Raw genomic sequence first — 140655 nt, 5'->3', positions numbered from 1 at the left:
TCCACTAACCCAAGTCACTCGACAGCTACCTCTTCCTAGGGATTGGTGGGAAAAGGACTCAGCTCTGCACATGGGCTTGCTACTTGTAAACTGTCAAAATATCGCCAAAATATTGCACAGCTAACAGACCTGTAAACCGCTGTTAAATAATGCAATATGTCTACGTCCAGAGAGCTAAACAACTCGTAAATTGTCAAAATAAGAATCCATCTAAAACAATCTGCAAACTTGCTTGCTAATTGTCAACTGTCAAAATCATGCACCAGTCCATATGAGACAGCAGCACCATATAGTGTGTTCGGCAGGAGGTCCACACTCCAACTAACCTAGTACACAGTACCACCACCAGAGGGCGCTGCCGTTCATTCCATGATGCAATCCAATATGGCAACCATGACATCAGCTGATGACTCAAGTACAGTTATCAAAGATAGCAGCAAAGAGCATGTTCAACAGTAGGTATAGACCTAGTACACAGTACAACCACCAGAGGGCGCTGTCGTCCATTCTGTGACATACTTTAAGATGCTGGTCTGGAGAGGGGAAATGGCGCGAAAATGACTCAGCCTGCACTGGGCTGCTGGGGAGAGTAAGGAAGGAGTGTACTCTATTTATTTTAGAACAGTTTCTTTAGGGATGAAGTATATTTACCACACTGACACAAAACACTCGCCTTGATGTGCTTGATGTCACAATACACAGTCTGCAGACCTTTAAATTACTTCTAAATAACGCTCTCCAGACACGCAAACAATTCCTAATTTACCGAAATAATTTCAGCACAGACATGCAAACTCCTCCTAAATAATGTAGTACACTGATGTGCAGACACGAAATCGTAAACTGTCCAAATAACGCATAGCACAGCCTACAGACCTGCTCACAAAATTAATGCAACAGACACGCAATCAACACAAGCAAGCACCCTCCACCACCCGCTGTCCTCTAGACCGCACCGTAGGCTACAGGTAGCCCCAGCGAAGTGAGGCGGCCATCAGCTGTCAAACAACGCACAGGTGCCATCAAGCATGAGGAAGTGACATCCCTTTCATACTTAGTACCTGAGAAATTCCTCTCGAAATACGTGAACACCTAGGCAGTGTTGATGACGAGAGTGGACGGGAGCGAAGAGCTATTTTCAAAGCGCTGACCCTCCAAGGTGGGCCACGTGCATGTGGGTTCGCTGCTGCTGGCATGAACCCTCCCTCTACCTGCGGTCTGGTGAAGAGCTTATTGCTGAGCGACACTGCAGAAATCAGTTCCAGAAAAGCACAAGCTGCTTTCTCCCTAGTGATTCTAACGGACTATGTGTGATGTGTAGCTGACGCATCGCTGCGCGTCGCTACATACCATCGCAAGCACATCTAGCAACATTCTTAATGTTATACCGAAGCCACAGGGCTACCTAAAATAATAAACAAGTCGAACTCTAGTAAATTACATAGTGTCCCAGAAATACTTAATGTGTGCTTTTGTAGGAGTTTTCGTGATATCTCAGCTTGTATGCACGGATATCATTGCTCTAACAGAACCTGTTTACGAAAATAGCCCAGAATTACATCGAATGCACTCTTCCCAGCGGTCCTAATGTGATAATCCGTCCATCACGTATTACCCTTCCTGCTGTCAACACACAAACTTTCCCACCGCTATGTAGAGCCTCCTATATCCCAGCACAAAGGATATCTTGTGAATGAATCAAGCATTATGACTGGCTCTTATCGAATTTACCCGCCGAATTACTGATGCCACCGATATCGAAACACCATCCACCTTTTCTTTCTTTCTGCAGACAAGACTTTCAACTGTAAAATTATTTTGCACAGATTGCAAAATTGCATTGACAGTTAAACTAGAAAAGCTATCTACAGATTATCAAATACATACAAGACTCACAAGGATATTGGAAGCCAGGAACATATTTACCAGTGTAACTACAATTAAATATTGCGATTGCTGCCACAGTCTGACACCGATCGATGTACCCTAAGACAGCGAGAATACTCTGTGGCTCCCATACGCAGAGAGAGGCCTACTGGGGTGAAGGAATGTAGCTTACTTAAGTGTGTCGTCCTCTAGATGGCCGAATAGCGTGCTAATACTTAGTATGTGTCAAACAGTTTTCGTGATTTCATGGAAATTTTAGAAGATTCAATATGGATGTGTGCTTGCGCTGGACCATTATTCCCTCGCGTGTAAATTATTATGGTTGTCTCCTTCTGCACATTTCGCGCCTTTATTTAGTTGAGGGAACATCGAATGTGGTGTCTGCATCTAGCAAGCCAGCCGCGGTGGTCTCGCGGTTCTAGGCGCGCAGTCCGGAACCGCGCGACTGCTACGGTCGCAGGTTCGAATCCTGCCTCGGGCATGGATGTGTGTGATGTCCTTAGGTTAGTTAGGTTTAAGTAGTTCTAAGTTCTAGGGGACTGATGACCACAGCCGTTAAGTCCCATAGTGCTCAGAGCCATTTGAACCATTTTTGCATCTAGCAGCTGAAAGACAGGTGGAAGACATATTGGCTGGTTCTCTAGACGTGAGAAACACCTAGGTTGACTCTGTAAATAATAGGGGTGATTTGGAATCTGTTACTTCACCGACATCGGTTTTTGCGGATGGAAATATCAGTTTCCTCTATTTTTTTTTCGAGTTTTCATGTAAAGGTCTTCACAGATGGGATAAGTTTCTAGTTACTCAGTGGTTTACAGCACATTCCACCTCGTTAAAGTTTCGTGTTTCTAGCGAAATAATTTCTAGTCTATATCTTTAGAATTATGATGCATGCGCGATAGTGCTATGCAAGCGATATTACTATGTGCTTGATATCGAGAAGTATTGCGTAAATGGTATAATATTCAAGCAAACCATGCGGAATTACATGTGTTCTTGTAATCCCAGAGTCTGGAGATTGGTGTAGAAAGCAACAAGCGGGTCAGGACCAGAAACAGTGATGCCATTGTGCCGAGGGGAACCGACCCAGCCTTTGTACAACACTGTGTGTGTGTGTGTGTGTGTGTGTGTGTGTGTGTGTGTGTGTGTGTGTGTATGTGTGTGAAATCTTATGGGACTTCACTGCTAAGGTCATCAGTCCCTAAGCTTACACACTACTTAACCTAAATTATCCTAAGGACAAACACACACACCCATGCCTTAGGGAGGACTCGAACCTCCGCCGGGACAGTCTTCGCGGTATATGTACAAGTGTCTCGCGAAAATAGCATGATACTCTGACAAACCATGTGAAATTACGTACATTCTTGTAAGCCCAGTCTGGAGATGGGTTTAAAAAACGAGCAAGCAAGCAGGTCAGGGCCATAAACAGTAACGCCTTTGTGCCGAGGGGAGCCGACCCCAACTTTGTACAATAGTTCTGAGAGTGACTTCAGTCCACTGAGGAGCTCTGGTCACATGAAGGGAGTGGATGAATGCCCGACCTTGCGGGAAATATTTAGTAAAGCGAGGAGTATACCTATGGTGTTTGTCTTTGTGGTATATGTACGAGTGTCTGGTGGTCGATAGCTATGTGAGTGAAACAAAAGGGGAGATTTGAATGACACAGGATACGAATTGTATGTTTACTACATCGACACTGTACGCAGTCATATAATGCTGGGTTGGAGATCGGTTTTATGCTCTAATATTCAAGCTTCTATCCCCAGTGGCAGAGCAGTGTTACTGAGCAAGAGTCTTTCTGTATTTGACGATCTGTAGACCACTTTGCAGGGTTTAACTTTAAGTGCAATATGGCGATCTATACAAAATAATTTTTTGGTGCTGAAAGTCTCATGTGCACAAATAAAAAAAGCTGGGTAGTGCTTACACACCAGCAGCATCAGTAATTTGGCAGGTAAATTCAGTAAGAGCCAATCATAATTCTCAGTTCATTCACAAGACATCCTTTGTGCTGGGACATATGAGCCTCTACATAGCGGTGGAAACGTTTTCGTTTTGGAGATGTTTGTTGAAAGCAGGACTTAACGATTTCCAGGAAGGGTACCATGTTATGGACGGGGTGTCACATTAGGACCATCAAGAGGAATGCATTCGGCATTATTCTGGGGTATTTTCGTAAACAGGTTCTGCTAGGACGAGAATTTCCATGCAGACAAGGTGAGAGATCACAGAAGCTCCTACAAAAGTTGCTGTTAACTATTTCTGCAGCACTTTACTAATTTCTGAGAGACCGACTTGGCTCTTATTTATATAGCCATGTTACATCAGGTGACACTGAGAACCTTTTAGATGGTGAATCGCCACACGAACATTTGGCGGCGATGTGTCAGCCACACTGGGGACGTAAATGCGTGCATGGCTGGATACAGCTCACATGTCCCATTAGGATCACTAGGAACAATGCGCCCTGCGCTATTCTGAGAAGCATTGGAACAGATTTCTATAGAGTGACCCGTGATGTCAGTATCCACAGGTAAAGAGGTATCGCACCAGCAATGGTAAACCCAGGCATGTGGCCTAGAGGTGTCTCCTGTATGGGAGTGGTGTGAATGCTGCACCCACCGTGTGCGTCCAAAGGGTGACTTGGCTCTTATTTACATAGACATGTGATGTCAGTATAACACTTGAAGAACTCTAACTGTATACCCGAAAATAGATGCGACTTTCACCTGCTAGCAGTGGGCAGCAAAGCACCTGTGCAGTGTCAGTGGAGTGTGCATGTGTGCGAGCTGAAACAGTTCGCTGACACATCGTGATTGACGATAGTTCGAAAGCGTTTTTTATGTGCACTTAGTGTTTGTGCACAGTATTATTTTCGGCTGTTTAAGCGTTGTGAGCGTCTTTGCAGAGCCTTTCACTTGCACTATTTTGACAATTTATGAGCTATTTGCGTCTCTGTTGCATTATTTTGCTAGCAGGTTTGTAGGCTGTGCTATGCATTATTTCAGTAATTTACGAACTGTTTGCGCGTCTGAACATCAGTGTACTGTATTATTTCGGTGTTTTACGAGTAGTTTGCAGGTCTGTATGCTGTGTAGTGCATTATTTCGGTAATTTACGAGTTGTTTGCATGTCTGTATGCTGTCTATTGTGACCCCAAGCACGTTAGGGCGAGTGTTTTGTATCAGAGTAATAGGTATACTATGTCAAATCCGTTCCAAAATAATTTGTCCCAAAATATATAATGTACAGTCCCTCCTATCCAGCACCCCAGCACTGGCTGAGTCCTTTCCCGCGATTTTCCACCTCCACATCTCCATCTTGGATTACGTCACAGAAGGGACAATGGCGCCCTATCGTGGCAGTACTGTGTACTAGGTCATTTGGACTCCAGACCTTATGGTGGACACACTGGATGGGGCTATTGCCTCAAATTGTTTGAATAAACACTGCATGCAAAATAAAGACTTACGTCCATCCTATCCAGCAAGGACTGAGTCCCTTTCCCTCCAATTCCTAGGAAGAGGTGGCGTTCGGATGACTTCGGTTAATGGAGGTAGCCCAATGCCCTTTTTCCCGCCATTTTCTTAGGTTATTGGACATTGCTGTGGTGTGTTGCATTGTCCTGCTGGAAGTTGAACCTAGTGCCATCTTCTAGGGTAGTGCGGAATGTAGGGGTTTTACTGGAGGGAGAGGTTAATTATTTGACCAATTTACTTAAGTAGTCAATCAAATAGATAAGTGTGAGAGGGGCTACTCCAACAACTCAGACCTGAAACTGTACCTGTAGCAGCGAGGGGGGAGGTTTCCTGAGGGGGGAGTGGAGTGGGAGGGGTGGGGGAACAATAGGTTAAGTGCCTGTCAACCAAAAGTAAGGATCCTTTTAGCAGGACAATAGATTAAGGACCTGTCAATCAAAGGAGAACAATAGGTTTTCCCCTGGGTGCGTACCTGCCTCTGATGTAGGCAACCTGCACTAACAAATGCACTAGTGGCTGGTTTGGTCCACTACTATCGCTCACATCTTGGCATTGTGGGTAGAGTGGTGACCATGGCTGTAATGTCAGGGATACTGAGTGACCATTCAGGGTCAGATGGGTGCGGTTCGCAACTTCCTGAGAGACAGGATTGCTCAAACTCTGGTCATGTGAACTGTACCTGCAGTGCTGTAATAACAGCACATTATCACTGGGAATCAGAATTTCTATACTCCACCTCACATTAGGTTATTGAACTGGTAGTGTGTATACAGCGCCCCTATATGCTTAGCTGTCACATGGCGATGTTGACATCACTCCTGGGAGAGAGCAGGCGGTCATCGCCAAAAACAGCATCGGCCAGCCTGTGGAGTTATAGCACACGGCGGTTTATTGCTTATGTGGAACTGCCTGATTCCATGCTCAGTGCTGCAAACCCCAAATGGGCCGTTTGCATAAACAATGTTGCCTACTCCAGCTGTGGAATGACAGAACCATTCCATAGCTTCCCCCTAACACAAAAGGATGTGATCCTGTTCAAAAACGTGACTATGTATAAGTATAAAGTTTTGTAGTCTTAGGAATATATCAGGAAGCATGAGGACTGTGGTGTGGATACATTGCCTTTGTGGACAATAGGCATGACGCTGGCATAGTGTGCAGATGTGTTCAGGTTATTAGACTAAAAGTTTAAGTTTTCTGGTGTAAGAATACGAGTGAAAAGTGTAATAATTGACATGCTTTATGGGTTTGATTGATGCCACGAAATTTCCTTTCGAAGCAACTCACAGATCACTGACTTTTGCACAGTTGGTAGCATTTGTCATTTTCCCACCAAATTGTGATGTCGTTAGTTGTCTGTGTACATGCTTTGAAACTGTGTTACAGTAATGTTTTACGTTTTTGTGGTGTACTTCAGCTTGTTGTGCCCAAATGTTATGTGCAACTTGCAAGGAACTCAGTGCAACGTGTCGGTGGGCAGCAGTTGGCTTTGGTCTGGCTGACGTGAAGTGGCTCCGGGCCCCATTAGGCGTCCAGCGGGTGTTATAGCAGGGCGATGGGCACAGTGCAAGGGTTGTGTGGGTGCAGTGCACAGGCATGGAGCTCTTTCCCTCGCCAGTGTTTGTTTAAATAAATATGCAAGTGGAGAGATCCCAACTTTGAGTTAGGAGAAGAACCTCTGAGTGAATAGTAGCTTGGGAAGGGGGTTACATGTCATGTAGGACAACAGACAGTCCTGGACCTGCACAAATATCCTTTTTCTATAACATGACAGCGCCAGTATTCCAGAACTTGGCTTCTGACTTAATAGAACCTGATCCAATATGCCCAGAGCTGCACCTACATACCTGAGTTCTACACTGTTATAAATTGCCCAACATAAGTAGCCCAGCAGGTCTGGGATGGATTGTGATGTCATAGCTAGACCATCCTTGTATTCCAGCTATGGGCTAGTATACCAGAATTCTACAATCTTACAAATTGCCCAAAAGGTCTAAGAGCCAGGGTCAGTATTCCAGGTCAGCCAGCATGACAATGCGCCATCTTGCATTTTTTAATTTCCCTTCAGTTATTCTCAGGGCAACAACCCTGCTTCCATCAGAAACACACTAGTGAAACTGGAGCGTTTTTTAAATTACCTGCCACTTTTGAATTTCCCACCACTCTCGAATTTACTGACATTTTATACATAGGTCAATTGGACCTTTGTAAGACGGGGGAAAGGAGGAGGTGGGAGTGGGGAATTCCCATTATGTCATCGATCACGTCAGAATAGCAGAAAATCACATTAGAACCAGCTCTATATATCTACTCAGAAATATGTTCATTATCAGTCATTTTATTGTCTTTTCTGTTTTTATTGTTTTTTTTTTTTTCAGTGTAAGTTAAACGTCAGCGTCTTCATTAAAGTCACATACAGTAGACTTTTCGCCTGTGTTTGTAGTCTCAACATCAATAACTATCCGTTAACCGGAGTCAGATTCGACAGCTTGATTATGCTTTCCTTTGCCATTTTTTTCTCCATGTGCCTATTGTTAACTGCATGAAGTCCAGTGCGTGAATTAGCTTCACCATTCTTTTCTTAGTTTTCTTTTCTTGAGAGTCAGGTAGGTGAATTCTTTTCTCAAAAAAAAAAAAAAACTAGATTTGCAACACATCCATTAATAGTAGTTTTTTCACTCTGTGTAGCCTGTAGATTCATAGTAGAGAGCAGTAGTCATAAATGCATGATCATTTTCAAATTAATGTTGTGTGTAGTGTTTCTATTGCGACTGACAGTGTAGCCAATTTTTTCAGTGGATAAAAAGATTATATGTACTTTGATATTTGATAAACCATTATTCGCTTATTAAACATCATGATTATACAGTTTGTAACGCGATTCAATATTACAACAAAGTGTTATTTGCTGTAAAACAGCGTAAAGAAAGGATCTAATGTTGCAAAGGATCATATGAAGAATGAAATGAAATTAACACGAAACTCAGTTTATTATCGAGTGCATGTGAAGTAGACTGTTTGGATTTTCCCCGAGAGTTTCAAATGGAAGTCGTAAGGAAGTCTCACAGCAGCTACTATCTCCATTTGGTCTCCTAACGAGCTATTAATGTAATTTTACGCCAGTAAGGTTCAGATTGATTGACCCCATTGCTGTGTGTTCCTTTTATGAAAGAAATCATCAAATAATTTCTCTGTTTTTCGATCTCTTATTCCTATTTCGCCCCAAAGCTGCCAGAGGGAAAACAGGATGCACCACTGTAAGGCGCTAACTAGATACAGATTTATGCAGTGCTGGATGTGTTCAGTAGGAAAAAAAAGTTATAAAACATTTTACTACGGTTAACTCCCGCGTATAAAGTCTAGATGACTCTAGTGTTGATCTTTATATCTACAGCTGGTAAAAATCTTTCCTTAAATCTAGATTACAGTAGTTTGTGTAGTTACAGTCTCACATTAATAAAATAAAGTACACTCCTGGAAATTGAAATAAGAACACCGTGAATTCATTGTCCCAGGAAGGGGAAACTTTATTGACACATTCCTGGGGTCAGATACATCACATGATCACACTGACAGAACCACAGGCACATAGACACAGGCAACAGAGCATGCACAATGTCGGCACTAGTACAGTGTATATCCACCTTTCGCAGCAATGCAGGCTGCTATTCTCCCATGGAGACGATCGTAGAGATGCTGGATGTAGTCCTGTGGAACGGCTTGCCATGCCATTTCCACCTGGCGCCTCAGTTGGACCAGCGTTCGTGCTGGATGTGCAGACCGCGTGAGACGACGCTTCATCCAGTCCCAAACATGCTCAATGGGGGACAGATCCGGAGATCTTGCTGGCCAGGGTAGTTGACTTACACCTTCTAGAGCACGTTGGGTGGCACGGGATACATGCGGACGTGCATTGTCCTGTTGGAACAGCAAGTTCCCTTGCCGGTCTAGGAATGGTAGAACGATGGGTTCGATGACGGTTTGGATGTACCGTGCACTATTCAGTGTCCCCTCGACGATCACCAGTGGTGTACGGCCAGTGTAGGAGATCGCTCCCCACACCATGATGCCGGGTGTTGGCCGTGTGTGCCTTGGTCGTATGCAGTCCTGATTGTGGCGCTCACCTGCACGGCGCCAAACACGCATACGACCATCATTGGCACCAAGGCAGAAGCGACTCTCATCGCTGAAGACGACACGTCTCCATTCGTCCCTCCATTCACGCCTGTCGCGACACCACTGGAGGCGGGCTGCACGATGTTGGGGCGTGGGCGGAAGACGGCCTAACGGTGTGCGGGACCGTAGCCCAGCTTCATGGAGACGGTTGCGAATGGTCCTCGCCGATACCCCAGGAGCAACAGTGTCCCTAATTTGCTGGGAAGTGGCGGTGCGGTCCCCTACAGCACTGCGTAGGATCCTACGGTCTTGGCGTGCATCCGTGCGTCGCTGCGGTCCGGTCCCAGGTCGACGGGCACGTGCACCTTCCGCCGACCACTGGCGACAACATCGAAGTACTGTGGAGACCTCACGCCCCACGTGTTGAGCAATTCGGCGGTACGTCCACCCGGCCTCCCGCATGCCCACTATACGCCCTCGCTCAAAGTCCGTCAACTGCACATACGGTTCACGTCCACGCTGTCGCGGCATGCTACCAGTGTTAAAGACTGCGATGGAGCTCCGTATGCCACGGCAAACTGGCTGACACTGACGGCGGCGGTGCACAAATGCTGCGCAGCTAGCGCCATTCGACGGCCAACACCGCAGTTCCTGGTGTGTCCGCTGTGCCGTGCGTGTGATCATTGCTTGTACAGCCCTCTCGCAGTGTCCGGAGCAAGTATGGTGGGTCTGACACACCGGTGTCGATGTGTTCTTTTTTCCATTTCCAGGAGTGTATATAATAATTATGTAGCACTTCTGAGAAAGTAATTTTTAAATGTAATATTTTAGTTAAAACATTAATAAATCACTGATAAACTCTCCACTGCACTTACGCATGTGTTCTGAATCTATAACAAACCTGTGCAGATTCCATAGGCATAAAAAAAGCTTCATATGCGATATGTGCGTTTTGGGGAGAACTGGTCATCATCATACAGTTTTTAAGTTTCATGCGACGCTATACAAAACTTGTAAACGTTCTGAACACACCATTGACAACTGCTGTGGCCTGAAAATAAGTACGTTCATATTTTGCATAGATAAGGGGCCCCAAGCTCCAAACCGTGTCTTATTTTCTGAACATATTTTGGCCTTGTTTGAGGTTTGATTAAAACTTGTCTGGTCCTCGGGGAGGAAGGGGGAGGGGATGGAGGAGGGGGCTCCAGTCTCGAGGCCCTCGAGATGTGTGGGCCCCGCTGGACCAGAGGACCGGGACTGCCCCCCCCCCCCCCCCCCGCCCCCCATCCGCGCCACACCGCTTAGTCCACCACTGCATTAGTGTGTAATTCAGTGACATTTATCATCTGTATTACGTAAATTTTCTTTGCCATTGAACTTGACCTTCTCTACTGAAGAAACAACAGCAGCTGTCCCTCGCTGATTCTGCCTGTCTCGAATAAGTGCTTCACTGTCCTGCAGCTTCCTGACTCTGCCTCCAAGTTCCTTTTATGGCTTACATATCAATACAAAAATTAGCCACGTACATGTGCTCCTGATTTTTCCTAAGAAAGTTGTGCAAATAGCAACATACTAATACTATAATTTTTACTTTGGCGGGAAACAGGTTCACAGGTTTTTGAAATGCATCACATCTTCATTCAAATATTCCAAATGCATTCTCTACAACACTAGGACTTCGATGGTCGAGAATTAAAAATTCTGTTTTCAATTTGTAACCCAGTTTGAGTGAAAGGTTTCAGGACGTTATCTGTCAGTGGAAAAGCATCGATCCCCCTTAGGCATCTAAGTTAGAAAAAAAGGCTTGGGCATCCTAGGGTTAATAGCGTGTTGTTCCATTTTTCAAACACAATAAAACAGAGATTCTACTTGACATGCATTTCCACAAGTCCTTGACAGGATTCCAGCAGTATGTGGCACTATATGTCTACGCACAGATCAAGCAATTCCCGCAAAATTACGGGGTGGTCATATACAGGCATGCAGCTGACGTCGATATGTGTTCCAGGGGGTACAGATCAGACACATTTGCTGCTAAGATATCAACCACGGTAGCACGATTCTGACCTTTGAACATGGACAGTTATTCTCCTGGAAGATATCGTTGTAGGGGTCACTTCAAGCATGAAGAGACGCAGGTGGTCAGGAATAATGTTCACGTAGTTCACTGCTGTCATCACGGAAACCCAAGTCAGCGTACCCCATAGCATAATTCTGCCATTACCGGCCTTCATCTGTGGCGCAGCGCATGTTTATGCAGCCATTCGTGTGGATGACAGCGTGTAAAAACCCAACCACCGACCTGGTGTAACAGGAAATGTGATTCATTCTACAGGCGACACGTTTCTATTGATCCACCATGAAAACTCAGTGATGCTGTGCCCACTGCAATCATAACTGATGATGTCGCTGGGCCAAACACAGGAACACGTAGGTGTCATGTGACGCGGAGCTCCGTGTTCAATAATGGCCTTTGAACAGTGTGCTCCAAAACACTTGTGCCTGCACCAACATTGTACTCTGTCGTCAGATCTACCACAGATAGCTACTTATCCTGGACTACACAGAAGGGGACCATCTGATCTCTACATTTTGTGATGAAACACGATCCCCCAGTACCATGCGGCCTACTCGTTATTTCACCATCCTTCAACAGTTCCCATAGGTGCTCACGACAAAAATACTCCAACAGGCGATCATCTTTGCCACTTCATAGAATTTCGTTTTCACCTGCAGTACCACAACACTGTTCCCTTTGTCAAAACCCCTTATATCAGTGGATTTCCGCATTTACAGTCCCTATCTTCGCTATAATGACAGCCCATTCGTCTCTCTTCCACTTACAGTCTTTTCTTACTGCATCACATGCCTGCAACATCACCAGGAGGCATTCAACCTCGCAATTGGATGTGGTCATAATGTTTGGATCATCAATATATGGCCCATGGTGCACCACAGTTGTCTCTGTGCTTGGTCTGGACAGCGCCGTTTTGTCATGCACAGTGTACTTTAATACAGCACCACGCAAACAGTTTCCAGACTTAGTTGTTTCAGAAATGCTTCTACCCTTGGCCTAAATGCCACTGATTATGCCAGTTTAGACGTCAGACAAATCGCTCCATTTCTGCATTATAACGACTGCGCCGGTTTCCGCGTCAATAGGATGGGGCCCCTCCACGCCCAAACCAAAAGTTCTACCGTCACCTCCGTATAACATGTTAGTTTTCAAATCGTGAGTCACAGGATGCGGGCTGTGATGTTGTCCATGCGTCTGGGTAGGATTACTCATTGACATGGTCCATCAGGAGACAGAAAGTGGACGAAAGCGATCGAAGGGTAGCGGTTTTTAAGGGCAGAGGGGAAAAAAGTGCCAAGGCAAGCGCCAAGGGAAAAAACCTGTGCGACAGTAGAATGGGTAGTAAGGGCAGTAGTGGCTTGCTAGCTGCGACAGTGTATGCAAGGTGTGGTTATGTTAGTGCGAGGTATCGTGCATCGTTACCTTTGTTGTTGCGGGTGCTCGTTGTAGGGCTTGCTGCAGCTGCTGCGTCCCTGTAACAATTCAAGGTCGTCATACATTAGTGGGCGATCTGTCATAGATCAGCTCACAGTGTAGGAGGTGTGTGTGGCTGGTTTGCGTGCTGTGTACAGTACGGTTTCCCTGCGATTGCCTGTTTTTCGGCGGGTTGAGCATCTAGGGCTGCCAGTAGTAGCTGTGTTGCAGGGGCTCGCCAGTAATGTCGTGTTAGCGTGTTATGGACTATAAATGTTTAGTTTCTTGCTATTAGTGTCTTTGGTCTATTATGCTTCCATCTATGGTTGTGGTCGTAGTTACCCAGAGAAAGGATAAACGGGTTACGCGAGTGTCTCGCGTTTCTGTACAGTCGTGTGGAGAGTTTTTGGAAAACCTGCAAGATTGTATCTAGCCGATATTCCTGGTGAAGATCCGCGGTGCATGTGTAGCGCGGAGCGTTGCTTATGACTTTGAGTACTTCGTTCCGTATCAGCTGCAGACGGCGCAGGCGTGTGGGCGCAGCGTATCCCCAGACGGGAGCAGCATACGTCATCAGAGGTCTGATAATGTTTCCTCCCCGTCATGCTTTATATACCCTCCACTGTTAGTGCTGCCATCTCCCGCCTGTGAGTGGTACTGCACGTCGACGTCGAACACTAGTGTTCATCACATTAATGTGACTTGACCGTACAGAAGGTGCAACCGCGTAGTTTCCACCTTTGGCAAGTAAGTCTGTTTCATTCTATACAGAACCCTGTCAGACTTATCAACAACAGTATGACTCATATCTGCATGTACGAAGGTTACTTTCTTCTCTTGCAGCCTCTCGAATTTCTCCTTGTCTATTAACTGATACTGCAGAATTTACTTCCATGGTTCGGTATGTTAGGCAATCAAGCTTGTCCCAAGTATCACTACACAACTTATTATTGAGGAAAACATGTAACTCTGTTAATGTACAGGTTACACTGACAAGGTCCTCGGAACAACGCTGACTCTCGCAAAAACTCCTCACTTATACTAACCCTGCAGATATGTCTCACTTTAGGCAGGAGGTCCGTAGAGGATGCTATAAGAGGCGTACAGCATGACTGGAAGTGCTTTTCCACCCGAGTTTTGTGGAGACTGACTATCTGTCCTTGGACTGTCTTAGTGAGTCGTTGTGTAGGATACTTTCTACCTATTGTGCCGAAAAGCTCTCGAAGTTTATGTCCCTTGCAGAAGCAGTATCAGCGCCGTCGGGTTCTCTGTAAAGCGCAGTTCTACTCCCTGTGAGTCTAAATGATGAACAGGAAGCTGTATTGTTAGGAATAACGTTCAAAAGGGGCGCCATTATGATGTATTTATTTACTGAACACTATAAACTGACAATACCAACGCAATTGGTAGCGATTAACTGGAAACTAGCAATATCCTGAGAGCATGGTCTTACGACAGAACTAGATTGGGAGGCATAAAACTTAGTATACAGAATTGTAACTGAGTCAGTAAAAACAGAAAATCGGCCTGGAATCGAACCCAGGACCTTTTCCTTTCATATAATCAAGAATTGTTTAACCTGTAGAATACTGTAGCTGGAGCGTAAGGCTACAGAATTAGGTTTACTTAAGAAAATAAAGCGAAAAGGAATGCTGTGCATGAAATTTACAAAGGGAGAAATCTCCATGGAGAATTTCATAAATATCAACTACGAAGATCACCAGACAAATTCTTCGAATACACGTGAATGAGCAGAGGAGCATTCGAGCATCTCATCAATAAATTAAATACGAATGTTATTTTTACATGATCAAGGACTTTTAACAGCCAATAAATGCGGAGGAATGAGCACTACATGGCTAACTACGCTAAATACAAACATAAGTATTTAGATTGACATTACAGAACAGAGGCGAGTTGTGGTCTAGGGGTGCCGGCACGGTAGCTCAGCGCGTTCGGTCAGAGGGCTGCTCGCCCTCTGTGATAAAAAACAGAGTAAAGGAATCAACGATCAACTTGAACGGACGTCTTGTGACGTCCGCCCAGATCAAACGCAACGAACAATACCGAAAAAAAGGGGGGGCGTAAACAACTCGTGATTATGTGAAAAGAAAAGGTACTGGGTTCGATTCCGGGCCGATTTTCTGTTTTTACTGACTCAGTTACGATTCTGTACACTAAGTTTTATGTATACTGTTTACACTGCATCGCTAAGTATATTTTTAAGGTCTTGACAAATAACTTGATCTTCACACCTATCCCAGCATATCACACACATTTAATTCCTAATAAATTACAATGAACCATGAAATTTTACAGATATTTGATGTTGCGAACGTAATTCATCAGCAGTCAGTGTTAGGGCCAACCGTTTCAATTACTCTAAATAGTATGTAAAAGTATAGCTTACAAAATGTTTGAAAAGAAAGTCAAACGTTTTGTGTAATGATTTGTCTAAAATTATGAAATTAAAAATATTAGGGAAACGTTTGGTGCACCTCATTTTCTGCTCATGATTTCGATCATCTACATCTACATTTATACTCCGCAAGCCACCTGACGGTGTGTGGCGGAGGGTACCTTGAATACCCCTATCGGTTCTCCCTTCTATTCCAGTCTCGTATTGTTCGTGGAAAGAAGGATTGTCGGTATGCCTCTGTGTGGGTTCTCATCTCTCTGATTTTTTCCTCATGGTCTCTTCGCGAGATATACGTAGGAGGGAGCAATATGCTGCTTGACTCCTCAGTGAAGGTATGTTCTCGAAACTTCAACAAAAGCTCGTACCGAGCTACTGAGCGTCTCTCTTGTAGAGTCTTCCACTGGAGTTTATCTATCATCTCCGTAACGCTTTCGCGATTACTAAATGATCCTGTAACGAAGCGCGCTTCTCTATCCCTTCTATCAACCCTATCTGGTACGGATCCCACACTGCTGAGCAGTATTCAAGCAGTGGGCGAACAAGCGTACTGTAACCTACTTCCCTTGTTTTCGGATTGCGTTTCCTTAGGATTCTTCCAATTAATCTCAGTCTGGCATCTGCTTTACCGACGATCAACTTTTTATGATCATTCCATTTTAAATCACTCCTAATGCGTACTCCCAGATAATTTATGGAATTAACTGCTTCCAGTTGCTGACCTGCTATATTGTAGCTAAATGATATGGGATCTTTCTTCCTGTGTATTCGCAGCACATTACACTTGTCTACATTGAGATTCAATTGCCATTCCCTGCACCATGCGTCAATTCGCTGCAGATCCTCCTGCATTTCAGTACAATTTTCCATTGTTACAACCTCTCGATATGCTATAGCATCATCCGCAAAAAGCCTCAGTGAACTTCCGATGTCATCCACAAGGTCATTTATGTATATTGCGAATAGCAACGGTCCTACGACACTCCCCTGCGGCACACCTGAAATCACTCTTACTTCGGAAGACTTCTCTCCTTTGAGAATGACATGCTGCGTTCTGTTATCTAGGAACTCTTCAATCCAATCACACAATTGGTCTGATAGTCCATATGCTCTTATTTTGTTCATTAAACGACTGTGGGGAACTGTATCGAACGCCTTGCGGAAGTCAAGAAACACGGCATCTAGCTGGGAACCCGTGTCTATGGCCCTCTGAGTCTCGTGGACGAATAGCGCGAGCTGGGTTTCACACGATCGTCTTTTTTGAAACCCATGCTGATTCCTACAGAGGCGCTACAGTCGAACCGCGCGATCGCTACAGTCGCAGGTTCGAATCCTGCCTCGGGCATGGATGTGTGTGATGTCCCTAGGTTAATTAGGTTTAAGTAGTTCTAAGTTCTAGGGGACTGATGACCACCGCAGTTAAGTCCCATAGTGCTCAGAGCCATTTGAACCAATCATTGAACGCCTCTCGTATGGCCCTCCTCACATTACATTTGGCTTCGCGTAATTTTTGTTTGTCTGCAAGGCGTTGGCTATGTTTATGTTGCTGTGAAGTTCCCTTTGCTTCCGCAGCAGTTTTCTAACTCGGTTGTTGTACCACGGTGGCTCTTTTCCATCTCTTACGATCTTGCTTGGCACATACTCATCTAACGCATATTGTACGATGGTTTTGAACTTTGTCCATTGATCCTCAAGGATATCTGTACTTAAAACAAAACTTTTGTGTTGAGCCGTCAGGTACTCTGAAATTTGGTTTTTGTCACTTTTGCTAAACAGAAAAATCTTCCTACCTTTTTTTAATATTTCTATTTACGGCTGAAATCATCGATGCAGTAACCGCTTTATGATCGCTGATTCCCTGTTCTACGTTAACTGTTTCAAATACTTCGGGTCTGTTTGTCACCAGAAGGTCTAATATGTTATCGCCACGAGTCGGTTCTCTGTTTAACTGCTGAAGGCAGTTTTCAGATAAAGCACTTTAAAAAAATTTCACTGGATTCTTTGTCCCTGCCACCCGTTATGAACGTTTGAGTCTCGCAGTCTATATCCGGCAAATTAAAATCTCCACCCTGAACTATAACATGGTGGGGAAATCTACTCGAAATATTTTCCAAATTATCCTACAGGTGCTCAGCCACAACAGCCGCTGAGCCAGGGAGCCTATAGAGACATCCAATTACCATGTCTGAGCCTGCTTTAACCGTGACCTTCACGCAAATTATTTCACATTTCTGATCTCCGTCAATTTCCTTCGATACTATTGCACTTCTTATCGTTATAAACACGCCTCCCCCTTCACTGTCCAGCCTGTATCTGCGGTATACATTCCAATCTGAGTTTAGAATTTCATTACTGTTTGCATCTGGTTTCAGCCAACTTTCTGTCCCTAGTACTATGTGGACATTGTGACCTTTTATTAATGAGAGCAGTTCTGGGACCTTTCTGTAGACGCTCCTGCAGTTTACTATTAGCACATTAACATTGTTATTCCCTGTTGCATTTTGCCTACTCCTACCTTGCCGCGTCTCAGGAGGCGCCGTGTCGGGCCTAGGGAGGGAATTCTCTAACCTAAAAAACCCACATGTGCACCCCACACGTACTCCGCTACCCTTGTAGCCGCTTCCTGCTTGTAGTGCACGCCTGACCTATTTAGGGGGACGCTTCATTTCTCCATCCGATAGCGGAGGTCGAGAAATTTGCACCCCAGATCTCCGCAGAATCGTCTGAGCCTCTGGTTTAAGCCTTCTACTCGGCTCCAAACCAGACGACCGCGATCGGTTCTGGGAACGATACTACAAATAGCTCAGATTCCACCCCGCGAGCGAGGCTTTCCGCCTTCACCAACTCCGCCAACCGCCTGTACGAACTGAGAATGACCTCTGAACCCAGACGGCAGGAGTCATTGGTGCCGACATGAGCAACAATTTGCTCATGGCAAAGGCAAGTAGAACGTTTCTCTGATCCTCTTATTTCTTTTACAAAAATCATTTCATAAAATATTTGACTGATTTCTTTCATTTTTTAATTTCAAGTTTTATTCAGAAAGCATGATCTTACTGACTCCTCGTTTGCCTTCCTAACGTACTTGATTCGAAGGAAGCCTTTTTGACATTTAAATACCGAACCAATTTTTCTTTTCATGTGCAAAATAGCTAGGTCTTGAACAGATGAAATTTTCGACACTTCATTTACATAGCTTGCCAGCAGCTTTTCGTGAAATATTTCCATTTTTCCTCAGCATATTAATTAGGTTTTCGTTAATTACCTTGATTACTTTCAAGCAGTTAAATATTTTCGTGCCAAACTAGACCTCATGCTGGTCACTTTGATACCCCGTTTACCCGTTTCTCTGCTTTGTTTGGCTGTGAAAATTTGGACAAATGCTCATGGTGTAAGTTATAGGGAGTCTTGTTGTCGCTCAGCTCACGTGTTTACAAAAACGTATCGAGTGTTAATCATATGATAAATTAGTCCTTTCTGCGTGCTGTCGTTTCCAAAATTCGTCAGTTCGATACCTTGAACATTTTATGAGATACGACGATTTTTGCGACCACTTGATTTCCGAGGCGCAGGAAAGGTTCGGACGCGCGGCGAGCCATCCGTCCGCTTCTACAGGGTGTTACAAAAAGGTACGGCCAAACTTTCAGGAAACGTTCCTCACACACAAATAAAGAAAAGATGTTATGTGGACATGTGTCCGGAAACGCTTAATTTCCATGTTAGAGCTCATTTTAGTTTCGTCAGTATGTACTGTACTTCCTCGATTCACTGCCAGTTGGCCCAATTGATGGAAGGTAATGATGACTTCGGTGCTTGTGTTGACATACGACTCATTGTTCTACAGTACTAGCATCAAGCACATCAGTACGTAGCATCAACAGGTTAGTGTTCATCACGAACGTGGTTTTGCAGTCAGTGCAATGTTTACAAATGCGGAGTTGGCAGATGCCCATTTGATGTATGGATTAGCACGGGGCAATAGCCGTGGCGCGGTACGTTTGTATCGAGACAGATTTCCAGAACGAAGGTGTCCCGACAGGAATATGTTCGAAGCAATTGATCGGCGTCTTAGGGAGCACGGAACATTCCAGCCTATGACTCGCGACTGGGGAAGACCTAGAACGACGAGGACACCTGCAATGGACGAGGCAATTCTTCGTGCAGTTCACGATAATCCTAATGTCAGCGTCAGAGAAGTTGCTGCTGTACAAGGTAACGTCGACCACGTCACTGTATGGAGAGTGCTACGGGAGAACCAGTTGTTTCCGTACCATGTACAGCGTGTGCAGGCACTATCAGCAGCTGATTGGCCTCCACGGGTACACTTCTGCGAATGGTTCATCCAACAATGTGTCAATCCTCATTTCAGTGCAAATGTTCTCTTTACGGATGAGGCTTCATTCCAACATGATCAAATTGTAAATTTTCACAATCAACATGTGTGGGCTGACGAGAATCCGCACGCAATTGTGCAATCACGTCATCAACAAAAATTTTCTGTGAACGTTTGGGCAGGCATTGTTCAATGGAGCACGTTATCATGATTTCATACGGGATACTCTACCCGTGCTGCTAGAACATGTGCCTTTACAAGTACGACGCAACATGTGGTTCATGCACGATGGAGCTCCTGCACATTTCAGTCGAAGTGTTCGTACGCTTCGCAACAACAGATTCGGTGACCGATGGATTGGTAGAGGCGGACCAAGTCCATGGCCTCCACGCTCTCCTGACCTCAACCCCCCTGACTTTCATGTATGGGGGCATTTGAAAGCTCTTGTCTACGCAACCCCGGTACCAAATGTAGAGACTCTTCGTGCTCGTATTGTGGACGACTGTGATACAATATGCCATTCTCCAAGGCTGCATCAGCGCATCAGGGATTCCATGCGACGGAGGGTGGATGCATGTATCCTCGCTAACGGAGGACATTTTGAACATTTCCTGTAACAAAGTGTTTGAAGTCACGCTGGTACGTTCTGTTGCTGTGTGTTTCCATTCCATGATTAATGTGATTTGAAGAGAAGTAATAAAATGAGCTCTAACATGGAAAGTAAGCGTTTCCAGACACATGTCCACATAACATATTTTCTTTCTTTGTGTGTGAGGAATGTTTCCTGAAAGTTTGGCCGTACCTTTTTGTAACACCCTGTATAACAACCAATATCTCAAGAATGAAAAGAGATATCATTCCGGTCTCAACTTTAAATACAATTTAGATATATTGGTTACATTTCATATGCAATAATGTATGGCCTTAAATGAGCTACACGGGAAGACTACTCAATGTGATTTTACCTCCGCAAATTCTTAAAAATTTCGTGCAGCAATATAAATATTGCAAACTTTAGGGAAAGCCTACAGCAGCTAGACTGGGATGAAGTGTATAAGAAACCTGATGCAAACTTGAAATATAACTTATTTCATGATACATTTTTAAGGGTGTTTGAAAATTGTTTTCCCAAGAAAATAGTTAAACATAATTCCAAGAAAACATATAAAAAACCTTGGCTAACTAAAGTAATAAGAATATCTTGCAACCGTAAAAGAGAACTGTATCTAACAGCAAGAGGGAGTACTGACCCCGAAATTGTTCAATATTATAAAAACTATTGTGCGGTACTAAGAAAAGTTATTAAAAAGTCCAGAAGCATGTGTATCATGTCTGAGATCAGTAACTCTGATAATAAAACTAAAGCAATTTGGAATATTATTGAAAGGGAAACAGGGCAACCAAGAGCACAGGAAGACTTTAGTGCCATAAAACTGAATGACAAGTGTACTAACAAACAATCAGAAATTGAAAATATTTTCAATAATCATTTTTTAAATGTTGTGGAGAAAATAGGATCTAGATATTCACTAGAAGAGGCAAGGCTACTAATAGAAGAGGCCATACCTGTGCAGTTTGAAACAACTGTAATACCACCAACCTCTCCCTCTGAAATCTGTAAAATAATAAACTCACTGAAAAGTAAAAGCTCTTACAGAATTGATGGCATTTCCAGCAAGCTACTTAAAGCTTGTTCCCCACAGATAAGTAGGATTCTTAGCCATGTATGTAATAGCTCTTCGGAGCAGGGTGTTTTCCCCGATAGACTGAAATATGCCATTGTAAAACCATTGCATAAAAAGAGGGATATGTCGGATGTTAGCAACTACCACCCAATCTCTCTTCTGACAGCTCTATCTAAAATTTTTGAGAAAGTAATGTATTCGAGAATAACCTCCCATATTTGTAAAAATGAAGTACTAACAAAATGGCAGTTTGGTTTTCAGAAAGGCTTTTCAACAGAAAATGCTATATACGCTTTCACTGATCAAATATTAAATGCTCTGAATAACTGGACATCACCCATTGATATTTTTTGTGATCTCTCAAAGGCCTTTGATTGTGTAAATCATGGAATTCTTTTAGATAAGCTAAATCATTATGGTTTGAGTGGGGCAGTGGACAAATGGTTTAATTCATACTTAACTGGAAGAATGCAGAAAATTGAAATAAGTGGTTCATGTAATGTTAAAACAACAGCTGATTCCTCAAACTGGGGGGTTATCAAGTACGGGGTCCCACAGGGTTCGGTCTTAGGTCCTTTACTGTTCTTGATATACATTAATGACTTACCATTCCACATTGATGAACATGCAAAGTTAGTTGTTTTTGCTGATGATACAAGTGTAGTAATAACATCCAAAAACCAAGAACTAGGTGTTGTAATTGTAAATGATGTTTTTCACAAAATTATTAAGTGGTTCTCAGCAAACGGATTCTCTTTAAATTTTGATAAAACACAGTATATACAGTTCCGTACAGTAAATGGCACAACTCCAGTAATAAATATAGACTTTGAACAGAAGTCTGTAGCTAAGGTAGAATTTTCAAAATTTTTAGGTGTGTCCATTGATGAGAGGTTAAACTGGAAGCAACACATTGATGGTCTGCTGAAACGTCTGAGTTCAGCTATTAGGGTTATTACAAATTTTGGTGATAAGAATCTCAGTAAATTAGTTTACTATGCCTACTTTCATTCACTGCTTTCGTATGGCATCATATTCTGGGGTAATTCATCGTTGAGTAGAAAAGTATTCATTGCTCAAAAACGTGTAATTAGAATAATTGCTGGAGCCCGCCCACAGTCATCCTGCAGACTATTTAAGGATCTAGGTTCAAATGGCTCTGAGCACTATGGGACTCAACTGCTGAGGTCATTAGTCCCCTAGAACTTAGAACTAGTTAAACCTAACTAACCTAAGGACATCACAAACATCCACGCCCGAGGCAGGATTCGAACCTGCGACCGTAGCGGTCCTGCGGTTCCAGACTGCAGCGCCTTTAACTGCACGGCCACTTCGGCTGGCTAAGGATCTAGGGATCCTCACAGGAACCTCACAGTATATATATTCACTTACGAAATTTGTTGTTAATAATCCAACCCAGTTCAAAAATACAGTAATAGCAGTGTGCATAGCTATAACACCAGGAGAAAGGATGATCTTCACTATGCAGGGTTAAATCTTACTTTGGCACAGAAAGGGGTAAATTATGCTGCCACAAAAGTCTTTGGTCACCTACCAAACAGCATCAAAAGCCTGACAGATAGCCAACTAACATTTAAAAATAAATTAAAAGACTTTCTAGATGACGACTCCTTCTACTCATTGACTGAATTTTTAGATATAAATTAAGGGGAAAAAAACAAAAAGCAAAAAGAACTTAAACATTAGTGTCATTCAATATTTTGTGTAATGTAATATCTTGTACAGACATCTTTTATTAACCTGACTCGTTCCACATCATTACGAAGTGTCGTATTTGTGATCTATGGAACAAGTATTAATCTAATCTAATCTAATCTACTCAATTTCGTGCAGCACAGAACTATGACGAATAATGAAAATAAATCCAGACCTTTATCGCTTAAAGATGTCAAGCTATAGGTTGCGGAAGAATCAAATTTTTTCACCGAATAGTTTTCTTAAAATCGGATGTAAAGTAATTCATAACTGCCGTCGGGTCCTCTCCGCTGCTTTGCCAAGAAGACGTGTGGCTGTCGCTCTCTGACGCGCGTGCTGCAGCGACAAGATTCAAACACGTTTGAATTCAAACGTCGCCAGTTGCAGTGGGAGACAGGCAGCGACGCAGATGTCGCTCACGTAGGACACTTTCGTAGCTACACCTGCTGTTGTGTTTGTCGCCTGAAGCTGTCGCTCGCTACTGTCGCTCACGTAGGATACGGCCTTATTCCCAATTGTGTGCGTTCTGCAACACCACCTTCACTCACTGAATGCTACATGTTATGTGCAGACGCGATACAAAATTGTAAAACTGGAAAATAAGGAAACAAAATGTGGCTTGAACCTTACACTCTGTGCAATCTTAGATCCGATGTGCAAATGCCAAATGAAGTTTCTCTTCAGCCTCATAAAAATCACTGTTGTTGACGTGTCCCTGCATATGAGATCTCTTCCTCCTTGTGCCTTACAAATGTTTTGACTGTTCATGATACGTTCTCTTCACGAAGGCATTTAATCATAGAATGCAAGTCACACGACTGGTATTTGCGTAGTCCAAGACATAATTCTCTGCCTAACATTTCGTCTCAATACAGATATAATATTTTGCAGTGATACTGTATGCAGTATGAAACTTTCCCAGATGCTACAGAGAATTTTGAGTGTAGTAGGATCGTGTAACAAGAAGGAATTCTCGTAAATCACTATTCAGAAAACAAAAATTCTTCCTTATCATGTATTTACATTTCTGACACTATTATATTAATCAAGAAATATGTAAATGGAAATCTAAACCTGTGCCACAGAAATTAAGAATATCCATCACTGTAACACATGGCGGGAAAACTAATTTCCATCCTGAATACATAAAAGTTAGTTTAAATCAGCGACGGACAACCGATTATCATAAAATAATTGACAACAGGATGTACAAAGAAGTCAAATATTTAGATATTACGTCAAGTCATAATGTCAGATTGGATAATTTGATTGATAAATGTTTCTAATGCCTAGAGGAATTCCTCAGGAAGCAGTCTGCATAGAAATTTATGGACTTCTTACAAACGGTTTGAAATTTCACAGTTTTTTTAAGGAATTTACTTGAGACAAACAGTGCCATAAACGTGGCCTTCAGATGCATATCATCTGTAATTTTTTTTTCGTTGTAGAAATTACGACTCTTTCAGGTAGTTGTAAATAGTAACTTCAAGAAAATAGGGTATTTTGTACTGTAATACAGTTCTAAACTATTTGATGTAGTTTAAGTATAAAATATATACCCATAAAGTCATTTTAAAAAAAATCTACATCTGTCCTCTGAAAGTCACTGTCAGGTGTATGGCAGAGGGTACTTCCCACTATACCAGTTATCACAGCTTCTTCCCACATGGGAAACAGAAGGAATGATTGTTTAAATGCTTCTTTGTATGTTATAATTAGATTAATCCTAGCCTCCACTCTTCTTAGCCAGTGATACACAGGGGCTTGTAGTATCTTCCTATATTCCTCGCTTAATGCTGGGACTTGAAACTTAATAAGCTGGTTTTTGGCAGCATGTTGCGCCGAATGGTGACTCACCATCAGATGTTGAAGTAATTTCAGGTGTACCTCAGGAAAAAGAGTTAGGACTCTCGCTGTTCATTTAGTATATTAACGATGTGGCACACAATCATAATAGTAACCACAGACTTCTCATAGATGATGCAGTTATCGGAAATGAAGTAGCTTATGATCTGAAAAATATGTGCAAATTTTCAGCCAGAGCTTCATAAGTTGTTATGGGATACAGATATAAGCAATGGGCTTCGAATGTTCACAAATATAAAATTATGCACTTCACAAAATGTAAAAATGCAGTATCCTATAACTACAATATTAGTGAATCACAGTTGGAATCAGTGGATTCATGTCACAATTTGCGGGTGTGGCGAATGGAATGATTGCGTAGGCTCAGTTGCAGGTAGCAGGCTTCAGTTCACTGGTAAAACACCGGGAAAATACGCTCATTATAAAAAGGAGATTGCTTACAAAGACTTGTGCGAGCCACTCTATAATCTTGCTTTGGTGTGTGGAATCCATACGAAATAGGACTATCAGCGAATATTGAATGTATACAAAGACGAACGTTACATGTTCGTATGACTCATGGGAGAACATCACAGAGATGCTGAAAAACCTGAAGTGGTGGACACTTAAAATAGACGTCAGCTATCCCACAAATGACTACTCCCCATATTTCAAGAACCAGCATCATTTGAGGAATCACAACCACTTATGTATACCTTCCATTGAGACTGCAAAGTCTAGACTACATTAATAATTACATCGTGCACAGCGCTATTTAAGCAGTCATTCATCTTGCATTATACATGCATTTTCATGTAACATTGTTTCCTCTAAGTTGTCATATATGGAGCAATAATACTGACTGGTACAAAGATGGATGCCTTCGAGGTTTTTGCACAGCAAAGAAAGACCTAGTGTCACTAGGATCAGATAAGAAACCATTTATTGATGGAAAACTTGAGTTACAGATACAGAGACCTGTTATGTTACTATACAAATTCTTACATTGTTATAATTATTACTTAATAAGAGTGTAATGTTTTGTCAGTGTAGACAAAATACTAAATTTTTGTTTTATTCTGAGCCACACAAGGATCTAAAATATTAATGCAAGTAAGTAGATTGAAAGACGGTCAGTGGGAGCAATTCTTGATGGTGACAGGAGTGGTGAAAGAATCATGAGAGTGTGACCTTTGTAAAATAGAAGCAGGCAGAATATTGTCAGATTTCAGTCTACAACGTTTTCTTCCAAATGTGAAAATGTTTGTTAACACTCACCTACATAGGGAGAAACGATCGTTTTCATAAAATAAGAGAAAGTAGAGCCCACATGGAAAGATTTAAGCGTCTGTTTCTCCCACATAGTGGATTGAGAGTGGAACAGTTAAGAAACAGAGTGAAAGTGGATCAATGAACACTCTGCCAAGCACTGAAGTGCAAATTGCTAAGAAGCCATGTAGATGTAGATCCAAACGCTCGACATTGTGTGGGAAAGCCTCGAGACAGCTGGGGCAGTCAGCAAGTGTTAAACAGAGGGATTGTCACCATCTTGTGAAAGCTTGACTGAAGGACGTTTTATTAACTGACGTTAACACTGTAGCTACAGTTCAGAACTCCATTTATATAAACTACCAATTTTGTTGATAATACAACATTCATAAAAGATATTTGAAACAGTTATTTTTTTTATCTCTCTAATTCATTGTATAGTAGTGACCACGTCCACTGTAAACTTTCTGCCAGGAAATTAAGTGAGGGACGATATTGGAGCAGGTAGTAAGCTGTCTGACATCTCCCCAACATCACAAGTAAGTGAACTCTTCGACTACTTGCAACTATGATAAGACTATTTACAAGCGATAGACTTAATTGGGTTTAATACCTTTCATTTTATTTATTCTGTCACTGTTCTGGTTTGTTGCTCGGATCTTAAATTCTAATTTCTTCAAGTATTATCTCAGTAGTAAAATTGATAAGAAACTTTTATTTTTCATCTCATTCATATATATATGCGTGTGTGTGTGTGTGTGTGTGTGTGTGTGTGTGTGTGTGTGTGTGTGTGGATTAAGCTTCTTCCAAGAATTCGGTAGTCATTTTCAGTGCAATTGGCCAATGCTTTTTATTCAGAGCTCAGGTTGATTTGTAGTAGTGTAATTAACGCAGCAAGCTTTACTTTTCTACGACCGAATACGCGGATAAGAGGGGAAAAGACAGCAGAGAGTACATGTGAAGAAGACTAAGGCCTAGCCTGTTGACAGGGGAAGAGATTTTTTGTTACAGGTTTTGCAACCCCCAGCACAGCGAGAACAGAGAGAGTTCGCTCTTCTTACGACTTCACTTGTGGGAATTTTCTACCCCGCTTGTGTCGTATCTCACTTGCGAAGTAAATGACACTGCAGAATGTCCCAACAAAGTGTGGGCAATGTATGGTCAATAACTTCTAGCACGATATGCTGTCGTCAGTAGGACAGTGGACGTACCGAATCACTCTAAAGTCTAAATATTTAACACAATTATGTTTGCACAAGCCTTTGTACTAGTAATGAGACAACCTAGCAAAATAAAGATTAATAAGTAATGGAATTAAGTGTGCAATAGTTAAAAAAACACCAAACGATAGTAATGTTGACTAAACTTGACTGTTTTCAAGTAGCTTTAGATATTTAATTCAGATATGCAAACATACTCTGATCAGACAGAACATTACGACCACCTGTAAAATAGCCGGTATGTCCACCTTTGGCATGGATAACAGCAGTGACACATCTTGGCATGGAAGCAATGAGGCATTGGTATGTCATTGGAAGGAGGGAGTTGGCATCACATGTGGACTCACAGGTCGCCTCATTCCCATAAATTTCGGGGAGGGGGGGATGAGATTTGACACCATGTTCAATCACATCCCAGATGTCTTCCTTCAGGTTCTGATTTGGCAAGTTGGGGGCCATCAAATCAATTGGAAGTCACCACTGTGTTCCTCCAACCATTCCATCACACTCCTGGCCTTGTGACAGGGCGCATTATCTTGCTGAAAAATACCACTGCTGTCAGGAAACATGATGGTCATGAAGGGATGTACGTGGTCTGCAACCAGTGTATGATACTCCTTGGCCATCATGGTGCCTTGCATGAGCTCTACTGGATCCATGGATGCACATGTGAATGTTCCACAGAGCATATTGGAGCTGCCGCCAGCTTGTCTCTGTCTGGCAGTATAGGTGTCAAGCAGCTATTCCCATGGAAGACGACGTGTCCTCTCATCAGGATGATGAAGAAGGTATCGGGGATTATCAAACCATGCAACGTCTGCCACTGCACCAACATCCAGCGTTGATGATCACGTGCCCATTTCAGTCACAGTTGCCGATGTTTTTGGTGTTAACGTTGGTACATGCATTGTTTGTCGGCTGCAGAAGCCCATCGTTGGGAATGTTTGGTGCGCTGCGTGTTCAGTCACACTTGTACTCTGTGCAGTATTAAAGTCTGACGTTAGTTCCGCCACAGTTCGCCGCCTGTCCTGTTTTACCAGTCTGCCCAGCCTACAATGTCGGACATCTGTAATGATGCGTGGCTGCCCAACCCTACAACGTCTGGAGGTGTTTCCACATTGGTTTTACCACATGTTGCAGACACTCACCATAGCACTCATCAAACACCCCATAAGTCGTGCATTTTCTGAAGAGTTCGTGCCGAGCCTCTGGGCCATCACAATCTGCCCTTGGTCAAACTCAGATACATCATGCACCTTGCACATTCTACACATGGACACTCACCAATACTAAATGTACTGTGCGTGTGTCTGACTGCGATAGACGACACTGCTATCACCTGAACTGGTTTATGTCGATAATAGGACGGTGGTCATAATGTTCTGGCCGATCAGTGTATGCAAATAGTGGCCTCATACATTTAAAACTGAATGAATCATTGGTCAATATCTGAACCAGGAGAGCAAAATCTCTAAGCACTTTGTGCAGACAGAGAGCATTTATAGACAAGTGGGTGAGCTACATAAATACACACAGTTGTGCACTAATTGGCGAAAACCGTATCACTTTCTTAATGTTTGTCAGCATGATCTCTCACTTTATTAACAGCAAATCTAAATTTTATAACTGTCAGTGGTGGCCCAATTAACTTCATCCAAGTCAGTCACACAATTCAAATCAATTAAACGCAGGGAATCCATAATTCCTTACTGAAATCAGAGTTCAGGAATTTACAAACTTTCACTCGCGACCTCGAAATAATTCTGTGTCCCTATGCCCACAGAACGAAATATGCGAAACATACCCCGCCCAGTGTCTTAGACAGGGTTCACACACGCAACTAATGTGGCGCTACCGTTTGCAGCTTTCTGTAGTGGCATTGTGAGCTACCGTTCAGACAGATCTCCACAAATTCCACATAGTTGCACAGCTTTCAATATGGCGTCAGATGAAATCATATGGGCGGTTATGAATATCAGAGTGCAGTTTGTGGCATCTTACAGTTGTGACAAGTGTTAAATATAAGGAAGACGAAACCCAAATGTTGAATCCGAAAATAGACTCTGCACAGGGGTAAATCAGAGGCTGCAAACACATTTATAAAAGAAATAACACTCGGAGACGAAACTGCTGTCTGCAATGTCAAACTAAACAACAGATGGCATGTAAATATCATCTGCAGACATGCGACTCTTCTGTGGTTTAAGAATCTTGTCGTATTCTTTGATATAGGCATTTAGTGTAACTAATTTTTAGTTTAACAATGACACATCACACTTGAGAACTATTTCCTGCATGCAATTCACGATTTATACCATGTTTGGTGCCATAAATTACGAATTTTATACAACTCTATATTTTGGTTACATATATTAAGTTTATCTGCTTATTCATCCAAAAATCTTTCAGGATGGTGGGATACATAATTGATTTACAAATATAGTGCACGCACGCACACACACACACACACACACACACACACACACAAACACACACATTCACACACATAGACACTCATACATTACTGCGGAAAATCAAACATAGGCTGCTGTTCTTGTAGTTCCAAGAAGTTGCGAAAGTGTACCTGTCGACCATTGTTTTCACTTTTTTTTCAGTATTAAAATGAAAACACACTGGAATCGAACAGAGTACAGCAGCAGTTACTCCACGATAACTACGACAGAATACACAAGTTTCGAAATGCTGCCACGAAGGAGCAGTTGTGAGAGGCAAGTGGTGCAACAAAGTAGAACCAAATTTAACTTTTTGTGGCATGACGGAAGTTGCATCACTGAAGCTGAGCCAGTAAAAACTGGGAGTTCACACACACAACTACATTGCAACTGCAGTATTCAACTAGCTGTGGCGATACTTTTGTTACATGTGTGAACCTGGCTTTACCACACCGCCACATACTGGCAAAGCTCCCTTCTGAAAGACAGAAAATAAAAAATGGTGTGCTCTGGTGATCTGTTGTGGGTGCCTATTTAGACTTGGTCACATGACCACTACTTGACTCAATGTAAACACTTTCAGCCTAACAACCACTCAGGAGATATACAACAATGTTACATAAATACATATAATAAATCATTAACTGAATTTTTTGTCGACGTTTGGCAGAACATGAGGATAATATTAAAAAGTATAACAGTTCCTAATTTCCTGCAAAATTATATTTATTTGGTCATGAACCAGCTTTTGGCTTCTCAGGCCATCTTCAGGTTCAGACCTCCCTGCAGCAATTGAGCCAGCTGGTAATTGCTATATGAATTAGCACCATATCTCGCTGTTTGCATAATGGCAAATAACATCAGTAATACCTTAAATACTGATTTGTGACCAAAGTTGTGTAATAATTTCTGGGTGGTGAATTACTCACCATGAATACAATCATTAGAAACGTGTATGTAGACATATCAACATATACCATAAATATAAATTATGTCTCTAACCTAAACATGAATTTAATAATTTTATTAAACAACCTTTGACTGATCTGTCAAAGAGAATAATTTTAAATTTAATAAGTGCCCATTTCAGTCTTTGTATATGTTCTACTCACGTTTGAGACGAAAAAACACTTTCACTTTTACACACAGTTGGTTTTGCAATTACACCAGTTAGATGCGACTAGATTCTTGTGTCCAGTTCCTCATTGGTGTGTTTGTAGATGTGCCATATCTGTCAATGTACAGCCAGGAGTGCTGTGTGCCCTCAGCCATATCATATCAAAATGTTCAAACAAAAGACCCCAAAAAGTCATTCTTCAGACAAACAACCCATACCTCCCCCCGGTCATCAGGCTAGAAGAAACCTCAGTGGTTCACCATGTGCCCACTGTATTTAGTTCTCAGTTGAGACATATGAAGGAAGCAAGGCAAATGCTTAAATCTGGATTAAGATTAATTCCCATAACATTCCATATACTTCAACAAATACCATTTAAATTTTAAGGAGACTCATTTGTATCCCACAAATTACCTACAACACTAATTGACAATAATCAAATAAATCAGTTCCTCCTTTCCCAGCTGAATAAATACCCACCAAACTATTAAGCTAAACCCATATCTATTGATATCCATAATTATGAACATAACAATTACATTTCCATCCTTATATGAAAGAGAACAAATAAATCAATGAAATGTACTGTTTTTGATTTAATCACAATCAAATCCCGCTACTCATCTCACCATAACACACCAGATGTAACCCCCATTTCTAGTTTCCCATGCCACTGTTGTACATTTTGTTAATTTCTGACATTTTTCCATATGTGTGCATTCATACATGTATCATACAAATATCGAAAACGCATCCCTTACACCTTCCAAATGAACATAATTTTCAAGCAACCTGAAATTTTCGTATGTGTCCACCTATATGCCAAAATAAATTCTCTTAAATCGTCATTTATTCTTGAAAAATGCGAACATATCCGTGTTACACAGTCAAATCCTCGCTGCACTCATTTAGATGAAGCTTCTACCATCAGTATCATTTACATGAGCTGCGCTAGTCATATCAAACAACATTCACACACCATGCAAATTACATATTACAATTAAAACCACAAAATACTTACGATTGCACAACATTTCTAATTAATAAAGATACACTATTACACTTAATAAAGAGTCCATATAGTTACTCCACTGAGAACCATAAGCACACTCCACATAATGATACTCATCTTCCAAAGAACCATTATTTCACCACTTATAAAACTTACAAGCCTTTTTTCTTGTCCTCCATTCATATTCAGATTCATCCCAGCTGTGCATATTACATGACACAGAAAACATGCTATTATGGCTACACTGTACAATGAAAAGCCCCCACAATAGCTACTCTTATCCAGAAAGTCAATAAATAAACACACACTTCAACATAACCATTGTCTTATTTTCTTCTTCTTACGTTTTTCAATTTATTCTGCTTTTTCGTCTTTATCCAAATACTCCTCAAAGCCTTATCTAGAAACATCTAATAAAAACCTTCCATGAAAAACCTGTGCTTCCACTTCTACCTCAAAGCAAATTTCGTTAACAACACTTCCGTTACAATAATTACTTTCACTTCACTCTCTTATTTAACACTAACATATTTAATATCACCCAGTACACCCATGGGTACAGGCACAAGCTCAAAAAATCTCATAGAATATCCACATTATCCGCTGCATCATCACCAATAAAACCTCAATGTCAAGCACATGCTCCCTCTGAACAGAACCATTTAACAATAAATGAAGACTCCACATATCATCCGCTGCATAATCACCACTTAAACCTCAATTCCAGGCACTTGCTCTCTTTGAACAGACCCATTGATTATCCATTAATCGAAGAATACCATAATCACAAACTTAACAGCACATGCACCCTTTGAGCAGGGCCACATAGAATAATCCACCGTTAATAACTTGATTTCTACTATCTAAATTGCTACTCAGCTCCATTTCTACACATGTTCCCATTTATGCACCATCATTGCCCTTATTACAGACAGTGGAGTAATTGCAGTTAATGCCAACTCAATGATGTTCATTTTCATTTTATCTGCATTACATGTACCACGCAATTTAAACATGATAAACATAAAAACATCACTTTTCTTATAACTACTATGTATATTATGCACATCCATCCCATTTACCATACACTTCTGTTTCTTCATTCCCACAATTTTCTCCTTTCCCTATAACAGACTCACTTTGTCATTGATTGTAGTCTCCCTCTTTTCATCCTTACCATTGTCTAAGCATCTATTTTATGAAAGAAAGCGTTCCAGCAAACTGGCAAGACACTTTTACCATAAAATTTTGCTCTCTTCCTTGCAAAAATTACAGCACATGTACTTTCTGTGCCCCATGGCAAAATCTACCAACAAATTTCCTTGCTCAGCACCTACACTGCACATGGCTTCTTTTAAAATGAGTGACTTTCCTTCGCTTAAACTCTCAATACAGTTATACTTCCCATGCCCACTGGCTAATTCCACTGATGAAATTCCTCCCCAAGATGCTTCATTGAACACAGCATTCCTGGAATGAAATGTTTCCTCCTGGAGGATGCTCATCTCCATTATGAACTTTTTATTAGTCTAATTTGTGCCCTCCTTACATTTATTTACACATGAACACCTGTTGTTAGCAATTTATACCGCACATGCTTCTGTATTTGTACCACAATATGCCAAAGACCGCAAAAAACAGATTTCACATCAACTTCCATTCCCTCTTTGACATTTTTGAGTTATGTACAGCTCCCTTCTATATCTCTAATTTCTTCCTCAATTTTAATTTCAGTTTCTGATGCTCTATCCTCACCACCAAATACTTAATTCTCAATATGATCTGATTCATCACAGACTACAATTGTTTCTTCATATGTTTACCCATAACTGATGTCAACATTCTCACAATCCGATATATCTTCCCCAAGATCATATGCCACATTTTTCTTGCTAGAATTGCTCCGCTTTACCACGTCATCAGTTTTTGATTACAAATTATCAAATCTCTTATCTAAAACTTCCCTTAACTTTTCAAATTTACACCTAAATTGAGTCACCATTTTTGTTAACACTGCAGTCTCATTTCCTAATGCACTGTGGTATTCCAATTCTATTTCTTTTTGCATACTTATTCTGTCTAAATCACTTCTGCTATCCTACAGTCAGTCATCAACATTACTTACCTGTCAGCCATGGTTGATGATCAGACTGATCTGTATGCACTGTGAATGTCCATCACAAATTTTGTTGACATTTTCGGAAATGCCATTTTCAACTTTGTTACATTGATTTGAAAATGGGTCTCGGCCTGAAACTAGTCATCGAATGAAAAATAAAATATTTTGCAACTTGGACTGACTTTCGTTCCATTGATCAGAAATAACTGTACAATGCAGCTGCTGATAGAACATAACTTGTGTTTCTCCCCTGACGTATACTGCTTTTGAGTACAAATTATCAAATCTCTTATCTAATGCTTCCCCATGACTTTTCAAATTTACACCTAAAATCATTTGCTACATTCATTAACACTGCAATCTGATTTCCTAATGCACTTTGGTATTCTGTACCTATTTCGTTTTGCAAACTTATTTTGCCTAAATCAATCATAAACATTACTTCCCTCTCGACCATAGCTGCGAACCAGAAACAACTTTGCAATGCAGCTGCTAACTGAAAATGACTTGCATTTCTCCATTGACATATAATGCCAGTTCATACAGGTTGTCATGTCGCAGCATGTCAGAACATTCGTAATGCATTTCAAAGGCCAGCATTCACACTGGCTGTCACATTGTGTCATATCACCTCGTAGCACCATCAAGGTTTTTCGAGAACAAAGTTTTCACGGAGGATGCCACTGTAGATCGCTGATCACTTGACCACCAAGCTCATCTTCTGGTACACAGGTATGCTCTCGTCCCCGTTGTGCTTTCATGCGCTTATGCCTTTTGTGCTTGATATCAATCATTATCCAACGTCTTTTTTATTTGTTCTCCATCATTTTTTGTTATTTGTTATGGATTGAAAACAGATTAGGACAACCATGTGAGTTGAGATCATATGACTTGAATTGACTTGATGTGACCTCACATGACGTGATGCACAGTGTGAATACTCCCAAATATGATGGTGCTGTGATGAGATGGTGGCAGATGACCAGTGTGAATTGGCTGTATAATATTTTGTATATTGGTTTAATTAGAAAAATGATCTGTTCATGTGACTGCTCTCATCATCAGCATTTCATTTGGCAATAATTGTAAACTGTGTAATGGGTTCAGTTGTTACAGTTTTATAACTAATAACAGTACTAAGTGTTAATGGCTTTTTAAACATTGGAATTACAGACATGGTTTAAGTTTCAGTGAGATAGGCCCATTGGAATGGTTCCAAATGTGTCGTTACTTTTTTCGTACCAAGCTTGTAAGGCATTTAGTGTATTTTCAATAATATTACATTCAGTATCAATATTTCAAGTCACAGGGTTTCTACAGTTCAGCGCATACTGTAACCATGGTGCCAGAGCTCACACACACCTGACGACCTCTGTTCGTCATCGCTTACCTGCCACTAGAGTACCTGTGCTTAGCACTCTGTCCATTTCAGCTTGGCTGTCTGCAGTCCAGCAGACACCTGGCCAGTCCAAAAAACATTCATGCTGGCCTACAGCCAACCTGTCAGATTCAATCGAGCCAGCTGCTCATAACGTCCATTTCTGTAGTCAACTTTTTTTTTAACTTGGAAATGTTATAATATTCAATGTGACTAAAATGAAGTTCAGTAGCCATAAAATTCTTGTTACCTCTAAAGGAAAGGTGATTGTTGTGATAACTAGCGCTTGATTTAAATACCCTAAGCATTAACGAAAATTACAAGGGGTACAATAGGAAGCATCATTTATCATGCATTTCATGGTGGTTTGCAGAGGACAGCCATAGAAGTATATAAATCGAACAGTTTTTTTTAGACTTACTACACTTTTCCAGTATTGTACCACTGAACTGAAGTCGGCCACCTGCTTTATCTGTGACTGAAGCGATGTGATCACTCCATTTCATATCCCAAGAAACTGTTACATCCAGGAATTTGTATAATTTGAATGCTTCAAGCTGCAACTTATTGATATTGTATTAATAGGATTACGTTCCTTTTAGTTTTAGGAAGTGTACAACTTTACATTTCTGAACATTTAAAGCAAGTCACAAATCTTTGCACTTCTCTAAGAAGATCTGACTGAATATTTGCTCAGAATTGTTTGGAGACCGCTTCATTGTATGATAACTTTATTAACCCTCACATGGTATCAACTGTGGAAAAAGATATTGTATGCCTGGGGTCTTTCTTGCCCCAAAGTGATTCAAGCAACTTTATGGCGATAAAATTCAAAATATGGCCACAAAAGTAATTATAATTTATTGTGAAACATATGCACAATGTTGATATTACAAATTGATAGCTTCTTAATGTAATTAAGTTACATATAAGTTGCAATTATTTACTACATTTGTTTGAAATATGAAAACATATTTTATTTAGTTTGTTTAGTTCCAAAATTATTTTAACGCAAAATATACATAACCCACACACCAGTAACAATACTGTAATTTATTAATATTATATGTAATGTCACTTACATGGAATTTTATTAGAAATACACTCCTACTCGCTCTCCATGCTGTATGATGAACAATCATTACACAGTACACTTATCCTAGGATGTTCTTTACAGACAGACTTGTGACACCCATCACATTGTTGATTGTTTCTTGTCCTTTGACATTATGCACGAATCACACCATTTACTTTTCAGATTTGCAACATCGGCTTCCTGGTTATTATGTTGTTTGTTCTTTAGAAGATCCTTGAAGCCTGTGGATATTATTACTGAATGAATGTATTGTATTCTGCACTGGGGCGATAGGATTTGTCATTCAATGTGAGGTTTGACAAGTTCTTTTCCTTGTTCTGAGAGGAATTCTCTTCTTGCATTTTTGTTTCTCATATCATGTAAAAATTTACAATACAGAATGTAAGCATTGAGATAAGCTAAAGCTAGTACATCAAAACATATAGCAAGTGGCCACCTTCATGTTCCTTGTTTCACTGAATAATGTCTAGCCATCTTATCAACTGTATCAACTCCTGACTTTTTTGAGTCATAGAGCATTGTTTTTTCAGGTTTTTTGTGCTAATGCTCACTTACATCAAATGTCTGGTGTAAAGTGGCCAACAACATGACTGATTTATTTTGTGTAGGAACATATGAAGTTAAAACTGTATTCTGCCCATACGCAAAAGTGATCAATAATGGACACGCCTGTTTTGATGGCAAGATTTCGTTTGGTATCCCCTTTCAGTTGGCCTGAACAGTTCCTACAAGGCTCAATTTATTAGCAAGAAGTTCTTGTCCCAAATCAAAACTTCTAAAAAAGTTATCAGTGAATCAGCAGATATCCGCATATTTACTTGTGCAGTTATGACGTAATTGGTCTCATAATCTACAGCAGCTCACACTTTTATCCCATACTACCAGGTTTCGAAGGAATGTACACCTTGAATGGACACAGTCCCCTGAAAGTACACATATGCTCATCAACTATAATATAAGGTCCAGGGACATAATACGAAGTGCATGCATCAACGAACATTTCAAACACAGCCCTTATAGGTTCAGCTTTTGATCCAGAGGCAGCTTTTCTTTCTTCCCCTGTAAGTTTGTTATCAAACTGGAGGCACACCAAAATATCACGAAATCTGGAAAAGCTCATTGTGGCTCCAAAAATAGGTAAGCAATACTTTTCTGACCAAAATTCTCTCAAAGGCTTCCCATGTGCCTTATGCAAGCCAGCTATTATTAGTAGACCAAAGAATGCGTGCAGCTCTGTAGAATCAAGTTCAATGCAGCATTCAAAAGTTGGGCACAGAATTTTATTATCTTTTGCATGGTTATTGGTATGCATTGCTATTACACTCTGCATATGATTGGTGATAAAAAGTCTGAAACAATCTGCCCTTGTCTGTAATTGTGGTCTAAGCTGACGTGGAATATGTGCAGTATCACATATTACATTCCTTGAAATCTGCTTGGGCACATCAGGTGGTACTGCATTATATGTTATCTGTCCACTTCTAGACAGAAAAGTAGATGCACTCGTTACCTGAATACCATTATCATCTTCTTCACAGTCACTCATATCCTCTTCATCTCCGGCCTGTATATCTTCCTCTGTCATATCTCCATGAGCATCAATGTCATCCTCGTTTCCAAAAATGATTCATTATCACTATCACTCCTCTGTAAATCTACCAAAGCCTTCTCGAGACTGTAGCCACTTGCAAAATGCATATCACCATCCATGATGAATAAACATCTTCCTTCCACAAAACTCAATTCCAAACTGCGAATTTGTCATAATAATGCAAGTGAATGTAATTTGTATTCATTGTTTAGAACAATGTACAAATGAATGTTAGTTTATAAGGTTCATGTTGCCAAGACATATTTTCATAACAAGACTTATATACAATACTGAAAATCACATATTGTATATCTGGGGTACTTTCTGACCCCACTGCAAAAATTTCAAATTGCTGTGCTATAAGCTGTGATATAATCATAAATATTTTACCCAGATATAATAAAAAATCCGTGAATAGCGTATCTGGCGGGTGAGTAGTCTACACCCACATTATAACTGTTTATTTGTAGTTAAACGAGCCTTGGGGTCTAAAAAGACCCCAGAGATCATGCAAGGGATAAATGCAAAACTTCCGATATTACTGTTGATGGCCATTAACATGCAGCAAAAACAGAAATGGTCCAAATACACTTCTATGGCGTACACCTGAAGTTACTTCTACATCTATAGATAGCTATTTACGGCAGATAACACACCACCAATAAATCCTCAAACTAGACACTGATTTCATTTGATAAGTCTTATGCTCGTACTTTTGTTAATAAGCATTCGTGTGGTACTGAGTCAAATGCCTTTCGGAAGTAATCTTCCTGGCTAGCGTTAGTCATGACTTTTATGATGTTATGTGAAGAAAGCACGAGTTGGAACCCTCATGACAGATGTTTTTGGGAACCTTGGTGGTTGGCATGGTAGATGTCATTCCGTTCAAGATACCTCATTATGAGTAGCTCAGAATAATTTCTATGATTCTGCAATGGATTGATGTCACAAAAATATTGGACAGTAGTAAAGTGGATCACTTCTGCTACTGGCCAATTAAATGGATATGACATGCAGGGCCAGTTTAATGTCCATGCATAACAAACCAAGCTGAGAGGACAGTTTGTATACAGGGTGTATTTTATAATTATAGTCTGGTTCATGAACGATGGCGATTCACACAGATCGAGACACGGGTGGGTATAGCATTGTTGCCAGTTCTAAAGAACAGTTGTGGTACACACATATACATGATTTACACGTAAAGTAAGTGTAATCCTGCAAATTATGTCTCTCACCAGCTTATGTAGAATTTGTCACTTACGACCACCATTAGCGATGACAACTCGCAACAAGTGGAATAAAAATCACTTAATAACTCACTATGTTCACGTTTAATGTACACATAGAGTTCTACGACTTCTACGACATTCACACCAGAGTACTCAGAACACAACTTAACGCTAATAGGATGTCAGAGAACGCATGACGTAAAATTTCCAATACCCTATCGTGGTCAGGTTCGTTTAGACCCTATTTGACAACATGCTGTGGGACACTCAATGTTACGGCAAGAAGGCGGCTTAGAGGGGTGCGTAACACTTTGTGGGAACTGACCTACTACCTGTCAGTACTGCATCTTTGCAAGCCAACGGCACTGCTCCAACCATGGAGGTAAGAATAGAAGGAGACGCCGTGACGTCACAGCTGTGAAGCTATGTGAAGCCGAGTGTAGCCATCTCAATCCGACCAAAACATTGCTGCTGTAAGCTTGTGTGCATAGGCTTGTCGCTCGCTTTTGGAAGGATTTTGCGCTATTATGGTGACTTGTGTGGTGTTCGGATGTACGAATCGTTCTGATTGTGATGCGAAATCGAAGGGAATAACATTTCGTGTGTAAGTTGTCTCGTTAAGTGAGATTTTACAACTTCATTGTGAACGAACGTGTGCTACATCGGTACTTGTACTATAGCGTGTTTTTCTCCTGTATGATTTTAGATTTCCTAAAAATGAAAGTCGGAAAGCTCTGTGGGAGAATGCCGTGAGGAGGAAGAATTGGCGTGCGTCTAAGTGGAGCACTACATGTTCTCAGCATTTCCGAGAAGAGGACATAGACCGAACTTCCCTTTCAACAGTAAGGCTGCATGAAAATGCTGTACCATCAGTTTTCCCTACACACCCAAACCATCTGCAAAAGGTATGTTAGTTCAAAGAATTAAATTCTTAGTTTTCAAGTTCACGTTTCAGTATAATACGTACGTATCGTCGATAATCCAAGTGTTGAGTAACTCACTTTGTCTTCATCATGTACCAAATTAAAAGCTAACACTACATTAACTGGCGTAAAGTATAGGCCTAAACAGGACACTGTGTAGATTTGCCATTCTATGTACCGTATTTCAGTAAATATTGGTGCTAATGAACAGTGTTTCCCAGTAGTGTAACGTAACTGAAATGTCCCAGTACGTATTACAAACAAGATGTATTTATGAGGCTTTGGAGGGAGGGTATAGCTAACTTAGTTTTCAGTTTCTATTATTTAGTTTGTGATACACGTTTATTACTGAATTAACAAAATTGTATCGTTTACATTGAAGACTAGCTATTCGTAATATTACATTAAAAACTATTTTTAATCAGAAGAAACGCGGAATTTCCCCTTTACGAGATTTTATTTTAAACAAAAACTTTGAAACAACCAATCTGATGACGTTAGATGCGTATATGGTGCAATTAGCGACTGTAATACACGCAGCGCTATAGCACACTGGCAATGTTTTGGTCAGAGTGTCATGGCAGCGAGCCACGCCCCCATGGCTTCAAAACGTAGTATGGCTGGGATACGTAGCGCCATCTCCCCTTATTCTTACCTCCATGGCTCCAACCTCAGAAAACTCACCTGCCTGTATCTCTAGTGCAGTGATAGCTACGCTGCTCTCCAGCACATGAATTCTGCCTGGTTTTCTTTACACACAACCACACTTGGGGAATTTGCATTGCACTACCAATAAAGAACAACTAATTCTCATAAAAGTGAACTATATTAATGGAGGCCCAGTGTCCTCAAAATAAGTGGTTGTACAGTCCTTATTACATCAAAACAAATTCAAAGATTCCCATCAAAATCAACATAATTTGCACAAACGCGAGTGAGACATTAGCAGTGGTAACAAGACTGCACACGAAACTGCATGCATGTAAGAGTTTACGATTTATAAGTGCCACAACGCAGCTAATCTGTGTTGCAACGACACCATTCATGTTTTTTGTCATGCACGGTGTATCTCACCTCGTCAGGGTAGTAAGGAAGGCCGTAAATAACTACTATGTCAGTCTCCAAGTCAATACATCTCACAAATTGAGAGTCGCGACCAGAGGGGTCATCAGGACTACAGTACAACACTCGACTGTTTAACAATCGGCAAATGATGACTGAAACGATCACTGTATCAAAAATTCTACAGTCACTGAATGCTGGCCCCTGATTTGACTGGACCAGAAGTGCAATTTTTCCTACTCGGTCAGGAGGCCTGAAGATGGCGTAATATATCGCCAAAACTGGTTGCTCAATAAAATGTCAGTTGGAAATTTAGACGTCTGAAACGTGTTTTGATTCGACATTCTGTACTGAACAGCCAAGCTCCCGCAACCATCTGTATAAAGATGGACATACAGAGAAAAGTAAAGGGGTGTCCACCTCCGAGAACCGCGTTTTAACTTTTCCACCATCTCTCTTCTGTGTAGCCCTGCCCCTGCATCTACCATTTCCACATCCCGCTGGCATGGTCTGCCATGCTGACTGGCGATATTGGAGTCCTTCGTTTATGCTTGGCCCCAATCGTGCTATCGCGCCTCCCTGCATTCCAGCTATCTCTGCATCAGTTCTGATAGGTTTGTCTTAATTACAGCTTAACTATCTCTTCTCTCTTTACTCTGATCTATATGGTGTTTTTATCATTTTTCTTGCAGCCACTCCTGCATCATTTAACAGATTTTCACACGAATTATGTTTTTGCTTTATTATTCTTAATTGGGTGAATAGTGAATTATCAGCTTAAGTGTACGCAATGTTATGACAGCACACTGCCATGTCTTAGTGTCGATGTGTGGAACAAGGGCGAACTCAACTGCCATTGTTCGTGACTCCAACTACAGTAGCAAAAACTGACAAGGTTAGGTTAGGTTACATTAAAGCACATTGTAACAGAAGCAAAACCTTGTCAGTAAATGTGGGACGGCAAATGTGACATTTGCAAGATAGTTGTGAATGTATCCTTACAGACTGCCACTGTCTTCAGTATCAGGTGGTTTAATCTTGGTTTCACCATGTGTTGAAAACGCTTACCACAACTATCCTCGAACACCCCATAAGGTGTGCAGTTTCCGAAATGTTCGTGCCGAGCCGCTGGACCACCACAATCTGCCCTTCGTCAACCTCAGATAGATGACACACCTTCCCCATTCTACACACACACACAACATGCTCACTGATACTACATGCACTGTGCATATGTCTGGCTAGAAGTCATTTCCTGCCAGGTGACACTGCTATCACCTGGGGCAGGTTTATATGGATAGTAGGTCGGTGGTCATAATATTCTGGCTGATCAGTGTATATTAAAGGAAAAACAGTCAATTTTCACAAAATCAATAGATTTATATTTATTTTTAAAGATGTTCCTGAGAGATCAAGGAAAGTCAATTGATGTCTCAGGGAGGGGTTGGGGATGAGGAGAGTGCCTAATGAACTGTCACTTGGGTGGAAAAATATTCTCGACCCTCTCTGATGACATTTGCTAGCTTCTAACAACTGGGCGCAGTTTGAGGCAAATCTATGGTTTGTTGTTTTTAAGAGGAGGGGGGGGGGGCTAATGAAACCACAAATTCTATATAGAAGCAGATAGGAGTGCCATTTGGCTCTGGAGTTTGTTTCAGTTTTAGCGATTCCAACTGTCTCTCGTCGCCCCTGATATATCTACGTCTGTCATTTTACAGTGGTGAGAGAATTGAACATGTAACAATACTCCCGAAATTACCACCATAAAGGAATATTTCAAAACGAAGTTAAGCATTTCCGCTTTTAGTTTGAAACTCAGTTCCTGTGTCATCCACGAGCACGTGAATGCTATCTTTCCTGCTATTGACAGCCTTTACATATGACCAGAATTTCTTTGGGATTTATGAGAGAACTTTCGATAAGATTATATTCAGGTAGTCGATGGCCAAACGCAATTCATTCAGTATTCCTCTATCCATTTTTGTGTATTGTTTACATTAAACCAATTGTGCAGAAGCTTATGTGTCACATCATTTTTTGACAGACTTGTTCCCTGTTATATTACACCTTTACAAAAAATGATGAATGTGGATCGATGTACTACAGTAAAATACAATTTAAATTGACCCATGTTGTATGGTATTTGTTCATGTCAACGACTGCATTACAAAATGTTTGAAACAGTTTTTCTACTTCTCTCAGCGACTAAAGCAGAAAAACTATTCTATAAGTCCAACACAAACTACCCAGTTGAACATTTCGTTAGTATTCTTTTTCTGTCTGAGACTCTCATGAAGTTGGATTAAGGCAAGTTTCACTAGTCATTACAGCACTGTCACATCCTGGTCCTGTTACATCAGGGTGTACTCACACTGTCCATCACCACTTCATTTCATGTCAAGTCAGTTTAAGTTGTGCGATCTTAGCTTGCATGGCTGTTCTGTTTTCAATCTATAACAAATAACAAAGAACAAATAATAAACGACGCATAACAAAGACATAGAATAACTACTGATATCCGCCACAAAAATCATGACCTAAGAAAAGTGCATCAGAATGAAGTATGGGGGATGAGAACATGGCTGCTGCGTACTGGGAGGAAATGAGCTTGGTTGTCATATGATCAACAACGTATGCGACCTCTATCCACGCCCTACTTGCTGATGCCCTCATTGGTATGAACACCTCAGGCGCTAGGAAGGTGTCTTGGACGAATGATATGATCGCAGCTTTCGAGTCACTCAAGACTGCCCTCTCCCACACTGTCACACTGGCTCACGTGGTACCCAATGCTCGCATTTTGCTTACCACAGACATGAGTGACTCATTGATAGACGCGGTATTGCAGCAGCACATTGCCGACACAACTGATCCTCTACAGTAATTTTCTAAGAAACTTTGGCCCTTTCAGTGCAAATGGTCAACATTCGACAGCTATCTTCTCGTGATCTACAAGGCAATCGAAAACTTCCCCAGCGATATCGAGGATGCAAATTCACCATCTTTTCAGACTACCACTCACTGGTTGATTCCATCCATAGCCCTGGAAACGATGTTCCTCCTCGACAGCTCAGGCATATGAACCTCATATGCTAGTATTCCACAGATGTATGGTATATACAAAGGTCTGATAGCGTCATCACGGATTATTTGTCCCATGTAAACATTATCGCCGGCCGAAGTGGCCGTGCGGTTAAAGGCGCTGCAAACTGGAACCGCAAGACCGCTACGGTCGCAGGTTCGAATCCTGCCTCGGCCATGGATGTTTGTGATGTCCTTAGGTTAGTTAGGTTTGACTAGTTCTAAGTTCTAGGGGACTAATGACCTCAGCAGTTGAGTCCCATAGTGCTCAGAGCCATTTTTGTAAACATTATCTCGACTACCCTAGTCATGAATGAGTTGGCACTCTTACAGACATATGATCCTGTGGTAGCCATTATGTTGGTGGCCACAAAGTGCTCTTTAAGGCTTGAGTGTTGTCCCCTCCCATGTTCCCCCACAATAGTTGTTTGTGACACCTCAACAGGCACACTCCATCTGGTCGTGCCTGATCCTCTGTGCCAGACGATCTTCACATCCCTTCACGGACTGACCCACCCGGCTATAAAAGCTACCATGAAGCTAACAATTGAAAGTTTCGTTTGCCCAGGAATAAAAAGCGGTTGTCATGCTTGGACATGTGCATGTATCCCACCTCAGAGGAGTAAGCCCCCTCTTGGACAATCTAGCATCTGCAAGAGTTACCTATGCCACATCCATATTGATGGGACGATTAGCGCCCTCAGACGGTTTTCGCTACATTTTGTCTATCATCGATCCAGTTACGAGGTGGGTTGAAGCCATTCCCATCTCCAACAACTTGGCTGAAGCAGTTTCCCATGCTTTCGTTAACTCCTGGATGCCCCCGTTTCGGCGGCCCCTCATCAATGACAACCAACCAGGGCCGTCAATTTTAATCCTCAGTCTTCTCAAAACTTTGCGAACTGTGTGGTGTCAACAAATTACACACCACAACTTACCACCCACAGAGCAATGGTCTCGTGAAACGTTTCCACCACACACTTAAGGCACACTCATGTGCCATAGCGGTTCCTGGTCATAAGTGCTACTGTGGAACCTTTTAGGGATACAGGGTCCTTACGAGGGGGACCTCCAGCCATCATTCACAGACATCTTGTACAGTGAGCCCTTTGTCCTACCTGCCGAATTCGTTGTGCCTCTTACTCCCCTACAGAACAATGAGCTTCCGGCATTAGTTGACTGTTTAAGTGCAGACATAGCGCACATCTATATGCCATGTCCTTAGCCACATTCTACCCGATGTTTAAGTCCGCAATGAACTGGCTACTGGCGATTATGGGATGCTCCGCGCGACTCTGTTTGCGCGTCATCCAGTGTTCTTATTCGGGTCCTTACAGACTTCTTGCTTTCGAACAGAACACCTTCGACATACTATTTAGCAGTGAACGTCAGACGATATCAGTTAATCGATTGAAACCCGCCTCGTCGCTCTCTGGCGACCTCACTCAGATTGCACCTACCATCCCTCTAGAACACCTTATAATCCCTCCCCACTTTCCAGCCTGTGCTTCATCTTTCAGTGATCTTTTTATCTCGTGAAAAATTACTTGTTGTTTGGGAAGAATTTAAACTTTATTTCGTTTTTAGCTGTGGGGTATATTTTCGAGGACTTTTTTTGTAAAGTAAACTGTAGGTCCTAAAAGCTGCGTAAGCGCCTTAGATACTTCGACACGTTCTGAACTCTGTAACAACTTACACGAGTATAAAAACTTACGTAATTAAGAACTTTGAATTTCGCGCGGAATGAATCAAACAGTTCCTTGTCCTAAAGGTGATGCAAGCTTTCGCTGCCTGCCACCAGGAATCGCAAACCTGAGCGCAGTCGATCGGCATCGAGATTTGCTATCCGTAGACACAAGTAAATTCTTGCACCGAAGGAGAATCTCTTTGCGTAGCATATTTATAATGCACTTTGAGATTTGCGGTAAATATGTGTTGGTGGGTGTGTGTTGTTCGATTGCAGTGTTCTTGTTGATATTACGTGTTTAACAATACGATAGGGACAGTTCAGCTGTAAGGTAAGAAACAAAATGATAGTGTAATACTGATGAGTGTGCACATAACTACTATAATAAAAAAGCATAGCGCGCTACTGTCATTGTTTCAGAAATCATGTATTAATATATATTGTATTGGTATTGTTTGAATCGGAATTTTGTTCGTGACTGATTAAACATCTTCATTGCGAAAAGAGTATTGTTGTGCAGTAACGATGCGTGTAGTGGAAGCATCCTTTCCTTTTTATCACTGTCGTAAACGTATATATAATTTAAATTCCCGATTTTATAAAAATGATGCCCTTATTATACGATTGCATGGAGCTGCTAAATATAGAAGATACTTAAAATTTGCGCTGCCCGCAACCTCGTAATGTACTTGGCGAGGTGTCGCGTTCACCAAATGTGCTTGTTTCAGGGAAGGGATTTTTCATGGTAGCAAATTGAGTTATAAACCGACCGAGATTTCAGGGGGTCTGATATAACATTCTAGCCGCAGGTAAAGCATAATTTTGAAATTACCACTTCATTTTGATTGCGTCATAATTCCATCATGTAAGCTATGTAATCAGCGAAATTGTTGGGGTAACTGTTTGTTGATTTTTATTTCTCGATTCTTTCGTGTTGAGCCAGTTTACGTGTACTTCTGCCGTTTCGTCACGTGAAACGCATTTGAATCAAGAGTGGTTTTCGACAAGCATGCGATTTTTGAATGGTATGTGATGAAGCAGGTTACTTTTTAGGCGCAGTTTGCTCCCATCAATCAAGTAGCTGCCCTGCTGCAAAAGTGGAATGTGTATTGCACACATTTTTCAAATGCATCTTAGTGAAGTAGAAAAACACTCTCTGTAAGTTTGGCCATAAACAGGCACTACCAGTAGAATGTTGTTCATCACAGTTGGCTGTATTAACCATCAGCTTGGTGAGTATGCCATTGACCATCAGAAAGGGGATGCAGTGTTATAAAAAGAATCACAAATATGTAGCCACTGTGGCAAGTGCTGCTGCAATATACTTGTATCAGATTATCCAAATACCCAGGGTTCTGAAACTTCCTAGCAGATCAAAACTATGTGCTGGATCAGGAGGTGAACATGGTTGTCAGGGCAATTTGCAAATTGTGGTTTGATAGCTCAGTCAGTAGAGCACTTTCATGTGACAGGCGTAGGTCCCATGTTCAAATCCCAGTCTGGGACACAGTTTTAATTTACCAGGAAGTTTCAGATGAGTGCACACTCTGCTGCAGACTGAAAATTCATTCAGGATCCAGGGTTCTATTAAGACAGACTTTTGGTTGTTGGTATGAGGAACCTAGGTAGGCTGTAAATCTCAGGAAGAAACCAACTGTCTGTGGTTTTGGTAACCTATTTGTTGGTACCAACTCCCACTGAACAAGTGAATCCCTACAAATCCTATTCACAATGGCTGCAAGGTGACAGGTCTGAATATTCAGAGTGTTACTACTGCACTTAGTAGAAGATGTATCTCATTCTCCACATGACATCACTTTTCATTTAGAAAATATCAGAAAGAATTTCTGGAGACCTACATAATTATTGAAGACAGGATTATCATTCCTATTGAAACCCAAACAGCACATCAGGTGCTTGAAAAGTTAAGTGCTTATAGAACATATTATTTTTGCTTAAATGCACTGTACATACTTTTTATTGGGAGTGATATCACTTGCAATCTTATTATCAATGTATGTACAAAATATTCATGGATTTAGTGAGAACTAAGGAGGCACCAGAAATGTAATGGTAATACATTGGAAAGACAAGTGCCTTTGTGTTAACTTTTCATTAATTTGTGTAGTCTGAGTGTCTCAAATCTAGGTTTATTCATTTTCTACTAAGATAAATATACTTATAATCATAGATATTCTTTCAAACGATATTTGTTTTTCTTCAGAGGTAGGCATATGTTGTAAAAATGGAGAAGAACCACACACCTGATGATTTAGTATCCAGCTGATATCAAGGTCATTAGAGGTAAAACAAAGGGTGGTAAAGAATGGGAAGCAGTAGATTTGCCACCTTGTGTGGTACCTGCATACAGTATTCATGCAATTATCCGTTATGGCACACCAGATGAATTAATGTCACAAAGTTAACATGTGTATCCACTCTACACCGGTCAAGAAGAAATGGGATAACTCAAGCAGCTGATAAAAGCTGTCAGCTTTGACCCCTCATGTCATCGAGATGGTGGACACTGTCATTTCATCCTTATGCAATATGACTGCTATGACGTCATACATTGAAGATGCAAATAGGCAAAAACAATCCCATTACACAAAATTTAACCAAAGTAATACGAAGAACAAGATACTAACCGGAGAACTGCGGGAATTAGGAGGGTTTTGGGTGGGGCCAAACAAAATTAATGCCATTACTAACATAAAACACATACCCAGACTAAAACTCATTCGAAAATCCAGAAAGCCAACTTTAGAAAAAATCCACAAAATTAATGCAAACAAAGACCCCTCCACCTGTACACACACTAAAAACAAAACAATAACGATCATAAGTAAACAAAACAGTGTCAGGAATGCTCAGCCTAGACTTATGTACATCAGTACTCGGCAAGCCACCTTGCAGTATGTGGTGGAGGTTGTTGGGTATACCACTGTCACTACCCTCCTTTTCCTGTTCCAGTCGCAAATAGTTTGTGGGAAGAACTATTGATTGTAAGCCTCCGTGTGGGCTTGAATCGCTCTAGTTTTATTTTCATGATTTTTTTCACAAGATATATGTAGGAGGAAACAATACATTTGTTGTCACTTCTAGGGATATACACTCTCGGATCTTAAATAATAAACCATACTGTGATGCAGGGCATTTCTCTTGCAGCGCCTGCCACTGGAGTTGGCTGAACAGATCCACAGTGCTTTAATGCTTACTAAATGAAACTAACCAAAACGGCCTTGCTGTGCTGGTACTGCGAACGGCTGAAAGCAAGGGGAAACTACAGCCATAATTTTTCCCGAGGGCATGCAGCTTTACTGTATGGTTAAATGATGATGGCGTCCTCTTGGGTAAAATATTCTGCAGGTAAAATAGTCCCCCATTCGGGTCTCCGGGCGGGGACTACTCAGGAGGAGTCCTTAATCGGGCAGATAGGTTAGAAAATTTAAAAAGGGAAATGGATAGGTTAAAGTTAGATATAGTGGGAATTAGTGAAGTTCGGTGGCAGGAGGAACAAGACTGTTGGTCAGGTGACTACAGGGTTATGAATACAAAGTCAAATAGGGGTAATGCAGGAGCCGGTTTAATAATGAATAGAAAAATAGGAATGCGGGTAAGCTACTACAAACAGCATAGTGAACGCATTATTGTGGCCAAGATAGACATGAAACCCACACCTACTACAGTAGTACAAGTTTATATGCCAACTAGCTCTCCAGATGATGAAGAAATTGATGAAATGTATGATGAAATAAAAAGTTATTCAGATAGTGAAGGGAGATGAAAATTTAATAGTCATGGGTGACTGGAATTCGGTAGTAGGAAAAGAGAGAGAAGGAAATGTAGTAGGTGAATATAGATTGGGGGGAAGGAATGAAAGAGGAAACTGCCTGGTAGAATTTTGCACAGAGCATAACTTAATCATAGCTAACACTTAATCATAAGAGAAGGTTGTATACATGGAAGAAGCCTGGAGGTACTAGAAGGTATTAGATACATTATATAATGGTAAGGCAGTGATTTATGAACCAAATTTTAAATTGTAAGACATTTCCAGGGGCAGATGTGGACTCTGACCACAATCTATTGGTTATGAACCGTAGATTAAAACTGAAGAAACTGCAAAAAGGTGGGAATTTAAGGAGATGGGACCTCGATAAACTGAAAGAACCAGAGGTTGTACAGAGTTTCAGGGAGAGCATAAGGGAACAATTGTCAGGAATGGGGGAAAGAAATACAGTAGAAGAAGAATGGGTAGCTTTGAGGGATGAAGTAGTGAAGGCAGCAGAGGATCGAGTAGGTAAAAAGATGAGGGATAGTACAAATTCTTGGGTAACAGAAGAGATATTGAATGTACTTGAGGACAATATTATGGAAATGAAAGAGGATGTAGATGAAGATGAAATGGGAGATATGATACTGCGTGAAGAGTTTAACAGAGCACTGAAAGACCTGAGTCGAAACAAGGCCCCGGGAGTAGACAATATTCCATTGGAACTACTGACAGTCTTGGGTGAGCCAGTCCTGACAAAACTCTACCATCTGGCGAGCAAGATGTATGAGACAGGCAAAATACCCCCAGACTTCAAGAAGAGTATAATAATTCCAATCCCAAAGAAAGCAGGTGCTGACAGATGTGAAAATTACAAAACTATCAGTTTAATAAGTCACGGATGCAAAATACTAACGCAAATTCTTTACAGGCGAATGGAAAAACTGGTAGAAGCCGACCTCGGGGAAGATCAGTTTGGATTCCGTAGAAATATTGGAACACGTGACGCAATACTGACTCTACGACATATCTTAGAAGCTAGATTAAGGAAAGGCAAACCTACAGTAGCATTTGTAGACTTAGAGAAAGCTTTTGACAATGTTGACTGGAATACTCTCTTTCAAATTGTGAAGGTGGCAGGGGTAAAATACAGGGAGCGAAAGGCTATTTACAATTTGTACAGAAACCAGATGGCAGTTATAACAGGCGAGGGGCATGAAATGGAAGCAGTGTTTGGGAAGGGAGTGAGGCAGGGTTGTAGCCTATCCCCGATGTCATTCAATCTGTATTTTGAGCAAGCAGTGAAGGAAACAAAAGAAAAATTCAGAGTAGGTATTAAAATCCATGGAGAAGAAATAAAAACTTTGAGGTTCGCCGATGACATTGTAATTCTGTCAGAGACAGCAAAGGACGTGGAAGAGCAGTTGAACGGAATGAATAGCGTCTTGAAAGGAGGATATAAGATGAACATCAACAAAAGCAAAACGGGGATAATGGAATGTAGTCGAATTAAGTGGGGTGATGCTGAGGGAATTAGATTAGGAAATGAGACACTTAAAGTAGTACAGGAGTTTTGCTATTTGGGGAGCAAAGTAACTGATGATGGTCGAAGTAGAGAGGATATAAAATGTAGACTGGCAATGGCAAGGAAAGCGTTTCTGAAGGAGAGAAATTTATTTACATCGAGTATAGATTTAAGTGTCAGGAAGTCGTTCCTGAAAGTATTTGTATGGAGTGTAGTCATGTATGGAAGTGAAACATGGACGATAACTAGTTTGGACAAGAAGAGAATAGGAGCTTTCGAAATGTGGTGCTACAGAAGAATACTGAAGATTAGATGGGTACATCACATAACTAATGAGGAGGTTCTTTAGGTCTTTTCTATTTCCTCTATCAGTCTTATTTGTATGGATCTCATACTGATGAACAATGTTCAAGTATTGGTCAAACGAGTGTTTTGTAAACTACTTCCTTTGTTGATGACTATTTCCTGAGGATTGTTGCAATGAATCTGTCTGGCATCTGCCTTACCTGCAGTTAATTTTATGTGATCATAGTACTTCATATTGCTCTGTCTGCATACCCCTAGACATTTTATGGTAGTATGCCTAACTGCTTCCAGTGATCGTTCTGCATCCGTGTAATCATACAATAATGGGTCTTTCTGTATATGTATTCCCAGTGTGTTACATTTGTTTATATTGAGGATCAGTTGCCACTTCTTGCACCAAACATCAATCCTCTGTAGGTCTTTTTGCATTTCACTAAAATTTTGTAGTCTTGCAACTTCTCTGAATACAGCAGCATCATCTGCGAAAAGCCTCGTGGAACTTCTGGCATTACCTCGTAGGTCATTTATATATATTGTGAAAAGTTATGGTCCTATAACATTTCCCTGGGGTACACCAGAAGTTACTTTTACGTCTGAAGACTTCACTCTGTTCAAAATTACATGTTGTGTTCTATTTACTAGAAACTCTTCAATCCAGTCCCACAGTGTATCTGATTTCATACGCTCATATTTTGTTCGTTAGGCAGCCGTGCGGAACTGTGTTGAATGCATTCCGGAAGTCAAGGGGCACAACACCCTCCTGGTTGCCTGTATCAACTACTTTCTGGGGCTTGTAGACGAACAGAATGAGCTGGGTTTCACACGGTGTTATTTTTTGAATCAGTGTTGGTTCCTACAGAGGAGATTATTGGCCTTCAGAAATGTCATAATACACAAGCATAAAACATGTTCCAAAATTCTACAACTGACTGATGTCAGAGATCCTTCGTGAAAACGTGAATAACTTATGCTTTTTTTTATAATCATTGAGAACACTTCGCTCCTCCAAAGACCCCCAGTACACTGCTGCTAGAAGGGTGGCAAGTTCTTTCGTATACTGTATATACAATCATACTGGTATTCTGTCACATCCAGATGCCTTCCCTCAATTGAATGATTTCAGCTGCTTTCTTGCCCCATGGTCACTTGCTTTGATATTGGCCATTTTGTCATTCATGCAACAATATAAAGTAGGCACTACAGTACGACCCTCCTCTGTGAAACAGTTTTGGAAAAAGAGGTTTAGTATTTCAGCCTTTTCTGTGACATCCTCCATTTCAACATCATTATGGTCACAGAGTGCCTGTACAAGTGGCTTCGATCCATTTACTGATTTTCTGTCGAGCCCACAGATAGAATTTTACTTTCAGATTCACACATGACTCTCCTTATGCAAATTTTGGCTTTGTTTAGTGTTTCTCTGTGAGGCTTTGGCTATGTTTAAATTTACAGTGAAGCTCTCTTTGCTTTTGTTGCAGTTTTTTTTTTAACACAGCTGTTGAACCACTGCAGGTCTTTTTCATCCCTAATAACTTTGTGTGGCATATACCTGTCTAAAGCATATTGTACAATGGTCTTGAACTTTTGCCATTAATAATCAATGTTGTTAGTGCAGGAGATGATAGTTTTTGCTAACAGCTCAGGTAATCTGAAATCTGTTTCTTGTTGGTCTTGCTAAACAGAAAGATCTTCCTGCCTTTCTTTGTATTACTATTTACAGCCTTATTCAGTGATGGTGTAACAGAACCCATCCGAATAGATTGCCAGACATTGTCATAGTGACAACAGCACGTACATTCATCCCTGATCCAAAACACACAAACTTTGGTTAATTTTATAAATCACCCGCAAAAATGGAACTTAACATAATTGGCAACTAGACCATACAACATGAGGACTTTTGTCTTTGTCATCTTATCATTACACATTGCCATGCAGCAAAAGATTAGTGGATTTTCTAGTAACAACAATTATAAAGCAAAAATTAAATCTCCAACCATTAACAGCATGCCGAACTAACATTTCCAATGCCAAGAACAAATTGGTAGCCAATAAATATTGACATTACAATAACTCACTAACAAAGCCCCAAACACTGAATTACAATATTATGCATACAAGTAATATGCAAAGCCAGAACAAACAACACTACACCAGTCCAGTCACTCAATAATGCCACTCGAAAGCAATTTTGAAACATACATTCAGCCCAAGAGAGTGCCATAACGTACTAATTTTTATGTCATCTTGTTGTCTCTACAGAGCTGTACAATGGGAAGTAAGGAGAGGATGTTGTTTGGTGGCCAGTATCCTCTTTAGTAATTGAGTTCTTTACTCATAAGAATGGAAAGTTTACTTAACTCAAGATATTTATTGTGGTACAAGCTCTTCTGTAAAGTCCATGTTAGCTTCACTACTGGTGAAGTACAAAGTCCACTACATACACTATTATAATTGTTATGTGCTGCTTGTCTCTGAGTTAGTGGCGGTGCTAACTGCTACTGCGATTCCCGCTGGGCTGCGACTGATGACACTGGAACTTATTCAGTGCGCCAGTCTCGGTCCGCGGCAGCTATCTAAATACTGGCCACCGAGAGGGCATTGGCGGCACATTTCCTGCGAGTCTGTTTTTGGCCTCTATCTATCGGCTCTTAACCTCTTTGCCACATGGTGTGCTTACACCAGCACACTAATAAATGGCCTCTTTGAGAACACTCCATTTCAAAGAATTCAGCACATAACACAACACAGTTACATCATGGGTCAGGTCTGATGACTGGTTAGAACTTTAGTAATTGAACAACTTTTTATTTTTATTTTTATGGTCTTTCCAAGTCATGAGACCATTTTTTATACATTACCAAAATAGTAGCCACTGTCCTGGCTAAAGTTGTCTTGCACTCTGATTTCTTCCATTTCTTTGATAACAGTCCCAACAAGTTGAAGCCGGGATAAAATTCTTATCTCATCAGACATAATTTGATATTTATTCATGACAATGTGCTCAATAGTTTTACTGTGATGCTGGTGTTCGGCATAGCATTTGTAAACTATGTAGGTTGAATGTTGCTTCTGTACTGATGAGGTATTTTGTGCTTCTGTACTGATGAGGTATTTTGTAAATTGTAGGGACCTGGAGGCTGTGCTGAACCATGTGCTGCATCTCTCTTATTTTTGTGGGTGTTTTGTATCAATCACTGGACAATGTGGCACCCTGTGTAGTAGCCAGCAAACTCCTCTTCGCACTGACATCTGCCAATCAGTTATTTTATTCCAGCTATAGTAAATCAGTAGAGCAGACATTCTCTGAAGAGGTCTTCCCTTTCTGTAATCACGAATGTTTGGACACAATTGCTGGACTTGTGAAAGGAGTCAAATGGCTTTGAAACAGTATCCTACCTGATGCAGTACTATGAATGGTGTTTATCTACCTCATAATTAGACTTGATATACCCACCTCTATGAGACACTTTAAATGGCAAAAGTTTGGGCTACAGCTGTTGTTTGTAAGAGTCAATCTATATGTGATAGATGTGGTTCAGAGATTCACGAAGGAGAAGAATCATATACTGATCTGCCAAAATGTGTAAATTGCTTATGTGGTCATCCAATACAGATTTGTGGCTGCTGTTCTTACACAGAGAAGAAGGAAAATTCAAAAACTGGAAGTGGCAGGGAGAATGCCCTGTGATGATACTAAGAAAACCTCCAATGCTGCAGCCTTCAGCATTTGCCACCTCTTAGGCAAAAGTTCTTGAAAGCCTTTCACCCAATAATCAACCAAATATAAACTCATATGAATATGTATACTCCTAGCTGCTGTTGTCTGTAATCCCCCAACTGCCCTGAAGCCAACAGCAAGTACACCAGTGACACTCAGAGATAATATTCTGTTTCAAACACATAAAAAGTCAGCACCCCCATTCACACAAACATCGCCTCTTCTACGTAAAAACAAGACAACATCAATAAATTGTTCAAACCCTAATCAAATCACATTGAAACCATTGAACCTCAGATTACTTCCACTGATCAGTAATGAAGACAATAAAAAAATAAAAAATCAACTGCTTTTTCCTCCATCATAGGCTGCAAATCACCACAGCAGAGAGAAAAAGCAAAAATAAAAGCCTCACTGATTGAAAGCTATTATACTTTGTTTAAATGTGAATAGATTCAGAACTCTTCTGGAAGAGCTCAAACTTTTTTAAAGGGAAAGAAAGGAAGGAAAAAAGCCCTTTGCCTGTATCTATAGGATATAAAACTGATACTCTGGTTTACCGTCAGTACAAGTCTATGCCTTCCACAGGCAAGAAGACATTATAGCAGTAGGACTAAAGATTCATCCCATTATTCATTAGCAATACTCATCACATCTCACTTATCCCACTCACCATCAACTTGCTGTCAGTAGCTGCAGTCACCCATGCTTCAATGAAAATCATTGAACACACAGTGTATTTCCCACTCATGATGAATGATGAAGAAAGTAGTCTAATTAAATCTATGGGGGCCTACTTATTAAAAATGCCCTTTTCAGCCAGAAGAGACCTCAAAAGGAAGATGCAAAAATGGGCATTCAGCAGAGCAAACTACGCATTATACAGCCTGCTTGACAGGATTGAATCGCTCACATTAGAAATTTGAAGCAACCATGCCACAGACCTTTAGACAACTAAAGAGGAAGCTTGCTTTTTGGTAGAATTATAAGTCCTGATCTTCAATGATGGTCAATAATGTGAATGTTCAAGTCCAGACCATTATAGAAAACCTAATAGCCTTTCTTGGTCACAAGGGTGAAAGTTTGACAAATAATTAGAGTGATCAGTTATAGATTACCGCAAAAGTTTGTGGACTCCTTTAATAGTTACACATCAGCTGAAAGAGAGTGCGAGAGTGGCAAGTATTGATCTTTTGCAAATAAATCTATATCAGTTGGCAGCCTAGACTCACAAAAATATATATGTGCTGTGCTGTTTGGCAGGAGTGACCACAATTATGATTGTTATGTAATGTGACTTATCCAGTTGAGTCTGTCATGTGATTGGAATATGCCTCAGCATTTTTTTCGTTCATTTTGACTTGATCTTGAAACTGCTAATAGTTATGTACATTTGGTCATGCGAATGCTGTTATGTCCTTAAAAATGACAGTGGGTTTAAAATTGGCCAATAGTGGCAAATAATGCCTCAGCAAAACCATGATGTCTTTTTAAATGTTCTTTGAAGGACATAAACACAAGTAAAACAATAGGTTTGCTTTTTAACTAATGTATCTGACATAGGCCAGTAAATAACTGATTACTTTAATAACATAATATATGTTGGCAGCAAAGGTAACACTTCGTTAGATTACAAAGAAGCTGCAGACATTAGACAATTTCAACAACAAAGATGAATGAAGCTGGCCTTACCGTTTGTGAGTATTGGAAAACATCCTGTCTGTTGATAAGTTTGCAGTCCCTGGACTAGATACTATTATTTATGTCAGTTGTGTAAAGAGTTGAAATGAATCCTCCTGGATCTTTTTACCACATATAGTCACAAGTACTGTATTCAGACGCATAGAGGGCTGTCACTATGACTCCCCCCCCTCCCCCCCCCCCCAAAAAAAAAAAAAAAAAAAAAAACCAGGGAGTATAGTATCTTCATAAAAAGTTTCTGTAAGGTTGCTCTCACAAACTGTGTAAGAAAGATCAATGGGTAGATTATGCACCACAACGGTGTGTGGCTGAAAGAGAGGAAGAAACTCGGTAAATTGCTTCTGATATTGATTGAGGAAGTATTGTTTTAGCCTAGATAATTTGACCCTGCTGGATGTGGCTTTACATGAAGCATTCCCTACACAGAGAGCACCTCTTAATTTCAAGGGACATTTGATAATTCATGTAACAGATGGCTGTGGAAAAAGTTATATACAGACAATGAAACTCACTTCTTTCCAGAATATAGATATTTATCCTATCACCCAGTGAACTTCCTGACTCCAGTTGTCAATATTTCTGAATTGTACTGTACAGGTATCGGTAGGCCTTCTCATGATATTTGATGATGTGGAAATATAAAGAAAGTCCATTTGGAAATAAATGCAGTATTTAAACTCATTTTCCTGTAATATGGAGTATGGAGTACAGTTGGGTGAACCCAGGACAAGCAAAGAATGATAGACTATCAGCCAGCAAAGGTGGTCTTGGAAAGACATTGTTTTGTCAGAACAAAGTCTGAAAGGAATTAGGAGAGGAGATGGTGCATGTCACATCTAGCTGAAGACTGGAACCAGAAAGATCGTGCTGTCGTGGACCAACACACTGGCTGCATCCTACAACCAACACATGGTTTCTCTCCTATACCTATTATCGGCTGTTCAAAATATGGTGCGTAAGGGATTGTTCGTCAGCACATTTTACAGAACAAACATCCTATATGAGGTGAGTTATAATTTTTGTAACTGGTCTGAACAGAAGAAAATCAGGTAGTAGGTCGGGGTTATAAGGTGGACATAGCAATGCTTATCGGCCCAAATTTTTTATCTTTTTTGTACTTTTTGTACACTATCACACCTATTCGAGAAGGCACACTGATATTTTCTTATCATGTGTTTCACTTTATGTTGAAACATGTTATAGTGGTACTCATTGTTCACATTAAATTTCCTATAATAATAATAATAATAATTAGTAGGTCTAGAGAACCTCACAAGATCATTGGTGTTCATAGTGGTGAATAATTTCCATTTCTGGTTGTAATATGGTATGGAAAGTCATTGATATTCCATTAAAAATCATTATTAGTTCACAACAAATCCGGATAATGCTGACTTTGTGGTCTGGGATAAACTGCTTGGAATATGTAAAGAACATTTTGTTATAAGTGAGCTTGCCATGAATGATTTAATGCACAATTGCAACATTAACATTACACAAATCAGCTGTTGTTGGTATTTTTATAAGAGACAGTAAAATGAAAATTAGAGATGGAAAAAAAGTAAGTAAACTGTTTATTATTTCAAAAGTAATCTCCATGTGAACACATTTATACCGAGGTGAGACAAGACAGACAGTGCCTTCATGGAAAAATGTTTACGGTTGCCTACGGGACCATGATCATACCCAGGCATGCACTTCTTCATCAAAAGCAAATAGAAGGCCACAAATATCTTTCTTCAGGGTTCAAAAATATGGAAACCCTCATGGGGAGAGATTGAGGCTGTATGTAGGGTGCTAAAGGGCTTCACAATGAAACTTCTGCAATGTAGTCGAAAAAAACTGTGCAACATGTGGGCAGGCATTATCCTGCAACATGATAATGCTGTCTGTCAACATTCTTGAGCATTTGGTCTTGATGGCATGCTTCTGTTTGTGCAAAGTGTCCAGATGACTCACATGTTACTAAGGTCGTTTCGACTGTGCTGCGGAAGTTTGACTGGGAAGCTCTTATGCATCCCACGAACAGTCCTGATCTCTCACCATGCGATTTCCATATGTTTGGAGCCCTGAAGAAAGACATTCATGGCTGTCAATTTGCTTCGGACAAAGAGGTGCATGCCTGGGTACAGTCATGGTTCCGTAAGCAACCACAGGCATTTTTATGTGAAGGCATTGACCATCTTGTCTCACTGTGGGGTAAATGTATTAACAGTTATGATGATTACTTTTGAAATAATAAACAGTTTATTGATTTTTTTCCATCTTTCTCATTTTCATTTGACTGCCCCTTATAAATATTGGCTTTACAAAGTAGTTTATTTATGTAATCTTGTAGGCCATTGGTTGAGACTTCAGCTGGTCATCATTGTGCAGTGAATGTCAGTGCCAGTTCTTCTTCACAAAGAAATTTACCATACCTCTTGCTAATTCTAGACGGCCGATTATCTCACCTACGTACACGTAACGTTACACACCTCCACTTAAATGTGGCACATTTGCATGCTAATTTGGGACATTAAGTTGAACCAAATGTGACGTACTTATGTGGCATGATAAATACATACATAACATAATAAACAGAATACCCTACTTTTATGTCAGAACAATAGAGTAATTATCTTTGTGGTAATGTGTGACCAGTATGTGACATTATCAGCTTAAATTTTCTGAATGTAACATAAATTATAAAATTACAGCAAATTAGTTAAATGCCAGAATACACATATAAATTTAAATAAACTCCTGAGTCAGATCATTCTTTTCAAAAGTTTTTAGTGCATTTGCACTCATTTGATAGTAACTTTTGCTTTGACTGCTACATTGTAGCACTTCACTTTCACAGACGCAGCACACTATTGGTTTTCTGGCATCTACGTCTAGATAGCTTGCAGTCCAGCTGCCACTGCAGGAATTCATGTCACCCTTGGTCAAGTACTGGAACGTGCATCATTCCACAGTCACTGTCAATGCTGAAGGACGATGGATGTTAATATGACTGTGGTGTAGTTGTCAGTATGTGACTTCCCAAATTCCCATAGATCAGGCACCGAACACTGGCCTCAAGGATCTTTAAGAAGCTAGTGTTCACCTCTCTGATTCTATTCGGTCCTGCATAACTACTTAAACTTCAGTGTATATACAGTGTTTCCACAGTTTCTATTACAGCCCTCTAGGAATTGTAGAGGGGACTCAGTAGATAAGTTTTGAAAAGAATTGCATGTCTGCATATGTACCGTTTGGATATAAAATAAGTTTTAACATCATATCACTTTCAAATCTCTTCCTTCACAGTACACACACGACGGAGACAATGAGCTCTGACTTATATGCTTCACAGGAGCTGCCCCAAGAGGCAACACTGCTGTTCATTGCACAAGGTGTATCTGTGATGCCTGCTTTCATGCATATGATCCACAAACCAACATACCATTTTTGCGCAGCTATTGTTGTAGTCAGACAAAGATGGTGTGTAATGACCTGAGGCAATCTGGTAAATGTTCTAGATACACGAGTTGTGCTACTCTATCATTATGTACTGTACCGTGATGTGGAAGGTTTGAAAGTGATCCAGTCATACTTATTTCATATCCAGACAGTTAATTTCCAGATATAGTGTTCCTTACCAAAACTTTGCCTGTTAAATATCCTCCTACAACCCCTAGAAGCCTGTAATAGGAATTTCGAAACACTCTGTGTACTGACGGCTCCAGTGATGATGAGAAAGTTGGCTGTGCTTTTATGATTAAATGTTTATGAATAACACTACTTCCTCCCATATAAAATATCTACATGGTGAAATAATACAGAGCTCTCACACATCTACAACCTTTGCACGTAGATATTCTTCTGTGCATTAGTTCTCACAGTAGTTTGAAGCCTGTTGAAATTTGCTCTCCAACTCAACCCTTCGTCTTCGTGATTCACAATATTTTGTATGGTCTTCATAATATAGGAACCTCCAAAGTATTTCTCCGGATGCCAAGGAAGATAGGCATCCCGGGCAATGATTGTTCTGAACATTAACTGAGGAATCTTACACAATACATTAACTGAGGAATCTTACACAATGGATCTGCTGCTGATAAAAATCCTAGATACTGAATACAGGCATGTGTCAGAAGCTGTGTCTTTAAAAAATAGCATAAGAGTGGATAACCAATGCCTGATCCAAGAAACTTTGCTTGATGAAAGCCTCCAACAAAAAGTGGAAGTATTTTGTCCATCTTGAAGAGAGGCTATAGGATTATTCTTTGTATTTTTTCTTGCCCATCTCAGATTTTGATCAAACTTGGTTTATTTGTTCCCCCTTTGGAGATAAGTAACTATACTACATCTCTGAGCAATTGATAACAGTGGTTTCTTTTTGGACAGGCATGACTAAGGAAGTAGCTAGCTTCTGAAGAGCTACCTGTGTGAAAATGCATAGCATGCTTTTTTGGTCTTTGTTGCAATCAATGCACTAAACATGTTACGGTGCCTCAGCTGTATTCCTTGGGGAGCTGACTGAGCACCCGCTGAACTGAATTCCTTCCTTATTCTTGTGCTTTCCAAGCCTTCTGCTCTCTATCTCTAATTGTCTCATTGTCAACAATCTTCTTTCCTCCATTCACATTGTAGTCCCATCGCAGCCTTCTTGTACTTCGTCTCCCCCTCTCCATCGAGGTGCCCACAACTCATTAGTGTGTACATGGGTGGCAAGCATGGGGCCCCAAGCCATTGCAGTATTCCTTCCTTCCAGTACTGCGCTGCTACTGTCTATTTTTTTCTCTCACTTTGTCTGTAGGATGGCCTCCTCGTTGATATACTGTCTTTTCAGTAGGACGTAGATTATTATTACTCATTTGGATTTCGCCAGATTTTGTTCTTCATCAGTTCATTCAGCTAAATTACATTTTGTCTGATTTGAAGTTTATTCAGAATTTTACAGTGGTGTGGGGAAAGTTGTTCAATGTATCACACATTCCACCCATTTTACAGTTCTATCTTAAGCACTTTTTATGGGAGTGAATCGCATTAAGTGCTTGAAGCCCAACACTATAGCCAATCTGTTTGGGGGCAGGGAAGAGAGTGTCATCAGGTACCAAAATAGTCATAGCCTCCTTACAAAGCAGAGAACACTGTGATGGTGCCAGAGCTGAAACTTCCCGCATGGTGAGAGCCTCTAGTCTGAGTGCTTGACACAATGGTGGATGATCTGCAGTGAAGAGGATCCAACTTCCTTACACGTTTGGCCAACTGTCAGTCCCGTCCCTCCCTACCCCAGGTGGTTGACAACTTTTTATAGTTTTTATTTAAAATAAAACTCCTCCAGTTGTACTTACGATTTCATACTTATTTGGCTACTAGTTTCGACATTGCGTCAACGCCACCTACAGGCCCTATATAACACACCATACATAAAACAAATAATGTGAGACATCAGTAGTCTGTGGGCTGTATATATATAAAGTGTAGGTGACACACCGTTACTCTTAGAGATAGTAATATAGGCATGAAGCAGTACTAAAATTGTGTTAAAAGTGAATAATAATACCCTAAACCCTTCTTTGTGCGCACAGTTAAACTAACAAGAAGGAAAATTTAACTAACAGGAAGGAAAATATGCATTGCCAGTCAGACATATGTAAGGTATGATTCCATTGTTTATAAATAGTGAAAGGTGGGAATGTGGAAAGGAGCTATGTTTGCATAACACTGTATCGTCATCACTATAAGGAACAAAGTGAAATGGGTTACTAAAACATCATCATTTATAATGATACGAAACACAAGTGAGGAGGAACTGGAAGAATGGTATGGAACCCAGTTAATATATTAAAAGGTAGTTAATGGTGTAAAATAAATACATATGACTCAATTCATTAATCTAAAAATAATCCAATTGTGATAGGCCTGCATTAGTAAAAGAACGATCAAGTACATAACAGTGCTCCAAATAGAAGTAAACAGGGTATTGTCAGTCAAAACAGTTCATCACATATGTAAAATACTCATAGTTCCTCTAATAACTAATTACTAAAGAAGAGTACACAGTAAGGTATACAAAGTATAACTCTCGTATTGTTATACATAATCTAGTCAAGGGTTGACATAAGTCAACAACCACCATTGAAACTCCTTATCATCCACTTACTTGCAAGACTAAAGTCTAACGTTTATATCATCACTACACCATAAGTACTCGCTCATTTCTCCTATCTTTATAAACCTGTTCTTTTATAAAATTACTAGTCCATGAACCATGATGGACCTTGCCGTGGGTGGGGAGGCTTGCATGCCTCAGCAATACAGATAGCTGTATCATAGGTGCAACCACAACAGAGGGGTATCTGTTGAGAGGCCAGACAAATTTGTGGTTCCTGAAGAGGGGCAGCAGCCTTTTCAGTAGTGGCAAGGGCAACAGTCTGGATGATTGACTGATCTGGCCTTGTAACACTAACCAAAACGGCCTTGCTGTGCTGGTACTGCGAACGGCTGAAACTACGGCCGTAATTTTTCCCAAGGGCATGCAGCTTTACTGTATGGTTAAATGATGATGGCGTCCTCTTGGGTAAAATATTCCGGAGGTAAAATAGTCCCCCATTCGGATCTCCGGGCAGGGACTACTCAAGAGGATGTCGTTATCAGGAGAGAGAAAACTGGCGTTCTACGGATGGGTGCGTGGAATGTCAGATCCCTTAATCGGCCAGGAAGGTTAGAAAATTTAAAAAGGGAAATGGATAGGTTAAAGTTAGATATAGTGGGAATTAGTGAAGTTCGGTGGCAGGAGGAACAACACTTTTGGTCAGGTGACTACAGGGTTATAAACACAGAATCAAATAGGGGTAATGCAGGAGTAGGTTTAATAATGAATAGGAAAATAGGAATGTGGGTAAGCTACTACAAACAGCATAGTGAACGCATTATTGTGGCCAAGATAGATATGAAGCCCACGCCAGCTACAGTAGTACAAGTTTATATGCCAACTAGCTCTGCAGATGATGAAGAAATTGAAGAAATGTATGATGAAATAAAAGAAATTATTCAGATAGTGAAGGGTGATGAAAATTTAATAGTTATGGGTGACTGGAATTCGGTAGTAGGAAAAGGGAGAGAAGGGAACATAGAAGGTGAATATGGATTGGGCCTAAGAAATGAAAGAGGAAGCCGCCTGGTAGAATTTTGCACAGAGCACAACTTAATCATAGCTAACACTTGGTTCAAGAATCATAAAAGAAGGCTGTATACATGGAAGAAGTCTGGAGACACTGACAGGTTTCAGATAGATTATATAATGGTAAGACAGAGATTTAGGAACCGGGTTTTAAATTGTAAGACATTTCCAGGGGCAGATGTGGACTCTGACCACAATTTATTGGCTATGACCTGTAGATTAAAACTGAAGAAACTGCAAAAAGGTGGGAATTTAAGGAGATGGGACCTGGATAAAGTGACTAAACCAGAGGTTATGGGACCGATGACCATGGCAGTCTGGTCCCTTTAATCCCCCAAACCAACCAACCAACCAGAGGTTATACAGAGTTTCAGGGAGAGCTTAAGGGAACAATTGACAGGAATGGGGGAAAGAAATACAGTAGAAGAAGAATGGGTAGCTTTGAGGGATGAAGTAGTGAAGGCAGCAGAGGATCAAGTAGGTAAAAAGACGAGGGCTAATAGAAATCCTTGGGTAACAGAAGAGATATTGAATTTAATTGATGAAAGGAGAAAATATAAAAATGCAGTAAATGAAGCAGGCAAAAAGGAATACAGACATCTCAAAAATGAGATCGACGGGAAGTGCAAAATAGCTAAGCAGGGATGGCTAGAGGACAAATGTAAGGATGTAGAAGCTTATCTCACTAGGGGTAAGATAGATACTGCCTACAGGAAAATTAAAGAGACCTTTGGAGAAAAGAGAACCACTTGTATGAACATCAAGAGCTCAGATGGAAACCCAGTTCTAAGCAAAGAAGGGAAAGCAGAAAGGTGGAAGGAGTATATAGAGGGTCTATACAAGGGCGATGTACTTGAGGACAATATTATGGAAATGAAAGAGGATGTAGATGAAGATGAAATGGGAGATATGATACTGCGTGAAGAGTTTGACAGAGCACTGAAAGACCTGAGTCGAAACATGGCCCCCGGAGTAGACAACATTCAATTAGAACTACTGATGGCCTTGGGAGAGCCAGTCCTGACAAAACTCTACCATCTGGTGAGCAAGATGTATGAGACAGGTGAAATACCCTCAGACTTCAAGAAGAATATAATAATTCCAATCCCAAAGAAAGCAGGTGCAGACAGATGTGAAAATTACCGAACTATCAGTTTAATAAGTCACAGCTGCAAAATACTAACGCGAATTCTTTACAGACAAATGGAAAAACTGGTCAGAGCCGACCTTAGGGAAGATCAGTTTGGATTCCGTAGAAATATTGGAACAGGTGAGGCAATACTGACCCTAAGACTTATCTTAGACGAAAGATTAAGGAAAGGCAAACCTACGTTTCTAGCATTTGTGGACTTAGGGAAAACTGTTGACAATGTTGACTGGAATACTCTCTTTCAAATTATGAAGGTGGCAGGGGTAAAATACAGGGAGCGAAAGGCTATTTACAATTTGTACAGAAACCAGATGGCAGTTATAACACGGGGACTGATGACCGTAGATGTTAAGTCCCATAGTGCTCAGAGCCATTTGAACCATTTGAGCAGTTATAACAGGCGAGGGGCATGAAATGGAAGCAGCGTTTGGGAAGGGAGTGAGGCAGGGTTGTAGCCTATCCCCGATGTCATTCAATCTGTATTTTGAGCAAGCAGTGAAGGAAACAAAAGAAAAATTCAGAGTAGGTATTAAAATCCATGGAGAAGAAATAAAAACTTTGAGGTTCGCCGATGACATTGTATTTCTGTCAGAGACAGCAAAGGACTTGGAAGAGCAGTTGAACGGAATGGATAGTGTCTTGAAAGGAGGATATAAGATGAACATCAACAAAAGCAAAACGAGGATAATGGAATGTAGTGGAATTAAATCGGGTGATGCTGAGGGAATTAGATTAGGAAATGAGACACTTAAAGTAATAAAGGAGTTTTGCTATTTGGGGAGCAAAATAACTGATGATGGTCAAAGTAGAGAGGATATAAAATGTAGACTGGCAATGGCAAGGAAAGCGTTTCTGAAGAAGAGAAATTCGTTAACATCGAATATAGATTTAAGTGTCAGGAAGTCAGTTCTGAAAGTATTTGTATGGAGTGTAGCCATGTATGGAAGTGAAACATGGATGATAAATAATTTGGATAAGAAGAGAATAGAAGCTTTTGAAATGTGGTGCTACAGAAGAATGCTGAAGATTAGATGGGTAGATCACATAACTAATGAGGACGTATTGAATAGGATTGGGGAGAAGAGAAGTTTCTGGCACAACTTGGCTAGAAGAAGGGATCGGTTGGTAGGACATGTTCTGAGGCATCAAGGGCTCACCAATTTAGTATTTGAGGGTAGCGTGGAGGGTAAAAATTATAGAGGGAGACCAAGAGATGAATACACTAAGCAGATTCAGAAGGATGTAGGTTGCAAGAGGTACTGGGAGATGAAGAAGCTTGCTCAGGATAGAGTAGCATGGAGAGCTGCATCAAACCAGTCTCAGGACTGAAGATAACAACAACAATAGTTTAAATATATTGACTATCCACTCATTCACAAGAACGGTCATTAGAGTGTGGGTAAAACTATACTGAATAAAAGGCCCATCAGATGATTAGAATAAAACTGGATTATAGCACTGACTCGTATAAGTGAAATATAATGTGTCAAGTATAGATTCTGTCTAAGGAAGGCTTGTTCTTCCATCGAAGTGAACAACATTTTGCACCTCCATAGTACATACAAACGAGTGGAGAAACGTGAACTACTTGTCTTGTACTTAAAGGGTAAAAACTTTCCACCAGGGGAATCAATCCAAATATACGAGATTCGGCACAATCTAGAGCCAAATTCGCATATGTAAGACGGATAACCATGAAAATCCTTTGTAATGATTGGTATAATTGTTACCAGACATCTGGTAACCGTTAACAGGAGGTCATATCTCGCGATAATGCATCAATGTGATTGGAGGAATAATGTCAGCCATATTACAACACTACATTTGTAAAGATCTATGATACTATTTATCCATATTAACAAAGAAACAAATTCAAAGCGAAGGGTTAGTTACTGTTCATAATATGGACATTAATGTTCTATACTCTGTGCAAAGGCTACCAGATGTAGTGGTTCAGATTGCAAAGATGCCTACTGATCAAAGGATTTAGAGTCCAATTACACAGTTGTTATTACTGTACAATAATCGTGGAACAGAACACATCGGCATCATTATTTCATCACCAGACTACAACTACAATCTCTTGCATTGTTCAACCATAGGTGAAATATAGTCTTATTTTCTGGTGAGAATATCATTACTGTCACTGCCAATAACTCTTTTATGGGTATGTGTGTGGTGATCTTGGGCCTTGACCCGCTGGAGAACCCCTTTTCTATACTGTAATTCCCACCTCCAGTTCTATTCCCCTACTCACCTTCTCTGTGCCCACTCTCCTGAAGACAACCTGGCTGTCTCCTAGGTCTTATCTTCATTTATTCTCATGCTTCCTTAAGTACTTTCTACCTTCCTTAACCTCTTTAGGTCCCTGCCAAGTTTAACCTTGACTTTTCTTCAAATTTCTCTGAAGTTTTGTAGGGTGTCACAATTTAGCTGCGTAGATATGTACTACTCTGACAGCACAGGGATAACACTACTGGTGTCTGATCTGCGAATTCTCCACTGGGTGGCTCTTATGTAACACTTAAAAAAAAAAAATTCTTGAACTACATCATGGTTTGATTCTTATCCACCCTAAAAGTGAGCTTTATGAAGTTTTTGTTGACAACTCTTTTTCTGGGTATGTGTGTGGCGATCATGGGCCTTGACTCACTGGAGAACCAGTGCCCCTGCACCTTCAAAATAGGAAAAGCCATAAAAATATTACCATCAACTTCAAAAAATAGTACTTCTGATTGACAGATTCATTAATTACTGAATGTGGGCTGTTTATTTACCTCGGTCTCCTTAACTGAATGTGTCGTCATGTCACACATAACATTACTTCAGTGAAGTTATGAGTCAGAGACCCCAAGACAGGCAGAGCAAGCCGAGCCATTCTCTTTAATGATCAAACCCAATCGTCTTTCACTTTAGAGACAATACAGCACTCATAGTGAGGACATTGTTTTCATCTTCAGTCCATTTACAGGAGAAAATTTATTTACTCTGTATTATTCTCATGAAACCACTGGAAGCAAACTATCATCTGTCAAACATTAAAATATCTGTTACATTTTGTGGGTGTGGGAGGTGATTTTTTATTGGGAAAAAGCACAAATTCCAACTCAGGAGCAGAGAAACTGCATATCAAAATGTAAGCACTTTGTATAGACAATGGGAGCAAGTTTGAAAACTTTCTGGAAGATTGTTGGATGTTTATAAGCAAGAAGAAAAAGATGTTTTGAAAAACTTGATGACACTTTTGACATAGCACATGCTAGTCCATTAAATATCACTACTGTTGAGATAGATAAACAGTGTTCGATTACCCAAGGAATGAAAGGACAGTGAAGGTTTGTGCATGGAATCGACCACCAAGTACTTAAGAAAGATAAAAGAGTATCTGAGTGAGCAGGGCAGCTGGGAAGAGACAAGAATGAAGTACATGTCAAATTCAACAATTTGTTCTTGAATTTACTTTGTGTATATAAATACATTTGAAAAGAAAAGAAAAATCCACTACCCATGCAGTGCTGATAATTTCACTCATAGTTTGTTCATTTAACTTGCAATCATTCATATAGCTCTTATCATTTTTTCTCAAACCAATTTGCCAAGTTCATGATACCAGGTTGAAGGAGTGTGGAACCAGAATTACTGGTACTTGATCTCAAGGTTGGTTGTGGAACATGAACTAATAAACTGTTTTGAAACTCCATAGCCATAAGTAAAAAAGAAAAGTGGACACCAAGCAGTTATTACTTCCAAACAGGCTGCTGCCTTTGATAAATGTAGCACCAGACACAGGGAAGCAGTTCACATACTGATAGCTACAAACAGAGTGTAGTTCAAGATATCTGATATTTTACACTTGATTGACTGAGACAAGGTTATCATTGAGAGTACCCCAGGGAAGTGTGAAAGAGCCACTCTTATTCTCTATGTATGTATAAATGATCTGATGGACAGGTTGAGAAGCAAGCTGTGGCTGTTTGCTGATGGCACTGTGATGTACAGTTAGGTGTTGTCGTTGAGTGACAGTAGGTGTATAAAAGGTGACTTGGACACAATTTCTGTTTGGTGTGATGTGCGGCAGATTGCTCTAAATATAGATAAATGTAAGTTAATGCAGATGAGTAGGAAAAACAATTGAATAATGTTCAAATACAGCATTAGTAATATGTTGCTTGAGATAGTTATGACGTTTAAATGTCTGGGCATATTGTTGCAAAGTGATATGAAATGCAATGAGCATGGAAGGACAGTGGTAGGGAAGGTCAATGGTAGATTTCGCTTTATTGAGGGAATTTTAGGAAACTGTGATTCATCTGTAAAGGAGAGCATGTATAGACTGCTGGTGTGACCTGTTCTGGAGTACTGCTTGCATGTCTGGGATCTCCACCAGATTAGATTAGAGGAGGACATTAAAACAGTTCAAAGGTGGCCTATTAGATTTGGTACAACAGGCCGAGTATAACGGAGATTCTTCGTCAACTCAAACGGGAATCCCTTTAGGGAAAATGACAGTCTTTTTGTGAAACACTATTGAGAAAATTTAGAGACCCAGCATTTGAAACTGATTATAGGACAATTCTGCTGCCGCCAATGTAGATTTTGCTAAGAACCAGGCAGATAACATGAGAGAAATTAGAGCCCACATAGAGGCACACAGTCAGTCATTTTTCCCTTGCTCTATTTGCAAGTGGAACAAGAAAGAAAATGATTATTAGTGGTACAAGGAACCCTCTATCATGAACCATTCAGCATATTGTAAACTGACATGGGTTAGTTTAGAAGCCCGTGCGCAGATCAGAGGTGACGAGGGATTTGAGGTCATCTCTTTCTTTGCTACGTGACTGGTTCTGTACAGGAGTGAAACGGTGATGACATCAAGCTGAGATTTCTCATGTCTCTGTAGTTGGAGACAGTACAGAATGACGTGGATGTTATGCTAAGGAGGTAGATATGATGGTGATAAGGAAATGAGACTCTTGGCTGGCTTACTGGTCTGCTTTTTATTGGTTCTTCATGTTTTTACATTGAACATGCAGAAGAGTACAGAAACTAGCTTATAAGTTCAGTAAGTGTAAAACATAGATGAGAGTGACTAGATTCTCCACTCACGAGAACAAATGGCCACCCCAGCCTATTAACTTCATAAGGATTCCAGTATACACAGTAACGTGTGATTCTACAGATCATGAACTGTGGAAGTGTCAGATTCTATTGCCCTAATTGAACGCGTAGGTTCAAGTACTCGTCACAATGAAAGTGATGTAGGTACATGTAGACAAAGGTGCGATGAAACCAGTAACCCTAGTCCAGAGGGAAGCTTTGCAAGTCTTTGGTTTACAAGACTGAGTATAATGCTCACTCACATACTATCCACTGTAGGCTATTAGTCTTCTGAGGCTTGTGGCTGGAACTCTCCTTGATCCCTAACTCTCCTCGATCTGGAACTCTGATTGCTTGACGTTTGAGAGAATTTGTATATGGCATTTTTTTGTTGTTTGCTTACAAGTGGTATGTGGCTGTGTCGCTTTCTAGCTCCAATTTGCAACCAGTGAGCATGAAATCAGCACTTTGTCAATGTGTATGACCACTTAATCAACTCACAAAAACGGCTTGCGCTGAACGTCTCTACCTATAATGCAAGGCATACTGCTAATATTCATACTGCAGTGACTTTTCTTTTTTTTCTGGGCAGCCCTTCATGATTCGGTCATTACAAGTGGCTTGCGGAGTATATAGATGTAGGTGTAGACAGGAGTTCTATTCATAAGTCCTGACGAAAACACTGCAAGAAAAAAGCTATTGAAATCAAGAACCAATTTAAGAATAAGAAATGCAGTAAGCATTAACAGATAATTGTATGGTAGCAAGACTTCCTCTGATTCTTTCAAATTGTGGTATTGAGCAACTTCTTGGAAGTGTGTGTCTCTGGCCCCTTCTGCAGCCAAAGCATCATATGTGGATTTCAGAATTCTTTCAAAACTTTATAAATATCTATTGTCACTTAACAAAGACTGAAAAATCATTTATGGTATCTGTCTCCTGAATGTGTCACCTATGATTTGATTTTTCTCATTGTGTTTACCTTAAAATCATTATACATAATTGTGTTATAGGTTGACTTAGTAAATACAACAAATTTAATAATTCAGTTGAAAGTAATTGCTTGATCAGCTACTTTAGTCTAATATTTATTAGGTAAAAAGTAATTGAAATTTTTTTTCAAATGTGGGGCTTAGTAGCACTGCTTTACCCTTTTCCTATGGAGACCAAATTACATTCAACTAATTTCTTTGTGTAATGAAACAAACAAGGAGATTACACAGGAAAAAAATCAAACTTGAAAAGCAAGAGCTACCCTATTCATCACAAACAGCAAGTTGTGGGTGCACATCCCCAGTGGGACTCTGGCAACACTCACAAAATCAGGCATTTAATAAACGTAAGCATGGTCTGTAATAGGCTGTAATGCAATTTTTATTTAATCCTACGATTAGCTAATTTTGACTACTTGTCATTGTCAAGCACCTTCAAAAACAACATGGAAAAGCACTACATTGTCTGCATACATCGCGGCTACTTATTGAGGATAAACAATGTGTCAGTAGATACAAATGTAGGGAGGGGCAGCAAACAAAAAACACTTACCATACAAAGTGAAGGAGTAATTGCTGTGTACGCAATGTAATAGGGACATTACAAGTATACTGTTGTCTCGATATAACATACATTATTAAGATTTTACAAATAGAAAACCCTTTATGAGCTGATCAGTGTAAATCCAAATTGTCAAAGACAAGAGCCATTAAAAATGAAACCGATTATACAGCAAAGGATCAGAGGTTGTATTAAAATGCAAAAGCAAACATCAGAATACAATGCAACAGAGCATAACATAACACCTTTTTTTAATTCTGCAGGAAATTCCTGATTTTAAACTCTGAGTGCTCATTTAGAACACATTCTGGATACTTATTAAAAGCAGTATAAATTTCCATTTATCCGTAGATAGTCGTCAATCTACCTTTACTAATAACATGAAAACCTCTTGTGCGTTAGGGCCATTCACAGTATGTTTGTTAGCACATACGTGATTGCTAAATGAAGATTTATTACTGGTACTAATACTCCTGTTTCCTCAGCCTAGCTCCAAAATTTCTCCCTGTTTGTCCCAAGTAATTTTTTCAGTCATCACAGCTGTGATCAAAAGTATCCAGACACCCCCAAAAACATATGTTTTTCATATTAGGTGCATTGTGCTGCCACATACTGCCAGGTACTCCATATCAGCGACCTCAGTAGTCATTGGACATTGTGAGAGAGCAGAATGGGGCATTCTGTGGATCTCACAAACTTCGAACATGGTCAGGTGATTGGGTGTCACTTGTGTCGTAAGTCTGCACACAAGATTTCCACACTCCTAAACATCCCTAGGTCCACTGTTTCCGATGTGATAGTGAAGTGTAAATGAGAAGGAACATGTACAGCATAAAAGCGTACAGGCCAACCTCGTCTATTGACTGACAGAGAGCACCGACAGTTGAAGAGTGTCGTAATGTGTAAAAGGCAGACATCTATCCAGACCATCACGCAGGAATTCCAAACTGCATCAGAGTCCACTGCAAGTACTATGACAGTTAAGCAGGAGATGAGAAAACTTGGATTTCATGCTCGAGCTGCTGCTCATAAGCCACACATCGTGCTAATAAATGCCAAATGACACCTCACTTGGTGTAAGGAGCGTAAACATTGGACGATTGAACAGGGGAAAAAAGTTGTGTTGGGTGACGAATCACAGTACACAATGTGGCGATTTGATGGCAGGGTGTGGGTATGGCGAATTCCCAGTGAACCTCATCTGCCATCGTATGTAGTGCCAACAGTAAAATTCAGAGGTGGTGGTGTTATGGTGTGGTTGTATTTTCATGGAGGGGGCTTGCACCCCTTGTTGTTTTGTGTGGCACTATCACAGCACAGGCCTACATTGATGTTTGAAGCACCTTCTTGGTTCCCACTGTTGAAGAGCAGTTTGGGGATGGTGATTGCATGTTTCAACACAATCGAGCACCTGTTCATAATGCATGGCCTGTGGCGGAGTGGTTACACAACAACAACATCTCTGTAGTGGACTGGCCTTCACAGAGTCCTGACCTCAATCCTATAGAACACCTTTGGGATGTTTTGGAACACCGACTTCGCACCAGGCATCACTGACCGACATTGATACCTCTCCTCGGTACAGCACTCCGTGAAGAATGGGCTGCTATTCCCCAAGATACCTTCCAGCACCTGATTGAACGTATGCCTGCGAGAGTGGAAGCTGTTATCAAGGCTAAGGGTGGGCCAACATCATATTGAATTATATCATTACCCATGGAGGGAGTGATTTCCCTAAATCGCTCCAGGCAAATGCCGGGATGGTTCCTCTGAAAGGGCATGGTTGACTTCCTTACCCGTCCTTCCCTAATCCCATGAGACCAATGACCTCAGTGTTCGGTCTCTTCCCCCAAACAACCCAACCCGTGGAGGGTGCCACAAACTTTTTCAGCCAGGTGTCTGGACACTTTTGATCACATAGCGTAGATCCCAGATTGCTTCATTACTTCAGCCTTGTGGGTACTATGGCATAGAGAACTCTTGATTTTGTGTGCAAAAACTTATCTGTACATTCATATTTCAGAAAACCTTAGCTATCTTATCAGAAATGCGTCCATAGTATGGAAATGTAGCATACTTCACCTTTTCTTTAGGCTACTCATTTGTTAGTGTAATACTGTCTACTTTCTTTTCTACAGAGATAGTCAGTTTTTTACTGTATATAGCTGAAACCATTCTATTATCGTAACCGTTTCTACAAGCTATTCTCTTCAACATATCTAATTCTTTACTCACTTCCATACTAACAGGAGGAATGCTTGTCATCCTACTTATCATCACTTGAAAGAAGGCACATTTATTTGAATGAGGATGACATGAATCATTATGGATTATAGTATTGGTTGTCATTGACACGATTAAATAAAAATCGCATTACAGCCTACTGCGGCTGATGTTTACATTTATCAAACATTTGGAGGCTGTGGATCCCCCCGCAAAAAACCAGGTAGCTGTTGCCATGGCTGGGTGACACCTATGGAGCAAGCCCCCAGTCAGAGCTGGTCGAATAGCTTGCCATGAAGTGATTGAAACTTATTCAAGCCAGTGACTGCAAGGTCCTACCGATTGCTTTAAACTGGAACTCTGATTATGATGCTTGCCAGTAAAACCCCAAATCGTTCCCGCCCTTGGATACACCATGGTAGGAAGGAAAATGGTATTTACACGGAGAGCCACACTCACGAAAGTACCAATTCTGTTCTAGAATGAATGCAAGATCTTTTAATGATCAAACATTAGTTCTTCATGGAACATATCAAACATAACTTTGGAGACATGGCAACATTGCAAAAGATGTGGAGTAGCTCCCTCCAGATCGAGACGACAGACTACACTCAGTATCGAGTCTTGCTTTTGTGTAATTCAGGGTATGCCAGTTTATTGTACTCAATACAACAGTGACCATTATCTTTCATCAAGATTTGATATTACGATCTGATGACGAATGATGTGCCAACCTGAAGGGCACAGTTCATCATCTGTGTCCACAAAGTGTCGAAGAATAATAAGAATTCATCTGAGAGCAGGGTTTACCATTGTGTCACCAGGCCCTACTAACCCTCCCTATGCATTGTGGTGTATTAAGGGTCTCCGTTTGATATGTCTTCTCGAGGGCTCAGTGAAACCATCTATGGCAATTGTGGACACTAAATAGTGTGGCAGAACACCTAGTCTCCATTCTACAGCATGTCAAGTCAGGACCCACCGAAAAGTAACTGACAGTCCAAGACTAAAATACCTTACACTAATTATCATACTTTGAGTCTATAAAGAATGTGTATGTCTTCATGCTGTTGATATGAGAACCAGTTTTGCACCAACTATGGAGAAACCTTGCTGCTCATCCAGATGACATGTTCCCTTACCCTCCCTCATTTCTCTTACCCAGCCGCTCTCCCCTTCTCTCACCCTCCCTCTTCCCCCTCCTTACCCGCCCCCCTCCTTACCCGCCCCCCCTCCTTACCCGCCCCCCTCCTTACCCGCCCCCCTCCTTACCTCCCCCCCTCCTTACCCGCCCCCTCCTTACCCGCCCCCTCTTTACCTGCCCCCCTCCTTAACTGGCCCCCGGTCCTTAACAAACAAACAAAAAACACACACAACACACACACACACACACACACACACACACACACACACACACACACACACACACGTCCTTACCCGCCACCCTCCTCCTTACCCACCACCCCTTTCCTTCATCTGATGCCCCTCCCAGCTCCCCATCTCTTCCACCTCTCTCCTGGCTGCTGCTTCTCTTCCCCTGCTGCCCCACGTCCTTCTGTCTCTTATCCACTTCCCTCCCTCTTTTCAGGCCTTTTTCTATCACTAACCCCCTGTTGCTTCTCTTTCTTTTTTTCAGTAATAGAACTCATAACTAATTTTACAATGTTCGTATTGTAGCTTTGTCAGTTTTCCTCATAGAGTATTTGAAAAGTCATTCAGTATCCTTGTGCCCTGGAAGTCAAAAATTAATATTGTGTGTGCTGTTACTGATTCCATCATTTGATGATGTGTGTCATCACACTTGTGTATACAAAATGAAATCAATAAACTTCATTGTAGTATCAACCATAAATGACTGCAGCTCAAGGCCAGTGTCTGATTGAGAAAGCCTATTTATCTAACTGGTTCGTGACATATACTGCTCTTCTTTCCAGGATGAAAGATGCCTGTGAAAATAGAAATAATTGGAAGTAAATGGTAAAGAACACACATCATTGGCATATTCTTAGGCATTGTTGAGCTGTGTTTGAAATTTAAAGATATGCAAATTTCTCATTTAGAAACATCATATTGAACTATTAAAATATGGTTGTGTTTTGACCAATAACAAAATAGTTGTTATTTGTGTGTACTTGGTCTTGCCTCAAATCATGTCATTATTTCATTTACAGCTTACTTGGCAAATGGCGACTGGATGGCTTCACTGCCAAAAACAAATTTTTAGGTTTGAAAATGAGCATTCAATCCTTAAGGTGAAACTGTTGAGTACATCTTCGAGAAACACTTCTGCTACAGGCTACAGTGTGCTTAGGAAATAATTAACATTCTCACAAAGTCTTCCTGTACACAGTTCACACACAATATAGGCAAGGTAAGAAATCTTAATTAATTACTAATATTGTCCAAATAGTCTGTAATGAAGTCATTACTCCCTCTCCTCCATGCAGAGCTTTGAGAGGCTCTGAAGTTGTGTCATTAAGGAGGACATCAATTCAGTGACATTATTTTCTGAACCTAATTAATATATATGGATCTCAAAACTAAAAATGTTGTTATTTAATGTAAAACATTTTTATATGAATAAAACAGAATAACTTATTCACTAATGAAAAACGTGCATTTCCTCAGCTCCACCCTGCGCTAACCTAAAGGATGTTGAGGAAATGATTTTGTGATATTACACTGGGTGGTGACTTACCTGGGAAGCCCATAAAATAGGCAGTTCTCAGAAGAATTGAATTCATCACATGACTTTGAATTTGTCATTCCTACAAAAGCAAAGGATTTTTATGTAAAAAAAATAATGGATTCATATTTGAACGTGCATGTTTTTAGATCACCACAGAACATTGAGACTTTGGCACTTTCTGATTAGTTTCATTGTGAAGTAGTACTTTGCCAACTTCCTCACAGTGTCATTCATGTATTCAGTAGCGACCATAGTGTGAAAAGTGTCCAGTTTGATACGTGAGGCTCTGGTGCCATCAAATTCTATTATTCCATTCCAGTGACAACAGTAGGAACCATGTTCGTGTGAGGACCTCTCCTGTATGAGGTTATTTCAAACTGTGCTGACAAAAGTTCAGAGGTTGTTCAGGGATATTTCTTGTGTACTTTGGTGTAAGGGACCTGTGGTCTCCATTGGCCCATAACAGACTAATTTCAGTTTGTGTTTGGCATTATTATCACAGGTGTATACGGCCCAGGACAGCCGGGAGATCCAGGAAAAACCCGGGAATTTTTTCATCCGGGAGAAAACTGAGAAAAGCACAGGAATATTTTAGAATTCCAGGAATTTTTCGTTTAGTTTTCAGTAAATTTTTGTAATTTTGACTGGTAAGAATCAGTACTCTAACAAAGGATATTACTGTATCCCGCTACTGCAGAATAATATTGCAACAATAAAATGTGAACGAGGAGAGGAAAAAAAAAGAAAAAAAAAAAAAAAAAAAGAAAGAAAATAAAACATAAATTGCGAAGGAAATGTGCCATATACAACAACAAAACACAGTGCTCATACAAGCATTTGCCAACAGCAAAATGTGTCAAAGGCTTTAGGAAGACTATGCAATGCTTCATAACAACAAATTGCCTCCGATGAACGTGACGTCACAACTGTTTACATTAGATTTGTTTTAGCAGTTACGAGTGGGCTCATGCGCAGTAGAGTGGCGTATGAGTAGTACCTTCTCCCATTTCTGGCTACAGAAATGTGGCTGCTGCTGTGCAAGCAGTCGCAGAAAGCAGCTAGATGGAACCAGGAAAAATTTTACTGCTGCGCCCAAGCTGCCAGATTCACGCATGCGCAGCGGGCCCGGATCTAGAAGAAGGGGAGGGGGGGGGGCACCAAATTCATATTCTTGATGAGTAAAAACGTAGTTTCACAAAGTGCCTATCATCCAGCGCACGTTGGTCTATCGTTTACTCAAATGACTGTGATGTGCATCCCTGTCGGTCTGAAGTGACTTGTCACGGTTCGCGCGGCTCCCCCCGTCGGAGGTTCGAATCCTCCCTCGGGCACGGGTGTATGTGTTGTCCTTAGCATAAGTTAGATTAAGTTGTGTGGAAGCCTAGGGACCGATGACATCAGCAGTTTGGTCTCATGGTTAAAAAAAAATCATAAGTTGATTTTTGAATGCGTGCATAGCTTACGTGATGTCTCTGTCAGGGGAATCCTCATCGCATCTAGAAATAAACTTTCCTGCAGGCAAAAGGGGACGGAGCTATACAAGCTGAGCAGAGTAAAGCCGAACGAGTGAAAGCCAATCACTGTCTGATTATGTGGTTGATCGGGTTTGCGAATGATCAGCGTTGTTATAATTACTAGGGAAATCCATAGATTCAGACTACCAGAGTGGAAATAAATGACTAACAGGAATAACAGGTAAGAAAGATTACATATTATCTTTTCGGTGTATCCAGGAAAATGAAATGTTGTCAGAATATTTTTCGCCAGATCACTACACTAGTAAGGGCCAGTTGTACAGTCTCCATCTAGCAGCAGCTTCAGTTCTATTCTGGAAGTAGCATGGAAAATGGTTTGTAGGAACATAACAACGCCGAACCGGAGAATAATCAGGGATGCCTAAACCGGTGATTGTGGTTGGGTTAGTGAAGTTAACCGGTGAATAAGTTTTGACAAAGGCAGGAATAGTTCCAGAATTAGTCATGACAAGCTTGTTTGTTAGAATGAGGAAGGAGAAGAAACAGGGACATCACACAAATTAGGGAAGTATATGACGATTCCAAATATATATTAGAATCTCGTACTACTACTTTTCGATCTCCTGCTCGAGAAACTGGAGCGTATGAATGAAATGTGAAACTGTTTTCTAACATAAAGCTTTTTGCTTATAGTAGGCCTAATAGGCATTTTATGTTGGTCTTCGTGAATTATATTCTGACGTGTTATAAAAATGACCATTTGTGCCAAAACAGTCTCGTTTATTTGGTGTCTGTTAAAATTTCTGCAGTGTTAGAAAGGCCTATTTTGTTTTGTTTAGCAGACAGTGAGAAAATATACATAATCAGATCGAGAAACCACACCAGTCTTGGATACTATTTGTATTAACAGCCTACGCAATATTAGACAACGATATTTCGATTTTTCATGTAGCAAAACGTTTGACGAACTTTGTTGAAGTAATAGATTCTGTTGCAGAAAGGAAAGAATGCTATGTAAAGCTGTAGCAAGATTAGAGAGAAAACAGTGCTAGCAGATAAGGATTGAAGAAATATGTACTGTATTGTTTGTCTCTTGTCTTTATTGGTTTTATGTATCCTATATTTAATTTTATGTCACCCAAAACAGAAAGTTATTAGACAACAGGCAATAAAGAGTGCAAATTTTCTGAAGAGTTTTTGTTCTCCCGATTACAAATAATCCCATCCAGTATTAAGTGCGAGTTTTTTAAAAAAAAGAATAAGAGGGGCAGGATGTCAAACCGGGCGACTGGTGGTGGTGGTGTCGGTGGTGGTGGTGGTGGTAGTAGTAGTAATAATAATAATAATAATAATAATAATAATAATAATAATAATAATATCCCCTGGGGAGGTTTCATGTAGGCTTATGAATCTCATTTCATAACTGACAGTTTAGTAGAGAATGGTCAAGAAGTGACAAACTAAATTGACTTTTTCTGCGGGTTCCATTTGTTTATTGCCCTCAGCGTGTGAAGTCTTTGAGCAAGATAGCAGAGCAGACGTTTCTGTGTATGTCATTCTGGTATAGTGGGCACAGTTTTTGTTAGATTTCTTAATTTAGCTGCTCTTGCTTTATCAATAGCACATAAAGCCCGGTCTAAATTAAATGGTATGTGGGTCATTCTGTGTCAGTTCAACCAGGGGCTTCAGCTCATAGTCTCAGATTTGACTGAAATTTAGTACAGTAATTCTACCATGTGTGGAACACTCGTGTACAAAGTATTGGTTTCCCCTGCCAATTAGTTCCAGAATTATGACTTGTCAAAGAAGGTGGCGTGACCCGGAAATTGCAACCCGCATCCGGCAATCTATCTTCAGACCGAACTTCAGGTCTTAATAACTTTGGAACTATTCCACACAGTCCAGTGAAATATTTACAACCTAGTAACATCCATTTAGAGAACACACTACATGAATGAAAACACCAACAACATATTTCTGAGGGAAAATAAAAAATTCCAAAGTGTGATTAAAAAAATGTAATATGTTAGAAGGTACATATTGTAGGCACCCTCTATGCCAAATATAATTCACTCAAAAAGGGTATAAATTTTTTTGTGGTAAGCTTAATGTGGCCTAAACACACACAGAACTCATCATACCCATATCAGTCACAAAAACTGAGTTACATGCACAAGAAAATACAAAAATTTGAAAAATTACCTGAAAAACATGTATTTTCTAAGTGTGGTAGCACAAAAGGGACAAGTGGTATCCAAGCCAAATTTCACACACTGCATAAGTAGACCATAATGATATATATATCCAAATTTCAGCATGTTATTGCAAGACATTTGTGTACAGTGGAAGTTGACAGATTTGGTGATGTGGCCATTGTTCCACAACACAATTTTGTAAAAACATATCGTAAAATGTTCTTCCTCTTCTTATCCTCTCCCACAACTGTTTAATCACTAAGCAACAACATATAGACAGATTAACACATCCTATCATTAATGTTTACTGCACCTTAACTGCTAAAAACCAGTTGATTGTGCTTCGAACAGAAGTTCTCCCACACTTTAGCTACTGTACTCTGTACTTTGAGTGGCAAATTGTACTGTCTTCCTGACACTGTGGTAGGAACTGGAACTGTCATAAGAATATGTTCAAAAGGAATCCAACACCTGTCTTCCAAACGTGGTCAATGAAATGAGCTTGCTGGTCCTGCTGGTGCCATGAAGTTCACAAATACATCACCTTCTGCTTCACAGCACTGTGCAACACATCCTAAGTACCATTTGTCATCATAAACAGCAATAACATAGCAACCTGGTTGTATGTTGCTGCTTTTGATTCTGAATCCTGAGTCAGACAGACTGTGAAGACACATGTTGTGCGTGAACCTATAGTTATAACCGGACAGTCTGCTCATCTGCACATTGTCAGAGTCCGCTGGACAGAAGTGATGATGGCTTCTTGTGCCTGCAACAGTTTTAACGTGTTCTAGTCTGCTTTTTAGCAACACTTCGACTGATTTCACCTCATCTTTCGAAACATAGAATGATTGTATGCCAGAGATATTTTTCTGTACCCAGGTAAATAATTGAAGAGGTGTTAGTTGTGACCTTCTGTAGGGTGCTGCAGACTAACTCATGATGCCATGCGCTTAATGGTAGCACCAATACCATCACATTCATTTTTACCATGACTTGCTGCGATAAAATTCCATTCTGCGTGAATCTGAAAATCATGGTAATGCATGCATAAATTATTAAGATTTTTACAGTTTTTGCACTTACTAGCTGTCCCATCACTGAAGTATTTCGCAAAATGTATGTGAGGCAGCTTGTTTTTCACATACGCCGTGACAGTGCGAATGTGGGCATGAACTGCAATGGCATCATGAATTAAACAGTCACTAAAAACACACAGGTTCATGACACACACATCACCTGATTCACCTCTATAGTAAATCGCAAATGGCTGGAGAGTTGCTTGACTATCGTCCCAATGATATCCTTGGATGGAATCTTGAACTAAAAATGCATAATTTTCAGAAAAGTCTAATATTACTATAATTTCATCTTGTTTCAAATTATCCTTACAAAACTGGAGATAAGCCAATTGTGCTGTTGCTGTGAAGCTGTGTGTGGTCAGTTTGTCCGTTTTTTGACAACACATTTCAACAAAATCTTCCACTGTACTTTGCTTTGTTTCAAGACTTGTGCGATCCATGTGTGTCCATTGTTTATAAGAAACAAGTTCATCATCATTCATAAGGAGTTCACCATACAGTTTGTTATTCATGTGTTCTTCAAGATTCGCCTTGCCACGACACTTCTCACACCTGTGTATCATGCACTGGTAGGAACTGATGTCACACACTAGCAGCTTCATTGCACCTTTGTAATCCAGACCAGAATCCTTTATAGCAGCAAATATCAGCTTAGCGTTTTGATGGGTCTCACATACACAAACAGTGTGTGTGCCCCTTGCACTTACACGCACAACCCATTTTGGATGAAGATTGAAAAAAGATGACAAACCTACTTTGGCATTGGGATACTTTTCCTTGAATTCTACATGTAGTTCTGATATGTTGCATAGCAACAGTCTGTTTTGCATCTTTACACATACATTTCCCATTTTCACCGTTACATAGTCTTTTTTTTCCAGGCATTATTCGGCTGTAGTCATTATTTTCATAAAACTCCGACACTAGCACCTTTATTTCTGAACTCAATTGCTTACCCTGAGCCTGCTGAAGTTGTGGAACCACTCCTTGGGTTGCTTTCATTTTCCTAGCTTGCTGTACCATATATGTAGAAAAATTGAATTCCTTTGCAGTTTAGTCAATAGACCAGCTGGAAGGTGCAAGGATAAGAATAGCTACTTTTTTCTGGCGTGTGCATATGGCACATTTTTCTTTCAAATCGTGCACGATTTAGCCCAAATCAGAGCATTTTCTGGCATGATTTTTGTTCCTTTGGAGCTGATAGTTCTTCCTCTTCCACCATTAGTGTGTCAGCTATTTTGTGTTTTAATTCCATTTGAGCTTCTTGTAGTTTTCTTCTACCATAGCTGGGCCTGTCTCTTTTCTCAACTTTGTGTGTCTTCATGGGAGACAAACCAAGAGCAGTCACTGAAGTATTTAAGTGCTCATCCGCTGTGGTTGTAGGTGGCTGATACTCTTCGTCACTGTCATGTAAATTATCAGGATATTCTTCATTTTTTAGCAGTGTAACACACCTGGAACATAAATTTTGTCCTGGTTTCATGTTAAGTCCCATGCACTGATTCACTTTCAATACTGATTTTATATCAATTTCTCTGAGGCTACACTTCACTGTCTTCTTATGAATCCAAAATGGATCAAAACAACTTCTTTGTAGGAAAGAATACTTATCCAGAAACACTTTCATATGATGATAACAAACACTAAAGTTTCCTGGAACTGTACTTCTTGTGCCCACCCACAGGGTGTATCCCTGATCTCCATAGCAACAAATCTTGGTCTGATTCATCCAGATCATACAGTACAAAGTGAATGCCACATTTTGTTCCATATGTTGTTTTATGACATTCAGATGCTTGAGCTCTACCAATACTGCAACTTGTTTGAACAAAAGCACCACTAGTACACTCTTCCACCTCCATACTGACTTTCCACAACAGTAACGACCAGTCTGAACTAGAATCTTAAAACCATGAGTAACCTGTCATTGTTGCTTGTTTCCTTTGTTGTTCCTACCTAACAATGACTCATCCTGTCCCTGAAAACTACCATTGTTTAACTTTCTGTTGCCTAATGGTTCTCAACAATTGCTGCAGCTTTATCTGAAACAAGCTGTCTGCATCATCACTATTACTTGCTAAATCGTGTTAAAAGAAACGTAACCAAATACAACTCTTGTCAACTTTTATTGTACACAATTGCCTTGCAATAACAAGTTGAAATTTTTACTTATGCAGTGTTTGAAATTTGGCTTGGATATCACTTGTCCCTTTTGTGCTACCACACTTAGAAAATACATGTTTTTCAGGTAATTTTTCAAATTTTTGTATTTTCGTGTGCATGTAACTCTGTTTGTGAGACTGATATGGGCAACATTAGTTCTGTGTGTGTTTAGGCCTCATTAAGCTTACCACTAAAAAAATTTATACCCTTTTTGAGTGAATTATATTTGGCATAGTGGGCACCTATAATATGTACCTTTTAACAAATTACCTTTTTTTTAACCACATTTTGGAATTTTTTATTTTCCCTCGGAAATATGTTGTTGGTGTTTTGATTCATAGAGTGTGTTCTCTAAGTAGATGTTACTGGGTTGTAAAAATTTCACTGGACTGTGCAGAATAGTTCCAAAGTTATTAAGACCTGAAGTTGGGTCTGAAGATAGATTGCCAGATGCGGGTTGCAATTTCCAGGTCACGCCACCTTCTTTCACAAGCCATTATTCTGGAACTAATTGGCAGAGGAACTTAAAATTTTGTACATGTGTGTTCCACACTTGGTAGCATTGGTGTGCTAAATTTCAGCCAAATCTGAGACTATCAGCTGGAACATTTTCTCAAATTGGTTGAATTGACATGGAATGACCCATGTTTTTGTGAAAGGATTGCAGGAGTACTTTTGCAGGAAACAAACTGAGAGAGAAGCAAGGCTTCATGAATCTGTTTAAAGGTCATAATCAGACCATAATGTCAATAGTATTTACTAAGCCAGTCAAAATTCATTCAGTGACTCAAGTTCTTTTGACAAACAACCAGTTGTGCAATGTGGTATGTCAGGAGCAACATCTGAGTCTATCTGTCCTCCAGAAAATAAGTTAGCCACTCTTGTGCTAAAACACCTTGAAAAGCCTAGTAAATAAAAAAATTCTATTTTTTGTGCGTGCTTGATGTCTTAAGTTGCCAACGAATTGCTCAGTGTCCTCAGTGGCTAATTTCTTGGTTGTAATTCGAAAAGAACAGACTACGTATCGCCTATAGATGGTTGTACAAATGTAATTAATATAGTTTATTACATCTGCCCATAGTTTTTTTCCAGGTGCACAAGGGCTAATGCATCCTGTGTGTTAAGTGTTGGTGGCAGCCTGGCTGTTAGGGTGATAATTGTTGGTGGCTGACACTGACCACTTAACTGAAGCACATGTTAGCCAGTGTGTGTATGGAAATGAATATGTGCACGTGTGTTTAATACTCAGAGTACATTTCTACAATGATTTGTGGGTGAGTAGTAGCCTTTTCTCCTTTTTTTTTTTATTATTCCAATTTTGGTTTCACATTCTCGTTATAATTTCTTGGTTATGGTAAGCATAAAAAGTAAAAATATTGGCAAATGTATAAAATTCCAGCACATCAAAATAACAACCTATCAGCATAAAATATAACAATAGTGAGTTGTGTTGTACCACGAAATAATGTACTTGGTGCAGCCGAGTAAAATTCAGATTCCTTCCATGGCGACATGATGCCTTCCCCAACAATATAAGAAGCCAAGGAAAGTGGGTAAGCTATAATGGCTGGACTGAATTTCAACAAGGGGAAGCCACAGATACCACTGTATTATGGACGCACCCACGAGCTGGTTACTTCACACCATAGCCAGGCCGGGCAGTCAGAGGCACCAAAGCACAGACACAACCGGAAGATGGAGCATCCACAACTCGGATGGCTGATTCCCCATGCCCAGGCTGCATCTCTATTGGGAGTTGAGGTGAAGAAACTAGTATGATAGCATAACAATCATGGGTGAGGCCCGAATAAGTATTTCTTATTTGCAGTACAGATATATGCAGCCAGTGACCTGCAATGAGGAGGGACCGATCCTGGACCGCCATTTACTTATCTAGCGATCTATAAGCATCCATTTTGCTGCATATCCCACCCTGCAGATGTGGGCACTGTTAGCCGAAGTGCTGCCATCTGTGCAGAGTCTGATGTGGAAAACTTAGTCCCCTTCGATCAGTGGGCCACTTCGTGGCCTCCAGCACGAGCCTGGATGGGTGGCCACTTGCCATAGTATGGGCGTCTCCTGTCTGCTGCTGTAGGCAGACTCTGCAGCTGCAGCAGCTGCTGCTGCTGCTGCTGCTGCTGCTGCTGCTGGCTGCCTCTTCTGTCCAGAGATTGCAGCATGCCATGTCGTGCCTCGTGCACTGCTGTTCAGCTGCCGCCAGGCAGTGTAGCTGATGTGCAGTCGGCAACCCACTACCTCAGCAGACTTGGGCACCTCTGCCACAACGACATGGTCCACATGCTGATGTTGGCACCTTCGTGGCTGGGTATTCACTGTCACTGCTCTGATTCCACAAGCAGCCTGCAATGTTGCCACATCATCTGTATATTGTTAGACAATAAGTGTTGGGTCTTTAATGCCGTTTTACTAATGCTCATTGGGCATCAGACAAGCACCCGCTCATCACGCCACTATGCACATGCATCCAGGGATAGTGATCCATCAGCATCCTGACCGTGATGTGCCCACAACCACCACTCAACATAACGTCCATCACCAGAGTCATTACAGTTGGTAATATTTAGCAGTATGGCATCAAAGTAAGCACAAATTTGGTAAAATAAGTGGTAGCTTCTTTAATATATTAATGACTTCTAGAACACACACACAAATAACTTTTGTAGTTAAATAGGATTGATAACAAGTAACTTTCCTGGAGAACTGCTGGAAGGCACTTGGTGTACTTTGTTTATTAAAAAAATTACCGCAGCAAAGAAAAAAAAGTTTAAAAATTGCCACAGTTTATTTTGTCCCCTACTTTGAGCTTGTGTAACACAAAAATGGTGAATGACTCAGCCTTGAAATTTTTTAAAGTGTGTAGATCACGTTTTATGAACTGTTGTGGCCGGTTTCAGCTGAAATAGACCAGTTTCAGATTTAACATTAGAACAAAGAGAAATAAATAAAACATTGGTTATTGCCTAATCCCTAAATAACTAATGATTTAAGTTCTCGCCTTCTGCAGCTGGCTGCATAGATTTCACTGCTAGCAAGAGTCGCCACTGTTATCAATATCCAATGTAAATGGTGATACTAGTACTTCCTGTTTAAATCTGCACTTAGGGTAAATAATGGCAGGGTTTATACCATTGCCGGTGTTGGACGGGGGAGGGGGTGAGGCATAGTTGAGGTGCCCACCAAGAGATCCAGCAGCATGGCCAGCTCCAATGACCTGGCATGGTCCTGTGGCAGGAAGTGGAGTTGGAGGCAAATTTGGTATTGGGGGGGGGGGGGGGCTCATCTGTGTGCTTATGAGTGTGCCATAGGTTGTGCCTGTGAGTGGATGGCAAGGGACACAGAGTTCAGAGTTTTGGTTAGTGGCACAAAAGATGATTGCATGGGTGTGAGCTCCTTCAGTTAGAGGCAATGGGACTGTTTATGAATGCAGTTGCAGTTGGAGCTGGTTTCAGTGACAGGCCATGACCTTAGGACCAGCCGCAACATCAATCAGCTGATGGGTCCACCATGTATATCAGCCAAATATGGGCACCCGGGCACAGGTGTCCTCCAAATGGCCGAACCTGTACTTCAGCTGGGCATGGATGGTGGGTGGTCTAACAGGGTTCGATGCCTGCATCAGTACAATATTTCAGCTGTACTGGCCCCTTTGACAGGGGTGGACTTATACTTGGTAATGAATCTGTGTAGTGCCTCCTCGGTCAACATTGTCAACAACGTCTCATGTTTCAAACATTCTGACTGCACAGCTTCTGAGTCAGGGCCGCGTGGAAGGGGGAGGTGGTCAGTTGTTCAGTGCTGTTGTAGTGGCAGAAGACTTTGGGTTTGGATTGCATTGAAGTAAACTGGGATCATTGTCTGGCATGAGTTTGTGTGGTGCTACCTCAATTGCAAAGATCATAGAAATGGTGTGGATGGTAGCATGAACGGTTGATGATGGTATCCACATCACAAAAAGGAAATCGGAAAAAGCATCTACCACAAACAATCACGTATCTCCCTGAAATGGCCTGGCAAAATCAACATGCTTTTCTCCAGTGGGTGGTCTGTGTGTGTGTGTGTGTGTGTGTGTCTATATATATATATATATATATATAAATAATCTCTGTGTGTGTGTGTGTGTGTGTGTGTGTGTGTGTGTGTGTGTGTGTGTGTGTTATATTCCCTCTCTCCCCCTCTCCTCTCCCATGGATAATCATGGCTATGGAGAGGAATGTCGTGCAGGAGCCACCTGCTTTAGGGAGCAGGTACAACAGGAGTGGAATGCGTGTTCAGCTGCACAGTCATTACTAGACCGGTACATGTGCTGCCAACTTCCGTCTTGTGCATTATCCCCTAGTGACCCATGAAGTAGTTCAAGAATGGTGAGTCATAGCGGAGGCAGAATGAGGACTCATCATTCATAGATGTCTGTGGCTAATGTTAAGATGCTGTTTGTTGCATTGAGCCTGTGCTTCATCAAAAAATTGCTAAGAAATCCCTGGTCTGCTTGTTTTAGTAAATGCTCAGGCTACCCCAACCGCGTCACTGACATTTGCAGTACCAGGTCGTTGGCCAACACTTTGGGCACATCATGCGCTGTCAGTAGGATGTTCCAGGATTTATCACAGGTGGTGGTAGAATACAAAACGAACCGTTTTCTGGGGATCAAATTTGGTGTCAGGACCATTGGGAAAGCAGGACATGGTGTCTGCATTGGCATGTTGGTGTGTAAGGTAGAAGTGTGGCTTTCATAGTTATAACTGCTTAAGAACAATGCCTATCACTGCAGACTTGGCTCTGTTTTCTCCTTGAGTGTGGACCTGTGCTAGAAAAGCAGTATCAATGGCTTACAGTCAGATGGAAATTGCTGCTTCACAAATATACATCAAACTTACTCACATCATAAAGTATCGCTAAAGTCTGTTTTACATTCTGTGACTATTTTATTTACACTGCTGTTAATGTTTGAGTACTAGACGGCAGCGTTGAGGGTAGAAATCGTAGAGGGAGACCAAGAGATGAATACACTAAGCAGATTCAGAAGGATGTAGGCTGCAGTAGGTACTGGTAGATGAAGAAGCTTGCACAGGATAGAGTAGCATGGAGAGCTGCATCAAACCAGTCTCAGGACTGAAGACCACAACAACAACAACAACAACAATGTTTGAGTTATAGACAATTAATCTTTTGGAGACATTTGAGATTTTATGGGGCAAAATTGCCCCAATCCCATATTGTGGTATATCAATTGGGAGCATCAGTCACATGTCCGATGTGTACTTGGCTGTTTTTAGATAATCCTAAAGGTATTGAAAAGCTTGTTGACATGATGCTGACCACACAAATTTGATGCCTTTTTTGTGTGTCTGGTTGCTGCTTTGGGTACAAACATAGTACAGCAAGTGAGTCTGCAGAGAAAAGACCAGTTGTTTCCGGTAGGTGGATGCTGGAAAGTTTTATAACGTCAACATGGTCACACATGGGTGCTGCTGGAAATGTGGCCCAGGTCTTTAATGCCAGGGGCAAAAAAGCTGCGCTTGTCTGACAAAGTAAGTGTTTTCTCAAGAAAATCATAAAGTCCACAAACAAAGCTGCGCTGTTGTATGTGTAGCAATATGACTCTTGACTAGACACTTCATACAGTGTGAAACCAGTGCCCAAGGCAGTCTTTCAGCAAGGTTTACATATGGATTGGCAGTACCACCCACATGACACACCAGTCTTGCTTCTCGCAGCCATCCATGGTGACTTCCCTGTTGCTGATTTCCAACACCTCCGTTACCCCTGCTATCATAGCTGCTGTAGGCAGGAATACTACTCTCTTCAGTTGTCCATCAAGAATTTTTGAAGTATCAGATAGTTAGTTTTCACTTGGGCAATAGTGGAAAATTTTAAACAAAAGCTTTGGTCGTAAAAACCAGTCATTGCAAAGACAGGAGAGGGAAATTTCAATGATTTTTTCTTAAATAAAAGAGGAAACACTAGCTGTCTCTGGCCAATACAACATAGATGTCTTGCACCAAGATGCCCTGATGCCAGCTACGAGCACTTTTCACTTGCTGTGTTACGAGATAAGTAATTTAGCTAGTAATTAATTGTTTTTGCAGTATATTCTGTAGTATTTACATGCATTAGTGTCAGCTAGACTTGATAAATTCAAGGTTTCAGTTTTTTATTTGTGTCTGAATAGGAAAAGCGAAGATTCTGTTTATAACAGTTTCGCGTGTACACAAACGTTTGTTTACATTCTTAATTGATGTTAAATACATGGGATTATCAATTAAGTCAGTGTACAATACTCAGTATCTATGTTTATTAGTGTCATTTACAAGGGGAGGCCGCCAATTGTGAAATTCGGATTCGATTCATACTGCGCATAATAAAAGCTCATAGCCAGAGGTGTAATGTGGCAAAGCACCAAAATGCACTTCTCAGCCGTTGTCGAGAAAATCGACAGTTAAAAGAAACTGTTGCGGTGAAATACTCTCTATGATTAATAATTTTCTACAGCGCCGTGGCGCAGCGGTAAGCGCCCGGGTTCGTAATCCGAAGGTCCCCGGATCGAATCTTGCGCCGTACAACCTTTTTATATATATATAAACTATTAATGAATTGCTTATGCATGTTGGTGAAGGCGGATCGCTCTCCAATTGTACCGCCTCCATTTTTCCGTTTGTTTAACAGGGTGTACCAAAGCTCTCACGTCCGCACTGATTTTCGACGATGTTATTAAGTTGCGCTAGGGACCGCATCTACCTTGTTTCGAAGTTAGCAGGCAACTACGCTGTTATGCGGCGGCTCGTTTCGGCCTATTCAACATCTGTCCTTCAAGTGTAACGAGCGAGTAACGGAGTTTATATTTCATACCTGCCACAGCAAATTTCTGTTCGTGGGGTCTCTATTCTAATTCGAACGTTTGACTTACGCTATACGTATTTGTTTCGGAATATCGTTTCTACGTCTTCCGTTAACTATACGTGGTTAACATTATGAAGACAATTAATAACATTTGTGAAATACAACTTTGTTTGCGGAAAACATAATGATGTTCGAAGTCGCCAGTTTTTCCACGACAAACGACTTTCAACAACTTATTATATGCATAATTGTTGCAACTGATTGCCGGGAATTATATATATATATTTGAATTACAAAAAACAAATACTAAAAAAAAAGGTTGTATGGCGCGAGATTCGATTCGGCGACCTTCGGATTACGAACCTGAGCGCTTACCGCTGCGCCACGACGCTGTAGAAAATTATTAATCGGAGAGAGTATTTCACCGCAACGGTTTCTTTTAACTGTCGATTTTCTCGACAACGGCTGAGAAGTGCATCTTGGTGCTTTGCCACATTACACCTCTGGCCATGAGCTTTTATTATGCGCAGTATGAATCGAATCTGAATTTCACAATTGGCGGCCTCCCCTTGTTAGACTCGATACATTGAAGGTAGCAGTTTTTATACGTTTTATTAGGAAAAGTTATACTGACAGTGAATTCTCTAACCTCACTTGTATACATTTAACTAGTTCAGCTTGTGAGTGTTAACAGTTAAGCAAACGTAAAATATGTGGTAAATTAGTGTTACACTACAATATCTGAGTAAATCAAGTGTTATAATACAGCTTCTGAGCCCTTCTTACATACGGTTTAGTTAGCAGAAAGCTCACCTCGCCGTCTGCTTAAATTCCTTAGCTTGTTGTGTGCTTTACATTCTGAACTCTTATTGTTAGCTAAAGGTTTTGTTTTGTACCTGCATCTGTCAGTGTACAATACTCAGTATTTACATTTATTAGTGTCATTTAGACTTGATACATTGAAGGTAGCAGTTTTTATAGTTTTATTAGGACGTTTTAGCGTGTACATAAGCATTTGTTTACATTATAAATATGAGGGATAATCAGAAGTGTAGCTTTCCGTAGGTTACTGTTTAATTCGTTAATAATATTCATTAGGTAGCCCGTAGCAGTTTACTGTAGGTCACTTGTTTTTCTTTAGTATTCACTAGATAGCCCCTATCAGGAAACAGTAAGTTTCCTTACATTTCTTATAGTACATCACATATTAGTTGGATGGGTAGGGACTGTGTCTGTTGTGTGCAGATGCAGGAGTAGTTGGCCACAGTCCAAATGCAGCTGGAAGGTTTGTTTGCCACAGTCAACAGGCTCCAGAATGCCACCTTTAGGTGCAGTGGGGATGGGGTGCCTGGGGCAGCCTCTGCTGTACTAGATGTGTAGAGGGTGGGGGGGGGGGGGGGATGTCACAGCTCTCTTGTCACTGAGCTGACATCAGGTGTGACTGAGCCGTCCAGCCCACTCTCACCTTAGTGTGGGTGGCGGACTGTGTCGAGGTCTTGAACCTCAAGGCAAAGGCTGCATGGAGAATGCAGGCTCCTGCCAAATCCCATGCACTTTGCTAATAGATTCAGTGTGCTGTCTGATGCTTGGGGGGGGGGGGGGGGGCTGAGCCGGATCTGAATGTACCTTCTGCCAGGATAATGGCCGCTCCTTCAGCAAGGTCCGGACAGGCACATGGGGATAGGGGTTTGTTAGTTATTAGGAGCTCCAATGTTAGGCGGGTCATGGACCCCTCAGCAGCATAGTGGCTAGGGTGAGGAAGAAGTCCAACGTTCACTCAGTGCGCTTGCCAGGGGGCCTTGTCTGGGATGTGGAAGAGGCTCTTCCAGCGGCTATCGAGCGTGCGGGGTGCAGCCAGCTCCAAATTGTTGCACATGTCGGCACCAATGATGCCAGTTGTCGAGGTTCGGAGGAAATCCTTGGGTCCTTTTGACGGCTGGCTAAACTGGCAAAGGCGGCTTCCATCTCTAGAGGAATGGAAGCCAAGCTGATGATTTGCAGCATCATACCCAGGGTGGACTGGTTTGGAGTTGAGTGGAGAATCTAAACCAGAGGCTACGTCGACTCTGTGGCGAAAACGGTTGTAGATTCCTCGACCTACACTATGGGGTGGAAGGTTGTAGGACCCCCCACAATAGATCAGGGGTGCACTACACACAGGAAACAGCTATGTGGGTAGCGCAATACTTGTGGTGTGCACATGGAAGTTTTTTAGACTAGGTTCCTCCCCACGAAAAACAAACCGTTGGCCTGAAAAATTACCAGTTGATGACACGGATGTGGGTGTGCCAACTGTAAAAATTGTTAGTTCACCTAAACAGGTCATTCCAAAGGATTTAAGTATGCTAAATCTCATGTTAATAAATTGTTGAAGTGTCTGTAGCAAGATCCCCGAGTTACTCTCTGAAATAAACAATAGTAATGCCAATATTGTATTAGGTACTGAAAGCTGGTTGAAATCAGACATAAATAGCAGTGAAATTTTGAACTCGGATTGGACAATGTTTAGGAAGGATAGGACTGATGCTGTGGGAGTTGGTGTGTTCATTGCAGTTAAAATCTGTTTAAATGCAGTTGAGATCGATACTGGATCATACTGTAAAATAGTCTGGATAAAGCTGTCAATCAGACAAGGAGTGACCATTGTATTAGGATGTTTTTATAGACCACCAGCATCCGCAATAAACGTCGGAGAATGTTTCAGGGAAAGTCTTGAGCACATAGGAAATAAATATCCAAATTATCCATTAGTTATAGGTGGAGACCTTAATCTGGCATTGACTGACTCGGAAAATTACACGTTTATCACAGGGGGCAGAAACAAAAACTCGTGTGAAGTTATTGTAGGAGCGCTCTCAACATACAACCTTTAGCAATTGGTTAGGAAACCAACTCGAGATGGGAACATATTGTATATCTTGGCAACAAACAGACCTGATCTTTTTGGGGAAGTCCATCTAGAAGAAGGTGTTAGCAACCATAATGTCGTTGTGGCTTCTATGTCAGTGGCAGTTGCAAAAAAACCAAAGAAACAGCATAGAGTTTTCTTGTTTGGGAAAGCAAATAAATGTGTCATTAATGAATATCTTCAAAGTCAGCTCCAAGCATGCACCACAGGACACAAAGATACTGAGCATCTTTGATCGGAATTTAAAGGTATTGTCGAACACGTGCTAGAGAAATATGTGCCTAGCAAAAATATAGGGGAGGGAAAGGATCCACCTTTGTTCAACAAACATATTAGGAAGTTGCTGAGAAAGCAAAAAATTTTGCACAGTCATTTTAAACGTAGTCACTGCCCCACTGACAGCCGTCAAAAGGTCAATGAGAGGTTCTTTTAACGAATTTGAAAGCAATATTTTATCTGCAGATTCTAAAAAAGACCCAAAAAATTTTGGTCATACGTAAAATCTATGAACACTACAAATAATTCAATATCTTCTCTTGCTGACAGTACGGGTAATGTAACGGATGATGATGATAAACAGAAGGCCAAAATTCTAAACCTAGCTTTCAAAAACTCATTTACGGTAGAGGATTGCAGATCTATTCCCCCTTTCAGTTATCGAACAAACTCAATGATGGCTGACATAGTGTTTAGTGTATCTAGGATTGTGAAACAATTAAGATCCTTAGACACCAGGAAGGCATATGGCCCAGATGGCGTCCCTGTAAGATTTTATGTTGACTATGCTACAAATATATCACCACTCTTATCCATCATCTATCAGGGATCATTGGAACAGTGGAGTGTTCCATGGGACTGGAACAAGGCCCAGGTCATAGCAGTCTATAAAAAGGGTAGAAAATCTGATGCACATAATTACCGGCCAATTTCACTGACATCGATTTATTGTAGAGTCATGGAACATATTTTGTGTTCAGACATAATGACGTTTCTAGACTCTGAGAAGCTCATGTGCAGAAACCAGTGCAGTTTTAGGGAACAGCACTCATGTGAGACACAGCTGGCCCTCTTTGTACGTGATATACAACAGGCTCTAGATACTGGCTCCCAGGATGATGCCATATTCCCCGACTTTCGAAAGGTGTTTGACTCAGAGCACTGTCGCTTGCTCCAGAAAGTGCGCACTTACGGTCTGTCCGATGACATATGCGATTAGATAGAAAGTTTTCTAACAGACAGAGAGCAGTATGTCATCCTGAATGGTGAGACTTCAACAGAAAAAGTGTAACATCAGGTGTGCCCCAGGGCAGCGTAATAGGTCCGCTGCTTTTTACGATTTACATAAACGATCTGGTTGATGGTATTGACAGCACATTAGACTGTTTGCTGATGATGATGTAGTATACAGGAAAGTAGTATCACATGAAAGTTGTGAACAAATCAATGAGGATTTGCAGAAAATAAATGTGTGGTGTAATGACTGGCAGTTATCTCTCAATATTATTAAGTTAACCTACTGCATATAACAAAGCGAAAATCCCCTTTAATGTATGAGTACAAAATAAATGCCCAGTCTTTTGAAGCGGATACATCCGTCAAGTATCTGGGTGTGACTATTCGAAATGATCTCAAATGGAACCATCAGATTACAGAAGTAACGGGTAAGGCGAACTCTATATTGCGGTTTATTGGTAGAATCCTGAAGCGATGCAGTCCTTCAATAAAGGAAATTGCTTACAATACGTTAGTTCGTCCAGTCTTAGAGTATTGTTCATCTGTATGGGACCATTACCAGTTGGTTCTGATTCAAGAGATTGAGAAGGTTGAAAGAAGAGCGGCAAGATTCATGACTAGTACATGTAGCCATCGTGACAGCATTACAAATCTCATAGAAAGTTATAAGTCACAAACACTTGCAGATAGATGACGCGCTAAACGGTAGGGACTGCTGACTAAATTCCAAAATCTGATCTTCGCTGAGCATGTGGAGCATATATTATTACCACCAACTTTCAAATCATGCAATGATTACTATTCAAAGATAAGGGAAATTAGAGCTCGTACTGAGGTGTTCAGAAAGCCGTTTTTCCCTCGTGCGACCCATGAGTGGAACAGAGGGGGGGGGAAACATGACCTTGGCACGAATAGTGCCCTCCACCACACACTGCTTGGTGGCTAGCGGAGTATATATGTAGATGTAGAAATATTCAGCTCATATTCTTTTGGATCAGATTGTTTTTAATTTTAGCTGTTCAAAATGAGTGCTCAACTTTGTGTTAAGTTTTAGGCCATGTGTATAGGCAGATTTCTCCTTTACTTTTCTCCCAACGGCATATAATTTGAGAGTGTTAATTTTAAATTTTTAAGTACTTTTAGCTGAATATGTTGTCAGATATTTACTTATGGATGACAAAATATATATTTTCTTTTACAGGAACTGATTGTCATCAGAAGTACAAAATGTGGAAATTATCTCGTTATTTGAAGTTTCATCAGAAACATTTTGATACGAGGATCCAATTGAGATCAGATTCCACAGCCTCCTCGTTTCAGGAAGGGAGAGAAATTGAAGGTTTTGTTGTGACACAATCTGGAAGTGTTTCAGATCATATTAAAGCCATATGTTTAACACATTTGGAAACTGGGGCACAGTATGTTCATTTACAAAAGAATGATCAAAACAACGCTTTTGGGGTTGGTTTCCGAACAATTACTGCAGATTCCACAGGATTACCTCATATTCTGGAACATACCACTTTGTGTGGGAGCAAGAATTTTCCATGCCGTGACCCCTTTTTTAAAATGATTAACAGGTCAATGGCAACATTTATGAATGCAATGACTGGTCCTGATTTTACTTTGTACCCATTTTCTACTCAAAATTTCCAGGACTACAAAAATCTGATGGCAGTTTATCTTGATGCAGTTTTTAACCCTCTCTTAAATAAAAATGATTTTCTGCAAGAAGGCTGGAGATTAGAGCATGAAAATGTGGAAGACAGAAATTCTCCAATAATCATAAAAGGAGTTGTTTACAATGAAATGAAGGGTTTGTTCTCAGATAACCAATCCTTATTCTCTCAGCATTTGTTAAACAGTATTCTTCCAAGCCACACCTATGGCCATGTTTGGGGTGGTAATCCAATTGATATTCCAAAGTTAACGCATAGTGACCTGATAATATATCATAAGAAACATTACAATCCCAGTAATGCATTTTTTTACTCATATGGAAACTTTCCATTGGAATATAACTTAAATTACTTGAACAAAAATTATTTGTCTGGAGCAAAATACTCGGAGCGGTATGAAGTTCCCTCTGAGAAAAGGTGGACTTCACCACTACACAAGCATGTTGGTTGCAGACTAGACCCACTGATACCAGATAAAGACAAACAGTCAACAATTGCATTTAGCAGCCTTTGTTCTGATGTTACTAATATACAAGACACTTTTGAAATGTCAGTTCTTAGCACACTTTTGTTAAAAGGACCTAATTCTCCTTTTTTTAAAAGCTTGATTGAATCTGGATTATCTGCTGGGTTTGCGCCAGTCACTGGTTATGAAAGTCAGACTAAAGATACTATCTTTACAGTTGGTCTTCAGCATGTGCGTCAAGCTGATTTTGATCAAACCAGCGAAGTGTATAATAGTACTATTGATAAAGTGATTAATGAAGGATTTGACAGCAATAATATAGAAGCGGTCTTACACGAAGTGGAACTATATAATAAATTGGAGGGAGAAAATTACGGCATACGCCTCTTAATGAACATTGCACCCATGTGGAATCATGGTGCCAATATTGTAGAGAGCCTGCAGCATGACAAACACCTCTTACTTTTGAGAAACAAACTGAAAGAAAATCCAAAATATTTCCAAGATAAAGTTCTACATGAGATTAAAAATGAAAAACATAGACTAGTTTTAACAATGTCACCAGAGGAAGACTATGAAGCAAAGAAAATTTCTGAAGAAGAGAAGGTATTGAAAGAAAAGCTAGTTGCTCTATCACCATTAGAAACATCTGAAATCTTTAAACAAGGGTTGGAACTTCACAAGTCACAGTGTGCAGTTCAGGACGTTTCATCATTGCCTACATTGACTGTTTCAGATCTTGCTCAGTTTGTTGAAAAAGTTCCTGTTACAAAACCATTTCCATCAGAGGTTCCCTTTTATGTTTATGTTCAGCCAGTAGATGAAGTTACCCATTTCAGAGCTGTTTTCAGTACAAAGGAACTTGACTCTGAACTAAAAAGTCTTGTGCCATTATTCTGTACTGTTGCACCACAGATGGGAACAAAAAACTATTCATTCCGAGAATTTGAACAGTTGGTGCGTTTAAAAACTGGAGGATTTACCTTTAGCAAACATATTTCAGAAGATGTTTTCAAAACACATACTTATGAAGAAGGTGCTGTTTTTTACTCTCATTGCTTGGATAAAAATGTGCCTGATATGTATTTGTTAATGTCAGAATTTCTATCTCATATGGATTTAGGTGATATTCAAAGATTTGAAACTCTTACTAGACAGTTGTCTGTGGACTTGCTTAACAGCATTTTTGATTCAGGCCATCATTATGCTATTTCATCTTCTGCTTCACTCGTAAGCCCTGTTGCACGTCATGTTGAAAGTTGGACAGGGCTTACCTACATCAAAAAGCTACAAGAAATTGTACAGCAACGTAAATTTCAGGAGGTCCTTTCCTTACTAAGTAACTTACCATCTGAATTAATACATAAATGCATCTCCAGGGCTGCTGTCAATCTTTGTGAGAAGAATTCAACTGATAGTGTGGAAGAAGCAACCAATTTTTTGAAAAGGTTTTCTGCAGTTGGTAACCCCATAACAAAAACAGAAGAGGAGGACTTCAAACAGGTCTCAGATGCAGCTGTGCATCATGTTCACAGCATCCCTGTAAATTTTGTATCTAAGTCAATAATGACTGTGTGTTATGGTGATCTCCATTTTGCTCCACTTAGAGTTCTTGCAAGATTGTTGTCAAATTTATACCTGCATCCAATAGTTCGTGAAAGGGGTGGTGCTTATGGATCAGGTGCACACATTTCTCAAAGTGGAGTCTTTAGTTTCTTTTCTTATAGGGATCCAAATTCAACAGCCACATTGGACACATTTGACAGTGCATGTGATTGGGTTAGTGCAAATAAATTTTCTGATACAGATATCGAAGAAGCCAAATTGGGGATCTTGCAAAAACTTGATGCGCCAGTTCTACCTGAAGACAAGGGAATGAGAGAATTTCTTTATGGCATAGATGACAGTATATTTAATGGCCATAGGCAGCAAGTCATGAATGTAACCAGGGAGCAAATACATCAGGTGTCAGAAATGTTTTTGAGATCAAACAAATGTGGTAAGGCGATTGTAGGCCCAAAAAATAATGAACTGGGAAATAGATTATCTGAAAATTGGAACACCATTAATTAAGAGGTATGATATTGGAAAAGATGCTATCATTTTTTGAAAATATATTGTGGTTGAAATCTAATTCTGATTCAAATAGTTTTTCATACTTCAGAGAATAAAGACTGCCTGTGTGTTGTGTTTCATTCATTTGTTAACTAAGAAATCTGAACTGAAACGTTGCAGCATAAAAATTTGATGTAGTCTTATTTTATATAAACTCGTGTGCCAATTAATATTAATATTTATCATTACTCATGTATGTAAATGTTTATAAAGTTTTGTAAATAAAGTTTTCTGTGTGATGTAATATTTTACTTTTTGTGGTAGCATGAGGACCTTGAAATATAGTAAATATAAGCATCATTGATATGTAGAAAATTTCCAAATTTCCTGGTTCATAATGACTTACATTTATTGTATACTTTGTTATTCATAGAGAAACAAGTTGATTAGTGCACACCTCCAAGAGAAAAGTACCCACTTTATGTGAGGAGCCCCCCCCCCCCCATTTCTCCATTGGTGTTTGTTAGAATTCTTATTTAATTATTTTGTTTGTCTGTAGGTTCCCACTTCTTATTCTGTTAATTACACTTTATTTGTATTGTCTTCCTCTGACCCAAGAACAGGATTGCAATACTTTAAAAAAATATGCTGCCTGACAAAAAAGGAAGTACTCAGAAGGGACGGAGGAAATGAAATGACACTTCACGAGTGGAGAGGGAGGGTAGGTGATGATATTCCAGTGATTATGAGATAGTCTTAAATTTACGGAGAACTTGGCAGTATAAGCCCACTTATCAGTTTGATGTTTCATGCCCTCTGGCCTGGATGCATGCACCGATTTTTGGTTATGAAGGGTGCCGTAAAGCGGTTGTATCCTCTCCATAGGCAAGCTAGTCCTCAGCTGTTCAGCTGTTTTAACTGGTCCTTGATATCCTGGACACTGGCTCAGGGACTGAGTCGATGTCTGAACTTCTACCACTCTTTCTATGGGGGACATATATGGGGATCTTGCTGATCACGAGGTACCTTAACATTATGCAGGCAGTTTATAGAGATATAGGCTGTGTGTGTCTTTTTGAATAATGGTACAACAATACTGTCCCATGAGAGGTAACACATGAGGATGGGGGATGTCCGTGATGTACCATTGTGCTGTCATAGTTTCCTTCAACGCTACCAGCCATGAACTGAGATCGTGCCTAATGGCTCCCAACACCATGATGCCAAGAGTAACGCTGCTGTGCCTCTCTGAAACAATGGGAGATTGGAATCTCTCTAGGTTGTTGCCATACTTGCCAAGTGTGGTCATTTGGAGTATCGCCGAACTGCAATTTATCTCTGAACCCAACGTGACACCAGTCAGTAGCAGTCCATCTTTCCCAGTCACGGCACCACCACTAATGCAGCTCGCTCTTTGTGTTAGGATGCGGTAATTCCTAGTCCAGCAGCTGTTATTCTCTGACAAATGGTACAGGAGAACACAGAATGTAGCAGGGGGTGCATTACTTGTTCTTGGATGGCAGGTGCAAATATGAAGGAGTCACGACACGCTTGGTGCACAATATGGTGAATCTCACTTTTAGTGGTCAGATAGTGTCGATCAGGACACTTGATTACAAGTGTGCCTGCCCTCACATTCTCATGCAGTCCAGCATTGGGCCAGAGTCACATCCAAATGCCCCAAAAATCTGGATATTGTGTAATTCAACCAGACAACCAAATGGAGACCCAGAATGAGGCCACTTTCAAACTCATCAGATGGTTATAACTGTCTCGTGCAAGTACACAGCATCTCCATGTCCTGCACAGTGATCACTCAACATCTGATGCTGTTCACACTCCTTACATATCCTACAGGTCTAGTATAAGCACTAATGCACTCTGGTGGCCAGTCTACGAGCCACAGAGAATTGCATCTCTACTTGTTTACATACCTACCAATGGTGTGCACATGTACCAAGTTACACAGAAATCTTACCAAGTCTTCTGGGTGCTTCACTTTTTTACACAGAGATTTCACACAGGCATCACAAATGAGCACTGGAATTTGTGGTTTTCCTCCTACTTACAAAGGATTTATTCTTCGTCCAATAGGTTGTACACTGGGTGTATTGAATGATTTTTTGAACATTCACATAAATGAATTGCACAATCTTTTATGAAATTCAGTCGTGGAACAATAATTTCAAACAACACAGTTTATGAATGTGTAGCAGAAAAAAAGCAAAAGAATACACATCCCACAGTACAAATTATGTCTGAATAACTTTTACAGGTGGGACACAATTATTTTCTTTTTTTTTTTTAAATTTATGGTACTAAGAAAGACATTGCATTCTGATTATTTAAACACAGATTTTGAACAATCAGTTCTTATTTCAGCAGCTCATCTGCTTTGTTTTCCAGTGAGTGAACAGAGTGGCAGATATTTACTCTATTTTCCTTACAACCAAATTGGGATTTGGAGCCATCTTTGGTCTTTTCATGGCAGCTGGCTTTAGATCATCAGGTTCAGCCATAGAACTCTATCATTCATCAATGTAAAAGTTCAAAACAAAGAGATGTGTGATGGATTTTCTGTTGACTCCCATGAGTTGACAGTGACCAAATCAATTAAACAGAAAAATATCCTTATAGACCACTTCCTTGCTCTTGTTGATATTCAATAATGGGAACTCATTCTGTCACAGAGATCCACACCTCCCAGTGATTTGCTTCATGCACAAATACATTTGGGTTGCTGTGTTTGAACATATTAGTATACTTTTTGTCCTATCTCTGAACTATCCTAATAGTATGAGCACAGGTAAAAGTGAATACTTTAGTAACAGAATGATTGCCGGTCTATTTCACAACTGAATTTTTCCCAACTCCTTTGAAAAATCTATGAAAGGCTCTGCTACCTCTCTTCTTCTCTTTGTCTGCAGTAAGTTTGAATTTGATCCTCGATGAAATACAGCGGGCTAAATAATGTTCCTACTGCATGTATTTGTCTTTGAAGCAGGTATTCTAACAATGGGAGGAAAGTGAAATACAAATCAGAGTACATTATGTACTTGCCAGAAACTACCCTCTGTGTCAGCTCTTTGATAACAGACTCTGTATTACACAAAATAGGTTCTGGGTGCCCAGTACACCACGTACAAGTTCCCAGGTAAATGAAAAAGTCGAGCTCCAGTACTATGCAGTTGCTAGCAGAAAATTGATCAACCCCACTGGATTTGGTTCATATCTTCAGTTGCTGCCTAAGAGATGTTGTCCAATAGAAAGCAATTGTTTGTTCATCTGTGGACAGGTGCTTAGGAGAAGGAAAGGAGAGACTTTTTGTTCTTGCCATGTCGCTGTTTGGTTGCACTTTCCATAGCTTATTTTTTTACTTTGGTTTCATCTAGAATGTTTAAATTGTCTACAAAGTGCAAATAATTCCCAAGTTTGATAATTTGTTTCTTAAGCAGCACTGTTAGTGTAATTAAACACTAGCTTGTTACTTTTTGAAGTAACGTCTTTGCAGTACTGTAGAAGCAAAACAGTTACCTGAAGATCTGTACAAAGGACATCTACAGTGTTTAAAATGCAATTGACAGAAACATTGTATTGACAAAGATGAAAGTGTATTGTTCCAACTGAATTTGAGTGAAAGCCTGAAACATGTCTTGGCATAATAAACCTATACTTAAAGTAACTGGTTGCTGTATTTCATAAAATAATGTTACAGTTAAGTATGCAAAGGGTTCATTGTGCCGGGGTTCAAAATTCTGGATTCACAAAGCACACAGGGTTAAAAAGAGAGCTGAAGTGTGGTTAACAACTGTGCCTATGGATGTGAAATTAGCATCATTTTGGTTAAAACTTAGGCAAGAAGTTTTGAAGGAGTGCTTTTGCTACTAATAAGTTCAGTAAATGCTGAACATCATTTGATAACTGAGATACTGAACCAATGAAAAGAATGTGGTGACTGTATAGGCACGTCATCATGAACAAATAGCTTTCACATGCTTGAATAAATGCTTCACGGAGCTCTTGCTGTGTTAGATGTTTCAATCTTGAGCTTTAGATGACTTCCTCAGTTGTCAGCAACAGGAGGCTGGATTTCAGGTGGCTGTTACATACTTTAATTGCCCGAATTATGTTATGGAGATATCACAAAGTCAAGGAACTTCCATAAGCCACCAGAGATTATGTTTATGTCTATGACTGAAGAATAATGATAGCAATACAGATTTCATTAGATGGTGGATCAAGTACCTGTTTCCAGTAACCACTATGGGTGTATCCACTGTGCTGGTTAAAGTTGTTATTCTGATCAAATGGACTGATGAGTTGGGTCATCGTCACCCCACCGTGAGCAAGTGAAGAGTGCATTGAAATTGTCGGTAAAGACAACACTACTAGCCCAATGGTGTTTTGGTTATATTTGGATGCAAGTGTTGGTGAAGGGCACGCAACTGACACACGATTTTTGAACAGCTGTATGTTGGATACAGTTAAGAAAAGAGCATATGTTGATTTGAAGTTTTCTGTTCTGAATGGCCAATACTATTAGCCCTCAGAGCATGTACCTTTCCTTCTAACTCGCCCTGCATAGGTGTAGGAATCACAAATGGGAAAAAAACTGTCTTTACATTTGCAAACAAGTATTCATTGTTGTACTGCAGACAGGAAAAAAAAAAATCTGTAGTGTTCTCGGAAATTCTAGTGCTCAGAACAAACCATCCTTCTTCTCATTAGTAATGTCTCCAGCTGTGGTTATAGTAATGCTTCCAAAAGTAGATGAAATTCCAGTGCTTTCACAGATATGAGATGAGATGAACACAGTCAAAACACATTGCATGACTGTGAAGCTTCAGAGATGTAAAGTATGTTTAACTGCTTGTTTACTGTGATTGTGTAAAACAGTCACATGTTAAATATGTCCACTTTTCCCCAAAAATGTTGGTTATGAGCTGGAATAAAGTACTTGGTTTTAGAAAGCTTAAGGGGAGTACAAATGCCATATCCTTGTTAATGTTAAATTTAACATATTTATATCCCATTTCCTCAGGAACTACCCAAGATAATAAAACAAAACTTTGCCGGGATATGGAGTCATATCTTATACATTCACTAATCTACGATCAAGTATCTAACTTTATTAGGAAACAAGATATGAATTTCTTAATGAAGGTTGTAAAAAATTAACTAATTATGTTATGAGCAAACTATGCTATTTCTACCATTGCAGATCTACAGAAACATAATACCACTGTCAGTAAGAGATAAAAACATCAGAGCTGTAGTTAAAGTAGTTTCTGAGATGATGGGAAACATTTGCAAAAAAAATACACTCCTGGAAATTGAAATAAGAACACCGTGAATTCATTGTCCCAGGAAGGGGAAACTTTATTGACACATTCCTGGGGTCAGATACATCACATGATCACACTGACAGAACCACAGGCACATAGACACAGGCAACAGAGCATGCACAATGTCGGCACTAGTACAGTGTATATCCACCTTTCGCAGCAATGCAGGCTGCTATTCTCCCATGGAGACGATCGTAGAGATGCTGGATGTAGTTCTGTGGAACGGCTTGCCATGCCATTTCCACCTGGCGCCTCAGTTGGACCAGCATTCGTGCTGGACGTGCAGACCGCGTGAGACGACGCTTCATCCAGTCCCAAACATGCTCAATGGGGGACAGATCCGGAGATCTTGCTGGCCAGGGTAGTTGACTTACACCTTCTAGAGCACGTTGGGTGGCACGGGATACATGCGGACGTGCATTGTCCTGTTGGAACAGCAAGTTCCCTTGCCGGTCTAGGAATGGTAGAACGATGGGTTCGATGACGGTTTGGATGTACCGTGCACTATTCAGTGTCCCCTCGACGATCACCAGTGGTGTACGGCCAGTGTAGGAGATCGCTCCCCACACCATGATGCCGGGTGTTGGCCCTGTGTGCCTCGGTCGTATGCAGTCCTGATTGTGGCGCTCACCTGCACGGCGCCAAACACGCATACGACCATCATTGGCACCAAGGCAGAAGCGACTCTCATCGCTGAAGACGACACGTTTCCATTCGTCCCTCCATTCACGCCTGTCGCGACACCACTGGAGGCGGGCTGCACGATGTTTGGGCGTGAGCGGAAGACGGCCTAACGGTGTGCGGGACCGTAGCCCAGCTTCATGGAGACGGTTGCGAATGGTCCTCGCCGATACCCCAGGAGCAACAGTGTCCCTAATTTGCTGGGAAGTGGCGGTGCGGTCCCCTACGGCACTGCGTAGGATCCTACGGTCTTGGCGTGCATCCGTGCGTCGCTGCGGTCCGGTCCCAGGTCGACGGGCACGTGCCCCTTCCGCCGACCACTGGCGACAACATCGATGTACTGTGGAGACCTCACGCCCCACGTGTTGAGCAATTCGGCGGTACGTCCACCCGGCCTCCCGCATGCCCACTATACGCCCTCGCTCAAAGTCCGTCAACTGCACATACGGTTCACGTCCACGCTGTCGCGGCATGCTACCAGTGTTAAAGACTGCGATGGAGCTCCGTATGCCACGGCAAACTGGCTGTCACTGACGGCGGCGGTGCACAAATGCTGCGCAGCTAGCGCCATTCGACGGCCAACACCGCGGTTCCTGGTGTGTCCGCTGTGCCGTGCGTGTGATCATTGCTTGTACAGCCCTCTCGCAGTGTCCGGAGCAAGTATGGTGGGTCTGACACACCGGTGTCAATGTGTTCTTTTTTCCATTTCCAGGAGTGTAGTTTTTCATCATTTTTGGGCACCCAGGTCAATTCAATATTGTTGAAAGACTCGTGTGCATTTTGAGTTTTTCCTGTGATGCTATTCTTCAGAAGATCTGGATGTGCTAGATCTCTATATGTTAGCTTTATTACTGCTCCAAAAACCTTCAGGCATGGTGTTTCTGTGGGTGTATTCGGCCCATGCTGCCTCAGCTTCGTGGTATTTACACCAGTCAATTGAACACAAGTTGTGTAGTGGCTTCTGATCACTTGATGTCTTGCGGAAAAACAAAACGTTGTCAATGCTGCTTTTCTCATTTATACCAGATTTTTTTGTATTCTTTCTAATGGCTTGGCCATAGTATTCACTTAACTGATTGCTTGTTTTATCAGTCAGATGCCCTCTAATAGTCTTGCCATCTTCAAGCTTTTTGCTAGAAAAGTTTTGCCTGACTTTATGCAGCCGGGTACCCATTCATTTCTGCACAACTGACACATTCTAAATTTTCCAGGGTTAGGTCATCATAGGGCCTGCTGTCAATTATTGATTTGAATGGACTGGAATTGCCATCGCCAATGAATATAGCATAACAAAACCCATGTTGTTCTTGAAAGCACTGAAAGATCTTCGCAGCTGAAGCACTTTCCATTCCTCTACTGGATTCCGTATATGTTTTGTGACAGTTGTGTTCATGCAATTGTTTCTTTTCATTATTAGTATGAACTTTTGTGTATGCATCCATGGCAATGTTTTGACAATACTTCAACATCAAGCTCCTTCCTGGTATCAATACTTTTGGCAGCTGGCCCCTTTTCTGCCATGATCCATCAAATGCAACGCATACATCATTCTTATCATTATTTTCTTTGAGTGCTTCCTCTGTTGCAGAATTCAGTTATTCTTCTAAAATTACTTATACTGTTTCCCCTGAGGCATGTGTGTATCTTGAAACATTAGTAGGGGGCTTGACAAATTCATAAGAGCTCACCAAAGTTCCATTCCTAGGGCCTTCTTCGATGCACCTCAGCCTATAGAAGTATCTGATGTTTGTCTCAAAAAGGTCATTGTTTTTACTTTTTTTAGATATCGAAAATACTTTCTTACTCTCACAAATTGAATGGGAGACTTCCAAACAAAGAACTAAACCATTTCTTTTGAAGACATTTTCAGAAATTATTTCTCCACCATGCAGATTAAAGCATGTAGTTTCATTAAACATTAATTTAGTACACTTACTCCTAATATTAAACTGGTATCACTGGTACTGGTTTCACTGTACACTTTAATACTGTTCATGAGCTGCTTCTTGGAAGCGCTTGGTGGTGAAGAATTCTTTTCAGTGTTGCTTGCCCTAACCTCATTCTCCGGATTTAAACTTCCAACAGGACGTATTCTGTAGACTCTCTTGCCCTTATTTATTCTCTCTTAAATATTCCCAATGGTGGAGTCATATTAAGAAGAGAAACACAACTCAATGAGCAACAAGTCCAAGTGAAATGTGTAAAGCATCTTACAAAACGTGGATGATACCGTGCATTCTACCACATACAGGAAGTGATATCAAAGCAATCAATGTAGCCAACTTATGCAGCAGGATGTTTACTATAAATCAACGTAAAGCACTGGCTTCTATAGCAAACAGATCCCAAGATATCTTGTCATGACTGAAAAACTACTCATGAAACCTGTAGAAATTATTTGTGCAGTAAATTATTTCAAAATAAATTAAAAACCAATGAAACATACATCAAATTAAAGAGGGAACTCCAAACAAGTCTTCAAAAATAAATAAGTAAAAATTGACATTTTATACTCATACCACCTTTTGTACTCCCCTTAACCCCAATGAATTTTAAAGAAGATCCAGATCTGCTGTTTTTAGTTTGGTCATGTGTTCCAGGAATATTTTGAGTGCTCAGGATATCCAAGAATCTTGCATTGCCGATGACATTATGACAAAAATGTACAGTGTAACTCGGATACAATTTGTGTGTGTATTATTACGACTGTTATATAAAGTGCTCAAAATGTTGAACTTTAGTATTGATACATGCTATAAAGTGAGTCCAGACAGACAATACTACACAATGAATTTAATCTGGATGTATCACAGCACAGGTTCGTGTAAGACATATTTTCTCCACAGATAAAATACATATTTTGTATTTCTTAAGCTACCAATCCAACGACCTTTAAATTTCTGTTAACAACGTTTCTATTTATCTGTGCAGAATGGGAAGCAAACCAGTCACACTTGCACCACATGGATTGCCTTACGTCCTATTAGATATCTTTTAATAACTCCAGTAGTCTCTGATTTAGAAACTATTGATGCTTATTGCTATTTAGATTCCTATCAGCGATTCACAGACTAATGATGCAATTCTTGAAAAACCTGCGCCGCATACTGAGAGACAGCCAGCATGGATCTTCAACTATCCGGCCGGAGTGGCCGAGCGGTTAAAGGCGCTACAGTCTGGAACCGCACGACCGCTACGGTCGCAGGTTCGAATCCTGCCTCGGGCATGGATGTGTGTGATGTCCTTAGGTTAGTTAGGTTTAAGTAGTTCTAAGTTCTAGGGGGCTTATGCCACAGCAGTTGAGTCCCATAGTGCTCAGAGCCATTTGAACCTTTTTTTTTTTTTTTTTTTTTATCTTCAACTGTCCTGTTGTACATATTGTGAAGAGTGATTTTCTTATGGTTTACAATCAAAATATTGTATAGAAACATCACATCACATTGCAGCTTTTGTAGATACCTGTCAGCGGACTATAATAAATTTTGAAAGTTACCGCATATACTCGAATAATCCGCGCATGTTTTTTCCCGAATTTTAGGACGAAAAACTGGGGTGCGCGGATTATTCGAAACATTGTTGGTACTGCTCCGCCTCCAACAATACATCCCATTATACTATTACATTGTTGCGGCCTCAGTCTGTGACGCATCAGTAACACGTTAGGAGTGAAGTATTAACGTCTTCAAACTTGTTAATTATGGCTAAAAGTTCTCGTTATCGCTCGTACTCTGCTAAAGAAAAAGTGAAAATTATTAAAGAAGCCGAGAATATTGGAAACCGTGCAGCAGGAAGAAAGTACGACGTGAGTGAGAGTTGTATTCGCGATTGGCGAAAAAATAAAACGCATCTTCAAGAAACTTATAGTAATCGCCGGGCATTTCGCGGCCAAAAAGCGAAGCATCCGGACCTCGAGAAAAGGCTCTGCGATAATGTAGATGAGAAGCGACAATACGAATGCGCGGTGACGAGTGAAATGTGCCAACTTAAAGCATTGTCTTTAGCCAAAGAACTAGGCATTACCAGTTTCAAAGCTAGCCGGGGCTGGCTATCAAGATTTTTCAACCGAAATGGTTTGGATTCCGGAGGAAAACTACTATCGCCCAACGGCTTCCAGGCGATTACGAGGAAAAAATAGTAAATTTTCATCGTTATGTGATACATCTGCGCCGTAAACAGTCCTATATATTATCGCAAATTGGTAATGCGGATCAAACGCCAGTCTATTTTGAGATGCCGCTCGACACCACAGTGAACAGGAAAGGAGAATCCAGTATCATGTTATGAACTGGCATCAGTGGGAAACAAAGATGTACAGCGATGTTGTGTGTAACTGGCGATGGACGAAAGCTACCACCTTACGTGATATTTAAAAGGAAAACTATTCCGAAAATATCAGTAAAAGGCATACCGGTATTAGTGAGAGCGAATCCGAAAGGGTGGATGGACAATGAACTTATAATTGACTGGGTGACACATGTTTGGCAACGTCGTCCTGGTGCGTTACTGAATTTACGCAATATGTTGGTCCTGGACAGGTTCCGCGGACATACAACTAAGGAAGTGCGAGACAAATTACAAAAAGGGAAAACTGACTTGGTCATTAACCCTGGAGGCCTAACATCCATCCTACAACCACTAGATGTGTGTATAAATCAGCCATTCAAAGCTGCACTTAAACAGCGATGTACGCAATGGATGGCTGATGAAAACAATAAGTTGACACCTAGTGGAAAAATCGAACGGCCGGATTTGTCCAAGATTTGTGAATGGGTGAAAAAGTACATGGGACTCCATTCCGCAACCACTGGTGAAAAAATTCTTCAAAAAATGTGGAATCACAAAATCACTGTATGGAACAGAGGACGACGCTCTATGGGAAGATGGTGAAGACAATGATTCTCCCGCTAGTGATGACGATGAAAGTGATGAATAGAGTGGTAAGAGAGGAATCGTAGCGGTATTGACTAAAATATTTTATTGCACGTACCGTATTAACAAATTCTTAAATAAGATAATTCACTTTTTTTTTGTCCCGGCTGGCGGTGATGATGTTCCCCGTCCGCCCGCCTGTCTAACGGGCCAGCCGGCGAGCTGCACGCCGCTGAATCGGTTGCGTTTTAACGATGTATCAACCTGTACAGCAGCGTTGCTTCAAACCAGTAGTTATTATACATACTTTTGAACACATCATAACGTTGGAACAATTTTTTTAAAAAATAAAACAAATTAAAGCAAAAAATAATTTTTTTCCCCTCTTCCTCAAAATTGGGGTGCGCGAATTATTCGAGTATATACGGTATTACCATGAAGCTGCTGGTGTAGCAAAACATGGAAAGGATGTAATGCATGGGAATATAGTATTCACAGAACACTCCTTGGCTGACCCCATTAGCACAATGAAACTGCCTCATGGTGCTGTGTGGACTGCATGTTACCTCTGCTGAAAAGTTAGTTGAATCTCTCTCCTTGGTCTCTGTTCTGGGGAAATATTTTATTCCAAATTTCCAGTTTCTGGGTTTTTTCTAAAGGTTTCCAGAAACATTGTGAGGGCTTGACACAATCACAATACTTTTCAACATGCAACTACACTGCAGCTGTAGCAGTTTGGCAACATTCACTACAAACAAAAACCATAACCACTTTTTTGACTGCCATATAATACATTATACAAGTCTGAATAGCTTCATGAGCAAGCTGTATGATCACAACAGCAGCAGTGCACGGACTGTTACGCAAATCATACCTGAGTTGTGTGTTTGCTTACTTTTGGTACAGAAGGGTAAACATTTGTGATTTCTTTTTGTGATGGTGGGACAGTATTTTGTAGCACTGGTACTGTATTACTATTTGATCCAATTCCACTCATGTTGTGTCATGAAAATCCTCTTCAAAAGATCTTTTCTATGTCACAGAAAAAAGTATACAGCTCTGTTTAAAAAGTTAAATCCATGTCATAATTCAACAGCTACAAATGTTAAAAATTTCTTGCATACATCAGAAAATTTTCCACACTGTCCACTATACCATAGCAAAAATTTCATCTTGATATATTTACTCATTCTGGATACATTTGGAATGACCTGTCCTGGCTGCCTTTCAATCTTTACATTCTGAAGGTAGAACTGTCACTAGGGAGTATTATACATCGCTACTGAACAAAGTGAACAATGCAGTTTAGGTTAAACATATTAACAGACCAAGGAGAGAGTTGTCTTGTGTAATAAGATTCTCCTCCATGTCTAGGATAATTGTTGCAAAACTGTATGACATGCTTCCACACTACACACCATCAAATTTAGCTCCCAATGATTCATTTTTGTTACCAATCCTGAAGAAATGGCTGGGTTGAAACATTCAAATAAAGATGAAGCTGAAACTGACATTTTACACAGATGGACAAAATATTATTTTTCTAGTGGTATTAGCAAGTTGGAACACCACTGAACTAAATGTATTTATAAGGAGTCTCGTAAAATAAATAAATCATTATCTCTGGTGTTTTTTTATATTACAGCAATGTACGAAAAAAAGGGATTACAAAATTATTTCAGTAAATCCACATTGCTACTGAAATTAACTTGAATTAGAAATTTAAGTAAACTCACAGAAGGTAGATGGAAAAAAATAAGAATTGCAACAATAACAATAAGAAATAAGAACCTACAGAAATGCGCATAGGTTTCCATGTGGCATTTAAGGGAATGCAAATCTCTTCTATCTCTAATGTTCACTAAGTAAATTCAGCAGCTCTTTATTATTGTGTCCACATTACTTCAAAGGCCATCAGTGAAACCCAACCCAACCCCCCCCCCCCCCCCCCCCCCCCCCCCTCACACGCACACGAGTTAGAATTTATATGCATGGGCAACACCCTGTGTGAAGTTCACAGACTAATATTGCAGTTTGTTCTAATTGTTTCTCTGGGCTAAGAGTATCCTAAATTGTTAAACATAGTAGTACTGAAACATGCTGTTGTGCGATAAATAGAACATAAGTTAATAAGCGTTCATATTTTAGTATTGGTGATGCGAGTACATCTTTCATTCAGTTTTTGCGTAAGCTCTTGAATATGATATTTTCAAGATTCGTAGAATTTATCTTCAGTCTTTAAAATTTAATGAGCATGACTTTACTAGTTTGTTTGGCCACCTTGTGACAGTAAAATTTCACTTTTACAAGAAACAAACTATTTTCAATATGTTTTGTTTTAGTTCAGTGACAATCTGCTCTCTGTGAGCCATGAGATGATCTTACTCACTAGTCAGTTTGCTAAATTATTTGCATTATAAACCTTTCACAATGAAATGATACGGGCCGTCTACAAGTAAAATGTTTTCTAACCACCTGTCATGTTTAGTGGCAGATGTTTGATATATAATTAGGACAGAACCCTTGGCCAACTCCCTCACTTTGAAACACCCAGTATATATTTTTGTGTTGCTGCTTGGTTCCTGAAGCTATACTATGACTCTGACAACAAATTATGTTTACTGAGATGTGTTTCTACGTTGCCATAAATTACCTTATCAGAATCCTTAAAAAACACTGGCAGCAAGGAAATTTCCCTGTATTTGAAACATTATTTCTTTCTTCCCTCTTATAATGTAGTTGTAGTCGTATGCTACATAATTGTCTTGGTGCACGAGCAGCAGCTTGTACCAATAAAATTTTGATCTAACTTGCTAACTACTAACCATGAGATGGTTACTAAATATTTTGCAAAACTCTGATGGGTTACTAACAGTTATGTTCTCCTACAGAAGAGAGAGAACATTTTGTGACTCAACACTGTGCATAGATTTTTGTTTTTGTTTTTTCCACAACTGACCATATAGTTTTTGTTGTAAGTATGCTTCTTCTACAACACATATTCTATTAAGCACAACTACAATTAAGTCATAGAGAGTACTAGTTTCTGACTCTTCGGGAAATACACAAAACAAAAAACTTCTGGAGGTGGATATACGTTGTCAATACAGTACTCTGAATATTTGTTGAATAACTTGCACATCAGTGCTGGAGAACTCCTGGGTATGAACCACACTCTCGGTTCACCCATATGCTGCCAGTTCATTCACTAAAAAAACAATGGTAAGTTTAACAATGGATGGAGGCAGTCTCACATCAGGCAGACAGGCAAATCCATATGCTAGTCAGATGTCATTGGTAGGTTCCAACAAAGTCCAAACCACATAATTTAGGGTCTTCATCAATGGATACACCAGAGAGCTTGCTGTAAACATGGGGTGGTTGACAAGTGAGACCATCACGGTCTCTGGCAACCCTTAAATTTGCTGTGGATGTTTGCCACTTGACCTGACACCAGCAGATGTGTCCTCCCATGCCACACCAGACACATGCATAATACGTCCAGTTCGGTTACAAGATCACTCCCCCCTTGAATCAGCCCATAGGGCCAGAACTACCCTGGCCAGAGCAGAGGAGGACGAGGTGTGGCTTTGGGTGCTGTCAGTGGTAGAGGAGCCATTTCTGGGTATGGCACCAGAGAAGCAGGAGACTGTGGGGCCATACTCTCAACTTGCTGTTAGTTCCAGAGAAGACTGTGGGTTTGACATCAAACCCAGGACACACTGGGAAGCATATTGTCGAGGTCCTGATCCATAACCATGATTCAAGGTGGCTGGAAAACCAGGAAGAATGAGGCTCCCGCCCCTGGGATGTCGTTTTGGAACCAGACCCTTATGTCTCCTGTTGTTGGTCTGTGAAGTGGACAGACCCCCCCCCCCCCCCCCCCCCCCCACATGTGTGCCAGATCCAAAGGTGGATCTTGCTGCAGAAGAGGCAGACAGAGCTGGTTCAGGTACCAGCAAAAGATGTCGTCAGGTGTGGGGATGCCTTGAGATATGGTCATCAGGACCAGCTGGCAGCCGTGATTGGATGGTGATGGAATGTCTAGCCAGGCTTATGTGTGAACAAGTCTACCCATACAGGGACGGCTACTTTAAAAAAATGTGACTGCTTCTTCTTTTTGTATCAATGGAGGTTGAAGTAGATCTAACACAAAATTACTGTGCAATAGTCCTGCTGGGCTTTGATCATGATCGGTGCCACCCAGTAGGACGGTAAAAAGAAAAGCCGTGCAGAACTGGTGGCCATGGATTTTGATAGGTCTTCCATCTGTGGTTTTAACATTCAGACAAAATGTTTAGCCATCCAATTAGAGGCAGGGTGCAACAGAGGTGCGGTAATGTTCTTGATTCCATTCCAGGTACAAAAATCAACCACATGGCACCTTGGAAAGGATCCTAAAAGTCTGCATCCACCTGATCCCATAGCTGGATAGGCATAAGCAATGGCTGACAAGCTTCAAGCAGTGCAGGTTGCTATGTCTGACAAGCTTGGCACTGTTGAGCCACGTGCACAATATCCTCATTGATCCATGGCCAATACGCATGTTGCCAGGCCAGATTCTTCATTCTGGAAATGCCCCAGTGACACTGATACAGGAGTGGCAGCATATGGGAATGCAGAACCTCTGGACTCACTACTCGATACTGACTGTTATCTTGACTCAATAATTTGTGAAAAGAAATAATGAAGTTCCTGTGAGGATGGCATTAGAAGGGCCTGTGGCCAGCCGGTTTGTAAGTTCGTAGAAACTGGCAAACCTGTCTGCAACATGCCTGGAAGTGATGGGAAACTTTTCCATCAACTGTTACAGTTGTGAACCAGTGTGAAAGCAGTCAGTCTTGTTTATCACATTTTTCATTGGGACCCATAGTAACTGTGACAGCACATCTGAAATTCACGTGTTGGGTCAATATATGATAATGAATGGAATATTGGTAATTAGACAAGAGAAGAGGCAAGTGTTGTAACCTCTGAGACATCCATTTAGGCAACTTTGACTTAGGGCCAAATATGGCTAACAACAGCTTATGATTTGGGATCCGATGAAATTTGTTGTCACATAGGAAAATGAGAACTTCTGCATACCAAAGATAATTGCCAGCGCCTCCTCCTCTATGTGGGAATAATTTTCTTGTTCCCCAGATAGTACCATAGAGGCAAACACGATATGTGAAAGAAAGGCCCCATTGCCATATGATGATGTGTCCATGGTCAACACTAAAGGTACATGAGGATGATACCAGGTCAGACAAGTAGTAGTTTGGAGACATTTCTTCAGCTTAAGAAATACTTGGTAACAGCCCACGAACTACTTGAAAGGGGCCCCTTTTCTCTGCAATTGATTCAACAGTTGGGCTAGTGTTGTAATTTGGGATGTAAATTGGGCATAATACATGACCTTGCTCATAAGAACCTGAAGCTCCTTTTTGTTCTTTGGGTAACCTGTGATGTCAGTTTAAGGTCTTCCCAGCTAAGGAAATACCCTATATAATCAACACAAACCTGAAAAAAAGGAGCATTTTGTCAAGCTACACTTTAGCCCAGCTGTCAAAAGCACTGAAAATATTTGCCAGACATTCAGTATATGCTCATGAGTTCTTCCTGTGACCACTATGTTATCCAGATCACTGATGCATTGTGGAATGTTGGCAATAGTTTGTTCCAGAGATTTCTGAAAGATTTCTGGTGCATTAGCAAAATTATATCAAGTGATTTACAGAGTCTCACACCATTCTTCAGTAATTTGCAGCATTTTCAGTAGTCAAATTCTGTAACTGACCTGTCATTGTCTTTAATTTTATGATACAGCTTCAGTTTCATCCTATGTGGTATTCTAATACCACTAGTTATTGAAACTGACTGAGTAGTAATGAATTTTTGTTTTTAATTTTTTTACAGAAAAAGAACTGCCAAAGGCAGATTTGAAGCTTTGTGAAAATTTAGTAAGTTTGTCATTCATTTTATTTCAAGGAGGGTTTTATATTGAGGAATATACTGTTTGAAGTGGATATTTTTGTTTTATTTCTTGCAGTCAGGGCGTAATAGTGAACATAATATTTGAGGCCTGGCCTTTTTGGTTATTTAAGGGTGCATAGTTATCAAAGGTTTTGAGGGGAGGGCTTTTCCAGTTCTTGGTTCTTGGCAATAGGTTGTCACAAAATTATGTGGTTCATGTACAGTTGCAGTGGGGTTGGTTTCACCTCTACCGTTAGGTTCTTACATCACATACACACCTTTGGCATACGTCTTTAAGCATTAATGAACATCTTTACCTGGATCATGTCTGATATTTGGGACCCTTTGTTAAGTTTATACAGTAGTACATTATGTTGTTTTAATGGTTAGGTTTGGAAGCAGCAAAAGTTGCCTTTTTAGATTCCATTGTTTTCACATATGATGACACCCATGTGTTTCGTGACTGTGATTCAGGTTTCTTCTCTGTTTATGTTTTATACGCTAATACATTACTGGACTAGAGCAGGGAAAAAAATAATGGAGGTACTACATATGTACTCTGTTGGTACTTCACAGTATATTACCTTAAGGTTGCTTCAACTAATACATTAGAGTACCATAATTTTTACGTTTGTTGTCTTATAGTTGTTTAGTTTTCAAATATTGGAATTGTGTAAATGTTCTTTGGTAAACAGGGCCTGAGGATGATAGTAATGAGCAGTCAAAACTAGCCGTGTGATAGAATAAAGACATTCTCAAGATACAGCTGTGGTAGTACTTTTCTCATATATTTGTCATTAAAGTTGTCAGTATTGTAAACTGCCTGCCAAGTGTTCAAGATATGGAGTCATATCACAAAATCTTTTTTTTTTTTTTTTTTACTTTTTTGAAATACAATCAACTTGATTCATTTCAGTGTCAATATTTAAGTAAAAAATAATCAGTGAAAGTATTGTAAATGATTGTGCCACTGTTTCTCTTTACTTTAGTTTGATAGTACACTGTATTATCAGGTTTTAGTTTTTAGTAGCACCATCAACATTATTTTCCCTGGAGAAACAGTCAAAAAGGTCAGGTTCCATTTGACTGATAAAGTCGTCCTTTTTTGAGGTATGCAACCATTCAGATTTGGTGTATAGTAATTCCTTGGAAACGTCTTGATCGCTATGTAGTTCACTTATGACGTGTTTTGAATAATCATCATCAGACAAAATATGCTTAGAAAAGCTCATACAAGTAAAATTTACTCTCTTATGTGCAATTGCCATTAAGCATCTTTTGAAAATATGCGTAACAGCAGTTGCACAACAAACAAAGGTTCCCCTCCACTGGACTCTTTGACAGCTGACCAAACATTCAAAATAAAACAATCAGAGCACATAACATTACTGATGGCCTCTCTTCCAGCTGTCTGCGCCCATTTTTTCACCCCCTTCCTTCACAGACTGTGTAGTTATTGCTTAAGGTACCCTAATCGTGCATGAAGGTTATAGATTATAACTTTCTGTTACTCTATCAATTTATCTGAACTATCTATACTGCAGCTTCAGGTGAATTCCTTGTTTGATTCCCAACTAGTCTCCCCACTACATTTACCAGATGAAACTACACTAGACTCTCACTAATCCGGCCCTCAGTATTCCGGCTTCTCAGTAATCCGGCGTACATCCAAAAACATGTGCACAATGAATTATTGTGTGCAACAATGCTTAGTTAATCAGTGCTTTATATACTGTATTCGAAATTGTAGCTTTCTTTACAGTTTGGAATCATGTCTTCTAAAAGGAAACATGTTACACTAGACCTCAAGCAGAAACTTGAAATTTTAGATAAGTTAAATTGAGGTTCTTCACAGAAAGCCATTGCTGCTGAGTTTAATGTTCGACGATCATCTATTTATAACATCAAAAAGAAAGATGTTATTCGACAGTAGCTTTCTTTACAGTTTGGAATCATGTCTTCTAAAAGGAAACATGTTACACTAGACCTCAAGCAGAAACTTGAAATTTTAGATAAGTTAAATTGAGGTTCTTCACAGAAAGCCATTGCTGCTGAGTTTAATGTTCGACGATCATCTATTTATAACATCAAAAAGAAAGATGTTATTCGACAGTACTCAACACAATTTGATAGTGAGTTGGGAAAACGGAAAGTTATGCGGAAGAGTGAGAATGAAGAACTGGAAGTAGCTGTTTATAGATGGGTCATACAACAACACGGTAAAGGAATTCCAGTCAGTGGCCCGATTATAAAGGAAAAATCAGCTGCATTTAACAAACAACTTGGCGGTAGTAACTTGTTTGCAGCGAGCGAAGGTTGGATATCAAACTGGAAAAAATGACATGGCATTCGGCAGCTGACAGTCACCGGGAAAGTCGCTCAGCTAACGATAAGGATGCTGATGAGTTTGTAAGCAAGATACAGAAGATAATACAGGAAGAAGATTTAACTGCTGATGCCTTGTATAATGCTGATGAAACAGGACTCTTTTACAAGACGCTTCCTTCAAAAACATTAGCTGCCAACAGTGAGAAGGAAGCTCGTGGTTACAAGCAACAGAAACAGCACATAACATTAATGGTGGGTTGTAATGCAAATGGGACTCATAAACTACCACTTATGGGGATTGGAAAAACCCAATGTCCACGTTGTTTTCAACACACTGACATAAATACTCTACCAATGCAGTTTTGTGCTCAGATGAAAACGAGGATGAACAGACAAATATTTTCGCTGTGGTTCCATGAAACATTTGTACCCGCAGTGAGAAAGAAGGCAAAGCTTCCACTGACAGCTATCCTTATAATTGACAATGCTCTCAGTCATTCTTCAGACGTTTCTCTAAAGTCCGATGATATGCAAGCACTCTTTCTGCCACCCAATGTGACAGCCCTAATACAGACCATGGACCAGGGAATTTTGGAATCAATTAAATGTCATTATCGACATTCACTTCTCATCTCCTTGCTGAATGAAAGTGAGACTATGCTGAAGATGTGGAAAGCAATTAACATACGTACTGTTGTTTTCTAAGGAGCCGAAGCATGGGATAAAGTGGACAGCGCTACCATAATGAAGAGCTGGAGAAAACTGTAGCCATCCATTGATGCCGAGTTGGATCCAGTAGTGAGTGACACAATGAGCCAGTCAATTTGGAATTATCAATTACTTTGTACACTGACATGTTCTACAACCTTCCAGGAGGAGAAGAATTTGATGATGAAGATATTACTAAGTGGCTGAATGAGGAAAACTGTGATGCGGACCAAACTTTAACAGATGAAGAAATAATCAAAAGCGTGCAAGACAGTAACAATGAAAGTGATGAAGAGCATCACAGTCTTACAGTTACCTATAATCACTAATGGTAACCTTCTTTAACAACAAATATGAAATCCTTTTATAAGTATGCCACTCAACCTTCCTTATTTGTTGAAAAATAACCAAAAACAGACAGAACTTGCCCTTATGTGTGAACAGCAAGCAAAACACAAGCTCAGAAAATACACACTGCAAACAACCGAAACTCACTCTGTATTAGGCTGACAGTAACAATTGTAGTCTGATTATGGTTACATGTTTCACAAGTCATCTAGTTCACCACATCAAAAATTTTGGATGCAGAGCACCATGAGGGAGGGAATTAGGCTGAGCAGAAGTGCATTAAAAACATGCTTCAGTTTCCGACCTCTGCACCACAGTTCATAAGTTCCCACTTTACACCATGTGGCAACTTCTCATTGTGCAACACACTCATAAAATGTTTTCATACTTTAGGGGTTTGTGTACTTATGCGTGGAATGAAATTTTAAGAGATGTTTGTGAATTATGAGGCCCTTTTGGATTAATGTAGAAGAATCCTTCAGAAAATATTGGTGTGAAAAGATTTGGGTAAATCATCACCTTGATTCCTTAGGAGACCTAAAACTGTGTAACATTTAACTTATGTAAGAGTTGTAGATTTCCATTTGGCAATATTTTAAATTACCATCAAAATATGCTGATGGGTTTATGCAGAATCCAACCCCACATTCAGTTACTTGGGCATTTTTCTGACATTGTTCTTCTGTTTATCTTCCATATGAATTCACTGCTGAATTTTGTAGCACTGTGGGAGGAATGGTGCAAGTGAATCATGATAAATGGAAGAAGTTCTGTCTTCTACTTTGATACCTGAGTACTTTTTGGTCCCTGAGCAAACTGTCTATACAATTGAGTACCTACTCCCTTCTCTCCCTTTAAGAGCAAGATAATGTTATACCATTCTGTTGGGCAAAGCACATTGAAATGCATTAAAAAAAGCAAGCTCACGCAGGAGTCACGAAGGCTTATGGGAACACTCCTTGGTGAAGCATCAGTCCCCCTCCAAACACCTTCTCTCAGCAAGCAGTAACCTCATCATAGGTTCAAAGAGAAGACTCAATAAGAGGAATAGCAGCTAGGAGTAATAATAACATACTGTGTTGGGTAAATACAACAGTCCTGTCACATAGTGTATCATTCTGGTCAGTCTAACTTAAGAAATCTTTATTTTCTCTTCATTTACATATATGTCCGTGTTTTTGAGATCCGTGAGTGTGTAATGAACAGGCTGTATACAGGCAGTCTTGTTGTGCACATCTGGCACAAAGTAACAGAGTTGTAAGGAAGCAGTACGGTACAATGAATCACAGTCAGCACCAGTTTAAATGTCACTCAGTGTCATTGTCATGATAGGTGAGGTCTCTCATGTTGTAAGACCCAGCGCCAGGACTGTTATTTTCTTTTAAGTGTTTGAAGACATACAACCAGCATAGAGTGTCTATAGCTAAAGACCTGGTAACAGTTTGTTGTCTTATGTATCCTGTGTCCCATGACTTCAGCAACACATCAGCAGGAATCAACAAAAAGTTTCCATAAATTAGAACGTCCCTGTTCTTTGTTCTTCACACATATCTGGTGAGGGCTGTATCGTTTTTAGTATACATATCTGACATAGTTTGTAGTGGAGGTAAGCGCTGACATGCAACCTGCAAAATTTATCTTGTTCTGTGAATAGAGATTGTTATATTTTTTTATACATTGTGAAACAATGAGACTTACTATTTACAAGGTAAATCATTTAATTCATTTTACTCATATGCTTAGTCACTTTAATTGAGTGCTGATATGCCCCACTGTATTTTCCCCATTGTTGTCCGTTGTCCATACATTCAGGAGTCTCTCTTTCCCCAGTAATGCACTGTCAATGAATTTATAGCTTACCTGATAACTCAAGCAACATGCCAAGTTCATTCTGCCAGTTCAATAATGCACTCTGCAATACTGCGTAATTTTTCCTGTATCAAATCCTTACACATATATTTTTAAGTTACCATCAAGGCTTTCTTAATGTAGCAAGTAGATGTTTGGAAACCATAAGTATGTTGCCTAACTGTTACATTCCGTACAAAGGTGCTAGAAAAAAACGGAAAGAATATTAAAAGACAGCACACCTACATATCCAGAAAGAGCAAAAGGTCAGTCTTCAATTCCAAATCTTCTAAAATCTTGTATCAAAGGACAACTCTGCACAATGGGAAATATACAGCAGAACTAATAAGTAAAAATAATTCTGCAGTTATACAAGAAAATTTCAAATTATACAAAAAATTTCCACCTTACTTTTTCCCCAAAATATGTTACAGCCTCATTGTCCATTTCTCACATCTTCTTTTACAAGCATCTCTCTCTTTCCAAAGATCTCCTTTCATTCTTCCTTCCATTAGTACCATCATTTGTTTTATCTAATTCTATCTTGCTTGTCCCCTTCCTTCTTCTTCATCTTCTCCATTATGGCTGCAGTTCCCGTATATTCCCTTGCCAAAAATCTTACTCCTTTCATCTCATGACAGTAGAATAAAGAATACTGAGGAAAGAGGAACTAGTTCTGGTGATGAATGTGAATATTTAAGTCTGTTATTTGCTAAACAAGAGTGTAATAATAGAGAAATTTCAAAAGAATATCTCAGGTAAAACTAACGATAAATAAAATGAACTCATTGATATGGTAAAAAAATGATGACGGCGAGAAAGAAAAGTTTGTATGGAGAAGTTATTCAAATTACATTACTCTGTGGATCAGAAATACCGAAAATGATTTTTTGAGGAGAAGTTGTTTAATACTGAGACTACAACAGAGGGTTAATAATGAAATAAAGTGGAAGAAAGAGATGTCCTAAAAGAAATAGCAGCATAGGCTGAAATGGTATAAGCATACATAGTTTTTGCTAGTTCGTAATTAAATACTACGAACAAGTACTCACTTGATACACACACTAAGGCAGTATCCAAACAGCAGGAACAAAGTTGATCACAACCATGAACAAGAGAATGAGAAGTGGAAAAAAGTCATAAATGTAACGAACAGTAAATAACTGTGTGATAAGGTAACTGCTGTCAATGTATACAGTTATAAACTTGACTTCTTGAGGTGTTGGATGTTCTACCAGTATATCAATTTGTCATAGGAGTGTTGCTAAAATTTTTAAATAAACAAGTAATGTTTATTCATAAAATTTCCAGCTTTGAAAAACTGGGTTGTTATAGAAAATGAGAAAAGCAATCAGAGCTACTTCAATAACACCAGCAGTTAGAAATGAGCAATAAACATGAGATAAGAATTAGTAGAGCATTGTTGAGACAATAAGGTTTCTTCTGTCCCCACTCAGAAGCAGTGATCCTTTCAATGTGTGGGTTTTTTTTTTAGGGGGGGGGGGGGGGCAGTGTAAAAGGTGTATGCCAGGCTTGTCATTTGTAGCTCAAAAATATTTATCACTGGCAGGAAGTTCTGTGGCTTCTGAAGGATTGGTATCGTCTTTGAATAGTATTGTTTTAATGAAAAGAGTCGACTTAGATTCACACGCTATAGAATGAGTATTTATGAACAGAGTGGACAATGAAAATTGTCCAATGGATTAATTCAATACTGAAATTTTAACTCTTGTCAAGTAATTGTTCCTGCTAAATATTCTATTTTGTGCGTTATCTAAACAGTTTATTTTACTTTTTTGAAAGAGCATGTTTAGTTTTTTCATCAAAAAATAACTTTTATGCTCATTCTTGTTAGAAAGTAAATATATTTGACTACAAAATGGGCTTCCCTTTCGAAGTGTTTAAGAAAAAGATCACTATAAATTTTACACAAAATCTTTGTCTTTGTCTACCAGTTCTAAGAAATAATAAAAGAGAAAGGAAATTAAGGCAACAGTAGAAAATTAAAAACTTAAAAATTCATTCATTGTTTGTATTAGAAATAGAAAGTAGCTGATCTGCTGCCTGTGTCTACATAGTATGCCTTTATCCATTTTGCAGCCCTTGCAGATGGACAACGTAACATGGAAAATTTTAGTTCTCCAAACTTAGTTTTCATACTTTAGCACTGACTATTTGTTATGCCCAAATAGTTGTATGAGCCTTGGTTACAACATAATATTTGAGCAAAATTTCAAAAAATTTGAATCCATAGGAGAATACTAGTGATCCTTTGTAGCATCTCACCCCTCTTTACTTTTTAAGAAAAGTAGCAAACAGTATATGGACTAAGTTTTATTTCGATCTTGAAGTGTATAATGCAAAATTCTGAGGGAGTCTTACCTTTATCCGATCTCTGTTCATTGTCTATGTTTATTACTGGAAATAATAGCAATAAAAAACTGAAAATTGGTTATTTCAGGAATCGATTATTTTGAGCAGTTTTAACAGACAAGTTAAACTAACTATATATATATATATATATATATATATATATATATATATATATATATATATATATATATATATATATATATATATATATATATATATATATATATAAAATTTGAAAAAAAATCAGTATAACCGAACACCTGTAGTTTCAGGTGCACCTCCAAGGTCGGTTCTATGTGTTACATCCCTCATCTCAGTATGTTTTTAATGGGCATGGGCCACATGCAGAATGTCTAGAATTGACCATGGAGATGCTCCAGACTGAAAATGGAACACCAGATTGTGCCCTGGTGCAGTGGACCAAAGACGGAATGGTTCAGAATGCTCATAGTGGGATTCAGTCACAGACTGAATCCCTAGAACTGACCACAGGGAGAGGAGGCAGTAGGCATAAATAATGGATCTGTTCCTCTCAACTACCAGTCTCAAGTAGCACCTGATGAAGACGATTTACATTGTCAAAATATTGTGCATGGACAGCACTAATATCCAGCAGAACACCTGACACCTCAAGATGTGAACATATTCCAAGGAAGCCTGAATAATTACAATTATAAACCTCACTGGTGTGGGCACACAAGAACAAAGAATAGTGGGACATCAAAAAAAGCTTGTACAGGAAAATGAAAGGAAAAGACCAAGGAATCATTGCTGCTAGAAACATTGAGAACACAAATTGTGAGATAAGGTCTGATGCTGTAATATTCTTAATAATATTAATGTCAGTAATATAGCAGATTCTCATGCCTCACACATGTGAGTTGCAAATCAACAATGATGATTGTTTGATAATGATATGTATTTTCAAATGTTCTTCCTATGTAGCCTTATATACATCCTCTATTCCATCCAGACTATTGCTACTTTGAGTCTGAAAGTCCAGACATAAGCTAACTGTTCCACAATTTCAGGTTGACAGTAATCAAAAACTAACTTGACAGATCTGTAATCTGTTCGGAATAGTATTCAAAAAGGAATTATATTTCTGTAGTAGTTTTGTGTTGGAGCACTTAAGAAACTAGTTTTTATACCACAAAAAATGTTACTTTAAATTAACTGTACATCTTAGCTTCAGGATTTTTTTATTTTTCAGAATGTTACCTGAAAATTATGTCACTTTTGAAGCATACTTTCGGGATGCACTTGCCTTCCTGAAGGAATATGACTGGCTTTATTCATGTCCAGTAACAGAAATTTTGATTAATGATATTCTGAACAAAATACCCTCTGCATGGTGTGAAGCACTTTTAACTCTTTCAAATGAAGAATTAAATCAGCTCCCTACAGGTTATATTAAGGTTAGTAAATGTTATTCTTTGTCATTCAAGCTTATGCAAGTGTTTTGAGAATATCTTTTTCTTAGTAGGACAAAATGTTATAAAAGCATGGGAAAACTTATTTGTGCGACTTATCTCTTGGCAGGATGCCTGGCCAGATTCACTAAAATATTTCTGCAAAATGTGCCAAAAACTGAAGTCGGTGGTTAAAACATACATTTTAAAGGAAGAGTTATATTGCATTCCTTCTATTATATGCCATCGTTTATCTGAGAAAAAGCTCCATGAAATATGTCATTTGGCTCAAGTTATTCATGACGAGTGTCAATCAGGTGGCATTAGAAGAATCGTTGATTTTGGATCTGGAATGGTAATTACAATTAATATTATCAGTCTTTTCCTAAAGCAGTATCAATTAAATGCTAAGCATTTCTGCTGGAACACTAACTTTTAACTCATTGCAAATGTGAAAATATTTGGAGATGTTGTACAGTTACTGTATCTCAAAGTTCGGAATGAAAACATTATTTTCTGTATGACTATCTTTTACAGAATTTTCAACAATGCATGCCTGCTGCTATTGCTTTATGTTTTGTGCTGATTCAGAATCCTTGATGTTCATAAAATAGATTTTAATTACAGTCTGACCTCTAAGACCTACTTGCCCCATATATTTAATGATGTGGTACTTACCTTAAACAAAAGTCTTTCAACTCTCACTGTTAGAGCTGTAGTTGTTGCTGATTGCTTTTGGACTACAATTCGTGTCCTCACCCTTCCAGTTTTAATGGGACCAAGTGAAGTGCCACATTGATTAGGATGTTGTTGTTGTTGTGGTCTTCAGTCCTGTGACTGCTTTGATGCAGCTCTCCATGCTACTCTATTCTGTGCAAGCTTCTTCATCTCCCAGTACCTACTGCAACCTACATCCTTCTGAATCTGCTTAATGTATTCATCTCTTGGTCTCCCTCTATGATTTTTACCCTCCACGCTGCCCTCCAATACCAAATTGGTGATCCCTTGATGCCTCAGAACATGTCCTACCAACCGATCCCTTCTTCTAGTCAAGTTGTGCCACAAACTTCTCTTCTCCCCAATCCTATTCAATACCTCCTCATTAGTTATGTGATCTACCTTTCTAATCTTCAGCATTCTTCTGTAGCACCACATTTTGAAACACTGTCCACTCCGTTCAACTGCTCTTCCAAGTCCTTTGCTGTCTCTGACAGAATCACAATGTCATCGGCGAACCTCAAAGTTTTTATTTCTTCTCCATGGATTTTAATACCTACTCTGGACTTTTCTTTTGTTTCCTTTACTGCTTGCTCAATATACAGATTGAATAACATTGGGGAGAGGCTACAACCCTGTCTCACTCCCTTCCCAACCGCTGCTGCCCTTTCATGCCCCTCGACTCTTATAACTGCTATCTGGTTTCTGTACAAATTGTAAATAGCCTTTCACTCCCTGTATTTTACCCCTGCCACCTTTAGAATTTGAAAGAGAGTATTCCAGTCAACATTGTCAAAACCTTACTCTAAGTCTACAAATGCTAGAAACATAGGTTTGCCTTTCCTTAATCTATTTTCTAAGGTAAGTCGTAGGGTCAGTATTGCCTTGCGTGTTCCAACATTTCTACGGAATCCAAACTGATCTTCCCCGAGGTCGACTTCTACCAGTTTTTCCATTCATCTGTAAAGACTTCGCGTTAGTATTTTGCAGCTGTGACTTATTAAACTGATAGTTCGGTAATTTTCACATCTGTCAGCACCTGCTTTCTTTGGGATTGGAATTATTATATTCTTCTTGAAGTCTGAGGGTATTTTGCCTGTCTCATACATCTTGCTCACCAGATGGTAGAGTTTTGTCAGGACTAGCTCTCCCAAGGCCATCAGTAGTTCCAATGGAATGTTGTCTACTCCCGGGGCCTTGTTTCGACTCAGGTCTTTCAGTGCTCTGTCAAACTCTTCACGCAGTATTGTATCTCCCATTTCATCTTCAGCCACATCCTCTTCCATTTCCATAATCTTGTCCCTTGTATAGACCCTCTATATACTCCTTCCACCTTTGTGCTTTCCCTTCTTTGCTTAGAACTGGGTTTCCATCTGAGCTCTTGATATTCATCCTTCTCCTTTCATCAATTAAATTCGATATTTCTTCTGTTACCCAAGAATTTGTACTATCCCTCATCTTTTTACCTACTCGATCCTCTGCTGCCTTCACTACTTCATTCCTCAAAGCTACCCATTCTTCTTCTACTGTATTTCTTTCCCCCATTCCCGTCAATTGTTCCCTTATGCTCTCCCTGAAACTCTGTACAACCTCTGGTTCTTTCAGTTTATCCAGGTCCCATCTCCTTAAATTCCCACCTTTTTGCAGTTTCTTCAGTTTTAATCTATGGTTCATAACCAATAGATTGTGGTCAGAGTCCACATCTGCCCCTGGAAATGTCTTACAATTTAAAATTTGGTCCGTAAATCACTGTCTTACCATTATATAATGTATCTGATACCTTCTAGTACCTCCAGGCTTCTTCCATGTATACAACCTTCTTTTATGGTTAAGTGTTAGCTATGATTAAGTTATGCTCTGTGCAAAATTCTACCAGGCGGCTTCCTCTTTCATTTCTTCCCCCCAATCTATATTCACCTACTACATTTTCTTCTCTGCCTTTTCCTACTATTGAATTCCAGTCACCCATGACTATTAAATTTTCGTCTCCCTTCACTACCTGAATAATTTCTTTTATCTCATCATACATTTCACCAATTCCTTCATCATTTGGAGAGCTAGTTGGCATATAAACTTGTACTACTGTAGTAGGCATGGGCTTCATGTCTATCTTGGCCACAACAATGCATTCACTAAGCTGTTTGTAGTATCTTACCCGTAATCCTATTTTTTTTATTCATTATTAAACCTACTCTTGCATTACCCCTATTTGATTTTGTATTTATAACCCTGTATTCACCTGACCAAAAGTGTTATTCCTCCTGCCACCGAACTTCACTATTCCCACTATATCTAACTTTAACCTATCTATTTCCCTTTTTAAATTTTCTAACCTACCTGCCTGATTAAGGGATCTGACGTTCCACGCTCCGATCTGTAGAACGCCAGTTTTCTTTCTCCTGATAACGACGTCCTCCTTAGCATTCCCTGCCCGGAGATCCGAATGGGGGACTATTTTACCTCCGGAATATTTTACCCAAGAGGACGCCATCATCATTTAACCATACAGTAAAGCTGCATGCCCTCGGGAAAAATTTTGGCTTGCTTTCAGCCGTTTGCAGTACCAGCACAGCAAGGCCATTTTGGTTAGTGTTACAAGGCCAGATCAGTCAATCATCCAGACTGTTGCCCCTGCAACTACTGAAAAGGCTGCTGGCCCCCTTCAGGAACCACGTTTGTCTGGCCTCTCAACAGATACACCTCCGTTGTGGTTGCACCTATGGTACAGCCATCTGTATCGCTGTGGCGCGCAAGCCTCCCCACCAACGGCAAGGTCCATGGTTCATGGGGGGGTTTTCTGCATAGACATGAACAAAGTTGTTCATTGACATGGTTTTGTATTGTGCAACACATCTGATGAATATTATATTCCACCTTGGGAATCATTTCTGTAAGTTGGGACTATCTCTAAGAGAACGCAAGAAGTTTTTCTGTTTTTCTGAGGGGGTGACTTACTTATTTAATGTTATGTTTGTAATGTATTCCTCTGGTAATTTAAGAATTACCTCCAAAGTACATGAAGATGGCCATGTTGTTGAGTACTATATTTCTTCATGATGTACGATAGACTGGAAACTGTTTGCTTCCAATGTGTGCTGAATTTGGTTTTGTGAATATGCAGGCTGTTAGAATTGGAAACAATGCGGACAGAGTGCACAGTATATCAACACATTATACTGGCTACAACTTGTAATCTGCAAATATAGACCAGTTTGAGTAGGCCTGCAGTAGATGTTTTGTCCCAGCATTTCATTGTCTTTTCTTCATAACAACACACCAATAAAAGGAATGTGCCAGCTTCTTCTGTCTTAAACTGAATATCTGGATGGAGCTATTAGATGCTGAATATAGTGTCACTACTACATTAGACCGCATTGCAGATGGGGTCATCCTTGCAAGTACTGGTCATTAAATAAAAGATTTGTTGAAATAAGCAGATTTGTAAGTAATACCACAATATCCAACCCAAAGTTTCTACCAGTGAGCCATGAACAGCATGTAAATAAAGAAACTTCATTAAAACTAAATAAAAGTTGTGACAGTTGTAGTTACATCTTCTTTAGTTTGTCTGTAAAATATGAATATGTGGTTGCAGTTTCCTACTAGAGGACCGACTAATAACGTAAAACATTTGGCTGAACTGTGAATCAACACATTAATGTTGCTAAAAATAGGAACGAAAGAAAATTAAGAGTTTAACATCCCATTGACAGTGCACTCATTAAAGACAGAGTACACAAGCTCAGATTTTGAAAGCATGGGAAGGAAATTGGCCATACACTTTTTAACACACAGACGGCCAAGTGGCCACTGCCGGCCACAGCAGAGCCTTAATGCTGAACAATGTGTGCCTGGCCTGGCAGTGTAATATCTGTCACTAAGCATGTGGCAGTCAACATGTTAGAGAAACCATTCCAGTATTTGCCAGGATCAATTTAGCAAAGTCCTGCAAGACCAAAACCTGGATGGCCAGATAGGGATTTGAACCATCACACTCAAAATAAGGTGAATTGAAACTCTTTGTTTTTTTATCTTTGTGAAACTTTTAGAGGCCATGGATATTGTACAGGAACAAACTTGCACAAACCCTTAGTAACATTGTCAGGAACTAAGCATCTTCTCTGAATCATACCATTTCTGCCATTATTTAATCTGTTTATTGCACAACCACCAGATAATATGTAATCTTGACACTATATTTGAAATAATAATGTTTTGTCAGTGTTTAAAATGACAATACCTACTCTTCTCTCAATGCTTAGAGGGCTACTGCTTCTGCTAAGGAGATGTTGAATTTTGTAGATGCAATTGGACTCGTAATTCAGATGTGTCATACAGTCTAAGATCTTTACAACAATTGCCAGCTTCATACATGCATGGGGCAATTCTCCCTGCAGTAGCTGAGTATTGCCTTAGCATGGCGTATCACATTATGTACAAGAAGACTGAGGTTGTAATCTTCCTTCCTCGACTATATTGTAAAGGCAGAGTAAAAATCCACACAATGGATTATTTCGTTAATACAGATTCGAATTCTACCTCAATCTACTGCGAGTCTTGATCTTTATGTTGTTAGATACCAAATTTCTGATGGTGGCCCTGCTGAAGTGTAGTGGATAACTCAGCTGGTAACAAAGTTTGGTTTTGATACCAACGACAGCAGCATCATAAATGTGGTAGCAACATTCTTATGCACGCATGACATCTCGTCATCTATTACATATGAACAGCTCCGTAATCCAGACCACCAATTGCTGCATAATGCTGTAAATATTTGACTGCTTTTCTATTTACTTTGCATTTCTGATACTAGATATTTTGAAACATGTTTCACACAGACATTATTTTACTGTTCACATTTGTGTAAAGTAACAATGAATGTCCAGTATATCAGTTCGATCTACCCAGCAACATTATTAGAGTATATTCCATGGATCACTTTCTCAACTATCTTTTGTTCATCTATTTTTAAAATACTGACAATATTCTCAGAGTGACAATACCTTGACTACAAACATTGGGTTGACCTGTGATGGATTAATGTATTAATTTTTGTTGCACCTGAAGATGCAGCTGTAAGCTGTGAGACGAAGTTTGGTAGATTAAAACCACATCTAACCAGCTGTCAGCGGTGTTTTCATTTATGATGATCATGACTTTTATTTGGGTTTTTCTTCACGTTGAAAAGATTGTATGTATTATAACCTCAGAGTTTTTGTGGCAGAACCTACACAGTAAATAACTGTGCACATCAACTTACATTTGATGATTTATCTGTTTGTGAGTGAAGTAGCAGGTATTTCTTGATGCATGACATTGTTCAAAAACTGTTTCAGACGGTGCAAGTTCAATAATTTATTTCTTATCCTACACAGTATGCACTCTCCAGCAGTATGTAGAGAGAGAGAGAGAGAGAGAGAGAGAGAGAGAGAGAGAGAGAGTGAGTGTGTGTGTGTGTGTGTGTGTGTGTGTGTGTGTGTGTGTGTGTGTGCGCGCGCGCGCGCGCCATCAAAATACTTCTCATGAACTTTTTTGTTTCTTTGCAGGGATATGTTGGCCAGTTACTTCATGCAAAATATGGATACACTGTGCTGGGTTTAGAAGCTAGGCCTGAACTGGTTGAGGCAGCTGCCAAACGTCAAACAAAAATTTGCTCAGCTGCACAAGTAGTTTACACCACAGTTGAAATAAATTCAGATACTGAAGGGAACATTGCACAAATAATTGAAGATAAGATGCCCCCTGATTGTTTGCACAAGTGTCATTCTGACTGGCCTGGGGGTAATATCATATATAATCTGAAATCTGCCAAGAAAAACAAACATTCTAGTGAAAAGAGCAAAATGGGAATTATTTCTAAAGGACAGAGTGGAAGTAAAGGATTAATTAAAATCACAGAATCTAGAACAACTGATCATTGTTGTGAAACGAACTATGGTCCCTCAAAGGATAAGACCAAATATGACAACATGGGACACATCAGTGTAAATACCGCAAATGATGGAAGAGTTTATTCACAAGAAACTGAAAGTAATGTGACCTCACTATGTGCTGATAACCCAGCAAAGGTATCCAATAAACCAGATAGTGGAAGAACTATAAAAAGAGAGGCTCAGGACTCTGTCTGTCTGATTGGGCTTCATGCATGTGCTGACCTCAGTGCAAATGCAGCAAAGATATTTGCAATGGTCCCTACAATCAGACGTTTGATAATTGTTCCATGTTGTTATCATAAGATGTCAGCAACAACCTCTTCACAAAGAGAAGATATATATCACCAACCAAACTTGACTCTGACCGACAACTTCAAAAGACCTAGTGTAAAAAGTACAAAGCAAGAGAAAATTAATTTTTTTCCAATGAGCAGTACTTTAAAACAGTGCATTAAAGAAATTCCTTCCAAATTTCATGTTGTCTTCCAGAAACCTTTCTTGAGACTTGCAGCTCAAGAGACAGGGATTAGATGGAAGTCCGCTTCAAAAGAAGTTCACGAAATCCATGCCTTAAATCTAATGGCTCGAGCAGTATTATACCTATGTGCTTATGAAGGTAATACAACATTTTTCATACTTAGGTACCATCTGCATACTGTTTGTTGTTGTTGTTGCTGTTGTTGTTGTTGTGGTCTTCAGTCCTGTGACTGGTTTGATGCAGCTCTCCATGCTACTCTATTCTGTGCAAGCTTCTTCATCTCCCAGTACCTACTGCAACCTACATCCTTCTGAATCTGCTTAATGTATTCATCTCTTGGTCTCCCTCTATGATTTTTACCCTCCACACTGCCCTCCAATACCAAATTGGTGATCCCTTGATGCCTCAGAACATGTCCTACCAACCGATCCCTTCTTCTTGTCAAGTTGTGCCACAAACTTCTCTTCTCCCCAATCCTATTCAATACCTCCTCATTAGTTATGTGATCTACCCTTCTAATCTTCAGCATTCTTCTGTAGCACCACATTTCGAAAGCTTCTATTCTCTTCTTGTCCAAACTATTTATCATCCACGTTTCACTTCCGTACATGGCTACACTCCATACAAATACTTTCAGAAAAGACTTCCTGACACTTAAATCTATACTCGATGTTAATAAATTTCTCTTCTTCAGAAATGCTTTCCTTGCCATTGCCAGTCTATATTTTATATCCTTTCTACTTTGACCATCATCAGTTATTTTGCTCCCCAGATAGCAAAACTCCTTTACTACTTTAAGTGTCTCATTTCCTAATCTAATTCCCTCAGCATCACCCGACTTAATTCGACTACATTCCATTATCCTCGTTTTGCTTTTGTTGATGTTCATCTTATATCCTCCTTTTAAGACACTGTCCATTCCGTTCAACTGCCCTTCCAAGTTCTTTGCTGTCTCTGACAGAATTACAATGTCATCAGCGAACCTCAAAGTTTTTATTTCTTCTCCGTGGATTTTAATAGCTACTCCGAATTTTATTTTTGTTTCCTTTACTGCTTGCTCAATATACAGATTGAATAACATCGGGGAGAGGCTACAACCCTGTCTCACTCCCTTCCCAACCACTGCTTCCCTTTCATGTCCCTTGACTCTTATAACAGCCATCTGGTTTCTGTACAAATTGAAAATGCCTTTCACTCCCTGTATTTTACCCCTGCCACCTTCAGAATTTGAAAGAGGGTATTTCAGTCAACATGGTCAACTTCTGAAATAACATTGTAAATATAACTTGCAGTTATTAATTATATTGCCTTCAGTTACTCAGTAATTTATGTATTTTCTCTCTTTGCAGCAATAATTTCTGTAGAATTTATGGTGCCATACTGTTTCTCTGATGACAGTGTCAAAATTTTGTTTAATAAGTTTATGAGGCAATTTTGTTCTAAATTTTCACCCAGTTATTGGCTGTGGACCTTTGTGTCATATCTATTCATTGCAACACTGGATGTTGTTAAGAAAATGTGACAATCTACATCTACATGGATACTCTGCAAATCACATTTAAGTGCCTGGCAGAGGGTTCATCGAACCACCTTCACAATTCTCTATTATTCCAATCTTGTATAGCGCACGGAAAGAATGAACACCTATATCTTTCCATACGAGCTCTAATTTCCCTTATTTTATTGTGGTGATCGTTCCGCCCTATTTAGGTCATTGTCGACAAAATATTTTCACATTTCGAGGAGAAAGTTGGTGATTGGAATTTCGTGAGAAGATTCCGTCGCAACGAAAAACGCCTTTCTTCTAGTGATTTCCAGCCCAAATCCCATATCATTTCTGTGAAACTCTCTCCCATATTTCGTGATAATAGAAAACGTGCTGCCTTTCTTTGAACTTTTTTGATGTACACCATCAGTCCTATCTGGTAAGGATCCCACACTGCACAGCAGTATTCTAAAAGAGGACAGACAAGCGTAGTGTAGGCAGTCTCCTTAGGAGGTCTGTTACGTTTTCTAAGTGTCCTGCCAATAAAACGCAGTCTTTGGTTAGCCTTCCCCACAACATTTTCTGTGTGTTCTTTCCAATTTAAGTTGTTCGCAATTGTAATACCTAGGTATTTAGTTGAATTTACGGCTTTTGTATTAGACTGATTTAACATGTAACCAAAGTTAAAGGAGTTCCTTTTAGCACTCATGTGAATGACCTCACACTTTTCGTTGTTTAGGGTCAACTGCCACTTTTCGCACCATTCAGATATTTTTTCTAAATCGTTTTGCAGTTTGTTTTGATCTTCTGATGAGTTTATTAGTCGATACTATGAACTGTGACCTATCTGACAGGAAATCGCAAATCCAGTCACATAATTAGACCAAATATTAACACTAGAGTATCTAACAAAATAGTTTCCTTAATGAGCTGCACAATGACATACACATTTCGACTTTAAGAACCAGTTGTGGAATCCTAGTGCAGTTCCCTTCCATTGGATTCATTCAAGACACTGGCACATTTGTTCCATTTTTCTGGAGTCTGCAAATGTTGTTTCTGACAAGAAACACGATGGACTTCCAGCATTGTCAACACATATGATTAAACAGCTTAGTTCACATCTGATAAATTTATAAACCATCAGTTCTCTCCTTCCACACACTACTTTCCAAATCATTCTTCATTTATGTTGCTGGATATGAGTGATACAAATACTTGTTCAGCACCTACAGCAAATCTTGGTAACTGTTTCAGTAGGAAGGTGCATGCTACAATATACATGCCAAACTAGTTTGGCTGGCCAGTGAATATGAGTTCCCAGTCTGGGAGCTGGTTAGTGTCATCTTGAGTATGCAAACATCTGCCAGAATCAACATTTAATTTTTTAACTGTTTGTGGCATGAAATGTGATCATATTTCTCCCAAGGAAAACACTCCAAACGTCAATTGTATCACCAATTGAGACTGACACCAATTTACCTAAGAATCAGAACAATCATAATGTGATATTAAGAAGTCTTTGATAGTAAGAGAGTACATTTGTATCAACATGTACAAGATGAGGTAAAAACACGTTAACATTAAATGGGTGTTTAATCATGTGAAATTACAAGGTATAGTTTTTGTTACAGGGTTTCAATTTGGCACCCATCCTGCTCAGTGCACTTATAATGTCTGTCCATTGTTGATTGTAAGGCCCAATGGACCATTTGGGCAGGGACAGAAGTAATGACCTAAGTGATACAGTGCTTTATGTTGTCCAAGTTGCTAGGTTTTCTGACATAGACACGATCCTTGACTACACCCATCAGCCAAAATTGGCATAGCTTCAGATTGGGTAAAAGTGCTGTATCTGGGAGAGGATCACCTCCACCAATCCAACATTTACCGAACGTGTCATTCAGGTAATCCCAAAACACCTAACTGTTATAGGCAGGGGCGCCGTCTTGCTGAAAGTACCTTGCTGGAGAATGGCAAGTGGCATGTACTACTCCTTGCCTTGCTGAGCATGGCAAGGTAATTACCTCACCTGATTGTCTGTTATTCAGAAAAGAAGAGCCCAATCACTGCACACCAAATGTTCACCTTAAGGGGCTCTCGCATGTACTCTCGAACTTCCAGGGCTTGCTCAGTCACCTAGATGACACACTTGTGCTTGCTCAGACAACTGCTGAAGTGGAATGTTGCTTTGTTAGAAAACATGAACACAATATCAGGTAGTGTGTGCACTATTTCCAAGATAATATGTGCATCACTCACACATGCTTGATAATCCAGTTTTTGGGAGATGTTGCACAGTCTGCAAGTGGTATGGCTTCATTCCTAAATCACAGTGCAAAATTCTAACCATTGACCTTTGAGATATGTTAGTCTCTAGAGAAAGTCTGCACGAGGATTTGGTTGGGATGACTACCATCACTCCCTGGATGAGGATGATATGCTCTTCAGTTCAGACAGATAACTTTCTACCGCTGTTTCCCTTGTAATCTTGAATGGATCCAGTCATTATAAACTTCTTGTAGGTCCTACCAACTGTCAGGTGCGATGGTGCATCCCATCCAGTCCAGGCCTTTAATTTTTTTTGTATGATGCTTGGAGACTGAACAACCTCCATCCAGGAGGTTATCTTCAGTCAATGGAATATCAAGACACCATAGTTTAAACTGTGAAAAAACAAAGAAGATAACAGCCATTTAAAGTTAACACCTTTTTGCTTCACCCTGTATTTATTTCAATTAAAGGCAATGAAGTATCTTCACCTTTCAAGATTCAGAATGGAGTGGTGTCCACTTAAATTATAGTTAAACAAGCTTAATGTCTTCATAAGTACAAAGAGAGAGGAAAATACTCAGTGGTGTTGAAACATAATTCGCTTCATTCAAGAAAAGGTGTAGATTTTTGCTATAATTTTGTGAATACAAACATGAAGAAATGGTATGGTAAAGAGGTGACATCTGTCACAAGCATAATCTTTTGGCAATTCTCCACAACTCTGACTCCTAATGATAAGAGAAATCAACAAACTAAAAAAAAACTGCCACCTTTAAAACTACATTTTATTATTAAATTTGACTGCTTACATTAACGAAAGTTTCTTCTGTAAAGAAGAATGCCAATATGTACCAAACACAATGTGTGTTATGCGCTTTGTGTGTACAGGGCAGATGACATGATAGGGGTTACTTCTAGATTCCTAGAATTATGCAGTATGTAGACAATGCAGTTGGTCTTCTCAGACAGGAAATTTAAGTCTCCAAACAAATACTTTAAACTTATGCAGATACGTTACATGAATTGATAGGGACATCCACATCAGGGTCGTTACTCAGTCTTGGAGGAGGAGGACGACGAGAAGGGGGGCGGGGGGGGGGGGGGGCATCACGCCGGTAATGACTTTTCTTTCCTTCAGTTGAGAGATACTATCCATATGCAATAGTTTGACTGGAATTTTTGAACATCAGTAATTTATGGGGAATAATATTCACATTATTAACATACTTTGAAATATTAAGTATTTTAAAATTTGTGATTTATAAAACTCAATAAAATCAAATTCCAATGCTAGGTTAAAGACACACAATTCCCTGAGATTTCCGTGATTTTTCCAGGTAAAATGTAATTCCGTGGACATTCAATTAATTCATTACCTCAGTAGTTGGCCATCAGCATAAACGCAAACCCTTGCTCCGTCAAATGCAGTTGTAAAGTCATCATTGCTTCAACATCAGTAGCTAAGAGTTATGCAAAACACTGGAACTATCCACAAACTTAATGCTACATATGAACATAAAGCAGTTAAACTTCAACACATAAGGTGCCAAAACTTACAGTATTGATACATCAAACAATCATAAATGTGAATGGGTGGGTCAATAGCAGTAATACCACACACAATTGTATGACGAGTCTGAAGAGAACCCAGCCAGTCCACCCTCTGAACTGTCAGCTACTATATAATTACAATCTTCACTGCAAATTGTGAGAGTGGGTAGGGGAGGAGGCAGAGCCTCATGGGTTCAGGATACATGTGAAGGAGTTGTAACCAGTGGCACTGGGGCACAGGAAGGATCATTGTACGCATCCCTCCAAGAGTCACATTTTAGAAGATACATATGTTCGCATGTGTTAAGAGCTTCTCGTCTAAAAGGGCAGCCTCAGTACAAGAATACAAGCTTCTCATCAGTGCATGATGTTACCGATGTACATGGCAATTGCACACCTTTTACGCTATTCCAACTGTTAGGGAAATGATTGTATCCCTCATTTTTTTGATAAATCACTGTTTCCATACATCTAATGCAGCATGTTACAACGTTAACTTGTCATTTTCCCAAATTTGAAACACACTTTCACTTTTGAAAAGTGCTCTGTTTCACCTACCACAGCGAAAATGTCAAATTAATGTTGTGACATGCTGCACTAGATGTATGGAAACAGTGCTTACACATGATTTCCATAATTGATACACACATATCACATGTTAGGACAACCAACAACCGTCCTCGGGCCCATAATACCAACTAATTATGCATGCCAGATATTAATTCACCATATGTATTGATCATGTGTGTGTTATTTCATAATAAATTTAAAACTATACTTTCTCAACTATATTTTGCAGGTGGATATAATGTTCTAAAGAAGCATCGACATGGAGTTAGAAAAACTGGAAACTCCAATTTTGGGGCAGTGCTGGATGATATGGTATCACGCTACACATTTACTACTGCCAGTTCAAGAATGGAGGTAGCAAATGAGGAAGTTCGACAGAAAATATTAGTACTATGGGACCGACACAAGAATTTATGCAGTTTAGCTGAAGTATTCACTGCACTGCAGCTTACAATTCAGGGTACTGCTGAGAGTTTTGTTTTGTTGGATAAAATTGCTTACCTGAAGGAGACAATGAGCTACCGTGTGTCGTGTGATCTGACAAAAGTGATGAATGAACAAATCTCACCTAGATGCCATACTATAATAGCAAGGAAAGAGAGTCTTTAGTAACATCTGTCAGTTTAATGCCACAGTATGATACGGGAAGATAATGGAAAGCAAATTGTGGTTACAGGGACTATTGAGAGTGAAATAGGTACAGAACAATTGAAGAGTGTTTTTCCAAAAGTCGTTAAATGCTCAATTGTTCAAAATTTAGATTTTTGTAATTGCAAATCAAGCGTGTTGCTATGCATGACTGGTCGAAACAATTTTGTCAAAAGACAATATTTGCTCTGCTCTCGGACAGTTGAAGCAAAATCCGGTAAATGTAAACTGGGCTTTGCTTCTGAGAGACTTGAAGGGAGTATAAGAATGTAGGACATCATTGTCGATGATAATAAGAGAGGCTTTTCTGCAAGAAGAAAAAAGAATGTGACTTGTAGGCAAGCTCTTGCCACCACAACCCACAACAGAATGAAATTAGTGGTTTTCACAACAACATTAACTCCTGATTATTGCTCTATTTGAGCCAGCTCTGTCAGGGAGAAGGAACTTCAAGAAAGAAGCAAAAAGGAAGAACACTATTTTGAAGAAGTACACCACAATGGAAAAAGATGGCCAGACAGTATTTGTATATGCTGCAACATTTCACTATGCAGTAATGAAGGAGGAAAATTGAAATGTAGTTAATGTTGTATTGGTGTACAACAGGAGCAGCCAATAACAAAGCTCTCCATAGGTGATGTACTCTATTCTACACAGGTTTAGCAGCACAATTTGTGTGTATCATGATTCATTACCGAGCACAACCAAATGAAAAGACTGCTTTTTATACTTGGCTTGAAACAAGACCAAAAGGATGCAAACAAGTGGCCTCTGCTGTATTGCATTTTCTCAGAAATTTTGAGGCATTCCAGCCAGAAAATGGTCCAAATAAAATTCATTTATTTTCTCACTCTTGTACCAGTTAGAATAAAAATACAGTAATGATGTGCTCACTAATGGCCTTCATGGATGAAAGCAGACAATTTAATAAGATGGTACATTATTTCCTAACTCATGGTCGTGACTATAATCCTACCAAGTGTTTGGTAGGATGAATAAAGACTACCAGAAAAAGAAAGATATTCTCTCACCAACTGAATACTATAAAGTTCTGGAACAACATGGCAGTGTCAAGATACTAAATAAATACTGGGAATCAAAGGATTTTGAGCACAGTGCACTAAAAGCCCTACAATCTAAGATGCCTTTCAAAATAACTGCTGAGCAAGTTGTGGCTTATGAAAAGTCGAAGAAGAACATATTGTTGTCAGTATTGGACATTTATGGAAAATCTGTAGAGGTTTAGGCACAGAAATCCAGAAACCTCAGCCAAGAAATGAGGAAAGTAAAAAAGAAGTAGTATGTCTTAAATTTATAAGGCATATTAATATAACTGAAGGAGCAGAAGTGTTTTATAAGGACATTGTTGAAAGTGGTGGATGGATTTCCATTTTAGTGCTGTTGTCGCCAGTATTTTTTGTTGCATTTCAACAGTGTTTGTTGCTATTTTGGATTTCTGCTTACCAAACATTTATGAAAAAGTGTGATAAAATCTTATAATGAAGTACGTTTTGTGTTTCTATGCTAAATGAACTATAAAATAGCTTTCTTTGTAATTAATGTTAAAGATAAAAATGAAATAGAAAAAAATGAATTTAAATGTGTATATTAATGAAACTTTTGACTTTTGAAGAAACTTTGTCCCACTATTCTGAAATAAACAATGAACATTTTATGAAAGTCAAACACACAATCAGAACCATGCCTATAAAAGCTGTGTAAATCTCAATTTATCTTTTTTTTTATAATTAGTACTTTCGTGTGATATTTAAAAAATGTGTTTCCTGAAAAATTTACCTATAATATTTATCGAGTTTTGAAAAAAATGCTCATCAATTGACATGACTGCATGCTATGCTGTTGAGACACAGGGGCATCAAAGGAGAGACCTTAGCAGGCAGCCATCA

At 40.0% G+C, this 140655-nt stretch overlaps 2 protein-coding genes across 3 annotated transcripts; both read left to right on the top strand.

The window, feature by feature from the left end:
- The first annotated feature begins 46390 nt into the window (after positions 1-46390).
- Positions 46391-99525, top strand: LOC124555642 (presequence protease, mitochondrial). Of its 2 annotated transcripts, XM_047129623.1 has the most exons (3): positions 46391-46541; positions 76590-76789; positions 96223-99525. In XM_047129623.1, the coding sequence occupies exon 3, from the start codon at positions 96249-96251 to the stop codon at positions 99237-99239; it is 2991 nt and encodes a 996-aa protein (XP_046985579.1). In that variant the 5' UTR covers positions 46391-46541; positions 76590-76789; positions 96223-96248; the 3' UTR covers positions 99240-99525. The 2 variants fall into 2 exon arrangements, with proteins under 2 accessions (XP_046985579.1, XP_046985580.1); XM_047129624.1 differs by lacking the exon at positions 76590-76789 and having other exon boundaries at positions 46403-46541.
- Positions 99526-99854: 329 nt separating this feature from the next.
- Positions 99855-140381, top strand: LOC124555643 (probable methyltransferase-like protein 25). Its single transcript, XM_047129625.1, has 5 exons — positions 99855-99942; positions 124893-125097; positions 125222-125446; positions 131355-132357; positions 138330-140381. The coding sequence occupies exons 2-5, from the start codon at positions 124894-124896 to the stop codon at positions 138707-138709; spliced, it is 1812 nt and encodes a 603-aa protein (XP_046985581.1). The 5' UTR covers positions 99855-99942; position 124893; the 3' UTR covers positions 138710-140381.
- The last annotated feature ends 274 nt before the right edge of the window (positions 140382-140655 follow it).

The sequence above is a fragment of the Schistocerca americana genome, chromosome X (assembly GCF_021461395.2).
Source record: "Schistocerca americana isolate TAMUIC-IGC-003095 chromosome X, iqSchAmer2.1, whole genome shotgun sequence".
NCBI classification, from domain to species: Eukaryota; Metazoa; Arthropoda; class Insecta; order Orthoptera; family Acrididae; genus Schistocerca; species Schistocerca americana.
The sequence above is the reverse complement of the archived record's forward strand: the minus strand, read 5'-3'. Positions and strand labels throughout refer to the sequence as shown.

Excerpts from the sequence above, each read along its gene's own strand:
- LOC124555642 (XM_047129623.1), top strand. The coding sequence starts at position 96,249 with ATGTGGAAATTATCTCGTTATTTGAAGTTTCATCAGAAACATTTTGAT.
- LOC124555643 (XM_047129625.1), top strand. The coding sequence starts at position 124,894 with ATGTTACCTGAAAATTATGTCACTTTTGAAGCATACTTTCGGGATGCA. Across the intron at positions 125,447-131,354 it reads TTGATTTTGGATCTGGAATG|GGATATGTTGGCCAGTTACT; the intron begins GTAATTACAATT and ends GTTTCTTTGCAG. Across the intron at positions 132,358-138,329 it reads ATACCTATGTGCTTATGAAG|GTGGATATAATGTTCTAAAG; the intron begins GTAATACAACAT and ends TATATTTTGCAG.